Source organism: Ziziphus jujuba, chromosome 7, assembly GCF_031755915.1.
Source record: "Ziziphus jujuba cultivar Dongzao chromosome 7, ASM3175591v1".
NCBI classification, from domain to species: Eukaryota; Viridiplantae; Streptophyta; class Magnoliopsida; order Rosales; family Rhamnaceae; genus Ziziphus; species Ziziphus jujuba.
This window is the reverse complement of record NC_083385.1, coordinates 14,055,042-14,183,326: the sequence shown is the minus strand read 5'-3', so window position 1 is coordinate 14,183,326 and position 128,285 is coordinate 14,055,042. Positions and strand designations below refer to the sequence as shown.

The 128,285-nt window shown below is 33.2% G+C and overlaps 13 protein-coding genes and 2 non-coding genes across 20 annotated transcripts; 5 read left to right on the top strand and 10 right to left on the bottom strand.

Annotated features, from left to right (window-relative positions):
- Positions 1-5,995: 5,995 nt before the first annotated feature.
- Positions 5,996-10,237, bottom strand: LOC107424971 (AP2-like ethylene-responsive transcription factor ANT). The gene is made up of 9 exons (XM_016034888.4): positions 9,358-10,237; positions 8,575-9,232; positions 8,347-8,429; positions 8,175-8,183; positions 7,992-8,080; positions 7,794-7,867; positions 7,642-7,692; positions 7,448-7,524; positions 5,996-7,055 (listed from the first exon to the last, which is right to left on the bottom strand). Exons 1-9 carry the CDS (start codon positions 9,677-9,679, stop codon positions 6,433-6,435), a joined length of 1,986 nt encoding a protein of 661 aa, XP_015890374.3. The 5' UTR covers positions 9,680-10,237; the 3' UTR covers positions 5,996-6,432.
- A 4,588-nt stretch (positions 10,238-14,825) lies between these two features.
- On the bottom strand, positions 14,826-16,081 carry LOC107405630 (short-chain dehydrogenase PC-15). Its single transcript, XM_016012702.4, has one exon. The coding sequence runs from the start codon at positions 15,813-15,815 to the stop codon at positions 14,964-14,966; it is 852 nt and encodes a 283-aa protein (XP_015868188.3). The 5' UTR covers positions 15,816-16,081; the 3' UTR covers positions 14,826-14,963.
- Positions 16,082-19,444: 3,363 nt separating this feature from the next.
- LOC107425006 (uncharacterized) lies at positions 19,445-22,708 on the bottom strand. Of its 2 annotated transcripts, XM_016034932.4 has the most exons (7): positions 22,199-22,706; positions 21,923-21,969; positions 21,712-21,826; positions 20,346-20,390; positions 20,199-20,258; positions 19,991-20,086; positions 19,445-19,865 (listed from the first exon to the last, which is right to left on the bottom strand). In XM_016034932.4, the coding sequence occupies exons 1-7, from the start codon at positions 22,499-22,501 to the stop codon at positions 19,746-19,748; spliced, it is 786 nt and encodes a 261-aa protein (XP_015890418.2). In that variant the 5' UTR covers positions 22,502-22,706; the 3' UTR covers positions 19,445-19,745. The 2 variants fall into 2 exon arrangements, with proteins under 2 accessions (XP_015890418.2, XP_024932107.2); XM_025076339.3 differs by lacking the exon at positions 20,346-20,390 and having other exon boundaries at positions 22,199-22,708.
- A 5,377-nt stretch (positions 22,709-28,085) lies between these two features.
- LOC107425002 (growth-regulating factor 1) lies at positions 28,086-31,989 on the top strand. Of its 2 annotated transcripts, none has more exons than XM_016034923.4 (4): positions 28,086-28,814; positions 29,366-29,590; positions 30,041-30,428; positions 30,856-31,989. In XM_016034923.4, the coding sequence occupies exons 1-4, from the start codon at positions 28,358-28,360 to the stop codon at positions 31,664-31,666; spliced, it is 1,881 nt and encodes a 626-aa protein (XP_015890409.3). In that variant the 5' UTR covers positions 28,086-28,357; the 3' UTR covers positions 31,667-31,989. The 2 variants fall into 2 exon arrangements, with proteins under 2 accessions (XP_015890409.3, XP_015890408.3); XM_016034922.4 differs by having other exon boundaries at positions 28,087-28,814; positions 29,360-29,590.
- A 1,644-nt stretch (positions 31,990-33,633) lies between these two features.
- On the bottom strand, positions 33,634-33,730 carry LOC112492667 (small nucleolar RNA snoR8a). The gene has a single exon (XR_003057114.2). It is a non-coding gene; the product is annotated as a small nucleolar RNA snoR8a (small nucleolar RNA).
- Positions 33,731-33,827: 97 nt separating this feature from the next.
- Positions 33,828-33,929, bottom strand: LOC112492668 (small nucleolar RNA snoR126). Its single transcript, XR_003057115.1, has one exon. It is a non-coding gene; the product is annotated as a small nucleolar RNA snoR126 (small nucleolar RNA).
- A 13,800-nt stretch (positions 33,930-47,729) lies between these two features.
- LOC107424997 (light-inducible protein CPRF2) lies at positions 47,730-48,851 on the bottom strand. Its single transcript, XM_016034916.4, has one exon. It carries the CDS (start codon positions 48,756-48,758, stop codon positions 48,150-48,152), a length of 609 nt encoding a protein of 202 aa, XP_015890402.1. The 5' UTR covers positions 48,759-48,851; the 3' UTR covers positions 47,730-48,149.
- Positions 48,852-66,979: 18,128 nt separating this feature from the next.
- On the top strand, positions 66,980-67,529 carry LOC107425016 (phytosulfokines 3). The gene is made up of 2 exons (XM_048479397.2): positions 66,980-67,182; positions 67,314-67,529. The coding sequence occupies exons 1-2, from the start codon at positions 67,069-67,071 to the stop codon at positions 67,443-67,445; spliced, it is 246 nt and encodes an 81-aa protein (XP_048335354.2). The 5' UTR covers positions 66,980-67,068; the 3' UTR covers positions 67,446-67,529.
- A 2,596-nt stretch (positions 67,530-70,125) lies between these two features.
- On the top strand, positions 70,126-74,063 carry LOC107425009 (uncharacterized). Its single transcript, XM_060818873.1, has 4 exons — positions 70,126-70,190; positions 72,019-72,118; positions 72,960-73,008; positions 73,548-74,063. Exons 1-4 carry the CDS (start codon positions 70,126-70,128, stop codon positions 73,736-73,738), a joined length of 405 nt encoding a protein of 134 aa, XP_060674856.1. The 3' UTR covers positions 73,739-74,063.
- A 1,554-nt stretch (positions 74,064-75,617) lies between these two features.
- LOC107425037 (protein PHLOEM PROTEIN 2-LIKE A10) lies at positions 75,618-77,712 on the bottom strand. The gene is made up of 2 exons (XM_016034966.4): positions 77,553-77,712; positions 75,618-77,411 (listed from the first exon to the last, which is right to left on the bottom strand). Exon 2 carries the CDS (start codon positions 77,099-77,101, stop codon positions 75,806-75,808), a length of 1,296 nt encoding a protein of 431 aa, XP_015890452.3. The 5' UTR covers positions 77,102-77,411; positions 77,553-77,712; the 3' UTR covers positions 75,618-75,805.
- A 491-nt stretch (positions 77,713-78,203) lies between these two features.
- Positions 78,204-83,142, top strand: LOC107425015 (ACT domain-containing protein ACR1). 4 transcript variants are annotated; one of them, XM_060819051.1, is made up of 8 exons: positions 78,204-78,222; positions 80,087-80,213; positions 80,316-80,361; positions 81,005-81,119; positions 81,430-81,497; positions 81,625-82,278; positions 82,399-82,503; positions 82,611-83,142. In XM_060819051.1, exons 2-8 carry the CDS (start codon positions 80,143-80,145, stop codon positions 83,022-83,024), a joined length of 1,473 nt encoding a protein of 490 aa, XP_060675034.1. In that variant the 5' UTR covers positions 78,204-78,222; positions 80,087-80,142; the 3' UTR covers positions 83,025-83,142. The 4 variants fall into 4 exon arrangements, with proteins under 4 accessions (XP_060675034.1, XP_015890428.3, XP_060675035.1 ...); XM_016034942.4 differs by lacking the exon at positions 78,204-78,222 and adding an exon at positions 79,203-79,468; XM_060819052.1 differs by lacking the exon at positions 78,204-78,222 and adding an exon at positions 79,214-79,468 and having other exon boundaries at positions 80,292-80,361.
- A 605-nt stretch (positions 83,143-83,747) lies between these two features.
- LOC107425033 (uncharacterized) lies at positions 83,748-87,139 on the bottom strand. The gene is made up of 3 exons (XM_016034960.4): positions 86,327-87,139; positions 85,750-85,937; positions 83,748-84,685 (listed from the first exon to the last, which is right to left on the bottom strand). The coding sequence occupies exons 1-3, from the start codon at positions 86,949-86,951 to the stop codon at positions 83,987-83,989; spliced, it is 1,512 nt and encodes a 503-aa protein (XP_015890446.3). The 5' UTR covers positions 86,952-87,139; the 3' UTR covers positions 83,748-83,986.
- Positions 87,140-87,927: 788 nt separating this feature from the next.
- LOC107424998 (GTP-binding protein At2g22870) lies at positions 87,928-91,215 on the top strand. The gene is made up of 4 exons (XM_016034917.4): positions 87,928-88,436; positions 88,539-88,608; positions 90,488-90,650; positions 90,768-91,215. Exons 1-4 carry the CDS (start codon positions 87,974-87,976, stop codon positions 90,978-90,980), a joined length of 909 nt encoding a protein of 302 aa, XP_015890403.3. The 5' UTR covers positions 87,928-87,973; the 3' UTR covers positions 90,981-91,215.
- A 12,935-nt stretch (positions 91,216-104,150) lies between these two features.
- On the bottom strand, positions 104,151-105,144 carry LOC107425011 (uncharacterized). Its single transcript, XM_048479037.2, has one exon. The coding sequence runs from the start codon at positions 105,058-105,060 to the stop codon at positions 104,524-104,526; it is 537 nt and encodes a 178-aa protein (XP_048334994.1). The 5' UTR covers positions 105,061-105,144; the 3' UTR covers positions 104,151-104,523.
- Positions 105,145-124,191: 19,047 nt separating this feature from the next.
- LOC107425007 (U-box domain-containing protein 30) lies at positions 124,192-127,841 on the bottom strand. The gene is made up of 2 exons (XM_048479949.2): positions 127,732-127,841; positions 124,192-127,585 (listed from the first exon to the last, which is right to left on the bottom strand). Exon 2 carries the CDS (start codon positions 126,833-126,835, stop codon positions 125,486-125,488), a length of 1,350 nt encoding a protein of 449 aa, XP_048335906.1. The 5' UTR covers positions 126,836-127,585; positions 127,732-127,841; the 3' UTR covers positions 124,192-125,485.
- Between the last annotated feature and the right edge of the window lie 444 nt (positions 127,842-128,285).

Sequence of the window (128,285 nt, the reverse complement as noted above, 5' to 3'; positions counted from 1 at the left end):
AATTAAAAGTTTATATACATTAAATATGATCTTAAAAATCTGGAAATCATTATATAAACTTACACTACGTTCCGTTATACAGCAAGATCTCAGAATTTCATAATCTTTTGGAACAATTAGAACTTAGATATCTCATTTAATTTAGTTTATTTATTAGTAGAAGTTCATATTATATTCATTAGTTATGATATTAAAAATATGAAAATTGATTAAATAAAAATGCTGACCATACAGCATTTGTAAGCAAAGGACACTCTTAAAAATATTTTTAATTTTTGTAAGCAAAGGCATTTTGCATTTGTAAGCAAAGGACACTCTTAAAAAAATATTTGTAATTTTTATGTGACATTGAAATATAAGTGAAACTAAACATATCTGTGTAGCATATAAAATTTTTTATGTTTTGAAGATAAAGAAAATCTCTTTTAATCTTGAATTTCATAAAAGTTAAAAATGTTGTACTAACAAAGAAGATAATTTCAATAGTTAAGTATTTCTGTCTATGATACGAGAGTATGGATTGGAACAACAAAGATAATAGAATTTAGGATAGTTTATAATTTTCAAAAAAAAAAAAAAAGAAAAAAAAGGGAACGTTGTGCCAATTTTTCCACGCGTTAACCACTCAGTCGGTAAAGCCCAACCCAAATGGTGGGTCCATATCGTACTGTACGGCTACCAGTTGTGGATTGTCTGGTCTGGTTTCGCGCTCAAAAGTCCAGGGCTAAGTCAACTCTTCCCTCCGGCCCAAGATCTCCTTGTCCCCATCTTTGCCTTTGAAAATTCAACTCCTTTGAATTTGGCTAGCCCAATTACCCCTTTAAATCTAACCCCACCGGCACAAAATAATAATAATAATAATATTTTTTTTTAAAAGAGAGTAAAATCATTGTGAAATATAACAAAGATGAAGTCACTATTTTACTAATTGGCATTAAGCGCGTAAATAATTATTATTATAGAGAGATAGTACCCCCCCCCAAAAAAAAAAAAAAAAAAACAGTGGTGTGGCAAATAGGGACTTGATTTTTATGCGTCATGATGTCATAGACAATTATATAAATATGCCACTTTAATAATAATTATACTTAAATTTGAGATCATCATATAAAATATATGATCTGAAAGCCTGCGTCAACTTGGAAGTTGGGATTTCTATTTTTGATTGCAGGCAAAATCATTAAAAATGGTTCAAAAAAGTTAAAGGGGATCCATAATAAAGTTTGATTACGTAAAAAAAATTATAAAAAAAAAAAAAAAAAAGCAGCAAAACAGGGTCTTTGTTTTGATCATCAAAGTATTCTTTCTACTGTTGGTTCACGGTCCTTTCATGATTTAATCCTTAATAATGGCCTAGGACAGTGACGAAAATGGTGTGCGAATGTGAAGATTAATCAAGCACAAGTGAAAACTTTAATTGGAAAATAAATTAACATCGTCAACTTCAGCAAACCCACTGAATTGAAACTATATTTCCACCACCCTCTATAGAATAAGCTTAATATAGATCAATCTTTATTTATTTATTATTATTATTATTATTATTATTATTATTTTATCGGAAGTGGGAAGATTGTGTACGGAGAAACAGTGGTATAATTAAAGCCGTATATCCCAGTAACACTGATCAATCTCTTATTAAACAAGTTTATTATTGTTATAAAATCAATATTAATTACAGTTTATTGTTATTATTGCTGTTATTATTAGCACATTTTACCGTTAGGATGTCCTCTGACCCTAAAAACAAGTAAACTCTTTGATAATTCCTTTTTTGTTTTTTATTAAATTGTAATAATAATAATTATTATTTTTAATTTCCTGCTTTTATGAACTTGAAATTTGGTTGGTTAAATTCGAAGAACTTACCTTAGGATGTCCTCTGACCCTAACAAACGAGTGAACTCTTTGATCATTCCTAATGAAGTCGATAAAAAGGAAGAAAGGTAGAATGGAAGAGGAATGGTAACTAAAAGATGTTAGGTGCTGCAATTAATTAATGTCAACTTTCAATCTCAAAAATAAGTAATTATCGCCGCATGCTTTTCACCAGTAAGAAAATTTTCCTTCCTCCTAAATCACATCAAATGCTAGTAATTGCCATTGTTTAGTCTCACAACTGTCCAACGAAAAATCCTACTGACAATTTCATGATTAACACTTTTTGATTATAAATATGACAAATTAAAACTATGCTATTAACGATTTTTTACACCATGAGCAACAACTATATATGATGAAACAACCAAATTCACATTTCGGTGATCCAAACAATTGGAAAACCATATTACATCAATGAAGTCGGAGAGAGAGTCACTTGGCTAGCTATGCTAGCGTATTTGTTTGACATGACACTAAAATTTTCCAAAGAATTTATTCTATTCCAGCCGTACACCTTTTGCAAATTAAGGACAACTAATAGCGCTTTGAACTTTGGCAATCTTTTCAACATTAACACAACTCTTTTATCTCTTTTTATCCCTTTTGGCCGCACCAATATCCATCCATGCTTATTCCCTTTAATATTCTCTTTCCTAAGCTTGTTTACCACAATAACTTAAGAGCAATTTTGGCCTCCATAGTCTATAGAAACAGTTCAAGCCCAAAATTAAAAATTAAAAAAAAAAATTCTGTAGAAACAGAAACAGTGCAGTGGAAAAGTCGCGATTTTGTCTACCATATCCTCCTACTTCTATTACTTGAAAGTAACAAAAAAAATGCCTTCGTTGATTTGTGTAGTTGATTGAGATTGAGTTAGACCACTTAATATATATGGACATTTTCTTTTCTTTCTTTTTTTTTTTTCCCCCCCCCCCCCTTCTTCTTGGGTGGGGGTTGGGGGTGTTGATATATACATATATACATATATATATATATATATATATATATTAAGTTGTATTCCCATATTCTAAATCCAAATGAAAATGATCATTTTATTTGGAAATTAAGGACCATATGCATGCATGCTGCTTTATTCCGCACCGGGAAAAGGGTGTTTTGTTTGTCAAGGTAGGTGTATGCCAAAAAGTGTTAGGATCTTCGCTTTAGATTTTTTTGGATCCTGTCATAAGTATAAGTCCTAGCTGTCCAATTCCAAGCTGTAGAGCAACTCACCAACTTCAAATGAACAAGTTATATTGATCCAACCGATTAGTACTTCGGCCGTATATGCTTGCCCTTCTTTATTTCTTAATTAGAAAACATATTATTTATTATTATTAATGAATAATTATGAATGTGGTTTATATATCAAATAACAATTTAAATACTTAATATTAAAGAAATTATTTTTAAGATTTTAAAATAAAAATTAATTAAACTAAATGCACCAATTCAAATTTATTATATAAGATGGTAATTGATATTAATGGTGATAAATAGTAAGATTACTTAATTAAGCATTGAAAAAATTGTCTAAACTACCTTAATTAATAAATTACCTCATTAATTCTGTATATTAATTACCATTCAATTGTTCTTAGATGATGATCATTTGGGTGCTAACAACAATAATAACTATGGTCTTTTATATCATATATACAGAGACATTTCAGATTAACTCTTAAATTTAAACTTAATTATCATATTAAGAAAGCTGATAAGTAATTTAAAAAAAAGAAAGCTGATAGAACCAAATTTTCAGTGCCAACTCTTTCTTTTACAGCATTCACTTTCCCTCCATACTTATCATTCCCAACAATGAAAGCAATTATATTATCCCACATGCCCAAGTCAGCTGGTGAAAGATAAAGGAACTCGGCGACATAAACATCAGTGAGACAAAGCATTTACCACCTAATTTTTTGGTATTAATGCTAATAGATATATTGTCCCCAAATGACCATTCTTCCTTGGCACGTAATTCAGCTTAGGATTTTTGTTTTTTTGTGTGTGTGTGTGTGTGTGTTTTTTTTTTTTTTGGTTGATAATTCAGAATAGGATTTGCACAGAGGCAAGATCAATATACTACTCCTTTCACTACTGAATTATTGGCTATAAAATTTGGCATTAATTTGTATACTAAAGCAAGAATTTGTGCAGGGATAATAGAGAGTGACGCAAAAGCAGTAGTGGATTTATTACGTTCACAAGAAGAAACCTTAAAATTTGTCTTTTTTTTTTTTTTTTTTTTTACTTCAAGCATATGAGTATTATTGTTGGTGGACACGGAACAATGTTTTGTATTGTTGCAATTAAATTTGGATACCAACCAGAATTTTCGAAGCCTCTTAACCTCGCAAAACCCATTTATAATATCATAATAAGGGCCAACTTTATTGAGCGACCAAATTATTTATCTAATTTTTGGTCGACAATTAACACCCTTATCGATGCTACTTAAACTGATTTGTTTACTATTACTATGTGAAGGTGAGGTTTTTTCACATGGTAGGTAATACAATAGTGTTACCATCAGTTATATCATGAGTAATGATACGACATTAACCACGTCAGAAAAAAGAAAAGTGATACAACTTTAACATATTGTTTTTGTAAATGTGACACGAATGTAATAATATTATCTCATCAATTGCCCGTACTAATGTTCATTGAAAATTAAGTTTATATATGTTTTTTAATATCATTCACGTAAAAAAGAAAAAAAGAAAAGAAAAAGTTTTTTTGGCTTGAAAAAGAAAAAGTTGTTAGTGAAGTTTAGGGAAAATCATGGGGTGGAGATTAACAAGGTGGCCGGCCTTTTATTTGGAGGCAATAACTGTCTTGTCCACTTTTAATTTTTGTCTCTTATATTTTTGTTATAATTAATTTCTTGTCTCTTCTTCAAACATATGATAGTAGTAATAATAATAATAATAAATAATATATATATATATATATATATATATATTAAATCTGATCGTAGACATAAATATAAGAAGACAGACACCCTCAATTTTCTATCGAAAAGAAGGGTATCATTAAAGATAATACTAATAAATAAATAAATAAATAAAAAATAAAAACATAAGGAACTAACCAAAACCAGCTAGCCAATCGTATAATCTCATCATATTCATTTTGGTGGCAGTGTTTCTGACGTGCAGAGCTAAATTATTCTTTCGTTATGAAACCTATCAATAAAAAAGAACACAATTTATTTGCCAAAACACAAAATAAGAAGAAGAAGAAGAAGAAGAAGCACAATTTCCTATGGTGAATTATGGGTTACCAGAAATCACAATGGAAAGGTTAACCATATTAACCTCTCTTTGAATTTTACTATAATGAGACACAATTTTCTTCTCTGTTTTTATTACTCTGGTAGATCCCAAAACTTGTATCTTCTCATTCTCCTCAGTTTCAGGCTTTCAGTAATGCCCTGGATAATAATAATAATAATAATAATAAAATCTCATTAAATTAGATTGAACTATTTTATTTCATCTGTAATCTTATCAATGATTAGCATAAAGAAAGATTGTATATGAATTGATAAAATTATATACGAAGCAATTCAGTCTACTCTAATCTAATGCAACTAAAGATTTCCTTGCTAGACTCAAATGTGGCACCCAAAATAGTTTTGACATGGTCTGTTAAACCCCTCACGTGTAAAACATACTTCCAATATATAAGAAATTTTGAATTTTGATTGGATAGAGCTCATAATAGGACATGGGATTGCTTTTACGACCAACATCATTAATTTTACAGTAAGTGGGCAAAGAAAAAAATAAATAAATAAATAAAAATAAACAACTTTAAGGTTTCCATCAAAGAGAGGCTTTTCAGCAAAATAGCAGACAAATTTCAAGTACTTAATGGGTCATCAAATGATTAATCAAAAACACAAAGTCCTAGTGGGAATCCATTTTGCATAAACCACCCACTCGATCTCACTTTCTTTAAATTCAGGGGAAGGAATGTCTGTTACCTTTGGAAAAAGCTCAAGTGAAAAGGATATCAGTAATGATTTTCCATTAGCACAGAGAGAGAGAGAGAGAGAGAGAGAGAGAGAGAGAGTAAGTTATATTATCTATATGGTGTGGTCAAAGGCTCAAAACGAAAAGATCATTCATATTCTTCTTCATCATTGGGATACAAACTGAGCTGGTTCTCGTACTTAAACAGGACCCATTAAAAAAGCTGAATCTAATTATGAATACCCCTCATTCCCATAATATTACTTTATAAAATCATTTCATTAAAAAAACCCTTCAGTCTTCAATTCATCTCCTTTAATTTGCTTTCCCTCCATTTCTTTTTAAGATTTTTTTTTTTCTTTTTTTGGAACAAGATTGGCTAAAAAGATGAGTGAAAATTCTTTTTTCTTCTTGTACATGAACAGGTCCCAAATAAGCATGCCATTAACCACCCCCTTCTTTTTGTCTCCACTACAGAAAATCTACTTCAACTATCTATCTCTTTTCTTTCTTAAGTTTTGTTCATTCAAAAACCTTTTGACAGAATAAGTTTTTTTGATAACCAAGTTTATGTATCCGTCCAGGCTGCAAAAATTGGCATGTGAGGCAAAGAGATTGTAGGCCTTGGCTGAGCTGATGGAATCCAAGAATTCACAGCATTGGTTGGACTTGACGATGAAAAGAACTTGGATACAGATGGAGGCATTCCGAAAAGCGTTGGAAGACTGCTTTTATCTGGACTGCCTTCCCTCGAGCTGCTTAAACTCGTCACCAATGATGAAGCATTCGATAAGTGAGCTCCCATTTTCGCAGAGTCTTCTATCTCTTGATGATGAATCAAGTTGTCAGGGGCAACTGAGTAAGCTTGGGATTTGTAAGTCTCCATGCATAATGGTTTCTCATCGAGATGCTGAGTCGACTGGTACAGTGCCATCTTCCAATCCGATCCACCTTCATTGTTGTTCTTTGTTTCCTCATTAATGCTGCTATTAGTACCAGCATTGTGATCCGAAGCTTCACTACCAGATGTAGTCTCCTTGTTCCGCTTGGCGAGTTCTCCAGCAGGAAGGGTGTTGCTCGTCATGATTCGATCCACATCGTACCTCGTTATATCAAAGTTGGTTACAGCATTTAAACCTCGAAACTTTATGGCTGCTATATCGTAAGCCTCGGCTGCTTCCTCTTGAGTGCCTAAAATTTCAATCCAAAAGGAGAATTATAATCATTAATGACAACTAAAATCCACCATACCTTAGTTGAATCTCAGAAAAGTGTCATTTATTGTGCATGGTTCGGCAAAAGAACACAGCCTTAGCAAAAGCTTTGTTCACACGGTCCACCAGCAACGTGTACTAAAGTGGACTTATTGAGGTTATAAAGAAAAGAGTTTCTAAGATCTTGAAAGTGCCTTACAGATTGGCTTTTTAAAGTCATAAATCACAGCTTTGATCTATGGGCCACGCTCCAAAAAATGATGTATGTTCCAAGTATTTACAGACCCAACTTTTCAAACAATGTCAAAAACAGATATTTTTTTTTTTTTTTTTGCCCTATTAAAACTCGGGAATTTTGAGACGACTCACCGAATGTCCCAAGATATAGATCTTTGTTCCCGGCAACTCTGCCAATCCGAGCTTGCCATCTTCCATGCTGATGATGTCTGTTACATATTGAAAAACAAAAAATAGATTTCATGGTGATTTTAGATCTTCTTTCTTAGAGACACATTAATCAAATTTTTTCCAAGAAATAAAAAAAATAGAGCAAATAATCAGACCTTGTTACTCCTCTGTATATTGATGCACCCCTAGAGAATCCACTGCTTTTCCTGCCAAAAAAAAAAAAAAAAATTATTGGTGAAAAAGGTGAACAAGGAAAAATGAAATGAATATGCCATGGTTGTACGAACAAAAGCAAAAAAAGATGTACCTTCTTAAGTGAGCAACATATTCCTGTCTGGTCATGTTCTTCATTTCTTCAAGTTCTTTTTGATAGTTTTCCAACTGCCAAAAAACCAACACCAAAATTTCATTTCAGGGGGGTGGAAAAAAAAAATTGAGATAAGCTTTTCGCGGACAAGAAAAAAAAAATAGTAAAATAAAATTACAAGAGAATGGAGATCTTTACTGGGAAATTAATATGAGTAGAGGGTCCCCAATACTTGAGCGCTGCGAGATCATAAGCTCTTGCAGCTTTTTCTTCCATATCATAACCTCCTAAAATATAAATTTTAGAATGATTATGTAATATTCATTATAGATTATACATTATGAAAATAAAAAAATAATCATTGTATATAAAATTGCTTACCCAGATAAACTAAGAACGGCCATGTGATTAAAACGCCATCAAGGTCAAGCAAAAAACACCACAAAGCAGATCGTCAGCACACAAGACAAGAAAAGGACTAAAAAAACCCAGAATTTATTGAACGTCTTTAGCCATATAGAGTACTGGTTTGCATGTGTTTTTCTTCACTAACCTTGCCTTCCTTTCCTACTCTGACCTTCTTTCTTACAACTATTGTCCCACAGATGAGCTTCATATCTACCAGTCCATCTATGCCTGAATACCAGAAATCAACCAAGAAGAAGAAAGACGAACGGAAAGAAAATATACAAAATTAATAAAAACTAATTTCATATAAAGAAGACCCCTTTTTAAAAAAAAAAAAAAATAATAATAATAATAAAATTTGCAACTAATATACCTTGTTACACCTCGATATTGAGAAGTTCTCTGCCCAAATGTATCCAAGGACTTCCGATGAACGATTTGCTTGTGATCCACCTTTTCAGGGCCTCTTTTCTTCGTATCCATAGCTACACAATCAGTCACAGTGGATGAGATTTGCTGTGAACCGGTCACACAGCTCGATTGGGAACCAGGGCTCATGGATAAGCTCAAGGATTGCAAATCTCCATAAGCCATTCCACCAACAGACCCAGATTCACCACCATTATCACCCATGCAACCAACTTGGTTAGCTGAATAGTTTCTTGAAACCCAGCTCTTCATGTCAGAAACACCATCATCCGTCATTGGCGGAAGCTGAAGGTTACAATCTGCAATATGGGTTTCTTTAGAATTGTCCAACATCAAATCCTGGCTTCTAAGAGCAGAGTAATAAGAGTAGTGCTGGTTCTCTATCTGCCCGTGAGGTTGATCTTGCTGGTGCCGTGGGTGGTTTTGCTGGAGTTGGTTCAGCAAATTATGATCGTTTGGCTCATTTTCTGGGTTTTGGTGATAAAAAATGCTGTCTAAGCTTAGAGCCATAGCTTCTCTGTCATTGCTTTCATAGTGATGGGTCCCCATAGTTGCTCCCCCAAAGAAGTCCTCTAGTTTTGGAGTAGAAGTTGTTACCATTGCTAGTCATAGAAAAGTAAAAACAAAAACAAAAAACAAAAATATTTTAGCAAAGCATTAAAAAAAATAAAATAAAAAAGAACCAGAAGAGAAAAATAATATAAAGGATGTTTGAAACTAATTTTACCTTGAGGCTGAGACCTGCTTAGAGCTTCCATTATACAGAGAGACCCATCAGACTTAAGAGGCATAACAGATAGAGGAGAATAAAAACCCCCATTTTCTCCTTCAACTCCACCATAGTATATCCCATAAGGAGAAGAATGGAAGAAATCAGTTGGAACACAATGGGAAACAGCAGCTGAAGAAGTAGAAGAAGAAGAAGAGGAGTGTGTTTGGTGTTGGTGGTGGTGATGAGGGTCAGAAGAGACCTCCATCTTCATATTAGGAGAGAGAGAGAAACCCAACCAGTTGTTATTGTTACCATCATCATTATTCATGGACTTCATTTTTTTTTTTTTCCTCTCAATGTTGCTCTTCTTTCCCACTCAGCGGCATCACAACAGATAATGTTGCTCTTCTTTCCCACTCAGCAGCATCACAACAGATTCTTGGCAAGTTTCACTTAAGGCAAAGCAACTCAATCATTGGGAAACAAATAAACTAATCATATCAAAAAAATATATTTTTAAAAAAAGAAATTTTGAGGCTTTTTTTTTTTCCCCTCTACTTTGAAACTGGTTATCTTTTTTTGTTTGTTAGCTGCAGAATTTGATTGGACCAAATCTATCCACTCCTCTAAACAAATCCAAACTTCTGCAACTGAATCTATGCTCTATTTCTTTCTCTTTCTCTCTCACTCTCTCTCTGAAAAGATTTCTAAAGAGAACAAAGCGAGTTCCTTTAAACTAAACAAAAAGAATGAGTTCCAGCAAGCAATGCTGGGCAACGTTCCCGCTTTCCATAGGGATCTGTGTATGAGAAAGACCTCTTCTTTTGCTTTACCCTACTACGCTCCCTCCTCTTCCTTGCCCTTTCTTTTTCCTTTTTTTCTTTTTAGACCCTCCCTTAAACCCTCCATTAAAGCTTCATTTAAGAAAAAAAGGATAATAAATTTTTTTTTTAAAATGATTTTTTTTTTTTTTTTTTGTTTTTGGTGAATGGGTAAGCCTGCCATTGAATACCCAGAAAAGCCCTGCGGTCATAGTTAATTTACCCCTAGTCTTTGGTGTAAAAATTTATTGGCTAATAATAGTGGTTTTAGTGGGTGCACCGTATTAATGTACTGGGGTTTTGAATTTAAATGATCTGATTCAATTGGATTTTTTTCACGGGGGCAGAACACAATCTGTCCCTCCAGTCACTTCATAACAGTAGCTCAGCTTCTGTACTGCACCTACTACTCTTTTATCCTTACTAGACGACAGGTATCTACCATTTACTACCCATAGGATTGGGATAAGACAACCTCCAACGACACCGTTTTCTGTGAAATTCCTCTTTTGTACATTTGTCTTGGCAAGTCATGCATACTTTTTTTTTTTTTTAACTCAGCCTGCTCTCTCTCTCTGCCTTTGTCTTCGGAAAGAGTTTATTTACATTACATTATTCCGATTCTGACAGTGTAAAAATTTTAAAATAATAATAATAATAATAATGTAACTCATCATGTTCCGAACAAATTCATATGCCAATGATGTTCAAATATAATTAGCTTCAAAAAATTGGGTTGCGAATTATGTTGAATAATGATTTCATCAAAATAATAATAATAATTTTTAATAACGGGAGGTTTTTACAAGTTTTTTGGCAACCCCACATTCATAATATCAAAGACATTGCTAAATAAATAAATACACCCGTTTTGCATTTTTTTTCAAAGAAAGCCAAATCTATTTAGAATTAGCTAGTGTAAAATCCCTTGCATACCCAAAATTCCCGCTGTATGCTAGTGTCTTGCTATCCTATAGCGCTTTGCTTTTTGGCTATAGCTTACTATTATGTATCTTAAGGGCCCCATGACCTATCAAAACCTATTGAGTATTAGTAATTAAGTTCCATACAACTAAATTACAATCATCTACCCTATATGAAAACAAAAATAAAAAAAGAAAATAGAAAGGCAAATTACAATGATCAGCGAGTAATAATGTAAGACTCATGCATCTGGGTTAAATGTTTACTTTAATCAATGCCAATTTTCTATAAATGGATAGACCAGCCAAATAGAATATACAATATACATTGGATTTAGTCTTGGTGAAAAATTTACCTTTACAGGAAGCCAAAAAAAATTTAAAATACCAAAAAAAAAATAAAATGCTATAAGTGGCAGGTTTGCTTTTGCACAAAATTTACCAAAAAGCAGTCTATGAGTAAACATGGCCTATAGGACGATCTATTTTGCCTATGAAAGTCGATCTCTCACAATCAAAAACTCCATAGATACTAGATAGAGAGAAGAACAAAATCTAGAATTATGGATGTGGAAGATACAGAGTTTAATTCCTCTTTCCATTTGCTTTTGGTGCATGTAGGCCTTTGGTTCGCAGTCAACACCTGCCCTCCGACATAAAAGTGAAAGTTGTGGGTCCACCGTAATTAACTTCAATTCTGAACCTAATTTACAAAACAAAAGGGTATCATCCTCATCCCAGTTACCCCCATAAGAGGGGTCACCAACTAATTAATAATTAACATGTATTTTTCTCCATGTTTTTTATTACTTATTATTGCCATTATTGTTATTATTATTCCAATTTCCTACATTCACTGAATAATTTCATATTAATGGGCATAATTAATGCTTTTAAAAGAGCTTATAACCGTTTAAGTGGTTGATCAGAACAACTTTATGATTTCCAGAAACAATTTTTAAGAACGCCCATCACCACCCCGAAAATTTCATATTCTACGAGGCAAAGATCGCTTTGCTCAAAGTTGATATTCTTGGAATGATGATTCAAGGGTCCCTTTAAGAACTTGCTTTTTTTGTGGGATATACATTTTATATTCTAGTAATCATCATCAATTTCCTTATAAAACTCTTCACAATTGTTTAGCCATCCTTAACTTTAAAGAACAATACCCAAAGTTAAACAATTATCCAAAAGAAAAATTGGATTAGCATTGCTAGCTTCCAATGCTTTCTAGCTCTTGCTTGATTTGCCTTCAAACAATTACACACTAATTTATTTAAAATGGATCGAAATCTGATCTGTTTTCATTCCTATCCAATTTGTAATATGATAACATATTATTTAAAAGGCACTTTTTTTTTTTTCCCCCCTTTTTGGCTTAGTTCATTTAAACTAAACAAATAAAATAACGAGTATTTCATCCCCCCCCAAAAAAAAAAAAATGTGCACTATGTAAGCGCAATTAAATGACCTGACAAAACATTATACCTCCAAACATTTTTTGAATATAGATATGAGCAATTATTATTGTTTTTTTTTTTTTTTGTAATAGTGATATGTGCAATTATTTAGTAGTGTGTCTATATTGATTGTTCATGTTCTAATTTTTTAGTTTCTCTTTCATAAGATTATGAAACGTTTAAACATTATTAGACAAAATGGGATGAAATGGAATGCATAGTCATGCAGATATTTGGTCCTTAATTGTTGAGAATTGATTAATTGATTTTTCCTGGCAACCAAAAAGAGAATTTTGTCCCCACTTGACCAAAAAAGCCAAAATGGGGGAACGTACGCGATGTTAAGGCATTGTCCCCACCTGAAGAATATGTCTCTTATATCATCTAGTGGCTTTGGATTAAGCAACAAACTGTAAATATATAATATGCTTTTGTTATGTATCTTTTTTTATTATATATATATATATATATAATTCATTTATTTATTTTTTTCATGCAATGGGAAAAACTAAAACTAGAGACGTTCAATCAAATGGAGGTAGAGTTTTCCTTTTTGTAATATGTTTGCATGGAAATTTTTGCATGGACAAGTTCATGGAGACAGATTTTCAAGAGGGCATCATTGGATTTGAACCCCCCCAAAAAAAAAAAAAAAAAAAAAAAAGGGAGAGAGAGAGAGAGAGAGAGTTTTTAGTGAGTGAAGAAGAACAAGGACTGGAGGAAGAATGTAGGGAAGAGATAGTGATCAAAACCCTCTTTTTGATTGAAGTAATGATGAGCAATGCACCAAAATTTCCATCCCACCAAAATGCACTAGAGTCCAATAAGACTTTTGCTTGAAATAGCGCATGGCCATGCTAAAGGGCTTTGTGCTGTCTCAGCAAAATTTTGCTTTTTCTTTCATTTTCACCACCCTTTTGGTGGTAAGCAGATGGGAAAAGGGTTGGTGGGTGCCTCTTTTCTCTCAATTTTGTGTTTGCTTTTAATAGGGGTACTGGACTAATCCTTAATTAGTAATGTGGTTAGTTCAAATGTCTTTACCATACATGGACCATTATGCCCCCTCTATGAGACTGTGTCACCAAAGAGGTGGTTGGATAATTTACCACAGAATGCCTCCACTAAGCTCAACCAAATTGGTCATAATCAAGCTAGTACAAGAGTTTAACTCTCAAATGATTTGCTGATCTCACAATCACAAGTTTGAATTAATGCATGTTTAAGGGAATCCGATTATTCCCTCCATTTATTTTTCTAAGCCAAAAATGAGAAATTAATTGGCTATCTAACCTTTTTTTCGTTGAATAAATAACATGACGTGGTTATTTCAGGGGGTTAAAAGCTAGAATATAGATATAATTGCGTTATCAATTATTTAAACAACAAAAGCACTACTTATAAAAAATGAAGGATGTTTTAAGATTGTAATTACAAATAGGTCCGCGTTCAGCTTAATTTAAGTTCGTTTAAATTTGATTTACTCAATATAAAATGGTACGTCATACAAAATTCATATATTATGTAAGGTTGACTCATTTGAAATGAAATGAGTCAAATGAATCAACCTTTCATAGTGTATGAAGTTTGTATGATGTATCAATAAAAATGAACTAACCTTTATCTTATAAAGTATATGAAGTTTGTATAATGTACCAAGCTCAAATTTATATTTGGTATATATATATATATATATATTATTAATTTAAACATATAATGCATTTTTAATACATAAAATATTAATTTTAAATGGAAATAAAAAAAATGAAATGTATTAATTATTTAGCAATGAAAACAAATTTAAGAAATTAAATATAGTTTGGTTTATGACTAGCCAAGAAGAGTTTAGCTAATTTAAAATTTTTATTAACGAGTTGAATCAATTTTAAGTGAAGAATTTCAAAATTTTATGAAATTGAATCAAGCTTGATTACTTTTAAATAATGTTAACCAAGCTTGAAAATTCTAATATTTAGCTTGGCTCATCTCATTTGCATTTTAAATTTTTTCTAAAGTTATGCTCTATTAGTGCAATAAGAAATTTTTTAAAACACAATTTTTTTATTTAAAAAAGAATAATAATAAAAAAAAAGAAAAAAAAAAAAAAAGACACAACTTATAACTAGTACTTTCTTTTTTGGAAAGATAAAGATAACTGTATATTTTTTTATCATTAGAAATATGAAAATTTCATTCAAGATCATAGCTTGATCGAGGCTATGCCACTAGGCTGTTTTCGAAATGATAAGCTAACTAGTATTTTGACTTTACGTTTACATCAACATGTTAAATCAATCCACAACCATTATATGTTGAAATCTTAATTATTGTCAATCAACAAAAGCACATTTAAGGCCCAAAAACAATTTATTACGACTGTAATCACACAATCAACAAAAGACTCTAGCTATAGCTAATTAATCTTTGACCACCACCTTCTTGTTCAGATCGAAACGAGTAGCAAAGAACCAATCCCTAACCCAAAGAGGAGACCAAGAAAGCAACCTAAACAAACCAGTCATGTGACCAAAAGCAATGTGCCTAGGCGGCTTAGGACTCAAAACTCTCTTAACCACGTGGCTCGCAAAAACTTTAGCATCCATTGCTTTTTCCCCCTGAGAAGCCCGAGCTCTCTCAACGATAGCCTCTTTGAAATCCTTATAAAGTTTCCAATCATGATTAGCCAATCTTTCCAAATTTGCATTTCCCAAGTTGGATTTCACAGCCCCAGGCATAACCAGCACCACATAAATCCCAAAGGGTCGCAATTCCAAACGCAAAGACTCGGACATAGCATGAATTGCAGCCTTGGTAGCACAATAAGAACCTGCCCATGGAGTTGGAATTTTCCCCACAACGCTTCCAACATTCACTATAGTCCCACATCTCTTGGAAGCCATGTGGGGAGCCACTTCTTGTACCAATCGCAGCTGCCCCAGAGCGTTGATTTCCCAGGCTTTTTTTATTGTCTCCAATGGAAGCTCGGCCAGAGGACCTGTACTTCCTATCCCAGCATTGTTGACCAAAATGTCTAGCCTTCCATACATGGATATGACAGTGTTCACCGCCGATGCTACACTTTCATCGGATGTGACATCGAGGTCCAGTATGTGGACCTTGTCCGAAGGTAGATCGGACAAGTCTTGTCTGCGGTGAGAGATGTCTGAGGCAATGACTTGGCAGTTTTGCTCGGCAAATGCTTTGGCATACTCATATCCAATGCCTCCTTTGGCACAGCCAGTGATTAGCACAACCTTACGTTCGCTCATGTTAAATTATTGTTTTGATTGCCAAATTATGTTATAGGTTATTTTGAGTGTAAATAGTCGGGTAAATTAAAGCACCATCTCGTTTTGGATCGGCCAAAGTTTTTTCTTGTTCATAGTTTAAGAAATATACGTAAGAATATACTTCTTGTGCATATGCTTTTCTCTTTGTTGAAAAGCCGGCTAATTATATGGTCCTGTTTATTCAATGAGGGGTGTCATTTATTGGATGGGGCATTTTGGTTTAGAAGTATAACTCCAATCGTATAAGGCCATGAACCCAAATTTTCTAGCTTTTTGTATAATATATAAATATATATATATATAGAGCTATATATATATATAGCTTCTTTTCACATCCTTTTCTTGTTGGGAAAAAAATATTAGTGTAAAATATTATTTTTTTAAAAAAATGAAGAAATGTGATGATAATCTTAAAGAATATCCCAAGATTCAAAAATGAAAAATGGCAACTAATCAAACAGATCAATCAAATAATATGTCTATATTACAAATAGTGTAATCTAATTATGTAATTTTTTTTTTAATCTCATATTTATTTTATTCCAATCTGATTGCTATAACGACAGACAGATATTAGTGGAATAAGGTTGGTAGGACCTAATTTGCTTACTCTCACATAAATTGGTCCAAATTATTCTCCCCTCAAAAGAATGAAATTGTCTCTCATAGTCGTAGTTTTATAGAGCTGGAGAAGATGTTTTATATCCATTTTCCCGTTTCCTTTCATATTTGACCAGTCACAAAATCTAATCTTATCAATTCTCATCAGTTATCTTAAAAAAAAAAAAAAATTTGTTTTATTTCTCATAGTTTATTTTCTAAAATATTTATAAATAAGGTGATATCAATATGATCAGAGGATAGAAAACCTAGATCCTTTAATTACTCTTCTAGACAAAAAAAAATATTATTCTTTAATAATCATAAAGGATATTCGAAGATTCAATAACCAAAAAATAAAAATAAAAAAATTGCCAAATAATCAAACGGATCAATCAGGCAATATGCTTACCAATAGTGAATTCTATTTACATTTTGTAAATTTCTTATCTTATATTTATTTTATTTCAATCTGATTGCTACAATAACAGACAGATATTAGTGGAATAAGGTTGGTAGGACCTAATTTGCTTACCCTGCTGATCCAAAAAAAAAAAAAAAAAAGGTTGCTTACCCTTACATAAATTAGTCCAAAAATTTTTTTCCTCGAGAAGAATGAAAATGTCTCTCATTGCCGTAGTTTTATAGAGATAAAAAGATCTTTCATCTTTATTTTCCTGTGTCCGTTCATATTTGACCCAATCTCATCAGTCACTTTAAAAACACTTTTGTTATTTCGCTAACTATACTTATTTTTTAAAAATATTTATGAATAAGGTGATATAATAACAATGGATAGGATAAGAGGTTGGAAAATCTGGATCCTTTTAATATCGTCCTAGACAAAAGGCACTTGAATTTTAAAAATTTAAAAAAAAAAAAAAAAAAAAAAAAAAAAAAGAGATCAGTGGCAGGGGTTGTTGTGGAATTTGACATGGGAACATGAAAATCCAAAGGAAATCTAAATGAGATAGGCAGAAATAGCCAACAGAGGTCAACAGAAAAAGTAGAAGGTAGATAGCAACCGAACTGAAGGCGACCACAGAACTGTGTTTGTGCTAATACTGTAAGCATGGGGACTAAAAGGTCTCTGCCCTCTTTTCCTTTTTAAGACTGAGACACTACCCATTCTCTCACCCCCCATTAAAGTGTTTTCTCCATTTAACCCCCATACCAATTTCTCTGCAACTCTTAATCCCCCTCTTTAATTCACTTTACCTTCCTCTTCCAATTTTCTTTTTCTTATTTCTGTCCTGTCACATTCAAAAATATTAGATTCTCTCTCTCTCTCTTCCATACCTACTTTCATAACTGCAAGCCTCTGCAACCCTTTTCCCTATATAGCTCCTAATCTTTCTTTGTTTTGTGTAATTTTTAGATTTTCTTCCACTTATTCTTATTGGTTTATCTTCTGGTAGATTTTGTGTTTGTAAAAATAAGGCTTGGAACTAGCTAGTCTAGTACTCTATTGGTGTTTGTAGCTCTTTTGCTTAGGAGGTCATTACCCTACTATATTTTGTCCATCACAAAGAGAGAAAAACAAATAAATAAATAAATAAAATCCTCTAGATTCAGAAAGAAAGCAAAGCTATAAAGAAAACCCTTTCTTCTTCATTAACTTATTAAAAGCCATATAGCAATATAGTCTCGGTCAGTCAGTCACCCATGCATACCCACGTTCCTAGGACCCCCTATATTGTCTGAAAGAGAGTGCAAACCAGAGAAAGTTGTGTTGAATTAATGGAATTTTTTTTTTATCTCTATAAGGTTGAATTTGGTGGGGTTTCTTCTAAGGAAGAATCCAAATTCCAAACCCTTCTTCTTGGACACCAAGAAGGTGCCTTTCATGTCTGCTACAAGACCCCCCACATGGAAATATATACGGATTAAATTTTGCTTTTTCACTTTTGCTTTGCTCTTTTTCTTAGCAAACAACAAAGCAAAAAGACTGAAGGAAGTGTATGTTTTCCGCATGCTGTTGTGAATTCTCTAATGGGTGCCAAACAAGTATTTGACTTGGAATAAATTGAGAAGGACATCCAATGTAATTGATTTTTACTCAATTAACCTGGAAAATTTTAATCCTTTTGAAATTTTACCAAAACAAGGAAATAATCAGTTCGATGGGAAATATGTTGGAACAAAAGCTAATATAATTCTTCCAAGTAACAATAATAAAAATTGGTGCAATACTTGAAAAGTATCTGAATCGGAAGATGAAAAGAAAATGTTAGCGGAAGTAAAAGGAGATATTATTATTTGATTAGTAGAAATTCCTTCAGTGAACTCGTATCCACCATTTGACACCCTGCGGGTCTGCAATTCATAAATGCAGAGCATGTTGAACTACAAAATGTCCATCGTTCTCCATTTTATTGTTAAATCCTTAATCATCGAAACATGAAATAAGACAATAAAAAACATTCATCATCACACGATAAAAAAAAGGTTAGTAAACTCTTTCAAATGCTATGTGAAAATTGTTTATATTTCGGTAATCAGATATGCCAAATAGTTTAAGAAAATCTAATACATGCTAGACATATGACTAGCATACTGCTTGCAAAAGATTGGATTTGTTTGTTGGGGAGATTTGGGCTACTTCAGAAACCCATATTCATGGGTGGGCTTTGTTTCAGTAGGAGTTTAGAGAGTGAAAGTCAAAACGATGGCCTATATCTTGTTTCTATTTTTTAGTATAAAAAAATTTCATTCAAATTTTCCGTCAGAAAAAATAAATATTATATTCAAATTATAAACGTATGTGATAAAATATAATTATAGCAAAATTTTGAGACTAGCCATTATCTTAGTTGGTAACTATTGTTAATGTTCACATAATTTTGAGAATTTCTTACATATATATATATATATGGAAAATGGTAGATGATTTTATTCTTGAATGGCTAAAGCATCGTTGAAAATTGAACCCAACTTTAAAATAGATTCATTTAAAGCAACTCTACCAAAACAGTACTCATAAAAGCCATTGCTTATGGACCCCAAACTCAAAATAAATAAATAAATAAGATACCCACAATATACAACCTATACATTTTATTGGTTACAAGTGGTTTTATTTAAATGCTTGGCATTCTACAGGATTACAATAAGCTAATCAATTAACGCCTATTTCACTATACAGGATGTGTAAAGATTGGTGATCCTACAGAACTTGGCATAACAGGCAGAGACTAACAGTTTCTGCGTAGTTCTTCATAAAAGTTGAGATATAACATTTCACATGGACGATCCAAACGAATTGAGCAGCAACCTCAACATTTTAAAAATTGATTGTAGTTGTGAGGCTTAAGAGACTGGAACTTTGCAGCAGATATCAAAAATATCACTTAGTGGGGCATGATCACCTGTACCTTCATCTTTCCATGCAAACAGCAGTTGCTTACCTTTGAAGACAAACATACCACCCTGATTCACAATCAAGAAATTCATGGACAGAGATCAATACAAAAGTACCAAACTCCTAAACTATACTACGGATGCAGAAGTATGTTTAATTCCAATCCTAGAATACTGGAAGGAATTGATTAGACCTGTTGTAATACACCACTTCTGTCATCTGGGGTTGCTTCGATGGTATAGTTCTTCACTGCATTCCGCAAGGCATCCAATCTTGAAAACACCTTAGCCTGTCATGTCATAATTTTACAGAAATATCTGCATATCATTAAGCATGTAAAAGAATCCACACCCACCTAACAATAACATCCTGAAAGAAGGAGATATGGTGAAAAGCATTACACTGGCTGGATTGAAGAATGTACGGCCAATTCCATAGTATAAGCTCAAAACATCATAGGCCTAAAATAAAAAAGTGTCGGTTACAGTTTATTATCAATAACTTCAGTCACTAAATAAATCATGTAATAATGTTAAAATATCTATTACCTTGCGATCAGGATCAGCATAAAGGGAATCCATTGGAAATGGTAACTAAACATAGAATAGGGAGAAAAAAAATCAGCTCCAAGAACCAAACAAAAGTCCCAAGAAAGGACAATTCAAGAATGTAATCCAGAAATCATTACACCAACTTAGAACTTCGCAGAAGTTTTATACTTAGATATTTCGTGATGATATTTTATATTACAAGCCCATAGTTAAGGATTGGGGTAAGACTGTTTACTCTGGAGCATTTGACCAAAGAATTCAAACATTCAATCCATGCTTCAGGTAAGTGGAAGAAAAAGGAATCAGATTAGTGCAAGCATTGAGCTATATTACAATAGTTGAAATGGCATGGATAAATCTAACTCATGAACACTGAACATCATAACGTGTTGCTTCTCATGTCATGTGTACATTTATCCATAAAAGTTGTCATCATGAATCTCCAAGAATCTAGATACAGGATTATGTACAATATATCTTAAGATTCCTACATCCTAGTCCCCATTCTGTAAGCATAAAAGTACACAAAATATTCACCCTCAGTAGTTGTATTATCAGATAAAATGTCCAAAAACCAGTAGTAACATTTGGTAACAACAACTGGGAACAACATCCTCTAGCTGAAAAGCTTTAAGTCATTTATAATCAACCACTATCATATCAAATGACATGCTTATTTAAAGAATTGGAGCCTACCATATGATGACATGTTTGAACAGGAATTAACCATTTTTGATTCCCATTGTTTTTGTTCAAAGATTCTTAAATGTTAGAAACTTTGAACATATGAAGAAAATCAAACAGTTAAACTATTCAATCATGCAAAACTTTCATCAATTAAGCTATACATTAAATAAGCACGCCACATGACATGATAGTGGCTAACCACAAGCGACTACACACTTTCCCCTATTAATAACAGAATTACAAATTAGGAAGTTCCAACCACATTAGCCTAGTGTCATATCAAGTCACTAAGACTTGATGTGCTAGAATCATTAGTTTTTAACTCTTTGTGTCCAGAACACAAAGGAAATTCAAACATAAACCCATGCTAAACATGGATTTATTCTATCTTCAAACTAATCAGGGTTTCGCTATGTTACTCTACATGGAGGCCAGGCAAGTAACATGCTTACCATGAACAGTGATTCATTTTCCATTTCTCATATCTAAAGATTATATATTCTATCTGATTAACCATTTGCATAGCCTGAACCTTTACACCAGCTGGTAAATGTCATCGGCATGACCATCCTCAAACAATTGTTTGAGATTAGAAGTCTCGAGAACAAAGGCATTCTATTAAATTATATGAACTGCATCTCAAATTAATTATGCAAAAGGGTATAATGGATTTTACCCGCTCCGCAAGTATACGAGCTTTACTAGGAGCACCAACTCCAACAGCAACTAGTTTTACACCAGCTGAGTCAAATCTTGCTTTTGATTCTTTAAGAGTTGAAGCAAGTTCCCAACTTTACAACAATTACAAAATGCCCAGTCATAAAAAAAGATCCAGCAACACAGATAAAACCCATTCTATATTAACTGGTCTAGAATCTAGAAATTACCAACAAGGGCAACCAAAGTGCCGCAAAAGAGCAACAACAGCAATTCCCTGAAATACAAAGGAGACGACTAGTTATACCCAAAAAAATAACATTCCATTCCAAAACCAATCGTGTCACTCATCCTAAATTAACGGCTAAATTGCAAAAGGCCTTCGAGACCCAAAAGGGTCTTCTGGGTTTCCAAGCATTTCACGAAAATGATAGGCCTCAAACGGTAATTAATATGATTCCCACAAACACAAGTCACAGACAGAGATTTTGAAAAGAAATTTTGACCTCGTTCTGATCCCAGAGATCTTCGAACTTGACAGGCTCACCAGAGGCGGTGAAAATGGTAACCTCGCCGAGGATGTCACCGATAGTCGAGCTGTAATCGGAAACCGTTGCTTTCGGAACGACGCCGCCGCGTTGTCTGCTGATTTGACATGCTGGTTTTGGGCCGTGGATGCTGAAAACGGGATGAGCTGGAGTCTTGATAGGTGCCAGCGGAGAAAACTGAGACTGAACTGATAGATATGAAGGAGGAGGAGGTAGAGAAAGTGGTCGAAGATGAAGAGCTTGAGCAGAGATCAGAGCCATGGGATTGGGCCAAAAAATAAAAACACCCAAAAAAGGGTCAAGGACGACAACTGTGTTGAGAACAGAGAGAGCACAGGAAGAAGAAAGAAACTAGTGGCCGAGTTGCGAAGTGGAGCAACAGGGGCTTCACACACCAAGAAATAGGTCGCCTCTTTTTCTGTGGCGGGACGAGTTTTCTCGTTGATTATTTCCCGAGAAAATTTTCATCTGTCGTTTTTTTTTTTTTTTTAAAAACTTTTTTATTAAAAAAAAAAAGAATTTATTATATTTCACAATTTTTCTTTCTTTTTTTTTTTTGGCTAAAAATACATTTCATTTAAATATAGAAAATTTTGATCTAAAAATTTTAATTGAATGTTTCAAAACAAGAAAGAAAATTGAAAAATAACTGTAATTTTCAAAAGTTATAATTTCAATCCTATTTTAACAAAACTACTTTGATCAAAATTTTCAAATCTCTTCCAAAAAAAAACAAATTTGTTTTTGTTTTCTCTGTATCTTTTTTTTTTTTTTTTAAGATACCAATTTTTCAAACCCTTTCAAAACAATTCAAGTTTTTTTTAGCATACTCTCTATTTGGAATAGCATTTTTGATTAAAAATATAAAAATTTTAAATTTTAAAAATAGATATCATTTTCATAGAGTTTTTTATTATTTTTTAATGCTTTTTGAAATTGAGATCATTTTCCCATTTTTTAACCCAATATATTACTAATTTTTAAAAATGAAAAACAAATTTTCAGTGTCAGCCCAATGCCCTAAGCCCGGGGCCCAATTCTCCAAACTAAGCTCAAAAGGTCAGGCCCGGAGATATCCATGAAAATGGATCAGGATTCAGTGAATTTAATACGCCACGAGATCACGTGATATAAGGCGTATTTTTTTTTTATTTTTTTGCTGATACTAGCTAGGAAATTTATTAATATGCATCACTATCTCATAAATATCAGCTACCAAAATATGTACCCCAGAAAGTCAAAAATATCTTATTATGGGTAGGGTTCTTATTTGAACTCCAATCAAGAAGTGTGCGTGTGTGTTTATCAGTGATGAAACTGGCGTATACAGATTGGATTTTATTATCAAATATACATAAATTGGATTTTATATCAAATCAAAATTTTATTTCCTCTTGTATATCCCTTGAATGGAACTTAAATTCCAAATATAGAAACATAAAATATAATGAAAATTTACAAAAATAAAGTTATTGGATTAGAGAAATAGAAGTCAATGGTCGTGTTGTTATGGTTTTGGATATAAGTAGTTTTGAAATGAACACACAAATTTAGATTAATTAGTTTCCAAAACGACAATCAACAAAAGCAAAATAATAAAAATGAATAAATAAATATAAAACAAAAAATAACCGGCCGAATTAAAACTGGGCAGTTTTTGAAGGATTTTTTTTTTTTTTTTTGTGTGGACAATAAGTTTCTGAAGGAAGTTAAAAATAGCATTTTCCCATAATGAAAATAGAATCAAATGGAAGTTGTAAAGAAAGGGGATGGTTGGGGAGCACATCAATCTCTTTCCCAATGTCACAAACTCACACTCCAATTGAAGGATTTCTTCTCGCAAAACTTCTCTTTGACCAAACACAAGTTTGCTAAAACTAGCTTAAAGACAAAAACTACAGTCTTAATGGTATTAGAATATAATAATGAAGAAAATATCTTATCGATAATAACGTCACGTGGGAAGATGTTGGAATTGGACCGCCAGAATACCTCATGACATCTATGAAAGCGATCGTTGTAGTACAAAAATGGTGGGTTTTGGAAAGTTAAAATGCCCTTAATACCCCCATGTGAATTGAAAACTAATAAAATAAAAAAAGAAGGGATTTTACATTGTAATTATTGAAATGCTTTTGTTGGTATCGGTTTCTCTACAGCGTTGAGGAAAAAAAAAAAAAAAAAAAAAAAGGTTGCGGTTGAAAATTTAAATTTTCCATGCTAATTACAGATATTTTATGAGTGATTGATAGTTAGAAGAAATATAATTTTTGAAGTAACTTTACATTGGAGTGGCAACCAAAGATCTTTGATAAGCCATTTGCCTCTCTCCGTTCACACAAACGAGTCACAACCGTGCATGTAACGGATGATGATACAGAGTTTTTTTACTTGTTCTTAGTAAAATAGTTAGCAATTATGGAAACTCGGATTCATCATGGACTAGCGTTCCTTTTTGTTTCTTTAATTTGACTTTGAGCGTCTTTCTAATTGAAACCCCCATTTTCACTAAAAAAGAAAAAGAAAAAACTATTGACCAACAAAAAAATAAAAAATAAAAAAAAGTTTGACCGATAAATGAGCTACAATTTTAAATTACTATTTAATTAAAAGTAAATATATATATATATATATATGATTTATTTTAAATTTTTTACAAAAAAAATACTTTCTAATAATATCATAAATATCAAATTATAATCTTATATCTCATATTATTACAGCATAGAATCATTCAAAACAATAATAAAATTTGATAAGATTTTATCCTTAATTTTTGAATTTGTAAATATAAAAAGTAAGCATCTTCCTTTCGTTAAATATTATTTTAAATTCTTATGAGAAGGTAAAGTATTAAAGAGATTTTAATGCTGAAAAATAAATATTTTATAGGGTGATAGGAAAAGAGTAGTAGGGGGCAACATTATGTGGGCCATAAATAATAAGGTTTGGGGGTGTTAATGGTCCTATGAGCTCCTATGTTTTTTTATCTTTTTTCTTTCGGGGAGCAACTTTAAAGCAAATGCTACCGACTTCAAAATAAGAGAGATTGCGTGTCTGTCTTATCTCAGCCAACCAAAAAAAAAAAAAAAGGTCTTACCTTTTTGGGTTTTCCACGCCCTATCCATTTTCTTCCCTATCAAACATCCCCAAATTTTCTCACTATCTTTGCCACAAAAGCCTTTACCTCCTCCATTTTAATGTCAAAGCCTTTAACATTCTTGGTATTTTCTCATGGCTAACAAAGTACAACCATTATTCCGATTTATTAACTTAGTAAAAAATTTCATTTAAAGTTTTAACACATCTACTTTGTGCAAACAAATTCTAATTTAAAATTGAATAAAAAAAAAAACAGATTTCTTCAAAAATTAAAAACAAAAAACAGATAAGTTTTACACAATTTTTTGTTTTTTTTTTTTTTATTTGGTTTAGTTTTTACTTGTTGTCTTGTAGAAGTTAATTGGCAAAAAATCTGACCTATGTCATCATTTCTCATGCATGCAGGCCATCTGTCTTCAAAAGAAATATAATATTAGTAATTACATATTATTTTTTCATAAGATTAATTTGCTACATAAATATACAATATGATGTGATCTGTGACCAATTTGAAATCCGAACCAATTATGATAAGAATTAACTAGAAATTATATATAGGTCCAAAATTTGGCAGTTATAATAGGTATGGAGCTTTATTTATTTATTTATTTGGGTGTTAAATTGAGAAATTTAGAAGGATATTTTAAACATAAACTCAAAAAAATAAAAAAATTTCAATGGTTAAGCATGTTTATTTATATTATAAATATATATGTTCGAGTCATACAAGGCATGGGTTCGAGTGAGTTGTATAGGGGATGAATTTTAAGTATTTTGTAATGTTAAAAACAAAAACCCACTAAGGCTTTTAGGCAGTGGTTTGGAATTGGGGTTGGGTTGGGTTGATAGGGTGGCAGAAAAGAGTGTGGGAAAGAAGGGCATGTGTGGGGGGTAGATTTTGGTTTGGGGGGGTCACGTGGCAATACATGTTTGTCCATGCAACCATGCGCCATGGACCGTGCCAACAGTGACAGATAAGAGAAGCCGCTACAAGGACCTTTGTTTTTTTTTTTTTTTTTTGTTGGGTAATAGAAACCGCTACATGGACTTAGTACAGCCAAAATAACACTAATGATGCTGTTACACTACACGACAATTATCTTTTATTATCAAAACTTCATTATTTATCCAAAAAAATATTATAGTTCATTATTCAAACCAGTATCGAACTTCCATTTACCACTATGTCCCTCTAATTTCTTCTATGGACTTTCTCATACCCTTTATGCACTTCAACTCAGCATAGTAAGCTTTATTTTCTCTATTTTTCCAAATAAGTGGAAGTGGGTTCGGTTCTAGTTGTTCAATATCCTAATTAGTTATATACTTATTTTAAAAAAAATATCATTACTATTGATTAGACAAAAAAGACATTTTTATTTCTAGTGATCTCAAGCATTAGTGACATCATAAATAATTAGGTTAATATATATTGAATGATTCATGATTTTTTTCCTTCAAATTTTGATGGGATTCATGATTTTTTTTCCTTCAAATTTTGATGGGTGGACTTATCTTTAATTATGTACAAGATTTTCATAGTTGATAATAACAATGTTTTGATTGCAATCATTTATTTTTTGTTTAAATTCTTTTTTCATATCCACAATTTAATAATAGTGATGTAGTAAACGATATAAATATTTATATCTCAATTATAATAAATAAAAAAATATTTGTTTCAATTACAAATTTCTATTATTCACGTGGATAAAACGTTTTGCATAAAGTGACCATCTACTGTACCATACAACACCAATAGAAATTATCCAACGCAATCTTAAATTTCACAATTCAACTTATATATAACGTTGTTGTAACATTGTGTACCGTTTTGTGCAACGCCAATAGAAATTGTCCAAGTCAACCTTAAGTATTACATTTCATATTAGATATATCGTTTTATTTATTCTATCATGCAATAAGGGGTATAGTGCATAGGAAAAATAATGAACCGGTTTAAATCCTAAATATATAAAAGGGTAATAGGGAAACAATCCATAAAATTGTTTTTGCATTTAATATTTTAGTATGCATAATTATGAAAGTGAGAAACAAGAACAAAAGTATCATTTTGGTCTAAATTCAATATAATTTGCAATATAAATGTACTACTTTTTAGTTAAAATCAATGAAAAAAATGATTACAATATTATCGAAATTGAAATCTTTTTTTGAAATTGAAACTTTTGCTTTTGTTAAGATATTGAGAAATAATAGATGCACACCTCTATGGTTCAAACTTTCAATTTCCTGGTTGTAATGTAAAAATAGATACAATACAATGAAAAAAAGGACATAAATTTATAGGAGGATCAACCAACCAATCCTAGCATTTAAATCATTTATGCATCTTTTTAAATTATTAAACTACCGTGCATAGGCAAAGCGATTCTCCATTAATGATTGTGAGATTTGGTAAACTGAATTTCTGAGCATTCCCTTAAAGTGCAAAACAGTAACAAAATGGACCAAAACTTATAGATATAATTTAAATATTTTTTAAAAAATAAAATAACTTCTTAAAAAAGTTTTTTCACTTGGAATACTGAAATAAACTTCATAAGATGGTTGGGCAAGGGAGAATTTTGTAAATCGAGTCTTGCTTAAAATTAAAAATAAGTGGGAAATTTATTTTCTCTTTATTGAAAAATTATTAGCTAAGAAAACTTGAAAATTGAAAAATTGAAAAAACATGGATAAACTTGTGCTAGCATGTCTGAGAAGTGGAGAGAGTATTTGGTACTAGCTTTGTCTGCTCCTCAGTTTCAACTCTTTTTCTATCTCTCTCTCTCTCTCCAATTATTTTTTATTTTTTAACTTCTCAAAGACATTTCCTTTTAAAAATCATCTCACAAAACCACCTTAAGATGCGCCCAACTCCCTTTCATCAAACACTCTCTGAAAGCTTTCAGTTTTGATTTTTAATTTTATTTTATATTTTTTCCTTCGTTCTTTCTTTTGGTCATGAACTAATGCTTTACAGAGGTCTTTTAGATTGGTGGAGCATCCAAAATGGATTTTGGGGTGGTGGGTTTGGAGGGTTTGATGGGTCCTGAAGGTGGAGATCCTTCACAGATTACCGACTCTGAGACCAAGACAAAGGGTCTCGGATCTGGGTTTGGCAAGCAAGAAAGATCTAGGCCTAATGAAGATGACTGGAGGAGAGCCAAAATGGTGAAAACAGAGGATTTGTCATCGGCCACCAAGACAATGCCGTTGCATCAGGGGACTACTCCTCTGCTGAGATCTAATTCTCTGCTACCTGCTGGTGATACTCGTCAACAACAACAACAACAACAACAACAACAACAACAACAACAACAACAAGAGCATATGCTTAGCTTCTCTTCGCATAAACCAGTAGTTTCTTTTCTCACTAAAGAAGGTGGGCCTTTGGACAGAAACACTCAAACCTCAGCTTTTCCTTACTACCAACGCACGCCCTCTGCTGCTTACTCAAGAAATGCAGGTATTTTTCATTTATGTTCTTTGTTTCTTTTTAATGGTGGGTTGGTCGGGGGTCGCAATTAATGTATGGGTTTTTGCTGGGAATGGAATCTGTGAGGTGGGTTTGGGGGGATAACTTTGAGCACAAAGGCAGAGATTGAGGCACATTTTTGCAATTGATGTGTTTGCCGATACTGTCATGTGGGCTTTATTTCTATGTACAGGTGAGGGGGAGAGAGAGTCCTTTCATGGGGGCATTTAGTAGGAATCTCAGTTTTTTTGAGTCTTGTCAACAAAGAAAACTTGGAACTTCACCCCCTTCATACAAATCTGGTATTGGTGGCTTTGTTTTTGGTTTAAAAAAAAAAAAAAAAAAAAAAAAGAGAGAAGAATTTCAATCGCTTCCACATTGATGTAAGGCAAGGGAAAAAGGGCGAGAGAAATGGAAAGATTAATGGGGAAATAGCAGATAACACTTTGTTTGGTTCTGTATCTTTCACTTCACTCCCCAGTTTTTTTTTTTTTTCCTCCAAATGTTTCAGATAAGTTAATTTTGTTTTTCATCAGTTTCAGTTTATGGTTCTGGAAGCTTGAATGCAAACATGCATGGGCCTTTTACCGGGGTTAGAGGACCATTTACTCCATCACAATGGATTGAGCTAGAGCACCAGGCTTTGATCTACAAGTACATCAGTTCAAATGTGCCTGTACCATCAAATTTGCTCATACCTCTCAAGAAATCCATCTACCCATATGGCTTGTCCGGTTCGTCTGCTGGATCTTTGCCTCCCAATTCATGTAAGTTTGTTTTACTTCTGCATGCATGCTTGATTACTCTTTCAGAAGTTTTTGTCTCCTATTTCTTGAGGACAACGTGGGGGCTGGACTTATATATAGTCTAATTGAGAATGGAAAGAAAAAAAAAAAAAAATTGTCATTAAAGGCAAAGATTTTGTACATTGGAGGCAGGTAGTTGGTATCCTCTAATGTTGTTAAATTTTTACTGCTGAAAACATGGAATTTCCAATTTTATGCTGTTGTCTTACAGCATCTGCAATAATCTCAAAGTCCTTTATCTTTCTAATAAAGTTTTATACCAGTTTTTGTAACAAGAAAGTATTACTGGTTTTGATACAGAAATCCATTTTCTTTCTTTTTTCCCTTTTGTCTGATACCCCTCGCTCTCTCTCTCATAAAATCCTCTTTTTTTTTTTTTTTTTTTTTTCTTTTTTTTTTTAATCTAAGCAGTAGGGTGGGGCTCTTTCCATCTGGGTTTTTCTGGCAACACCGATCCTGAACCCGGGAGGTGTCGTCGAACCGATGGTAAGAAATGGCGGTGCTCTAGAGATGCTGTTGCCGACCAGAAGTACTGTGAAAGGCACATAAACAGGGGCCGCCATCGTTCAAGAAAGCCTGTGGAAGGCCAGTCTGGCCATGCCGCCTCGGGGACCACTACTTCAAAGGTGGTGCCGATGACTTCCTCCATGTCAACATCGGTGATACCCAGTGGCGGAGCATCCGACAGCCTCACCATCACACCACATCACCTTAAGAATTTGCAATCTGGTGCTGGTGCTTCTTCTTCTGCTGCCGCTGCTGTTGCTACCAATCCTTCTACAGATGCTCTTGTGAACAGGTGAAAAAAAAAAAAAAAAAGAAGGATAATAATAATTACACTTTTTATGGATCATAGTTTCTTTAGTCTGATTATAAGTCATATACTGTTGATCTAACACTATTTGCATGCTTATTGTTTTTTACTTTCCTTTTACTTTATAGTAGGACCCCATCATTTCATCTTTACTTTGGTGAAAGTGACTAGTCTTACCAGTTGGGGCTTAGGATTCCTTTTCTTATGAGGAATTCATCATTTAACTGGCTCTGTTTCCATTTTATTTGGAAAACTGAATTAAGGTTCTTATGTTCTCTAATTATATTTGGTTATAAAGGTTTGAAGTTCTTCATATGTTTCTTGTTGATGCTTATGAGTTTGAAGATTAATGTTTTAATTTTTCTGTTCTTTTCAATGAATTGTTCTAAAGAAAGCGAATATTTGATTGCAGAATGCAAGATCTTCGGGGCCTGTCAATGATGTCTTCTCCTACCATCAAACTGAAAGCTAACGTCTCTACTTTTAACATTCCAAAACAAGAGCTCATGTTGGAAGAATCCTCCCAATCAGAGTTTGGACTTGTTTCTACTGATTCACTTCTTAATCCTTCACATAAGAGCTCTTACTTGAATTCCAAAAACTATGGTTCTTTCTTAGACTTCAGTGACCAAGAAACCCAAGACCAACATCCGCTACGACAATTCATGGATGAGTGGCCAAAAGACCAGTCCAATCACTCGGTCATTAGTTGGCCTGAAGAAATCAAATCAGACTGGACCCAGCTCTCGATGTCGATACCTATGACATCCTCAGAATTCTCATCATCCTCGTCATCTCCCACACAGGAAAAACTTGCACTTTCACCGCTAAGATTATCTCGCGAGTTCGAGCCTATGCAAATGAATTTGGGACAAAGTAACGAGCTTGGTGAAGCAACACATAAGCAGACTAATTGGGTACCTGTATCCTGGGGAACTTCAATGGGAGGTCCTTTAGGAGAGGTCTTGACCAGTTCAACCACCACAGTGAAGCCTTGCAAGAATTCATCTGCTCTTAACCTCTTGACAGAAGGGTGGGAAGGTAGTCCTCAGCTGGGGTCTTCTCCAACAGGTGTCCTACAGAAGTCAACTTTCTGTTCACTCTCAAACAGCAGTTCAGGAAGCAGTCCAAGAGCCGATAACAAAAAGAATCTTGATGGAGCTAGCCTATATGATGATGTTCTTGGTTCAACTCTAGCAAGTTCCTCAATTCCCTCCTTGTAAATTCGAAATCTGATGCAAAAGCAAGGAGCTGAAGGTTTACGAAACAGAAGAAAAGATTGACCTGGTGGAACGAGTCTAGAAAAGCTAGGAGTAACCCTTTGTTTATCTGATTTAAATTTCTTTGTTTTTTTTTTTTTTTTACTCTCTCTATGGCTTTTACATGTCAAACAAAACTAGAGACATGGTTCATTCTGATTTCGAATAGGTAATTTGCCCAGTTTGGCTCATGTGGGTTTGTGGGTGTCAGATAGTTTTTTTTTTTTATTTTTTTTTTCGTCCGCCTCTTTCCTAATGAATTTAATGTAATTTATGCTGTGTTGATATTTTTCCTTTAATCCTCTTTTCTTTTCTTGCCTCCCTATCTGCTACGAACCCAATAATTCAAACAAGGAAAAAGAGAACAGAACAAAAAAAGAAGATAAAAACAATGCATTATTGCAAAGGAAAGCATATCTTTCTGTTGCAGATTCTGAAACGTAGCATGGTAGTAGAGATTCCTGTAAGGAAGAGTAGGCAACAACAGTGATATAAAGGCAGAGTCGCTATAAGGGAGACTGGGAGAGGAATTTATATGCAGGCTAGCCCCCAAAGAAGTGGGGACAAAGCAGGTCAATGATGGTGGGGAAACTTCCATCATCACATTGTTTATACATAGATACATATATATATATATATATATATATATACCTTCCAAAATAGAGATTGATCATTGAGATATGACCCTCTCTAAAGCCCCATCTTAGTGACAGAAACCCTTTTCAATCTTCTTTCATTTGGTGCTTTTCTCACACAGAATATCGTATAAATATATATATATATATATGTATATATACATACAATAATATATATAAATATGGAGATATGTGTATGTGTATGATTGAAATCAGATATTGTAAATTAGGTTTGGAGTCCCCATGTTTTGAGACAGGAGGCATGCTTGTGGGCTGTCCACCAGGCAACCAGCACGGTATTGGTTACCTGCAGATTTATTGGCTATGGGCCAAGGTCGAGAGACTACAGGACCAAAAAACCACTGACACGGAGGTTAGCAAGCACAAGGTTAGTAGTCCTTTCTTGGTCTGACCTGATTGAAAGCATAGTCTTAAAAGCTACCAGGACCCATCTCAACCAAAATAATGCCCTGCTGGGTCCTAAGCATGGACTTTTTTCCTTTTTTTCCTTCAAAGACACTCGGGATTTTTTTTTTTTTTAACCCTTTTGTTTCTTTTTTTCTAATATCTATACACGAAAAACATATCATGTGGGACCAGAATCTTTTTGGCCCCCAAAAAAGAAAAAAGAAAAAGAAACAGAGTAAAAATAAATAAAAAGACCAGCATGATCGATTTTGGAGGAGATGCAGCTGGTTTTGCCTGGCTTTATCCATCATTTTATCTACACTGAATAGTACTAGTATGCATTTGATGAAAGTATGTATAATTGCATAATAAGGATGGGCCAGTTTGATAATGAGTTCCAAGTGTTGGAAGGTAGCGTCGTGGATCCATCACTTGTCCACTTTTTCGCCACATAAATTACAACACTGTTTATATAAATAAACACTTTTTTTTTAAAAAAAAAATACTTTTTGTTTTTGAATGGAATTATTGAAAAGAATCCTGCTTTTTTTTGGTTGGGTTTTGAATTCTTGGTTGGTATATTTCAAATGGGCTTTCCATTCATTCCCATGCGCTTATACAGGAAAAAACTTTTCAAGTTGGTTTTATGCTTCGAAGTTAATTCATTTTAAAGTAAAGAGATAGTTGAATTAATATGAAGGGAAATTCAAACCTGGATATTCAACCATATTTATTGTGATAATATTCTAAGTCTAATTACAAAACTCTTTCTTGTTCTTCCTTTTTTTTTTTTTTTTAAACTTTGATAAAATCTGCATTCAAAGAATCAATATAGACGCAAAAATAAAAAGCACAATTTTGCTTGCTTAAAATTGGAGAAGATGCGGAAATGGCTCATATTCTATGGGTGTTAAAAAAAAAAGCGTCTGTCAAGCTCAAAATGGCATTCAGAACGAGGAATTACATTTATAATCACAGCCACTTCCCCCAAACCTTCTCATGCTTTGCTTTTCATCAATCTAATTCACACAAAAATTCACAAAAATACCCAAAACTAAATGTTTTTTTTTTCAATTAAAAAGGAGGCTCAGACACGCATAAACTCTGTCATCAAGTATATAAGGTCCATGTTTATCAAGATAAACATTTTCAGAATCGAGAAATGTTGTTTGTCGTCACCGCCCCCAAAATTTATACGATTAACAAAAAATTAAAAAAATAAAAAAAAAAATAAAAACAAGAAAAGAGAGAGAGATCTAAGAGTGCAGGAAAATTCAAGAAAAAAGAGTAAGATCAAAAAGTCAAATCGATGCTTCTATCGCATATCAATGGCGGATATATAATAGAGGCAGAGGCGCAGCGCTCTCATCAAATTTGTACCCCGCCAAACCCTAATTCCAGTGTCCTATTTCTACGCGTAACGATTAAATAATCCTATATTTTCCATTTAAAAAAAAAAAAAAATCCTGTTTGAAAAGACAATTTTGTCCCCTCAGTGTGACTTTTTCTCGCGGGCTTGTTAGATATGGACAATTCCTCCTGATATCTTGCCAGGGTAAAGCCCATCTTTATATCAAATCTGTCTGGTTTCCGTGACTGAAACCCTTTATTTTTATTTTTATTTTTCTTTTTTTTTACAAGATAAAAATTTAAAAAAAGGAATGCCAAAGACTTCTCTTTTTCTTTTTCTTTTTCTTTTTCTTTTTTTTTGGCTGAAAGCCAAAGACTTCTCATACATATGCTTTTATCATCTTCTATATTTTTTTTTTGCTATTACTTTTTAGTAATATGTTTACTTTTTTTTTTAAATTAATTTTTTAATAAAATTTAAGCTTAAAATAAGCAATTCACATGGTAGATTATGAATTCAAAACATTATGATGAAAAAATTGACATATGTATTATAATTTATATATATAAAAAAAGAGAAGAGTTAAAATTACTCCTTTACTCAGCCATATTACTGTTTAAGTAAGATGAGTTATCTTTTCTGTTTTTTTGAAAAAATTGTAAAACTAATAGAGTTCAAAATTTTTGATTAAATAGATAGGTTGTTGCAAAATAGTTCAATGGTAAAAAGTATATTTTTTATTCAAAAAATTATTGGAATTTAATTCCTCTTTTATCTAATATAATATATATACAATGAAATTATGATGTAGTCCATTCATATGTGTGGATTTGCATCAAAATTAATATTTAAAAAAAAAATATTTGTATCGTAGGCTTTCTATATATATATATATATATATATATATATAATTTTTAAAAAAAAAACAGAAAAATTTATCTTCCATGAATTTGTAGTGTCTAGTCTACATGTACAACATGGTAATAATTAACTCAGTACATCTCTTTATGGTCTTACATCTTAAAAATCATGGTTTTTTTTAACATCTCAATTGCACCATGACACACACATAATCTCCACGAAAGAAAACATTAATGTTACCCAACAAATATTTGATTAAAAGGGAATAATTCATTGACAAAAATATGTTATGTATATTATCTTTGAATTATCAACATGATATTTCCTTGCGCTCGACGCCAAAAAGAAAAATAGTAGTCGTTTTGTATCCATCAAACCCAATAATTTTCTTTTGTTGGGCTTTTTTCTTTTTAGGTGAAGAGTTGCAGTCATGCCTATCCATCTCCAACCTACAAAACTTCAGCATGAACAATTCAAAGAATATCACAATAGTAACAGGTTAAATGCTTGGAAAGTACAGAATCATCCTTTTCATGCTTCATTAATTATAAGCTTTTGATTTCAAAGCGTGTCATTATATATTTTTCTTGCTTTAGCCACCTAACTCTTAACAAGGACTTCTCTATTTTCTAAAAGCTCATTCACATAGTCAAATTCTGTTGCCTACTATTCGGTTCCTTCAGAATTTAGGAAAGCATGTGCATTTGCTTTTCATAATTTTTGGTTCAAAATTTTCCACTTCCTGTATATATATATATATATAGATATGTTATATCAAGGGTAATATTATAAAGTACAATTTCTTTTTTCTTTTCTTTTTTAATATTTGGGGGGTATATATGAAAATTAATCATGATCAATGTTAAAAAAAAAAAAAAAGTATGAATTTATTACAATAATATATTTTTAACTTTTGTTTTATAAAACATTATTTTTGTAATGTATTTATATATTCTTTGAAAGGACTGCCAAAATGTGATGAATAACATAATTAAATGGTAATATGGAATTTGCTGATCTACTTGATGACTATTAGACCATAAAAAGGGCATAATAATGTCATGGAAAACGTACGTCTTCAGTCGCTTTAGATGCATTAGTTATCGAGTAAATCAGCCACTCCCACCTGCTCAAAAATAATATTCCCAATTGAATTCGTCAACTTATCCGCCACAAGAATTTATTTACTGCACTCACACAACACACAGAATACGCACCCTTTTTAACTTCCGTAACCCCAAAATTATTATGGGGGGTTTAGACTTTTCCTCGCCCAAAGAACTAACTACTATGACACTCTCATATATAATTTTCTTCTCTTTCATCATCATATGTATATATATGCTTGATTTCTATAATTGGATCTTGAACTGGGTTTAAAAAGTAGAGAACGACACACATACACAGCCTTCATTTTCACGTATTGTTTGCTTGCCGTTTAGGTATCTCTGCCGTTAGAGAGTGCGGAAGTTCATGAAAAAAGTGCTTTATATAACTCCTTCAAATAACTCCCTTCCCTTCAATTTTCGATAGAAAAAAAAAAAAAAAAATTATTGGTCCTTTTTAACAATTAAGATGAGTAGTCATAGAAAGGTTTATTCACAAGGAAGCATACCATTTTCATGGGAGGACAAGCCCGGGATCTCCAAGGTGATCACCAACCAAGAGTGCCTTGAACATAATAATAAGAGTCTTCAAGCTCTAGATCTGAAACCACCATCTCTGCGACCACCTCCAAATTTGCTCTCTAATAGCCCTAAGGTAGTAGACGCTGATAATTACGAGATGATGATAAAGATTCCTCTCCCCCCATGTCCATCGCAGCCACCACGAAGAAGCACTTCTTCCAAGGACTTGAAATGGCAGGACGACCCTTTTCTTGTTGCTTACAAAGAGTGCACCAAAACTATAAATATTGATGGTAAGTTGTCTAGTAGTACTACTACTACTCATGATCATGAATGTTGGGTTAAGAAAGGTAGTGTGGTCGGGTCGAAATTAAGGAAGACCAAGTTTATGTTTTCTTGCAAATCTTCATGTGATACTAGGGAGGATAATTTCATTAAGCTCTCCAAACTTCCTCCTCTTCCTGGAAACAAAATTCAAAGTTTATGGTAGGAGTTTATAATTATAATTTTGTTGGCAAGCCTTATAAGGCAAAAAGAATTAGAAGTAGGTATTCTCATGCATATGTCATGAGCCATTGATCATCTATATATATATATATATGTATATGTATGCTGGTCTCTATATAATAATCTAAGCTAAAGTTTTAGTGCTGGGCTGATCTGCTATTGTACGACATATGTTAATCTGCAGGAGATTTTACGAGCTCTAGTTTGTACTTTTTCATTATAAATCTATTAATTAGGCTTAATGTGTGTTACGATCAATCAAGATCATGGAATTGTGCTTTAATTTCTTAAAGCAAAAGATAGATATCTATGTTGCTTATTGGTTCACTTACTTTCTCAATGTAATTAAATAAAGGAGTCGGTATTCTAAGGAAGAATAAAGCTCACGATGTCGGTTGACATAAAGACTTTTGGGTGGAAAAAAAGATTGGAACTTGTTTGGTTAATGTCTTTTGGATTGAAAACAATATTAATTAATAATTTTCACTTAAAATTAATATACAGAGAATGCACATGGCTTTTACTTTAGCAAAGTTGAGTTGGAAGTCTGGCAATTCAAAGAGGTATGAAATAATTAATTTTGTGGCGTAACCACCAAGAAGCATTTTTTTTTTTTTTTTTTTGGGGGTGAATTAATCACCAGTATGGTAAGACCAAAAGAAGAGAGTTTCGAGTTATGCTTATCAATTAGTAATGAGCCTTATGAGTTTAAAGTTAGCAAGCCTGCCTATTTTAAGTGTTTTTCTAATTTTTTGTTTTCTCTAATAGAATGGAGTTGCTATATAATGATGTTAAACCACAAAAATAACTATGCTTGTAGCATATGTGATTTACCAAAAAAAAATAAAAAATGCTTGTAGCATATGGCTCACCGGAAAAAGTCCTTATTATGCCTTCTAATTAACTAATGTATTTTAAAATTCAAGCACTTGTTTTTACAAAACACGAAAGAATATCAACAAAATTGGGAGATTTGGCAACGAAAAGTGGAAAATATATAACTGATGATAATTATTTTCATTAGCTGAAGAGGTAAATTTTAGAAATTTATTTGCTTCTTTATCACCAAAATTCAAATATCCTTGCATCAGCATGGATATAGTCAAGTCCTTATAATACTGATTGAATGACAATTTTTCCTGAAAGATTCCAATTGACACGAAGTAGATTGAAAGTTTAAACTGTCTTGCACTGAATTCCAATTTTATTTTATTTTTTAAACAATCCCAAAGACTAAGGTGTTTTGTCTCAATTCTTAATTTGCAGCTTTCTTCAATAACATTTTCATCTTTTCTATTACCTTTTTTTTATTTTTTTTCCCCTTAGTGTTGCTTTTGTCTTTCATTGATGGCTTAAAGAAAACCTACTACCAAGCCACCATGCTCTGAACCCGCCCGGTTGCTGACTCTTAACCCGACCCATTAGGTTGAGATTTGGAAATGGATTAGGCTATTTATATTCGGCCCAGGCTCAAAATTTAAGTAGCCACAAGGTGTATGGTTTAGTATGATTCAAATTGGGCCCAGAACAGTTTGAAGTGAATTTGATCATATAAAGAGGTTAAAACAGCAATGACTTAATTAATGGCCTTACAGAATTTGCAAACCTTTCCAAACAATATATTAGAGCCTTGTTTTTTGAAAGACTAATATTATAGATATTCACTTTATTTTATCACTGTTAAAAAAAAAAAATTATGTTATCTCCATTTTGAAGACGAATAATGTGTAATATTATTAATCAATTTATTTTTGCACCTCCACATCCTATTAGCTTTTTATTGCATTTTTTGGTATAACAAATTAATAATCTATAAATCATCACATCACTCAGTTTGTGCAGAAGAAAAATTGATAACAAAATATGCATATATACTTAGGGAATAAGCACTTAGTCTTATTTATTCATTTATTTTTCTGCAAAGGAAAAAAAAGTCGGTAGTGAAAATAATTCGTAGAACCTTTTTCATTGTGTATATGTGGTAGCTTATATTTGTCATACTAAATACGGTTTTATATATAACTGTATTATATTACTAGGAGGGTACTTTTATTCCTTGATTACTTACATGCTTTCGTCATTCCTCAATTTCTTATATATATATATATATATATATATATATATATACTGGTAATGATCAGTATTATAAATATATATAGTGATTAAAGCACCGATCTGTTCTTTGATTTCTTATAATCAATTAAGCTTTCGTCATTCCTTTATATCATATATATATATATATATATATATAACAAACCACCACCTGCAAGTTGCTTGAATTATTAGAAATAATTGGTCAAAAATTTGGAACATCAAGTTTGTGGTTTTGGACTTTGAAGTTTCCACCACATATACAAACCCTAGCTAAGAATGCCCCATGTCACGGTCATTACAAATTGAAAAATTAGGTTGGTGGCGATATTTTCCAAGTACGACCTTATTAAAAATTGGGTTAGTGGGTATTGGACTGTTCCTCCAAAGTCTAAACTAAATTTTTTCAGAAAAAAAAAATATTTATATATAAAAAGTTCTTACACTTGATTAATAATTTCTACTTAATTCAAATTAAAATGTGCGGTCGCTGTTGGCACGAATTGACTGCTTATTAATCAATAAAATAGCTTTGGACAGCAAATGATTCACATTTTAGACAGATTATGAATGTGCCATCGATTGGAATTTTTTTTTATTTTATAACATAATATTGTTTAGTATTCTTTCCATGGTAAACATATTTCCTATTATGAACAAATTTACACCTTGTCTCCTGGAAGTATAATCCAAATCATATGAACCTATCTAGATTATTTTTAGACTTAGCATATTATATATTTGTCTCAGTTACTAACACATATTCGTTTTTCGCGGGATTAGTTGGAAAGTAAAATGCTTTTTTATATGGGGCAGTAAAATTTTTTGCCTATCTGTTTGTCCTCATTGGGATGGTATGGTAGTAAATGTAATTTCCCTTAGCAAAAGGACAAACGAAAAAAAGTAAATGTCATTTCGCGTAAAGGCTCACTTAGAAATTTGAGGCAAGACGGATGCGAATAGTATTCCTTTGACAAAATAAATAATAAAATAAAATTGATTAATGTATAAAAGCTTAGAAAAGTCCGTTCATTATATTTTGATTAAAACAAGGGACCCAAGAAAACAAAAAAAAATAAATAAATAAATAAATAAAAATAAAAATTAATAGCACACGTAACTTACTGGGTAAAAAGTATAATAAGTTATCCTGTATTGGGTGCATTTTGAGTTTTTTTATTTTTTTTTTAATTTTTTAATTTTTAATTTTATTTGCAAGTGTGTGTGATAAATTATGCATTCTTTGAGTTCTTCAAGCTTCCAAAAAGCAAATTATACGATGTATTTTTGGACATCAATCAAACGCAGATTTCCCACTAGAATGGCAAAGAAAAAAAAAAAAACAAAAAAAGGAGTTACGTCCTTTTAAATAACCAAAAATATCGTTATGTATTTCAAATATATATCACCATATTTTATATTCTTATTGAAGGTATATATCTCACAAATTCAATATCACTAAAAAATAAAATTGATATAAATATATATATATATATATATATATATATATATATATTATGGAGAATATTTTACCGTGATATATATTTGAAAAAAAAAAGTTTGCTTGAAATAGAGAAAAAAAAATACTTGTTAACTTCTTTTATCATTTAATTGAGGAAAAAAGCAGCAATTTATTTCTAATAGTTGTAAGATGATATGGTACAATAAATTATTGAGAAGAAAAAGATTTAATAAATACTTTGTAGGGTTTTTATTTAATTAATAGTTTGTGCATGCTTGTAAACCATTAAGTTTATATAATATGTAATTAATGAAAACGATAAGAAATAGCGAAACTACTATTGTATGTGTATTATTTTTTTATGAGAAAAAGATACCACGCAACAAGAAAGAAAGGAAAAAAGAAAAAAAAAGAAAAAAAAGAATGCATTTGCTTTTTTCTATATTTCTTTTAGGTGGCTAACGACAAAAGAAGAATGTGACAGTATAAAAACTAGCAGTCTAGGTGAAGCAAAATTCAAACTGCAAAGGACGAATAATTTTGAAAAAGGTTTTGCCATGTGTTTAATTAAGAACTCAACAAGTTAAAAAAAGGCATATGAGCAGTGAACAAAAGCTAGTGCAATGATCCGTGGGACTGAGATATTGGTTATCATTCTCATCAATTGGTCACAAAAATGCAACTCCTCTTTTGAATTCATGGTTCTTGAAGATTCTCAACTGGTCTAATTGGATCATCATGTGCCTTCAAAGGAGGAATATTATTAATTACCAAAAAATAAAAGAAGAAGAAAGAAGGAGAAGAAATATTATTGTTTGCTAGTGTTTCATTCATTTGGAGGTTCCAGGAAAGTACGATTGAGTTTCATTGTAGTAAAAGACTTTTATAGGTTACCTCATTTTTGGTTTAGGTATCCATCATATTCATGCTTCCTCTCTTTGTTTTTCTTGAATGCCAACAACTTAGCAATTATTTTTTTTCCATGTATTAATTTATTTAATTAGGAATACATCAAAATCAATGTTTTTGCACTCAAGGTATAATTTGCTAGTTGATCATTCTGTATGTACATACTAAATTTATATAAAATATAAATTGTTATCAATCTCCCTCCTATAAGTTTACACATTTGGAACTAATGCTCAATTAATATGATATGAATCACAAGTAAATCCATGCTTTAATAGGCTAAAATCTCACCTTTAATAATAAAAAATATATGTATGATAGTTATGATTTAAAACCTGTTTTGAAATGATTATGTAGGAATCATTTCTTCAAAAAGTGATATATAAATATACAATATTTCTTCTAAGATTATCAAATATGTAATTTTTCTAAAAACAAAATGGCTAAAAAAAACATTTTTATATTTTTTTTGGCAAACGTTCTAGGTAGTAGAAACTACAATTATCTTAATAAAAATGATTTTAAATAGTTTTAAAATCAAATAGACATTCAATATCATATATATTTAAACAAAGAGTCATATATAAATATCAAAATGATTTAATAAACCAAATCTATTTTTATTAGTCATTAAATCATATTAAAAAATATGATTTAAATTTATCTAGTTGTTAAATATGAATATAATAGTATATTAAGATATTTAAAAAAATATAAATCTATTCATATCCAATCATTAATAAATATAATTTTAAATTTAAATTTTAAAATTTTTTATTATCTTTTTTCCCTCTCTATGCCCTTTATCCCCTCCTAATGACTCGAATCTGCGCCACTCTTGGCTCGGATAGTAATATACTTGCCAACCGGGTTAGACTACTTCGTTAGCTTTTAATCTTATTTAGAGGTTTTCAACCTATATATGTGTGTGTGTACAAAATCTGATCCTGTGGTTGGACCCAAATCTATCTGGGGCAGTGATGCTTTGGATTTCCATCAAATTATGATATCAAATGGCCTCACCTTTACCCCACCCCTAAAGAAGATATGATTTTAAGCTTGATGGTAGTTGGTTTTCTGAGCTCTACCATATACAATGTAGTAGGGTAATATTTTTCCTACTTGTAAAGGATAATACTTGATTGATAGGTATTCACCAAAAAAAATAGAAAAATGTGACTGATAGGTGCAAAAGCAAGTTCCTAGTCCCAAGGAGTGGAGCAAATAATTGTTCAGAATAAATTTAATTACCTCTTTGCCTTTGGTTTTGGCTTTTTGTATACTCGTACATCTTCCTTTTGGACTTAAAATTATTGGCATTGGGGTTATTAAACAAATATCATTTTATTACAAAGTGAAATAACCCAAACTTTATAAGTATTTAATTAAAAAAAGCTAACCACGTCATCAATATTCAAATTCTTAAATCAATATTCAAATTCTTAACTTACACTTCACCGTCAAAAGAAGAAAGAAAAGAAAAAAATTGGGAGTGAAAAAGAAAATTAATAATATATTCAAGAAAATCTAGAAGCATCCAATCTATCTAGGCCATATTGAATTATTGATTTTGATGTATAGCAAGTGTTTGAATATCTTATCATAGCAAAAAAAAAAAAAGTGTTTGAATATCGTCATAGAGGGAGAAAAATGAGGAGATGTGGACATCAACGGTCATTAGAAGTGCCGCGTGGACATATGCTTTATTGTTAATTTGTTAATTTTTTGGATTCGAGGAGTGAATTTTTGAAAAAAAAAAAATGAAAAAGAAAAAGAAAATGGAAATGAGCTTCGGCTTTGATTTGAAAAAGAGGCAATATTGGTTGGTTTGGAGGCATACCTACCCCCACTAATGCGCACGGGGCCATTCCCTAAAAACTCAATCAGCAGCAACAGGCCAATCGCATTTTGCCCTTGATGTTGTCGTTCTGCTCCATAAGCGCATCGACTCTTGCTTTTTGTTTTGTGTTTTTTGTTTTTTGTTTTCGGCAACATTTCTTACATATTTTTTACAATCAAAACTTTCTAAGTCATTATATGACCACAGTTCTAGGAATCTATTCGAAAGTGATTCCCATCTATTTATTGGGGGATGGTATACAAGGAACGTTTTATAAATCTTTTTATTAATTTTTCAAACCAAAAAAAAAAAAAAATGAAAAGAAGAAGAAGATAATGTAAATGATTTGTAAATTTCGTTTTGTTTCACTAAAATTTATAAATTTTGCCCTTTTTATTTTTTCTCCTCTGAGGATTTAGATCTACAAGCATCGGATCACTATTGTAAAACTCTTGAATAACATTAGGACAATACTAAATAATCTCTCTTGATAATTAATAGATGACTAACTAGTTTTTGGAATATTTTTTAGAGTCAATTGTAATTTAATACTTTTAGTTTTTTAAGTTTTGCAATTTAAATTTTTGATTTTCAATTTATTGGGCATTTTTGATTTTTAAGAACAAAGTTTAATAGTTGTTAAACTATATTAAGTTTCATACTAGCTTCGAAGATACTACAGTGCAAAGTTTTATAACTAATTTTAAAAATTTGTATTTTTTATTTTTTAATTTGAAATTTGATATAATTTAATCTAAATTAGATGACTTGCATTATTTTTTAAATAAAAATATACTAAAATGTAAAATAATTTTAATATTTTATGCTTTCGTAGATTTTAATTTGAAAATTAATTCAATTTAATATTGATTATATAAAATGACTGTTAAATTCAGTAATTTAAAGTCAAATAGTTTACATTGTAACAAATTGAAAATTTAAAAGTTTAAATTATTGAATTGAAAAAATTAAATATTTAAATTGTAAAATGTTAAATGTTAAAAGTACCAAAATGTAATTAACTATATTTTTTATATCAAGTTTCTAAAGACTCTTTAAATAATTGCTTCGTTGAAATTCTTGATGGACCTCTGGGTTTATTATAAAAAAAAAATATATATATATATATATATATATATATATATAAAAACTTTGGTACGCATAATGTTGGCAAATATGGGTTTTACATGATTATTCTATTATTGAACCATTCTATTTCCATCTATCCCTAATTTTTTTATTGGTTCACAGCTATAGGAGTGTTTCCTAACAATCCGCTTTTTGCTGAGAGATTTTGACTGTTCGTTGCTTGAATGAATTAAACTTCTTCTAATCAGCTATTATAATATACAAAGACGGATCTTTTAATAACTAACACAATTACTTAATTTTTTTTTTTATTAATGCCCAAACCACGATGTCAAAATCAAAATATTATTAGTATTCCATTATTCAAATTCATGCTCTCATAGGTATAAATAGAGATATTCTACTACTGAAGCTATCTGCTTCGTCAATTTGATTGAGTTTGGAAGATATATATATATATATATATATATATGTACATATTTGGATAAAGACTGTTATTAATATCTTGCATAATGAATTTAAATCACAAACTCTTTTCTTTCTTTTTGGTCCACAATTTCCAAACTCTTTTAAGGAATCTTAATTTGGTCTTAGATTTCATTATTTCGAGGACGTAAATAAAAGTATGTTTGATTTTAAATTCCACACATATGCACATGATACTCACTTTATGCACGAACTAAACCACAGGAAAAATATTTAGGGTAATTGATAGCTAGTAAAATAGACCACTGAGCTGTATACTGAAAAAACCAACCAAAAACTTTTTTGTTGATTTTTTATTCAGGCAAAAGACCAATTATAACTAAATCGCTACATTTGGCCATGGATTTTGTGACCAACAAACATAATAGAATAGAAATATATATGATAGAACCTATTACAATTAACCAAGGAACTTTTTTTAGTAACGAAAAAATTCTTCTGAACTACAGCCAAAAAGTTTTCCTAACGCAAACTAATTTGGAAATGACAAGGCCGCTATCATATATATAACATTAGAATTATTATTATTTTGTAGTATTATTATCCATATACAGTTTTATAATTAATTTGAGACATACATACAGAGGCCAAACCCTTGACTCACTATAGATTTTTTCCTATATAATATATATATATATATATATATATATATGAGTAGCAAGGATTTTGAATTTTAATAGAGTTCAAATGAAAGGAATTTTTAGGATATGTGGTTGAGCTATTGTAAGACATAATATATAAGGTGTGACACCACATATATATAAAAGATATATATATATAGGATGTCGTTACCATCAGGATCGAACTGATGATAATATATCCGTTAAAAAATGTGTGAAAAAGGATGGCTCTTAAATTAAAAACGGATAGCATGGAAGGCTCAGATTAAACGCTCCCTCACGTGAGAAAAAGTGTGGTCCTCTGCTTCCACCATTCTTGCTTGCACCCCCTTCCTGCTCGCACCATCTTCCCTTTCGCATGCAAGCTATCACCATCTCCTCGCTCGTACCACCATTCCAGCCCATTGTTAGGACCGACCTGACCATTTCAAAAATTCCAAATTCTACTTCGACCCCTTTTCCGTTCGCACCATCTCCCTGTTCGAAACAACCCTAACCAACCACTGACCTGACTATATCAAAAATCTCAAATCCAACCCAACTAGCCACCATTCTGAACCACAAAGAGTTGCCGTCGTGAGTGCTAGACCATCGCCCCAGATTTTATTTTTGAAAAAAAAAAAAAGGGGACAGAGGAGAAGAGCAAGCTTCAATAGTGGGAAGCAAAGGTCTCCATCCCTTTTTATACATGTTTTTGTCAAGGATTTTTAAATTTTTATTGCTTCCCGCCCCTTCTTAGTTTTTGGTCGAGTATTGTTTGTGAGTTTATTTATTTATTTATTTTTTTCATTTTATATGACTAAGTATTGTGAGTTTGACAATAGAAATTAAATAAGTTTGACAATGAAGATTAAGTAAAATTAAAAAAATTAAACATGAGGAAGTGTTTAATCTGAAAAGTCTGTGTCATTTGTTTTTAATCTAAAAACCACTATTTTTCTCATATTTTTGGACCAGACATATTACCATCAGGTTGATCCTGATGATAGCAGCACTATATATATATATATGTAAAAATAATAACTGACTACAATGAATATAATTAATTAATACGCGGGGAATATCCATTGCACATTAACATAGTGTCCTTTGAGACGCACATCAAGTAACTCCAAAAGCAATATAAATATAAAAATTAAAGGTAATCCACAGAGAGTTAAAAAGTAATGCAGCCGGGTTATTATTTAAAGTTATTTTTGATAGATAGAATCTGCACTTTTCAAATGAATTAGATAATCGAATTGGGAGTGATGGAAATGCACCCTTTGTTATGGATTGATTGGATTACATCTTTGATCACAACTTGTGCCCCTACTTTCCCTATAATTTAATCACAGAGTCACACTAATCACTTTTACTAATTACACGGATTAAAGTTCTCATTTTCTCAATCCAAATTGAACTTAGAAAAATAGAGGAGAATAAGAGATAGATTGTACTTGCGAAAAAGTAGAAAAACACTCGGTCGCTTCCGTGGTGACTCCTGTCTATGACTTTTTCTTTTTAATTAAGTCTTTCAATGTTTTAATTTGCTTTCTTAATTAAAAATAATTAAATTGACATTAACAGTGTACTCTTTTTTTTTTTTAATCATATCAACAGTAGCGAGTCTACATATGTCATAATGTCATGGACTGTGCTTTTCACTGTGAGAAAATATATATATATATATATATATGTATGTGTATAAATATATACACATATTGAGAAGATGGGCAGGTGGAATCATACGTCAGTGAGAACTAATTATAATTTATAATTTAATATTTGGTTTTCACTGTTGATTTTGGGATACCCATTTAGTTATATACATCCAAAATGAACAAAAAGATCACATTGAAAATGTCTTATAAATACCCCATAAGTGTGGTGGATTGGAGAGCATATTGTTAGTGCTTTTGCTTCAATTATCAATGCGGAGACTTTGTATGGATCAATTTAAGGAAGCCTAGCGCCCATTATCCGTGTATATGATATATGGAAAAAAAATAAAAAAATAAAAAAAAAAGGAAGAAGATAATATGGGGTTTCTATGGCTTACACACGTACGGGAGTCATTAGCGCTTTTCAAACTGCAATTTGTGTGGCTGAGATTTATAAGTTATATTCTGAAAGTGGGGAGCTTAATTAAGTAAACGACTTTCTAATAATATATATATATATATATATATATTTATTGATATACCAGACAAAAACAAAACAACAAAAATGCTCTAATTAACAAAGGCACTGACTAATCTTCTTATACACAACATATTATATTATATATATATAATGACCCTCGGTTCTGCATGAGAGAAACCGTCATTTTCCAAACCGAATTTTCTTTCTTTCTTTTTTTTCTTCTTTTTCCCCCAAAAATCACCATAAGAGCCCACCATTTTCTTTTAGCAGCTTTTATATAATTTACACAGAGAGAGAGAGAGAGAGAGAGATAGAGATAGAGATAGAGAGAGAGAGAGAGAGAGAGAGAGAGAGAGAGTCTCTTAATTTGTTCTTGGTTTAAGAATTTAATGAGGTTATTAATAATAATTGATTCAAAATTAGGTGATTAATGGGTTTATTCGGAAATAACAGTATTGCATGGCCATGAGGCTGGGAAGTGTTGGAGTTGCCGAAAAAGCATAATTTGGCGTATATCCGACAACTTCTGTTGGAGCATAGAGTATTCGGACCGGAGCCGTATGTTATCCGTGTGAACCCGCTGGAAATGATACAAAGCGAACCGTAAGCGGTTCGTAAGTTCCCGGTTCTCAACCCTAAACCGGTTCACCTGGCTCCTTAGGTTTTCTAAGTGCTTTTGTTTACGCATCCGTGACCTCCTCGCCGACTCCCGGTTCGAAATCATCCGCCTCCGCCTCCGCTCGTCCACAACGGAAACCGGCCGATTCGACGGTTCATCGGTACAGCAGGTCGTCTTTATTTTGCCATGGTAACGGTTCGGTTCATCAGAACCTGAACCGGAAACAACGGCTTTAGGGGAAGAAGATGTGGTTTGAAAATCACCCGAACCTGAGTTCGACGTGACCGGTTTGGGCGATCCTTCATGATCAACGGGAGGGAAAACCTCGGAGAAATCCCAAGGTGTGAACCCGCCGTCGAAGGCCGGAAATGGATTGCCGAGAATTTGATCGGAGGAGGGCAAGATGGCTGGATAAGCGGACAGCATGACTACTAAAATACTAATTTTTTTAAAATTTTTTTCTCTAATAGACTAAGGAAGAGAAGAAGGTGGAGGAAAAGGGAAGAATAGCAGCATAGGGGGCTGATGTTTATAGGCACAAGGAAGGGCAATCCATGGGGTCCACAGAAAAGCAATTAACAATCTTTTTGAAGGGTATTTTCGTCATAAATCGTATGTTTACGACTTAAACAGTGTAAAATACAGGAAATAGCTTTTGAGTCAGGTGGCACTATGGTGGTGGGGTCAACTTTGCTAAGGGGGCTTACTTTAGTTTTTATTGAGAAATTTGGGGTGTGACATAATCTAGTAGGTCCCTAGAAAAGATTGATTTTTCAAGCTTAGTCATGAAGAAACAAACCAGCTGGGAGCCACTTAACACACCTGTCACTGTTCTATACGACACTCGTGTCAGGAACCAATAGTTTTGGGGTTTGCTGACCTGGAACCACGTGTATGGCTCGGCTGGCTTCTTAGCCAAGATAGTTTGAAACTAGCTCTCAGCAGAGCACCAAGCCGGCTGTTGATTGATCAACTTTGGATTGGTTAATAGATATTATAGGCATTGAAATGGAACTCACTGGTTTAAAGTTCTGGCTTTTGCATTTAAAACTGACGGCTCACTTGCTTCTTTTGGTTATTATTGTTAAAGTTATTAATTTAGAGTTTTAAACAGTTTTAGTGGTAATCATGGTGTTAATTTTAAGCTGCACCACATAGTTGGTCAGTGGTTTAGGGGTAAACAGTGTTAAAAAGAAATTAAAGTCATACACGACTTGATATATATAATATTTAGCTTAGGTAAAAATAGATAGATTAAAACTCAGAGTCGTTGCTATCAAATTACAATGGACAAATCCACAGTTTATGTCACACACTTGCAGTGACGTAATCGTCGTAATTATTGGTATCTAGAACCAATTTTATTTTATTTTATTTTTTTTAATGTGAGCTAATAAATAATTGCCATAATGTTAATAGGGATCCGAGTTAATTTATAACTAATTATATTAACTAATAAGATATAAGGTAAAGTGTAAATAGAATGATTTTCATTTAGAATTTTGTAACAATCATTTGTGAATGAAAAATAGTATTATTTTATGAAATTGAAGTTTGAACTAAGTTGGATAGAATATAGGGAATCCATAGGTCGAAACTAGAACAATCATGAGGAATTGGGGAAAAAGAAAACAGGAAAAGAAAAAGGAGGGGAAAGCAGAAGTTGATAGTTGTAACACATGGATCCAAACGGACACCGAACATGAGGCCGACATTTCAAAAAGGTTTTAGCTCCGAACACAAAATATGCGCAAAAAAGGAGTTTAAAAAAAAAAAAAAAACATAATCTTATTTTTCTCATATGAATTGTCCATCACACAAAATTATAATTATTAGAACTACAAAGAGTTTCTTATTAGTTTGGAGAATATTCTTCAGTTACAGATCTAGTTCCTTAACGGCAAAGCTCCAAATAATTAATTATATATATATATAATATATACAAATATTTAGAATATATAATCAGTTTGTTTGAGAGAGTGTGTGTGTGTGTGTGTGTGTGAGAGAGAGAGAGAGAGAGAGAGTCAGAAGTACTAATTGGGAGTAGGCCTCATGTGAAAGATACCCATCATATAAAGATGTTTTTGCCTATTTTGATAATAAACGATTTTAAAGTCTAACAAAGATACCATTTCATTGTTTGATGGTATTTAGGCTTTTTTCATACACATGGGGTTCAATTAATTCATATAGAAATAATGGATATTGATTTAATTTGGTGAAAGAAAATGGATGTGGATGAAGGAGGATAAAAAAGTGAAGGTCCATATAACCAATTTTGAAAACCAAAAAAAAAAAAGGAAGAAGAAGAAGAAGAAGAAGATGAGTAAAAAAGAGGGTTTGAAGGCAACTATTGCTTTTGCTTTTAGATAGATGCAGCGTCCTAATGGCTGGGCAGAGACTTGTTCTTCTTGAAAATGAGTATCACATGCCTAATCAATATCCAAACTCTCTGAACCAAACGATCTTACACTTGTTCTTCTTGAAAATGGATGCTTTTGCTTTTTTTTTTTTTTCTTCTTTTTTTTGTTGTTGTAAATTGGACTTTAGAATGGATTTCAGTACTAACCATTAAAGTGATAGTGATATATCGATCTTAGAACGCTTGAGTAGTTGCCGACCACCGTTTTTTCTTTTATGTACATATATATATATATATATATACATATATATTTTTTTTTTTTAACTTACCCCATTTTAATATTAAAAAAAAAAAAATCTAAGCTATATTCATCTTGGGCCGTCGGCTGTATATAGCCTTCTCCATCTATAAGCTTCTCACTGGCACAGTTAAAGCTGGGTTTCCTTGGGCCATATGTCTCACAGACTATCAAAGGAAAAGGTCGTTGCAATTAAGTTATATATCCATGGGGAATCTTGTTGGAACCTGCTTTTATTCCAACCTTTTCTTCATGCTGTCTCAATATTAAGGATTTAACTGACAATAAAAATTTAATGAGCAGAGATATAACTAATCGAAACCTTTTGTTTGGTCTAGATCAAAATTGAGAATTACAAGTCCAAAAGTGGCTGATTGTACGTGCAAAGTGTTTAAGGTAATATGATTGTAGTGATTATGTATCTTTTATCATTACAGCAGGTTAAGGATTGAACCTTTAATTTAGAGGTGTATTTATGTTTTATTACTATGCAAAACTTTAAACTTTTGAAATAATTGTAATTTAATAGTAAACATATAAGATCTCAACTGAACAAGCGATAGATTTTAGATGATTTTTCTCATTGTTTGGTTCCTATATTGGATAGTTGGATAGTTGAATAGTTATATATAAAGACTTTTAGGAGCATTTCTAATGCTTATATGGATTGCAATCTATATGATATAGAAGTTAGAGGGTTCTCTATATGTTATAAATTTTTATTTAATATAATTAATTCCAAAAACAAGTTTTCCATAGTTTTGTTTAATATTGATGTGTGTGTATATATATATATATATATATATATTTTTATAAAATGTATATTATTGATAAGGATTGTTTATGATTTTTCTCTAGCAAGCCTTTTGAAATTAGACGGTTTTCCGACAATTTTTTTTTTTTAATAATTTTTTTGGATCACATTAGCATAATCGAGTATTTTGTTAAATGATTATTTTTTTTTATTTTTTTATGTGACAATAAAATTTTAGTAATCCACATTGAAGATGCTTTAGCTATATAATTAAATGATGTCATAAATAGAATAGTTCGTTGGATAGGTTAGGAGACAACCGATTTGAACTCTAGAATATATGCTCAAGTGATATTGTTCCAACAATTCTTTTCGCAAAAAATGTGTAATTGAATTTGGTCAAGCTGGGCTAGCTTTCGGCGCGATGGAATATATAATTGGCAGGTTACCAACATTTTTAGATGTTCATCAATTGAGCGGAGGGGACCAATCTTGCATGAATGTTGGAATGGGATTGTGACATGGTAGATCATGATATTTATTACTTGATTTGTACATTTTACCCAGATGTATATATGCCAATATTCCATGAGAAAATCTTCTGGGATAGGCATTAGGCAGCACATACTTGTCGGCCTTCTCGTAATTATCATTTTTAACTCTTTAATTGTGTTATACATGAACGTACTGTTATTTGGATATGTTAGTGCTGTTCTTGTTTGAAAAATGTTGTTGAAAAATGAAAATCTTGTACAACCCACCAATTGATTTGAAAGAAAGTTGCAGAAATACAATCTTATCTAATATGTGGAAGTCATTAATTTAGCAGAAAAAGTTTAGAAATTAATAATTTTCATCATTACAATATCAGTAAATTAAAACAATTCAAAAAAGAAAAATCTAAAACAGGAGTACCAACGCTCTCTATAATATTGATGAAATTTAGAGCTGGCAAGTTCCGTTTTTAGTCTAATTTGAGTGTCAAATTGATCCGAAGCGCGATGTTTTTAATTTTAGATTCATTTCATACAAAAAATCACAATAAAATTTCATGGTAAATAAATTTCTGAAATCTTTTTGATACAAAGAATATATAAAGTTGTCTATAGTTTGATGAATTAAGAAAATTTATACAAACATAAATACATGCATATATCACCTTCAGAAGCAGAATATTTAATTATTTCCAATATTTTCATTAACATCTTGTCCTTAATAATCTTAATAATTATGGAAATATATACCTTGTAAGATTTTTTTTTTTTTCATACATCCAAATCTTGTACATGTTGATGATCATTAGTGTCAGACAAGTAATTGAAATCATCAATATCATCCTTAGTATCGATATTAATGCAGGAGAATCGCTCCATAGATGAAAAGAATGCAACTGCCACATTATGGAAGATCCATCCTACCCATCCCTCCAGTGTTTTGCAACCGGAGACGACCGGAGTGGCGCAGGTGCTTTCAACTGGTGTCTGCTGCAGCCTCGTCTCCGGCTCCGGCGGACTACCTTTGCAGTACCACAAGTTGGTCCACCGCCTTTTTGTTATGATTGTGTCTCTGGGTTTCCATTGATGAGGCAAGTACTTGGCCATCCTTGGAGAGAGATTTTTGGTGCATAGACTTTTTTCTTTTTTTTTTCAAGGAGTTTTGTTATGTGGCTTAAGATATATAAGAAATAATTTTATCTCTAATATTTTACTTACCACTTAATTAATTTATAGAAGTTTAACATATACAAGTGTATGTATATATATAAATATAAAATTTTAATTATTTATGCACATATATATCATATTATGCAAAGTAGTATATATATATATATATATGTATATTCTTGATAACTTTATAGTCAACACGTTAATTTCAATAAATCAAACAGCAAATATGATTAGAGAATTTAGTTAGATGGTATATAATGATCCCTTTCTATACTTTGGAATTAATTGGGGTTGAGGCGTCCTTAAGATAGACAGAGTTGTGAGACAAAATACATATAGGAAAACAATGTATATAAGACGATTCATTTTCCATTAAAGCCTCAATCATTAATCGCAAAGGAATCGTCCATCTCTAAATTACAACAACTAGTGGACCTGGGTAGCAATCGTTGTTGCTACATATTTAGAATGAGACAAACGCGAATCAGGGAAAGGATAACTTTATGCTGGAGTTACTTGAAGAATATTATTTGACGTTAGAATCTTTTCAAAATATATAAACTTTGGTACTTACGGTTTGGAAGCTATACTTCGCCTACAAATCAATTTAAGAATCGGTGAAGGACAAATTAAGAAAGTGAACTAATCCTGCTATCTATGTGAAACGAACCTCAAAATTAATATTGAAATTCGCCTCTCGGAATATATTTGTTTTACTTTTACTAGCTAGTTTAAAGCAGAGGCTACGTACAGAATATATATAAACTATTTAAATAGATATAGAAAAGTGTATTGGCTAGCTGTAGTCCTTTTTTCTTCTAGGTTTAAAAGAAAGTTCAGAGGGGCAAGTGAGAAAGTGACTAAAGGTCATGAGCATATATACATATGATTCTGTCAAAGGCATATATATATGTGTATATCTATAATAGGGCTTTGCATATATGTGTATATCTATAATAGGGCTTTCTAGAGTCGGAAGAGGTACTCTTCGAATTAATTAATAATTATTTTAAAAGTTGGTCGCTTCATTTGAATCGATCAACTATTATTTTAATTCTTCCGACAATTGAAAAAGGAAAAAAAAAAGGAAAAAAAGAAGAAGAATAAAAACTATTATTTTGATGACAAAAAAGGTAAGCATACAGAAATTATTAAGCTAAGATCGAGGGTTAGGAGCGTTGCATTAAGTTTGTAATACTTTCACTAAAAAGATGAAAAACTTAATATTGGAGTGACCATGTGCTTGATTGACGTGTCAAAGAAATTACTATGGGATAAATAAGGAGACAAATGGATGTAGAAGAACTAGAAGATGATGGATGGTGTCGTTTGGTTTCATTTGAATAAATCTCCCTTGTTTAATGCCATGTTTGGGTTAAGGATGCAACTTATCGATCCAATTTATAGTTTACACTTAAAAGTGAATTAATTTCATGCTAATATAACTTAAAAGCTCCAATCGGTCGTTGATTATCTAGTTCTTGCCCAAACAAATTATTTTCTGTTTCCTTCTAACACATGCCTGGAGTTATATATACAGTGGCACTAATAATCCAAAACATCTTGTGCGTTAAGTTAAGATTAAATTGTCACTCCAGATCAGCCCATTATAAGAATACTTTGTTTTCAGGGTCCTACACGTCATATTTAGTAAGATATATTACAGATCGAATTGAAAGCCCAAGCACATTGTGATACCACACTGGGTATGATTCAATGCTTTACACTACTTTTCATCACTAGAGATAAAGGTGCCAATGTTTAATTGACACCAAGTAGCCACGAAATTGCGTATGTAATGATCTCTACCCCTTTTTTAAGGGAATGCAATTATACATGTTAGTGATATTAATAATATTATAAGGTAACGTGGACATGGGATAATGGAGGAGACCACCAACATTCATATCTTCTACTAAAATTCTTTGGTGGGTCTTCAGTTGTTGACAAAGGTCCTAATCCCAAATTCTCTATTTTTTAAGTTCACAAATCTTTCTAGTTTTCAAGGAAGTTACGCCACGTGTCATTCTTGCCTAACTCTGTAGGCCCAGATCTAGCTATAGCCAAGGCCCAAATGGTTGACCCATACCAACCATTTTTTTGCACCATGATTAGAGCCTAAAATGCATGGTTGTGTGAACCCAATGATTAATTTATTTCTCTTTTTTATTATTGCGCAATCAAGATTTTTTACTTTATTTTTTTTTAATTTTTTTTAAACGAAGGCCATGAAAATCGCGTTTTTAAAAGCTTAGAACATCCTTAAAAGGATTTTTTAAAAGTAAAAAATATTTTTTGTATAATAAAAAATATTTTTATATTGAAAAAATTAAACTTTAAAATCTTCTCTAATAACACTTTTTATATCACATTCTTTATTTTTATTTTTTCAATAAATATTTATTATTATATATATATATATTTTTTTTTTTGGGTTTTTTACCAGAATTTTTTCTTAATTATTTTGTTATTTCCCTTCATTTTTGTTCATAGATCTAATCAAATTATTAAATATATAAACATAATAGTCTTAAAATTTGATAATCATTAAATAATAAAAAATATTTTTTACTTTTCAAATTTATAAAGACGAGCTCACTTTATATTTTAAAAAATTAAAATACAAAATGAATTATAGGCTGTTTTTACATTTTAATTCTTTCAAATAAAAATATAAAAAATCCTTTGGATGCTCGTAGAGCATTATCACACGTAGCAAATTGTTTGTCAAATGATTGAAATGTATCAATATATTATTAATTAATATGATTTAAATATGTATCACTATATTTTTAAATAAATAAATTATTAAAATTTAATTAAATATTATTATATCATTGACCATATCATATCATCGTTCATGGTTTGGTAAACGATTTAATTCTCATTTATGGTGATAAGGTGTTTGTATTAATTATTTATATTGTAGAAAGTTCCACGAACTAACATATAACGCTTTGAAAATTGTGCAAAGGGACAATTATTTCCGGATGATGAGGAAATTCATTATTTATAAGAAGTTGATCAGATTTTATGTTCAATTTCGACAATTTAAAATGAAATTAAAAATAAAAATAAGACCTGAATAATCAAACGTGGATTGCATGTGTCTGGGGGTCTCATCACCAGTATGTCTGGTCCAATCTAAGTCTTTGTTAATTTCTGGTGTGGAAAAGAGTGCCATTATTGAATATGAAATTGGGAGGGGTGAATTTCTAATACTTCCGGAGTACCCACAGCTCAGTACTTTTTTCCTTAAATATTTGACACGTGTGATGTCTTGCCAGGTCATAAAGGAGTCTGTATTACTCCGTCTGCACTTGTTAACCGTTTTTCCTCGTTTTGACGCCTTTTCTTCCTCTCTAATACAAGTTGTATAGTTCTACTCCAGGAATTTTGAATCTAACAAACCAAGCATCAATTTTTTCAAAAGAAAAACTAAAAAAAGAAAAGAGTTGAGATTATGGAATTGTAGAGGTTGGAGTTGGGTGACGAATTGATAGATAAAAACTGATGATTTTATCAAGAAAATGTTGCAACTCTAATTTCAATATTTTCAGAAACCAAATATTTTTTTTTTGATTTTTTTTTTAATTATGAAATTTTCATAGCAACAACAATAAAGAAGGAAATTTTGGCCTACAAGCTCACTTCTTCTCTCTGTTTCACGCCTTCCTCTCTCTCTCTCTCTCTCTCTCTCTTTCTCTCTTCGCAACTTCTGTCTCTGCTCTCGACTCTCTTTTCACACATGATATAAAAACGAGTCTATGCTTTGAATCCTAATTCTTTGTTGATGTTAACGGCCAAACTCTTCTGGCTCTCTCTGCAACACCATATCCATGTGTGGTTTGAAGGAATGAAAAGCGCCATTTTGCCAGCACACCCAAATCCGGAAGAGTCAATTTTCTGCAAAGAATGCAAATCCAATCCATCAAAGTATAGATGCCCTGGTTGTTCTACACACTCAAATAGCCTTAAATGTGTCAAAACTCATGAGCAATGCCTTCTACTCCAGCAATTCTTAAACTTACAAATCAAGCACAGATTGTGTCAAGAGAAAAAAGAGAAAGAAAAAAGAAAAAAGAAAAAAAAATGGAATTGCAGAAGTCGGAATTGGGTGATGATTTGATAAAATTTGGTCATCAAATTGACAATTTTTTCAAGAATATAATGCAATTCTAATTTTCCAATTTGCCTCAAATTAGAAACAACCATATCACCCATAAACTATCACACTTATACATTTTTTGCACCAAAGAATCATAATCTTCAATTCATATAAGAATATCCAAAATTGTTTGACATTTTCTTCACACATTTATTTACATACCCCAAAGGAAAAAGAATTAAAAAAAAAAAAAACTTTAAGAGTGTAGATCACAAAAGAATTTCCCATTTTAAAGGTCCAAGTCATAATTTTCCTCAAAAAACATCCAGCAACACAACAATGTTACTCTCACCAAAAGCCCTTCTTGCTCTCTCTCTCTGCCGCACCCCTTGTTCTATCGACAAAATTTGTTTTGTGAGTTTGAAATTGCAAAGGTTAGAAGCCATGTGTTCAAGGAAAGGAAGGGCTGTGTTTTAAGGAAGTAAAAGCGTGAAGGTAGAGACAAACCAGTAGGATAACGTGCATTTGGAGAAGAAAAGAGCTGGTTATGATCTGGAAAAATTAATACACTTGTCAAATATTAAAGCGAAGGAGTACTGATATGTGGAAACACCGGAAGTATTAGAAATTTTTTTCCAAATTAGGACGAGGATTAGCCATGAAGGGTAATTTCTTTTATTTATTTTTTATTTTTTTGATAAATACCATGAAGGGTAAACTCTTGTTAAAAAAAACAAGTCATTGGGTTCATGGCAAATCCTTTTCGCCATTATTAATGCGGTTAGCAGTACTTCACATCAAATAGGGTAACATATTTACAACACGTAGAGAGGCATATTTTTCTCATGCTTGACTGAACTCGTGTTCACACTACAAATTTGCACAAACTGGATTCTAGTCTTACTATTTTTTTTGAACAACTGTTACCAATAGAATCTATTGCTGATATGATAATTGTTGTGATGGTCGTGACTCGTGACAAATAGCAAAGTTTTTTTTTTTTTTTTTAAATTTATTTTTTATTTTTAATTTGTAAATCAATTTTTCATAGAAAAACCTAATGATCCCCTTAATTATTACATAATGATTCTTTCTTTCTACAAATTTGCACAAGCTTAGATTTTAGTTTACTATCTTTTTGAACAACTATTACTTGTAGAATCTATCATTGCTATGATAATTGTTGTGATCGGCATACTTAATTGATAAGTAGCAAAATTGCTTTTTAATTTGTAAATCAGTTTTCCATTGAAAAACCTCAATCGTCCACTCAATTATTGCGTATTGATTCCCTCTGACAGACATAATCCAAATCCATGGAACTTATAATTACCATTTTGGGCTCATTCTTAAAACGTATGTGGTTGTGGTAAATATTTATCATTTCGTACTTGTTGGGTCTTATGGCCAGTTTTTTTTCTTCTTCTTTTTCGTCTGGTGCGAATAATAAGACAAGGAATTGGCCTTGTTTTCCACCGACAATTGCCACGGTTTCAAAGACATGTGCATGGATCTTAACATTTGCATGCAACTCGGGGAAATGAATTAATTAGCACTGAAAAGATTGAGAAATAATTCTGGGTAAGGACAATGCGCTTTGCTATAGTACTTAATTGCCATATATTTTTTATGTCCTCCTTTCATGTTGTTGTCAAATCCTGTTTCGTTTTCATACGTCTGGAGTTTCAGTACAATTTGGAAACCTCTCATTCCACTTTTCTCTACATATGGGGCCCACTCCAAACGCTAAATTACAAATTTAAATGTGGAAATAAAAAAAAAAAAAATTGGCCTTTTTAATCATTATCAATTTAATGTTTCATATATCATATATGTTTTAAATTTCTCCCGGACTTTGTTGATAAATACAAGAAGATGTTAGCTATTGATATGGATTTTCTCTCCCATTTCTTTATTTAATGTCAGATATTTGAAAAATTAAACAGATAAAAAGTAATCGTTTTGAAACGACGTGAGATTAAAAAAATGAAATAGAAGATCAGCATCCTGTGCTTACTATTTGTGAAAACCTTGGAACTAAAAGCGGTCAACTTGTGTCTCAAACAGTCTGAATGATTGACAGTTCAGTGAAGAGACTGATTACTATTCTTGTGAATACAGAATTTGAATAGTTGGCAAAAGTTTGCCTCTTTTCCATCCCACTACACAAGTATTTTTCACTGTAACCAAAAAGAAAAGAAAAATCTTAACTTAGTGATTGGATATATATAAAGTTCCAATTAACATTTTGTCAACGTTTTGAAATTAAGATTGCGGAGATTGATAAAGATTTATATGGAAATAATGTGGACACAACCAAAGGAAACAAAAATGATTTGGCATTCGATGAATAGAACATTGCTTTGCAGTTAGCAGCAGGCTTTGCCTCTTGATGTTCACTTTAACCTACCGAAAGAAAATTAGACAGGAAAATCTTTTGACTCGTTCAGCATTTTTGGCCTTTCGGCTGTACAAATTCTTTTGCCTCAAATCAAACATGTTTGCTTCTTTCGTATCTCTAAATTTTCAAATATTCTCAACTTTTTTTTTTTTTTTCCTTTTTAAATTTTTTAGAGTGCTGTTTTTATTAATTGCAAATTGGTGTTTGGTCAACTTCAGTAAACAAAAAACTTTTTTGCTACGTAAATATAAGCCTTTAAGGCTTTAATCGATCTTGCTGAATATATTGTCTTTTGTATGCCGACCTGTAGTGATATTAATTAATTCATTACATAAAAAAATACTGCAATTTTTTTCCAATACAATATTGCAAATTAAAATACCGTTTAGTCCCATCATTCTAGATGCTTTATTCGCATTTCTTCAAATATATATTATAAACGTTTATTTCTGTTTCCTTTATTTGCTCTTTTTTTTTAGGACGTAGTTTAACAATTCAACCAACTTAATTCTTACAAAAGAATAAAACAACTCAATCAATTTGAACTTATTCTAGAAGGACGATCACGGGCAAACGATAACATATAATGGTAACAGTTGACAACTAATTAACTAGAGGATATTATTTTACAAATTCATTATTAGCTACACATATATTAATTAGGAGTACGACTCTTTTTTAAAATTTTTTTTTTTTAGGATAATTAATTTGGAGTATACGTACGACTAGATATGGGAATATTCTGCAGAATACATAATCTGCTCCGACTAATTAGCGTGTAATGTATCAGGTTCAAAGTTTGATTGTCAAAAAAAAAAAAAAAAAAAAAGTAAAAAGGCCATTTGAAATATAAAAAAGATTCATTGCATATTAACCCTCAATATCTTGCGTGGTGGCTTGGTTTTCCTTAATTTATTTATGAACAACAAATTAATAAATCGATATGATACTAGTCTAGATATCTAATTATTATTTTGGGAAGAAAAAGTGGAAAGTGGATGTAGTCACTGTATTTTACCCATTGTTTTCAGAATGACCCCGAATTAATTCAATATGAACGTGTTGCACAAGACAGATTTTTAAAAGCAGCATTATTGTAGAATCAGATTTACGTTGCATAGTTATGCACTGCGGCACCGCATCACTGCTTGTGGATTGTGGTTAATTAATTAAAGTAAGTTTAAAGAAAAACCCCAAAAAAAAAAAAAAAAATCTGTGTTACACGAACTAGTTAAAATTTCACGAGTCACATGGTCCCATGGACTTGGGTCCGACTATGTTAGCGTTCCGGCCGATAAATGTTGACCATGTAGACTGTAAAATTTTTAATGACAGTGATGAATGGTGTTGGTTTACTAGACTACCAATAGTGCAATGCACAATTAACTGGTTTACCAAAATATTTAGTACATGAGTGTATAATTATTTTATTATTAGATATGAATGAATGCTTTTTTAATGAGATAAACTATAATTCAATATAAACCAATAAAATAATATCATATGCATTTTACAATATCATTTGATAATTTATTTAGTAAATTATTTGTTGTTATTATTATTATTATGGCTAGACTTGATAATGCATATCGTATTATGTCGTTTTCATGTCGTGTTAAAATTTTTCATCTAAACATGATTTTCGTGTTAAAATATATAAACCTAGATCTCATTATATTATTTGTATGATCAGTTAATTACTTGTTTAGTTAGTTAAACTCAATTATAAAAAATATTTTAAAATAAAATAAAAAGAACTATTAAAAAAAATAATGGTTATTAGTATAAAAATAATTATATTTGCATAATTAAATAGTAATTAGATGAATTAAAATATTATATATGAAAAAATAATATTGAGTAATATCAAATAGTAATAAATATTTATTATCAAAATATTTTTATTAATATGTTAACGGATTGTTAATGTATTTAACTGTTAAAGGTTAAAATATCCGTTAACTAACATGTTTTATGGTTTTAACAATATAATATAAGCAAATTCAAACCAAAATAATATTATATGAGTTTTATATTGTGTTACAGTGATAATGAAAGGAATGTGGTGTGGTATGGTGTGGTATGGTGTGTGGTTTTTATTTCTTAACAACCAGGGGGATGATGAAAGGAATGTGGTGTGGTGTGTGATTTTTATCCTTAACAACCGAGAGAACAACAAAGACTAAAGAGATACCCAATAGAATTTCAACCATACAGGAGGAGAACAACAAAGACTAAAGAGACACCCAATAGAATTTCAACCATATAGGAGGATGGATCAAGCCTTATTAGTTTGACCATATGTTTGTGGACCATCACTAACCGCAGTTAACCATCATTGCTAACAAAAGTGGTCGGCCGGCTACTTTCCATTTAAGTATTAAAGTCACCTTAATATATTATTATTGGTATATTAGATTCTAATGATCATTTATAATTTTTGCATGCTTTAATTACTTCCTAAATCCTTAGTATTTTATTAGTCATACTCATAGGTAATTGATATTCTGTTATAAATAATTTGGAAGAGTAGCTCATACCTGTTCATAATATATTATGTTGAAAAAAAAAAAAAATTTGATAACAATAACAAGGTCTATTAACGCTTTGGTCCGAGTCTTCAAGCTAGTAATTCAAAAAATATTTTTTTATGAAAAATTCATAAAATAAATTGTTGGCTTTAAGGAATACTATTGGATTTTATTTTTAATAAAAAAAATGGTAGAAATGCTGTTATGCTTTTAATATACATTTTATTGTAAATAGTTGGAATGTGACTAAAACATTCCTTTTAATATAATAAAAAAGACCAAACTGTTGGGTGTGTAATTGACTCTAAAATGTGGATTCTTAAAAGGAGAATTATTCTATCTTCAAATACTTTTACAATTCGACACTTTGCAAAAAATATTAAAAACTTTTTTTTTTTGGTTGTTCTAAAACAAGGTTTTACGCGTATTTTGCCACTTATTGATACATTTTAAAGTCCTGAGAGATTCGGTGTGGTGCTAGAAGTTTCAAAAGTCACGGCCAACAACTAAAATTGTGTTTCAGCAGAATAAGAAAAATAGAGGATGAGGTCTATGCCTTCTAGGGCATTCTAGGACGTCATAAAATCAATTCCGTCGGGAATAATCCAAACACCGAATCAATTATAATATAAATATTATTAATGATAATGATAATGCGACTGTATTATGTTCCTTTAAGTCAAAACATTGTTACAAATAAATGTTATATCATTATTATTTTTGAATAAAATATTATACCAATGCCAATTTTAAATTATTCAAATTAATGAAATAATGTATTTTCGATGATAGATCACTAATAAAATCATTGTTTTTTTGGACAAATAATGATTATGAATTTCAAATTTACTATTTTATGTAGAGATCCAGAATTTTAATCTCTACCAATTATTTAATTGACTACTAAATGTTCTTATTTTGAGAAATAAAAACAAATTAAAATAGATATGTTTTGTTGTTTTGACTCTAAATTCATGTTGACAAGCATGGTATTGTATGTTTTGAGTGGTAATGGTGTTGAGACTTTGTGAAGCGGTTAAGTAAAATTTTATAGCGACTTTGCAATAGTAGGATAGCATCATCGGCACTGCAATCCTGAGCGTATGGCGCTGCCGAGCCCGTCAACAGCCATCAGTAGTTTGAAAAGAAGTTGGGTGCCGCGACCCAGCATATTAGGCGCTACGGCGTCGGGAAGAGAGGTGTATAATGTCGTGGATTGGAGCTAAGGTTTATTATGCCAGAGAAACCCTATTTTAGAGTGAAAAATAGTGTATTATCTTGGAAGTCATTGTTGAAGACTTTAAGCTTATATTTCTTCAGAATTAATGAAAAAAATCTTTCCTTGCTTGCCATGTGGATGTAGATCATATTAATTGAACCACATTTTTTTTATTTTTTTATATGTTTTGTTTCTTGCTCTTCTCTCTAGATATAGGTGGTGATTGTTGTTTGGTTTCATCGATTGCTTCCATATTTCCTTAATGGTTATTTGGCTTGATAAATTTTTTTGTTTCAACTACACATGGTCTTCATTTTTCCACAACTGATTTTAATATTATTCAGACAAACTATGGCACTTTATTATTAAGGATATAAATAACATCCTCATTCAATATATAGAATTTTATTTTTATTTTTATTTTTTGATGTTGAATATATTGGAAATGATGGGTTGGAGGGACCATTGACATTTAGTGAGTGAATGTCAAACGCCATAATAAACTGGGATTAATTAAACAGCTATTCGTTTCAAGGATGAGAAGCCGTAATGTATAATTGAAAATATCGCACACGATTCTTTCGGTTACCACAAAACATAAAGTCTCCCATTGTATGATTACCAATTGTGGAATTTGTATGCATTTTTTGGGTACAAATGCTCATCTATCGCTCCCACCAATATTTTTGTTTTTTCAAAGTAAAAAAAACCTCTCACTATCCATTTTCCATTGAACCAAACACATCATGGAGTTCCACATCACATTGGCTATTAGTGAAAAATTATCCAAATTCTTAAGCTCTGTTTGACCATATCGTGTATAATAAGGTTTATTATTATTACAATTCGAATTTGTTTTTTAAAATTTCTGATATTTGTTTTTGGTCATTGTTCTCCAAAAACATTGTTCAAAAACAGATTCAAAGAACATCTAAAACCTTTTTTTTCTTTTTTTCTTTTTTGTTCTAAGAAAGAACATCTAATAAACTTGTTTACAAAAAAAATTGTCCTTTTTTATTTTCTTTTGAAAATAAATTTAAATTAACAGAAAAAGAAAACATGATGTCACATGCCTTAAAGCTATATTTAAACTTTGGAACCACAAGGTAATTTTTTAAAAAAATAATCCGTGTCCAAAAAGGAAATTTGACTGATATAATGCTGCCTAAATCTGAGTCTCTGTCATTATTGGCTGTATATATGTTGTCTTCTTTTTATGCATGTTTTATTGACCATAATTAATTTTGGATTCTTTATCTCTTTACTAATAATTATTATTAAAAATCTTTGTCTTGATAATTTTCAAACTTATTTTTAAATTACTGATATAATGTCCTAGTACTTAAAGTACTAAAATTATGTGATCATGATCTCAAACAGTTCTGTAAACTAATTATGAAAATCTTTTATTATAATAATACACTGAATTGAAAATTAATTTACCTGATAAATCAACAATTAATCTTATTTACAATGGCTGAGTTAAAAAAAAAAAAAAAGCGGATTATGCTAAATCTTAACAGGTAAGAAAGAATTTATTACACTATCATATATATATATATATATATATATTTTCCTTTTTGATGTGGGGGTAGGGGATTGCAATTCAGACCAGTGATAGCTTTTATCATGGAATTGTTCCAACAAGAAAATATCATAAAAGGTTAAGTATCTCTTTCAAGACTAATCTCCATATAATAATAATAACAGCACCAAATCTAACATTAATCACAGGAGAAATTAGGTATTTGTCAAAAAGGAAGAATTTATCACGATATCTTGTAAGATTAAAAGCTCTCTCAACATCACATTTCCATTTCTTTGGACAATAATAATTTGATTTCAAATCTCCATCTCATTAAAATAAAAACATTAAATCAGATGAAAATTTGGGTTTTTCCCATTGTGTATAAAATTACATAATTTTACCTCTTAAAGTAAAATAAATAGAAAATGTTTATGTACTATGAAAAAATCACATTTTAGAAATTGTAATTTATTTTTAGATAAAAAAATTAAAAATGCATCCTAAGAGGATAATATCAATTGAATCCACCTCGGTTGGGAAAAAAAAATTTATCACTATATTTATATAGATTTCAACAACCTCCTTAACTATATGTATAACGTGGCAAAAAGGAAAAACAATTACACACATAACAAAGTTTAAAAAAAAAAAAAAATTAAGCTTACCACTATTTGAGTATTTATTGTCTTCTTTTTTTTTTTTTTTAAGAAAAATATTTATTCTTTTAAAAGAACATAAATATAATCAAAATATAATCATTCTAATAATATCAATAGAGAATCTTTGCAGGAACCATAATTTAGTTTATAGAAATAGTTTTTCAATTTTTTTTAATGTAAAACAGGTAATGAAAAAAAAAAAGCATACCCCAAACTTGCCATGTAATAAAGTTTGACTTGATGACTACCGTTGAATATTATTTGTTCTCAAGTCCTTTTTGATATTTGCCACATCCACATACCTATCTTTTCCGAAATTAAAATTTTCAATTTTTGATCAACAAAGAAAATTATTCAATTAAAATAAAAAACAAATAGAAAACAAATTATCAATATATTACCTTTGTGCTATATTTTATTATTCTCTAAATATATATTTCAATTACAAAATGTTTGTGATTTTATGGGCCATCTTATTGAACTGTTGAAATTTAAATAAATTAGGATCTTACTTAAAATATTATTATTCTTAAAATAATATATTTATTTTATTATATATTTTTTGGAAATCCTAATTAAAAACCTATTTAAAAGCTCTAAACCATCATAGTACGTCTATTTTTTAATACAAATTTATTTCTATCGGTTTTTCACTCTAGTCCAAATTTCCTCTTCTACTTGAACGTCAGAGAAAATGTATTACCAAAATGGTAAAATCTTCCAAGAACACTTTCTCTGTTTGATCAACTTGTCCAAAGGAAGTCGGCAAAAAGTCGTTTTATTATTATTTTTTTTTTAAAAAAAAGAAAAAGAAAAAAGAAATCAGCATAAGAAATCGCCGGCCATATCAACGAGGATTTTTCATTATTCTTCAATTTTTTTCGCCCTGTGACCAAATATATATGTATATATTAAATAAAGTTCGGTTAGAAGGTTCTAATTAGATAAAAAATAAAAATTAAAAAGCGGCTTATTATTTTAATAATTGATTTTTTCTAAAAAAAAATAAATTCTATTTTTCGCCCAGGACACTCTGTTTTATATGGAAAAATCAAAAAAAAAAAAAAGTCTGAATGACATCTAAGTTCACACAGCCATATGTCACCTCCTTATCTTACTCTATAAATTCACAGTTTGAGGCTCTTATCTCTGCATCCATCTCCAAACTATTTCTTAATCTTTTAACGCCTTTTAAACCAGGCCAGACATATGGCCAAGTTTAATGCCCTCTTTTTCTTAGCCCTGGTGCTCTGCTCCTCTCTTGCCCATGCCTCTCGCCCTGTCCCCAAACAAGCAATTGATCAAGCCAAAACTCAACATGAGGTTGGTTCAAATTTCATTTTTATTTTTTTTTTTCATTTTTAATCTCGTTTTTGCATTCTTTTTTCGTTTCTTACATGTTTGATTTGGGGGTTTTCTTTTTTCTTTTTATTTATTTATTTTTTTATATATAGGGTATTGAAGCAGAGAAAGCTGAGGTGGTTGAAGAAAGCTGTGAAGGAATTGGAGAGGACGAGTGCTTAATGAGAAGGACTCTGGCTGCTCATACCGACTATATCTATACACAGAAACATAATAAACCTTGAGTTTTGTAAAGTCTGTGTTTAGTTTGGGTTATGCAATACCTTTATCAGTAATTATATAATAAAAATTATATTTTCATTAGCAAAGTTTGAGTTTATATCTTACTTTATTCTAGATTCGCACTGAAATAGATAAATCCTACCATAAACAATATATATGTCTGACGATGACCTTGTGAAGTTGACAGAATAACTATATATACAATTCTGTAGTAGATCTTGAGCTGTATATATTTCTGATAGATCTCAAAGGATTACGCTTTGGATCGATGTTTATGAATATTTTTAATATACAATTTTATAGTTTAAGTTATTATTATTATTATTATTATCATTTAAAAAAAAAAAAAATCAGTAGTATGCTCCAACTTTTGAAGATGTATGTGATCTTTTTGAAGAACATAGGCCACATCAAAATCAGTATGGCATATCATGTAAAATTATATCTAAAAATATTTTAAAAGACTGAAAGGATGATCTAAATTATTTTAATGAGCTTGTTTAGATTTTCTAGATGTGAAAAAGAAGCAATTTTTGTATCCTGTATTGCAAATCGAAACTGTGCAATATGATAATTCTAGAAGTAAACGCAGAATTTGAATAATAATGCAGAATTGGACTCTGTAACTCAGTTCCCACTTAGGTCTTTTGTCAACTTCACACTTAAAAGCATATATTACAATCATTCTACCCTGCTTTGGCCAAAGTAGAAGAAAAAAGAAAATACTTCCTCTCTCCTTGACTTATTGCAGTTTCCTAGTACAAAAATACTTGGTTCTTTTTCTACCTTATCTATCCCGGCTTCCGATCCATTGTTAACTCAGCTCTCAAGTAATTGGTGATTACAACACTTTTTTGTCTTTTTTTTGGGTAATCACAATAAGGGTTTGATATTCATCAATCATGTATGTGAATGCATGGAATCCTGACATGTTTGGTGAAGAAGAAGAGTCAGAGGGTGGACACGGCCTTCTTAAGTTCAACTCTTACTTTAAAGAGCTTTTTCCTTTATTCCCTTTTGTTTTCCTATCATGATCTATAGCTTCTCAATCTTAGAGTCTACTGTAATAGTAAAAAACAGTAGTACATATACATCTATCCACATAGATATCTATCATAATACATATTTTATATAGAAATTGAAACTATGTTGCAAGATAAGCATACAGCTAGCGCCACTAATTTGAATATCTTATTAATTTTAACAGACATATCGCTTTCTTCAAAAGGGCAAATGGAAATCAGTTTTCAACTGTATTGCATGTGACATATATCTGCCTTTCACAGCCTTTAGCTTTATCAATTCAATGAATTACATTAAGTAGCCGAAGAAAAATTGAGGTGAAAATTAATGAATTAATGCAGATTAACTTGCTGTAAAATAAGTTCAATCTCCGCATTGCTCAGTTGGCTCAATCTCCTGCAGCCTTTAGAGTATTCAATGTGAACAACTAACTTAAAGCAATTTCAGTTGGAAGATGAGAAATTAACAAAAAAGCCAAAAGAAAAAGTAGTTGGAAGGTAGAAGGACAAGCCCAAATTTAATTGCAAGGCTTTTGAATCAAAGATGATGTGTAATAACCTAGAAGACACATGAAAAAAAAAAAAAAAAAGCAAATAAAATCCTATAGAAACTTCTCCAATATCCAAAAACCATGCACATATGGTTCTGGGGTTTAATTATCTGACATCTCAATAATCGTCCTGCTACTTTAATTTGCTGCTATTATCATTATTTTTACTGCAATCTACAAGCAAACCCAGGTGAGAATGTGAAGGTGCTGGACCTACATAGTGTCCCTTCTCTGGACATTATTAGCTCTCTAGCTTTTGACTATCAATGTACGATCAAATTTTTTAGGTGGTCCATTGCATTCTTTTAAGTTTTAACTTTATGTGTTTAGTCATATGGCTGCTGCATAATTGGCAAAAATTTTGTGCACAGACCAAGACTATATTATTAACAGCGATTGTCTGAGAATTGATCACCAACCAAATATAAAGCATACAAGTGGAAGACTCGGATCTGAGTCCAAGAGATCGTATATGTTATGACGTTATGCTTGCTTTGTCGGTGGGTCATACTTGGGATGGTGGCAAAAAAATTAGGTAGTAATGCAAGTTTTTGCATAGGAAAATGGTCATGATGATAAGATGGCAATAGCTATAGATGAAGGAAATTAATTAGAAAATGCATGTAGGATTATTATTAAATTGGATTACCATATAAGCCAATATGATTGTGGTAAGAGGGTAAGATTGATTGGAGAGAGTGGTTTGGAATGTGAAATGAAATTTGGATGTCAAATTCACAAACCGTATTCTAGTCAATGCCTTTGTATGAAGAATTTGCAACTTGCCAGTGAACTTGTGCCCAACCCATACTCCAATATTGGGTTGTTGCTAAAGGATAGCTTCAAAGAATTGTTTCATTCCAGTGTGCCCCAACAGCTACTCTTTTCTTTTCTGCTTTTTCTAAACATATATATATATATATAAATATATAATTTTGCTATGATAGATGATATCACCCATTAATAGATAATTCTATCAATAAAAATAAAAAAATACGTGGAGATCTAGTATAATCAGGATGACTTGTTTATTATAATAAAGCTGTATATATATATATATATATATATTCCATATGCTTGGATTAAGGTCAATTGTTTAGCCATTTATAATGTCTGGTGCCCTTGTCAGATATCAAGCTTTTTCACACTGCAGCATCTTAGCCTCACCTATCAAGTTAGTGCATTAATTAACTTTCTTTAGTATGTATATATATTCATAAAAGAAAAAAGTAAATTTTTTTTATGAAAGGAAAGAAAGAGTATATATGTTAACATGCGTTGGCAACCCTTATTCAAGATGCTGTGTATATAATATATATATATATGTTTATAGAGTGTGTGTGTGTATTTATATAAATATATATCAACTTACAGATGATAAATGCAAGAAAGCACCGCGTTTTGACATTTTTGATTGATTTTAGTCACGAAATATCTCTGACAATCTCATTTCTTTGAATTCTTTGCCGTGTTTTTTATTCTTTTAACTTTAATTTTTTTCTCTTTGTAAATTCTTTGGTCTTCGAATCTTTAAAATGTACAAATTGGTCAGCTCATGTGCAAATGAGATCTTCGCTTTTCGAATTAATCTTGAAAAAGTTGACCAGTGAAAGGATTGAAATTGAAATTGAAATTGAAATTGGAATAGCCTTCGGAATTAAAATTTTTGAAACCCTCAAACTTAGCTATGGTTTAATTTTTATACGTCAGAAAAAAAAAAAAAATTGTTCATACAAATCCTTTTAATAGGAGGAAACATAATTAAGATTTACCCATCACTTTTATTGTTCGAATTTTCATTCCACATCTTTGAAAAAGATAGCCTAGAGACATATGAAAAATTCTGAATTCAAATCATTTCTAAAGAGAACCAAAGAAAAAAGTCTATGATAGTATTTTTCTTTTTATACCCAAATTAAATAAAAAAAGATCATTAATTGTCAAATGTCCAATACAAAGTTTTGTCAATCCAGATTTAAATGTCTTGCAAATAGTCAAGGAGAAATCCAAAACCAACTGGGAGGTAAAGAACTATTCAAATGAGTGGCAATCCAGTCTGCTCACATATTTACTAATGTTGGGATGGCTTGTACTTTGCACACACTCTTTTTTGTTACTCCTAAATCCTAATATCAAAGATTAGAGTCGCAACCTCTAATCTTCATTGCTTAACCTCTGATTAAGGCTTTCATCTCTTGAAACAGTATCAACTATTGAAAGATTATTACCAAAAAAAACTATTGAAACATTGTCTGATTCCATTATTACAGAGATGAAAGCTTTTCCAGACATTATTCTCAGCAGATTTGATGCTTTCCATTCTTGTAAAATGTTCAATAAGAAGGATTTTAGATTTCAATAGATTTGGTAAATTGACAGTTTATAAAATTATCTTTCAAAAATAATATAAAATTCTTTTTAAATTAACAAATAGTTATTTATTGGTAAATTGATCTATCCACTAATAAATAACCCTTTAATGAATAACTTTGTATAGTCGTCTATATATATATATATATATATATATTTACTTATAGATGTTTTACTTTACCTAATAAATTAATAAATTGTACTATACATTTCAGAACATTTAAAATTCATTAGAAATGTAGTCTCAATTCACTTTAAAATTATTGGAAATTTGGCCTTTTGCTTTTAATATTTTTAACATTTTCTGTCACCTCTTGTTCATGGATGACGACAAGACCATGACATGCCTTAACTAATAATAATCAATTGATAATGGGTTGTTCAAATTAAATAATAAAAAAGTAATCTTTGGAAAATATATATATATATATATTCAATAGTAAAAGTTAAAATAATAAATAACTTTATAAAATTTGTGTACGCGAGTAACCTGGGTGTATAAAGAGTCAAACTCAGAAGGTGGGCCTCAAATTATTGGGCTTCACCGCTTTAGCCCAAATCCTTCTGTCCAAATAATAGCCGTGTATTTATTACTATTATTATTATTTATTATATTATCAGTCCTAAAAAAGTCGATTTTTTTTTTTTTTTTTGGACATACGTAGCGAGGAGCTTGAAGATGTTCGGTCGAAAGAGATTCCTCTCGTTTCCTCTGGTGATTGGAGCCGTCGTGTAAGTTTCCCTTTATTTTGGTTCAGTATAAATTTTGATAAGACGAACTCTAAGCTGATAAATTTATAGCATCGGTTAGCTGGATAATAGTGTATATAATGCAAGGCATATAGATTGGATTTTTTTTTACCCTTTACCCTTAATTTTGTTTCTCAGGTGCTAACAGAATACTTAGGCTTAGTCCACCAACTAACTTCTCGATCACCTATTCTATTTTTATATTTTCAGCAACTGTGTTTTTCTATTATTATTTATTTCATTTACTTTTTTTTTTTTTTTTTTTTTTTTTGGGGGGGGGGTTTTAAATTTCCTTCTGTTTGAATTTTGTTTTGCCATGGTTCGAGTCCTGCTCTGATGGGAAGGTTATTTTTTTATTCTTGCCCTTCAATTTGATAAATGTGATGGTATATTAGAATCTTCCCTCTAAGAGGGATCTTGTATTACTTGCTGGAGAAAATAAAATTTTAAAATTTTAAAAGTAGTGGATATGGGGTGGATGACTTGAGGCACTGAAACCATAATTAGTCTGAGTTACTGTTATCTTTTAAGCCATAGTTTAATTTAGAATATACAGTATGGGGAAGCCTCTTCCTTGTTCTTCTTAGAACCTTGAAAGTAATTAAACTTTTTTTCAATTTTTTTAATGTTGATGAAAATGATGAAAATTTAGTTTTTTTTTCCATTTCTGGTAATATTAGTATTGACTCCCCTCTAGTTTAACTTCATTGTTGAGATAATTCTCACCAAATAAAGGTTTATCATTCTTTTACAATTCAATCTTGATCACCCTTCTTTGCCATTGTGTTCTGACTTCTGAGTTCTTGAATGGGGAATCACATAGTGTAAGTTCTGGGGAGATCTGAAAGTATGCTGGCGCCTAAAATGCTCTGGTATGCAATATTGGCTGTGCTTTTTAATTTGCCTTCTGCTTAAGATAGACTCTTTAAGTTTTTCATTTGGTTCAGGGGTTTTCCACCACCATGAATTGCCATATTGTCTTGTATTGTATCCTTCAACATGCATACATATCATAGCGTTATCTCCGGTGCATTTATCCTTAATTGAGCATCCATTCCGCTCACACACACAATCACAAATCATCTCATCGATTTATAGCTTAGTTGGTCAAACCACATTCCCTGCTTCAGTTTTTGATGTGCCATAGGGAGCAATACTAAGTAGTTTTCCAATTTTTGGCATAGATTTTCAGGTTAGAGATACTGTCTCGTATTTTGTGTATCCTGTGAAATGTAATGCCAGGTCAATCCAAGGCCTTACTGTACTGTTTCTATGTCTCAACTACTCGTTCTGTTAGATTATGGACATCAATAAAGCTAGTACAATTAGTTTAGTCTGCTCAATTTTAAACTTTACAGAGTTCTTGATCTGATTATTTATGAACTTTCAATGATGATTAATTGGCTTTCAGGATTGGAGTTGTTTCGGGCAAAGCAATATTTGGTCCCCCACTTGATGAGTACTGGAAGAAAAAGCTTCAGGAAGAGGCTGCTAAGGAGACTGATGCGAGCTCAACTTAGCATTTATCTTGTTGAATTTCCTCAAATTTGCTTGCTTCTTGAAGGTGTCAGAGCAGGGCTATTACTAATTCATTTACTTTGAAGCTCTTGAGAAAGATGGACATATGCGAAAACAAATGCATTTGATGCTTGGAGTCTTCCACTAATCACATAAACTGTCTTGGTTGAAGAAATTACTTCCAACTCCTCCATTGCAGAGCTGTCCAAGTTACAATTTCATAATAAATTCTTTCTTTGTAATGCATGTAGAAATTAGAATTAAAGCTGACAGTACATGCCATGTTCACCGCTGTTAATTTGGTGGCAGGATTTTAATTGAATTTGAGATTACTAACATCTCATGACAATTATATTTGATTATCAAAAAGCACAAACATTTATATTTACAAACCAGGCATTAATTATCATTTCAGTTGAATCTATATCATGCACCCTTTTATTCTCATCTTTTGTACTCCATAATAAGTCTGCTTGGTGACCCCATGTTCTCACTTTGCAACCATATGCAGGAAAACAAGTTTAACTAGGTCTTGAGTTACAAGTTAAATTACAGTTGTGGTCACAAGTCTCTAGTTTTGAGAAGGTAAAATTGCAAATAGTGAGTAACTGTGCATTACAGTTCTACAGCCGGACTTTGGAATTTATTTTATTTTATGTTATTACTATCATTATGTTTTTGGGTATAGATTGAGAACCAATGGCCCAAGTGGAAATTGAATCTCTTAACACTGAAATCGGTTTATAACTTAGAAGACAGGCAGCTGAAGAAACAGAAATGGGAATAATCCATGGATTCGAAAGGCCCCAAAAAGAAAGAAACTAATCCAATGACCAAAAAAATCCAAAAAGCTGCCAATACATGGAAAAACGGATTAGAAAAAAAGCCCCGAAATAAGGAAAACCCACCCCCACTCCAAACAAAGCCAAAACTGAAAAAGCAGCAGTAGCCGTGTACGTTGCAAAAACTATCCAAGATAGCTGATGTCCCAACACCTTTCTGAAAAGTGGAAATCTTCTACGGATTAGAACTTAGAAGCAAATCTCTCCACATAGGATTTCTGTTACTTCTTCCAACATGAGAAGCAAATTTACATGCAGCAACCACCTTAAAGTGCGAGCTGCCAAAAATCTAACACTCAACAGCTATGTTCCATAGCCAGAACTTGGTTTCCAAAAGACATAAGAAATATAATGAAGAAATAGTATCAACCTACAGTGGTAAAGATTTTATTTACGTTCAAAAGAAATATCCATTATGATTTACATAAAAATCTAACACTCAACAGCAATGTTCCATAGCCAGAACTTGATTTCCAAAAGACATAAGAAATATAATGAAGAAATAGTATCAACCTACAGTGGTAAAGATTTTATTTACGTTCAAAAGAAATATCCATTATGATTTACATAAAAATCTAACACTCAACAGCAATGTTCCATAGCCAGAACTTGATTTCCAAAAGACATAAGAAATATAATGAAGAAAAAGTATCAACCTACAGTGGTAAAGATGGTTTTATTTACATTCAAAAGAATATCCATCATATGATTTACATATATACTTACATTTATAATATAATGTCCATCTAACAAATTCACTGAAAAAAGCCGGAATCGTTCAAAAGCTTCTGATTGTTTGCTAAGATGAAAGTACCAGGAATGAAGACAAGTTGAGCTATGAGAAATCTCTCCGCTACCAGATAAAGAACCAGAACCTCCATCCGTTACGTCTTCAAACATCGACAAAGTATTTATCAGCAACATGCACTTTCATTTGCTCAACTCATTATAATAGCAAAATGTTGCTATTTGAACTGCAGCATTTTTACTAACGATTCTTCAAGTATATTGTCCATGGATCTGGCTATAACGGCTAAGCCTACACCCTTGTGCCATTGCCAAAGAACAAATCTTTCTGATGAACACCATATGGCCAACAACAATTCATCAATGCAAAGAAATGGCAAAAGCTTTCAATTTCATAGATTGAGAAACATTTCATTTAAGGTTTTAAATTCTAACAGAATTTGGTGATTTGAACAATTATATACAATGAGATCAGCCAAATATGGACTCCCAAAGAAGTGGTAAGCAAACAATTTAGGGTGTCTAAACCATGGGACTACTAAATTAGAATACACTGAACAAGTTAAGCAGGCACCAACACCCATGCACCACCTAATATATGCAAACACAGAGACAGACATATAGCAGCTACAACAGAGGACTTCGCAGCAGCATATCTCACAATCTCAAGGCCCTTGTCAACAACAGCCTCATGAACAATATTACAGAATCTTTTCACACCCTCATATAGTTTCTCCACCAAAAACTCTAGGAACGACCTAACCGTTTCGAATGTAACCCTTCCTGTGACATCAAGCACTAACCGCCTATTGCTTGGCACAGCCAAAGTTGAGGACACTTTACTAACCCACCCACTTTCATTCTTCTCTTCGCAGTCGTTCGTTGCTTCCGATCCGGTAGACGGCTCTTCATACCTCAAGTCCTCCATTTCAGTTTGGTTTGGGCCATCCGTAATGACCAAATAAGAATTAGAATTCACATTCGAAGGGCTTTCATTTGATGTTGGACCTGTTAATACTTGGTGGGATGTTTTGACAAGAGTTTCGACGGCATTATTACATATCGATACCATCATGTCCCTCACTTTCATTTCGTGCTTGGGGTTAGTCAACCCAGAGAAGAGCTCATCATAGGTGTTTATATCCATAGTCTTGTCTAGATAAACAGCAACTGCTGTGCTCACAAACAATTGGATGCAATTACCAATCAGTTCTCTGCACTTATCAGCACAGACCACATTAACCCAATCCGGAACACCATTCATTTCTGAATCAATTTGGTCTGTTTTTGATGAATGGTTAGAGGTTGATCCCCCACTTGATAGCCCATCTGAATAGAAAGCCAAAACCAAGTTCTTAGCAAAGCTTCCAACTACAACAGAAGCAAAACCAGACCCTGCTGTAGTCAAGAGCTTGTCCATAACCCGGTCTGCAAAGCTCGAATTGGTGGTAGAACTTTCATTTCTACCATCACTCCTCGTCTCTGATTGATGACCCCGCAACATTCCCGAGGTTACGGCTTGTGTGACCCTGATCAATGACTCCGAGAACTCATCCGACCTTGTGATTTTCGAAATCTGTCTCAAACTAGTTGGAATTTGGTCGGAGTCAGACTGCAGAAACTCCTTCAAATCTTTGGAAACAATCCCAATTGACTCCGCAGAGTCTGAGGCTGCTTCGGCTATAGAAATTAAAACGCCCAACAAGTTGAAAATTCTTTTTCTTTTCCGAGCTACGGAAGGCAAGTGATAAACCTTATAGAAACCGTAACCAGTGAAGCCCAAAGCGGCCAGAGCAAACACCCAATTCTTTCTTTTCCGGGCAAAATCAATGCCCTCTTTAACCAATTGTAGGTCCATATAAAAAAAAAAAAAAAAGAAGTAAAATTTCAATGACCCAGATGCGATTTTGATTGAAACTTCAAACTCTGCTTGGATACAGAGAATATTGACCAATCCCAACGTCCCTTTGGGAGGTCAATCCCACCAGTAAGAGACGAGGAATTTGTCTCAAACCCACGTAGTTTTAAGAACACATTAAAAGGAGCAAGCAAAAAAAAGAAAGAGAGAGAGAGAGAGAGAAGATGGACCTATGAGGGATTTAACAGACGGGTATGACGCAAAAAGGCCGTTGCAGAATTGCAAAAAGGGTGTGCGTGCACTTCTGGTTCTGGATGGGAAAAAAGAGAAAAAAAAGAATTGAGAACGAATACCAACGAACCCCAACTTGAATTCAAAGCTCAACCACTGCCATAGGTTTTATTTTAATGCAATTCGCCGAAAAAAAAAAAGCTTATTTTAATGCAATTACCAGATTTTTGGCACAGCTTGAATATTGGCCACGTGACCCCCATCGGAAGTGAAAGCGATGCGACCTCCAACCATTTTGAGTTTTCGTTTGGTTTCATATATGGTCTAATTCTATTTTGATTTTGGTCAAAATACATTTTTGCAAAACGACTGGATAGGGGTTGTTGGGGGGTTTATTAAATATGTCATAAAAATGTTGTCGAAAATGGAATGGTTGCGAAAAAATGTGTTTTAGAAAGCAAGTTGGATAATGTTATCAAAATCTGATCGCATGGTTGTGAATTGAACACTTGATTCAGCTCGACTACCCAATACACCTGCAGGTTCGTCCCAATAACCCACTCGGATCCAAACCCTACTCCAAAAAAGTCCTAAACATTAGCCGAGCCCATCCCAGCAAGCCCAGCCCAAATGACACGAACAAGTCTACCCTACAAATTTTGGACTTGTCCTTGAATTGGCCTAAGTCACTCCGCTATCATCTAATCTATATCCGATTGACTTTGATCACTTCGATCTTATCATTTTTGAAGATTTTATATAAAGAAATCACTACAAGTAAAACCTTCTCCAAATACCAATAGGATAAAAGTTTACTCCATCGAGAAAAGATTATCCGTGGAAAATTGAGCGGGAAAGTTTCACCAATCTCTCTCAACAAAACGTATAAGGTATGTAGTTTAATTTACGGGGAAAATAAGGCAAATTGATATATGCTATAATCTGCAATGACATTTGGCACAGAAAATTTACAAAGCATCAAATTAATTAATAACTAATTCTTGTTTTCTAATTTGGATGGTTTATAGTATCCAGTTTTCTAAGTCTGAATTGAAAAACCCTTTTTTTATTTTTTTATTTTTATTTTTATAATTCGTTTGTTTGCATGCTTAGTGTAAATATTAATATTGGATGAGTAACCGTAAAACCGGGTCAAAGGTTCTGATCAATTATATATTGCGTCTCCACTTAATACTTCTTGTATGTCAAACATAATAGAAGATAATCACAACAACTAGGATGAACATGCAAATTGAGAGAAATACTCATCCTTGTCTTTATATTCTTTGGGTTCATGAACCCAAAATAATAATACTAATAAACAAAAAAATAAAGTATAAAAAATTTGTGGTGCATTTAGAATTGGCCCATAGAAATCCAATTGGGCTAAATACTAGTGCAAGAACCCCACGACTGGCCCATAGACTCACCCTCACTGGACTTGAAAACAAAGTGCTGACAAAGTAAAAGAGTCCAATTCCAAATAGGATTACCACGTCTTAATTCCTAAAAACTCTCTACTGCCAAAACCAAAAACCAAAGCGGTGTGATCCCGAAACAGATTCTCAGCCGTACATTTTTAAAAAAAATTTATTTTCCCCGTTTATAATACACGTGTTCATAACAGTGAAAACGGAGCCGCCACTTATCTTCCCCAGCACCACCATCTACATAACAACCTTCCCCCACGTGGCAACCGACTTTTGTACGTGGCAAATCGTCAATGAAAGTTACAGTCCCCTTGGTAAAACCAATTAAACCCCGTGCAAACACGTTGTCTTCGTCTATTCCGTGAAGAAAAAACCAACCCTTGCAACAGTGGGCCCAAAAAAAAAACAATAATTTTGACTCTTTTTTGAACACCAATCGGGCCCAGTAAATTGGAATTTGGGTTTTTATATTTTCACTCTTTCTTGGTTATATAGATTCCCATCTGTTTCGGTTCTCAATGCCGTACGTATTATAATGTACACCCTTTTCTTCTTCTTCTTCTTCTTCTTGTTGTTCTACCCCATGACAAACAATGTTTTCTAAAACATATATGTATAAGTAGAGATTTGAGCTCTCTTTCCTTCCGTAATCTTGTTTCAGGTCTGTGAATTTCGCTCATTCTCTAAAGCTCAACTCTCTACGAAGGTATTCAGTTTGATGGGTTTCCCTTTTTTATTTTAAAGAATTTCAGATTCCATAAAATGTTGGGATCTTGGTGGATTCTGGGATTCAGAGAAGGACATTGATGATAATTCTGGCTTTCGATCTGGGTTTGACTTGAATAAAAAATATAATTTATATAGATATATTTTTTTCTTTGATTGATTTCATATTTATCATTCCACCTAGGCCGTCCTTTTACTTTCTTTATACGAAGGATCAATATAGTTACGTTCTATTTTTTTTTCTTTTTTTCCATTTTTCTTTTTCTCTTATCTAATAAATTGCTAAAAGATATTTCGGGTCAAACAATCATTTTGAAAACAGTACTTCTTTTCTGTCTTTATAATGCTTAAGTTTCAAGGCAAATCATTGTTGTTAATCACACTTTGACAGATAGATTACAATTGAGATGGAACATATAAATTTCCACAACAAAATGATAGGTTTTTATATTTTAATGTGTAGTAATCCTCAAGATAGACGCGCCCGCCAATGATCCCCTCTATACGCAATTTAATTTTGATTTTTTTGTTTTACGCGTATCTTAGTCCCCATGTGTTTGAATCTATGTTCTCAAAAGACCATTATATATATGTACAGGGTTTCAGCCATGTTTTTTCATTGTAACGAAGCATATTTAGAGCTCTACTAAGAAGATGGAGATCATTTACCAGCCTTATATTGATCCTGAATACGAAACCCTCATTGAAAGAATCTATCCTCCCAGGTATATTTGTTGCTCTTGGCTTGTTCTTATTACATGCTAGAATTTCTCCTCCAAAATCAATGGCTCACACTTGGCTAGTTGGTTTTGATTTTGGATTTGCAGGGTTTGTATAGATAACGATACATGCCAAGATTGCACCATTATAAAGGTTGGATCTTTTATCCTTTTATGCTTTTTTTTATTTATTTTTTATTTTTTATTGGTCTGTGAAAGATTTCTAATGAGATACCATGAAAGTCCTTAGTATTTGGAAAACAATAGCAAAAACCAATTTAAATTCAATTCAATTTAACGTTCACAAACCCCAGTTCCAGAGTTTGCTCAGAAATAAATTATGACAGAGACAAAAAGGAAGCTGGGTGGGTTTGTGATCTTGACCAGCCGAGCACGACCGAACCATTAGAAACTTTTCTCTTTTTTGTGCCTACAAAAAATGCATGTGTAAACAGTTTGATGTAAGGTGTTTTGTCACCAACATGTCTCACTGTCCTCTTCTCCACTAAAAACAAACAAAAAACAATGAAAGAAAGACACTCGTCATTTTCCAGAATCCACCTAGCTGTTTTCCTTTTTGGAAATGCCGTAGACTCGTAGCCACTTGTACATAAAACCGTGAAAATTAGTTCATTTTATTTTATTTTTCTTTTTTATGATTTTTCATTGTTTTGTGATCAAAATCTAAACCGTTTCATTAAAGATAGAAAATGACGCATGAGAGGAAAAACCATTTTACGATATATATGTATATATATTTTGTTTAATTATCTGTTTTTCCAATATTTGACACGCAGGTTGACAGTGCAAACAAGCATGGGATTTTGCTAGAGATGGTCCAGGTCTTGACGGATCTTGACCTTGTTATTTCAAAATCATATATCTCATCAGACGGTGGATGGTTCATGGACGGTCAGTAACTCCTTCCCCCAGCTTTATCATCACTCTTACATCACTTACACATGGTATCTGTATCTCCATTTATTGTTCACCTTCCAGTTTAATCATACATACATATATATATATATATATATATATATATATAAGCACATATTACCAATTTACACCTAGATGATGACCATATATATATATATATATATATTCATTTATATAAAAAGCTCAGCAATGCGATGAGCTATGTATGAGTCACCCACGATTACTTATTTACTGGTTGGTGGTATGTTGCTGATTCATGTGTGGGTCTCTTTTTGTTGCACTGCAGTGTTCCATGTGACTGACCAACGCGGCGACAAACTCACTGACGAAAGCCTCATTCTTTATATTCAACAGGTATCTTTCGTTCTCTCTTTTAACATATTATTATTATTAATTATTATCCTACTAATTTTTGTTTAAGAGCTTTTAATTCTAGTTCTTTTATTTTTTCTAATAATAATAAATAATTAATAAATTGTAGGTACTTTGCGTGAGCAGGAGGGGTAGGAATGGGATAGCAAAGGAAGTGAAAGCATCGTTAGGGAGAGAAAGGCCTGGTCAAACAGACACCGCCTTAGAGATGACCGGAACGGACCGACCGGGCCTACTTTCCGAGATTTGCGCTGTTCTCGTTGAGCTGCGTTGTAACATTACGGCCATCGTGGCCTGGACCCACAATACCCGAGCGGCCTGCATTGTTTACGTTGAAGATGGGCTTGAAGGTGGTCCCATTATGGACCCTATACGATTGGGCCACGTTCAGGAGCAGCTGGAGAACGTGCTCGAGGCCCATCATGGGAAGGAAGAGAAGAGGAGCGTAAAGTTGACGGCACCGGCGGTGGGAAGGACTCACACGGAGCGCCGGCTTCACCAGCTGATGTATTCGGACGGTGATTACGAACGCTGCCGTGGGTGTGATGGAGGAGGAGGAGGAGGTGGTGGGGCCGCACATAAGAAGGGATGCGATGGGACCCACGTGATGATAGAAAGTTGTGAGGAGAGGGGGTATTCGGTTGTGAACGTGAGGAGTAGGGACAGGCCGAAGCTGCTGTTTGACACGGTGTGCGCTCTCACTGATTTGCAGTACGTGGTGTTCCATGCTGCGGTTGCTTCCAGGGGAAAGTTGGCTAATCAGGTGCAATATTGCTTATTAATTTCGTACAAAAAATGAGAAACATAAATATTGTTAATTTGAATTGATCATTATATTGTAAGATGGTGTTGAATAATTATGTTTGAAATTTGGATGCGACAGGAATATTTTATACGGCACAAAGATGGGTGCACATTGGATACGGAAAACGAAAGGCACAAGCTTAGTCTTTGCTTAATTGCTGCAATAGAACGAAGGATCTCACATGTACGTCTTCTTCTTAATTAGTTGTGTTTAGATACATAAATAAATATTGTTGTTGAATTTGTTTAATTTGTTTAATTAATTGGTTTTCCATTTGCATGGTGACACAGGGAGTGAGGTTGGACCTCCACTCCAAAAACCGAATAGGATTGGTATCGGATATCACTCGGGTGTTTCGTGAGAACGGATTATCCATATCGAGAATTGAGGTCGCAACTCAAGGGGATAAAGCATATGGATCATTCTATGTTACAGATGCATCAGGGCTTAATGCAAGTCCAACAACAGTGGAGTTGGTGACCAGAGAGATAGGGGAATCCATAATTGCGGTTCATAAATCACCAAGCAGGGTTCCTCATGATCATGGTTCTTCCTCCAGGACAGCTCCGAAAACCAACAGCGCTAGGGTACAACAACAACAACAACAACAACGAGAAGAAGATAGGCCAAGATTCTCTATAGGGAGCTTGCTTTGGTCTCAGCTTGGGCGATTTTCTAGCAATTTCGGACCCGTAAGATCATGAATTTGGCCGGTTGACTCTTGGCTGCTCTGCTTTTAATGTTGTAGCATTGACTACCTAGTGTAAATAATTAAAATTTGTACATCATGGCTCCATTAGTCTTACTCTTTCATTTTCTCCATTGTACAGATTGATTAGCTCCTACTCAAACCTCTCTTTCATTCCTTCAACAAAATTCAAAATAATGTCTCTTCCATACGAATGAAAAATTGATCTAAGATGAACCATACAACCAAAATAGATGGGCAATAAACTAAACGTTGTATATATGCCTCACTTAACTATATTTATGCATGTATATACATATATATATATATATATATATTATATTCTCTTACCAAAAAATTATATGCATATATATTCTAGTGTCCATCAAGAAGTTGGCACTGCCATACCATCACCAGCACTAGCGTAAATTAAAGAGCCACTTGGTTGAACGCGATTTGCGAAACAGTGAAAGAGCAATATGATTAGCTGACATACTAAATAAAAAGCAAACTTTTGATTCCCTATGTATTAGTTTCTTATTACTAGTTTTTGTCAATACTTAGATTTCTCTCCAGATATAGATAGCTAGGGCATCAAATCTTACTGAAAATTGTTCCTGCCCTTTAGTCTCTTTACCATTATCCTTTCGGTCATTGATAGATTTTCTCACAAATGCTTCCCAGAGGAAGTAAAGCAACTAAAAACTTTCACTAGCAATGACCCAATAACAATCCATCATCACAATAACATAAGTTAACCAAATTAAATAAAAACATCGAAATTATTGATGATGCCGTATTCACTATACTTAAAATACATTCTTTGTAAGCAAATAATCATCCAAGTCATCCAGTATATGGCTTTATGTACAAACATACAGTTCCCAAAGTCTGATTTAAGACTAAAGAAACCATTCACAGGATATTCACAGCAAGAGATGAATGATAACGCCATAAGTACAGATTTTTATGAACTTGTCACATAACATCAATGTCATCAACATCAAGCCAGTCGTTAGCTTCCTTAGTCTCAGTGTTGGGCGGACTTACCTGCTCAGATCCAACATGTCTGATCTCGATAGTGTTGATTTCCTTGTCTGAATCAGCAGAGCTTCTGCTTAGCTGAACCCAATCCCGTGACTCTTTTGCTGAAGAATCAGAGCCAGATGTCGCTTTCTTATAACTTGAGGGCACCTCTCCATCATCTTCTTCAAGGTCACTAAAAGATACATCCTCATCATTCTCTATAGGGATAGACGTTCCACTGACACCAACCATCTCAGAAGTATCCTCTTTCAACCAATCATCAGCATCATCCTCAAATTTCTCATCATATGTTTTTGAGGAAGAACCAGACAGTGTCTCCTTATACTTTTTCTGATTCAATGGCTCTTCCTCAACAACAGGCTTGTCGATAACTTTAATCTCAGTACTTTGGACAGGGTGCTTCTCAGTCACAACATCACCAGCCTCAGGGGTTGGATCAGATGCAGTCTTAGATGTTTCAAGAGGCAATATGTCAGCTTGAGCACCAGATGGCACAGAAAGATGTTGTTCTGTTGGTGAATCAGCAGTTCCTTTTGACCGAATGGAGCCACTTTCAGAAGAAGCCGAGTCTGGCTTTCCCTTGGCTCTGTGCTGTAACTCCTGAGTCAACATTGATCTAGCTTCCACTATCTGCAGACATAAACTTAAATCAAGAATAGGAGGCTAGCAAAGTAATTACTTAAAGCAAAAGTAAAAGCTAGGAATTTAAAGGAAAATAGAAAAACAATAAACAATCCCACTAGGGTGGAAAAACAGCTTTCTGCTCCTTATGCACATGAAAGAGAGCCAATTACGTTAACCCTAATTGCTAACAATAACTTTCTTTCACTAAGCAACGTTATTCCATGTACAACAGTACAAGCACATTGACATCCATTGTCGTCGAGATGGATTATCAATTGCACAACTAAAAATATTTAATAAAATAATATAGCCATCATATAATGAATTGGCATTTAGCCTCCACGCTATCTATTCATAGCGTTCCTCCCATGCTCCCCAGGTCCAAAATAATTATTCCATTGTTCAAACTTTTTCCTCCCCATATTAACCATCAGGAAGACTGATCCAAATGCCAGTGTCAAGCAAACATCTCACACATTCAAGCTTCAAAATGGTAGTTATTGACTAAGAGGCTTGATAAAACTAAATAATTTCATCAAGCCTTCAACAAGTTACTATCTTAAAACTAACTAATCTGGACTCAGAATGTCTAAATGCTTTTAATTATATCTGTTTTACCCATGAAAAGATGGTAAAAGCAAAACCCAATAACATTTAGCAATGAAAGTTCATTTTATACCCAAACTCTCTATAGATCTTTTAGATTTAAATATAACCTGAACATTCAAGATTCACTTATTTTAAAGTTTGAAGTATCCATGTTTTCAAAAAAGTATACTGAAGAATTTCCCTTGCTTTAATTATTGGTTAGAAGTACACATATAAAGACGATTTCACTTGGCGCATGCTCCAGAACAATAACTGTGTCATGCACTATCATAAAGAAACTAAATATAGTTAAAAAAAAAATATAACACCAATGTTAAGAAATGTTAAGAATAGACAACTTCTTCACATTATTAGTTAGCTTAGCCCAAAGTGAACCATAATGAAGCACAATGAAGGAAAACAAGAGAATTAATAAAAATAATAAAGAACTGCAAGGGCAGTGCTACATAGAAACAACTTACTTGGGGTGTCGACAAAAGTTCAGCATCTTGTTTATTAAGTCTAGGATGCAGTAGCACAAAGTAAATCTTCCAAAAGTAACTCTCACTCATATGACCAGGGCAAAGTTCAATCCTTAAGGCAGCTAATCTTGGTGTAAGATGTTCAACAGCAAGAGCATGCTCTTGTTGGGCATCAGACAATTCAAAATCTGAAACAGAAAACTCACAGATGTCAGTCAATAAGACTATATATTAAACAGGTTGAAAGTGCTTCATGAACAGGGTAACAGTATATTTTTGTCTAATTGAAAACTTAATTCAATGACTGCAGAAAAAAAGTTAAAATTATGATAGAATTCCAGACAATGCAAGATACTCCAATAATTCAAATAGCAAAATGGAAACTCAACAGGCGAGAAAAGTTGGATTGCAGGAGCAGATTGCCGACTGGCCACATCATAACAACACAATGAATAGAATTACATGGAATTTGAATTGATATCTAATTAAGTGGAACCACACCTATTCATCATACTAAAGCACATTACATGGAATTCGAAAGAAGAAAGAAAAATTAGCGATTGAGAAACGAACATACCATCTGACCCATCGTCATCAGGCAGAGGAAAATCAAGCCAAGTCTCTGGATGCATAGCGATGTTTCTGGCGAAAGCGAGCACTTCATCGGTCACTCCAACCGCACCTCTTGCCCGTAAATCATCCTCCTCCGACCCAAACTGAAGGAAATTCGAAGCGATCTTAGTGAACTCCGATACCGCCATGTTATTGGACAGCTTAGAAATCCCGCTCTTGAATCTCCCTCCGATCTCGGCGAAATCGCTGCGGATTCCGGCGATGACATCCTCTTCGGAGATCTTAGGATCGGACTCCTCTTCTTCGGTCTCCGACCGATCGGACGGCTTAGGATGGCTGGAATCGGAGATCTGAGTGGAATGAGGAGAAGTGGAATCGGGCGGAGGGGCGAGGAAGGTAGCAACGCCCCAGAACTGACGGGATAGGGTTTTGGTGAGCTCTGAGAGATCGTCTTTGACGCCACGCGCCGTCGGGGTTGAAGATGCCGAGGACGATGAATCGGCGTCGGGATTCAATTTCGACGGTGATTTTGGGGCGGTGGCATTGTTATCGTTGAAAGCGACGACTTCGTTTTCATCGTCGTCGTCGAGTTTGAGAGAGTTCGCGATCGATCTCGCTAACCATGACATTGTTGTGGATCCACAACTTCCAAAGCAAAGCTCTTTAAATCCGAGAGCGAATTCTTCGTCTTTCAGGGTCGAAGACTCGAGGTTCTTATCAGGTACAATAGTTCCCAATACGGTATCGTGTTGACGAAGTTGAGTATTTTTCAGTGATACCCGATATTCCCCGAAAGTCTTGCCGCTTTTTTTTTTTTTTTTTTTTTTTTTTTTTTAATGTTATGAATTATCCAAAATACCAAAAGAAGGGGTAAGAAAATAATTGAGTATTAGAATTACTCATAAATAATAATAATAATAATAATAATGGAGTATTGAATGGCGAAAAAATTCAAGCAAATTTTATTAAAATCAATTTTATATACTTTGCTTTTATTTCTCACTTTTATTTGTAAATATTTGTCCCTTCAAAATATTGTTGCATTCATTATTTAGATTTCACTTTAAATGAAAGGAAAACGATAATTTCATTACCATATTCGTTAAAAAAAATTATTACTTTTATTTAAAAAAAAAAGTAATATGATTTTTTTATTTATATTTTTCTCTAAACTAAATAATAAAATTATTCCAGATAAATAAACTAATAACAATTTTCTTTTTCGTTATGTACCAAAATCTGTATCAACGTTATCTCTTAATTAACTGGATAAAAACTTTATTAACTAAAAGTTTATCAAACTCAAAACCGATTTTGAGAAAGCCCAAAATCAAAGTTCACTATAATATATAATAGTTACGGACTTAGTAATGTCAATTATTTATCGTTTTTCAAGATTAAAATAAACATAGTTTTTATTTTTAAAAAAAAAATATGTTTTTTCAGTACTTTTATTTGTTTTGCTATTTATTTATTGTATATTTTTATTTCGGCTAAATACATTTTGTCTGTATTATATTTTTTGCATTTTACTGCCTAAATTTTAAAAAATGTCACGTTATTGTTTTTCATTTTTCTCACTTTAACCCTTTTATTTTGTTAATTTATCATCTCGATTTGAAAACAAATCCCCTGCCTCGGGCACGGAAAAATGTTAGTGAGAAGTCGGCTCCTGAGCCTCCAATTCGTTTCGCTCTTATCACCACCTTCTTCAAAACCTGAACCTTTTATCCTCTCACTGCGAAACAATATCGGCAGCTCAGCCTGTCGGAGCTTGAGCCAGGATGTCTCAGCTCCAAAGACGACAACGAGCCGACCACCTTCCGATACCACCCGGTTTGTCCGAGACGTCCTGTTCGTGCCACCTGGAGTCGACCCGGACGAGGTGTCCGAGGACATGGTCCTACCTGGGTCGAACATTGTGGTCGGACCCTATGCGGGTGACGCCAAGATTAAGCAGGTGGAGTTCGTGAAAAGCAGTGGCAGAGCCAAGGACTGTCCCAAAGATCATCGACCCGAGTTTGCTATACTGGGTAGATCCAATGTTGGCAAATCTTCGCTTATTAATTCCCTGGTTCGCAAAAAGGAAGTTGCTCTTACATCTAAGAAACCAGGTTCTCATTCCTATAGGTTTTGTATCTAAATAATTTCTTTTTTCCTTTGGAGAAATGGATTTTGGGTGTTAATTTTGCTAATTCGTGTGTGATTTTGTGCAGGGAAGACTCAGCTTATTAATCATTTTCTGGTGAACAAAAGTTGGTATATGGTGGATTTGCCTGGTTATGGGTAATACCCAGTTTCATTTTTTTTAACTGGTTAGAGGACTATAATTTTAGCTTATTCTTTTGGTTTCTTTTAGCTTAGTAATTTTATTTAATCCAGAACTCCAGTGTCAGGTATCCAAGTATTCTTTAATGATGTCTAAGCCCAAGAAATCTCTGGCTTTCTATTAGCCTTTGCAATTAGAGCTTTGTTTAACAAACATATACTATAAGCACATCATTTGGTACTTTTGGTCCATGGCTACTGGAGGGTGGTTATGCAATAGTCATTTACATAGTTTAGAATTCATCTAACCACTTGCTTATAGAGAAAATAGTCCAAGTTTAGTACAGAAAATATCTAAATTTCTTGACTAACCAAAAAGAGTATATATCTTAATTTGTTATAGTTGAAACTTTAAAGTAGTCAGATTAATTCAAAAGTTAAAAAAGGAAAGAATTGGATTCAAGTTTTTCTATATTTTAGGGAGTTCTAGCTTTTTGCAAATCCATGTCGTTATGTATTTGTAATCTTAACTTGATAATTTTAAGAATATATGTATTACCATCTGTTGATATTGTTTAAATTCTGTTTCTCTCTACTTGCATATTGAAATTCAGCTCCTTATACGGATGCATTGCATGGCTTGAGACACTCAGAGAGTACAGCTGAGAGGTCTAGTGACTTGAAAGCAGATTCTGTAATCCAGACCCGGTTAACTGGGATTAAGGCTTTGTTGTCTTGAGTTTAGTATATCCCCATTGACCATCATATTTTTTCTTTTTTTAATTCTGCTAACTGCCTTTGATCCCCTGAAGGATTACTTTTCACAGCACTGCTAACTGCCATTGTGAACTGATTAGATATTCACTTGTTTTACCGTCAAATTCATAGTAAGTATTAAAAAGGTTTAAAACCTTTCTTTGACTGCTAAACTTAGAACACTGTGCAGTGTTCTTTATTTTCACAGTTAATTTGTATAACACTTAACAAATATTTATGTTATATCAGGAAGAACTTAACTCTAAAGCATTAAGATGTGGCAATATTTTTTATTATGTTTGGTCTACGGGCTGGGGATTTTTCCTATCCTAGAGGAACCTTATATTTGTTTTATGAAACTTCTTTTTTTTCTTTTTTAAATAATTTTCATAAGGTTGTCGTAACTGGTAATGGTGAACAGTTTCCCAAACCAGTGATTTCTATTTCATACTTGGAACCTTTGTTTGCAGCCAATGAGCTCTATTTCATACTTGGAACCTTTGTTCCCAGCGAATGAGCTCTATTTCATACTTAGAACATTTGTTTACAGCTATTCCCTCCCCTCTTCTCTGTTTATATGAACATTGATAGTACCGATGTTTCCTTGCTTTATTATTTATAATATTTCAAATATCATCAACCTGAATTATTAGAATATTCGATCTAACAAAAACCAGAGATTAAGTCCTGGTAGCGAAGAGAATTATGCAATGGTATTAACAGTTCCAAGGGTTGAACTGTTTAATTTAGCATCCTATCTCCTTTCCAATCTCAAATTCAAACATCTTTTATTTGTTATTTTGTCTGAAACCAATATCATATGCACCTTTATGACAAAGAAAGATGCCATAGAATAAGCTTATAACCAACCAGACATCATATAGGCTGTGGCTCCCAGCTATCCAGATTGCTTTTCATTTTCTGTGAAAATCTGTAGCTGTAGTAGGTGATTTTAAATTATTATAGCAATGCAATTATTCTATTGCTGCATAACTATCCTTTTGGAGTTCTTTTAGCTTCACTAAAACATATCCATTGTCCATAACATGGTTCTAAGTTCCTTCACATGCATCAATGCCTCTGGAAGCAGGATACTAACTAGGAGTTGGTCGTTTTTGATGATGGTTCACTTTGTCTGCAGGTTTGCTAAAACTTCAGAAGCTGCACGAATGGATTGGTCCTCATTCACTAAAGGGTACTTTTTGAACAGGAATTCTCTGGTTGCTGTCCTGCTTCTCGTTGATGCAAGTGTTCCACCTCAAAAGATCGACTTAGACTGTGCTAATTGGCTTGGACGTAATAATGTATGCTCTTCCTAATGATCATACCCCATTACTACATTCCCTCATTTACTAATTTACCAGCAACACTAATTCTATCAACTTATAAATGGTTTTCTGCCCTTCCCCTGTACATTTCAGATACCAATCACTTTTGTTTTCACGAAATGTGACAAAACAAAGGGGAGCAAAGGAAAAAGGCCGGACGAAAACGTCAGGGATTTTCAAGAGCTAATCAGACAAAACTACCGGCAACATCCTCCTCCATGGATCATGACAAGCAGTGTTACTGGTTTGGGCAGAGATGAGCTCCTCCTCCATATGTCACAGTTAAGAAACTATTGGGACCAATAGCATATTAGCCACTTTGTCAAACTATCTTCTGATGTCCAATTTAGGAAAGATGCTGCACAGTGAACTAGGGACCAGAAAGCAAGTGCCTATTAGAATTTTAACTGCTTGCTCTCGATTTTCCTCAAAAACCGTTTTCGATGAATACATGCGAGATTTGTGATTTAGCTCTGCCTCCGGATAAAAAAATTCTCTGTATATATACATATATATATATATAGTTGAATGTTGTTTTTAACCTTTGTTCTTATCTTACTAATTGTAACTTTTCGTTCTTGGATAATGCAATCAAATGAAAAAGATTAGCATGTAGCTACTGTCCGTTCATAGAAGAAATTGATGCACAAATCATGGGTCCCTACTTTTTTTTTGTTTTTTGGTGAATATCATGGGTCCATACTTGCAAATATTCTAATATTATTTGTTAGCCAAATAACTTGGCTCAAGCCCCTTTGTGGTTATTTATGCTGTATACATCGCGAGGAAATTCCCAACTGGTTTAGCTTCTTGGGAGGGGATTATATTAAGATTATGATACGAGCAAATAACATATTGTGCAAAGAAACTGAGGACTAGTGTTAGCTTTTTTTTCCTGTTTGTTTACACATGTTTGGGCCAAGTGTGTTCAATCCGCTAAGAAGAGTATAAAAAATTCAATAGAGAATTTTTTCTTTTTTTTTTTAAATAATGTAATCCAAAAATGTTCTAATAAATATTCCAAAATGTAGTAGAACAAGAAGGGGGCTAATTAATAATTTAATAAGTTATAGAATTAGACTTATTAAGGTGGTCAAATCGTCAAGTGAACGTGGTCAAGTCGTCAAGTGAACCGTTTGAATACATACGAGAAAAGGTCTATATGGTTAATTTGACCAGACTACAATTACAGAGAAGGTTGAGCTTGGCATAAAATATATTAGTTTTCTTTTTCACCATAAAAAAGTTTGGCTTCAAATATTTTTATTTCTATTTCCGATATTGGACTGGTCGCAAATGATCAGGTTTCTAGAGTTAAAATGGGACTTTAAAAACAAAACTATAAGCTTGGCATTCATGTTGAAACTGGACCCAGTTCGTGATTGGTCAATGACGAAAAAATAAATAAGGGGTATATTTACATTTTGGGTTATTATCACTACCACGGGTTTCTAAATTACAGTGATATTTACAAACAGATCCTAAAACTTTTTCCTTTTGCAAATTCATCCCTTAACTCACTAAAATATTACACTGTTAGTTAGTCTTTAAGGCATATCAGGCCTAGCTCGCGTGGTTGAGCGCCACTAACTGCAGCCACAATTGTGCAAGTTCGAATCATGGTGGGGAGGGCATAAGGGACAGAAAAAAAAAAAAAAAAAAAAAATCTTCTTTTGAAAAAGCTAAAAAATCTCCTTTTGAAAAAGTTCACATAGGGGTAAATATGTCTTTTCATATTTTTTTAAAAATTTGCAAGACAAATTTTTAAATACGACCTGTCTTCTCCATCCAACCAGGTTGACTCTGTTTGAGTTCACTGGGTCAAACGACCCGGTTTATAACCCATCGATATCTCATCATTCCGACGATTCTTATGGCATTCATTTCGTCTTAACGAGGGAAATAAATCCCATATCTCTATTTTGCCAAATCTCAACCAAAAAGCAACATCAAAGCAATCTAGGTTTTAGCGAATTGTGGCATCGCTTCTCTACTCACACTACTGAGCAACTTCGGGTCTGATTATTTTGATAGGTTTTAAATCTTTGGCTTGCACTTTCTGACCCTCGCATCCACTTATACCAGGTACAGAACTTGATCCAACAAATAAAGTGATTCAATCACTTTTTATTTAATTACTTTCTCGTCTTACAAATAAAGTTACAATACTCAAAGTGAAAGATTTGAAACAATTTTTTTTTTTAATATATCTTAGAATTACAAACTAATCCCATTTAAAACACAATAGCTGCTAATATCCAAAATAAAAATAAAAATATATTACTTCAAAATAGTTTTGATATTTTATCAAACTCAATGTTTTTGGATTTTCATGGTTTGGGGAAAACGAAGAAGAGGGTTAGAGTTAAAGAAATTTCAGTTTTCAGAAACATCTTTAATGAAAAATATATATAGTTTGTCTTTTTCTTTTTGGAAAATGATAGATCCGTTTCTCATATAAATGAACCTAGAAACTTTGAAGCTTTAAATCCCTTGAAAAAATAATCTTTCATTGCTCCGCACAAGTTAAAAAATAAGAATAATAAATAATAGTATAACTCTAAACACAAGCTTTATGTAGAGAAGAGAGAGAAGAAAGAAACAATGTAAAAAGACTTTAAATGCCCTTCAAAATAGATCACGTGCAATAGGCATGCGTTTATTGAGTTAAAAATGGAGATGAGCAAAAACATGAATGGTGTAATATTTTGGCAAGCTCTGAAGATGAATTTGCCAAAAAAAAAAGCCATTTGTAAATTTCACTCTAGTTTAAGGATCTACAGTAATAATAATCCTTAAATCTTAAGTAGCTAACAGCTATTAAAGCAATGCAATTCAAAAGGGTGTATACAACCATAGAAAAAACACACACTTTCTCATGAAAAGCTTTTTCTTTTTCTCCATGTGAGAGCTTACTAACGAAAGGTTAGACTTTTTTCGCTTGCGGCAATTTCTAACAGAAAATCCTATGTAGTGATGAGAGGTAAAAGGAGTTACTTCCTGAAGTTTGAATAGATTTCAATGGAGACGAAGCTAAAGAAAAAGGATATGGATTTAGAGGTGAATATGAACGAGGAAACGAGTGCCTTACCCTAATTAAAGCTCACAATAGATGTTGCTAAGGCAACAAGAATGTCCAGCCCGACTTTGGTAGGGAGGATCATTTCTGAGAAAGTTGTAAAGAAAACCACAATGCAAATGATCACTAGAAGGATCTGGTTCCCACAATACCCAGTGAGTGTGGATTAACTAAGCCCTAACACCTTCTTATTCTCTTTTAAAAGAGTAATAGATCGTGCCAGAGTTTGGAACCAAAGGCCTTGGACTATCAATGGTGCTCATCCATCTTTTAAAGAGTGGAATCCCCAGATGTCTTTAAGGAATTTTGACTTTTCCTATTCTACTTTTTGGATTCAAATACACTATTTACCATTGCAGTTTATGAGTAAAGAAAATGCTTTTAAAATTGGAAGTTGTGAAGATATCACGAGAAAGAGTACAATGGGGATGAAGTTTATGATATTACAAGTGGAGATTGACATTTCAAAACCATTCTCCACACGCTTTTTTCAAGAAATTGGTAAAGGTAAAACCTGGATCCAATTCTGTTATGAACGTATGGGGGACTTTTGCTACAATTGCGGTGTAATAGGCCATCTAAAAAATTCATGCAAGTTGAGTGAAAATACCTCGTTGGAGAAGGAAGGTAATGCTTTTGGTGTATAGCAAAGAGCTGAGGAGGGAGCTTTTTTTGTGATAAGTGAAGGAAGTTACCTGCACAGGATCAAGAATCCAAGGAAAGACTTCTTCGACTTATACTCAAATGAAGAGCTGGGAATTGAGGAGGAGAGCCAAGACTTAGAACAAGCTAAAGACTCAGACCCAGATCGATCTAAAAAGACAAATTCATCAGTTGAACATGCAAAGACTCCAGCATTGACCACCAGCGATACACAAGGTGGGCCACTCGATCAATTGGATAAGTATCACTGTATAAGGAGTGAGGAGGCTACTAATCGCAGCCCTAGGCCTACGGAACGGTTAGGGTCTATGTCAAATAAGTCTAACAGGGTATGCAGACCTTTATCAAACCACTACCCTATAGATCAAAGAGAAATCATTTCAATTCCAAAAAGGAAAAATCTCAAAGATGATTGTGGGATAGCTAAGGTCACAGGGGATGACATCGCTAGCATAAAGGAAAACCCTACCTTACTGTTAAAGGAGGAACAACAACTGAATGACAAGACCTAATCTAGCTTAGGTTTAGAGTAAATCCGATGTAGGAAGTAAAGGAGAAAATGAGTATGGGCCTGAAGAGAAGGACTAGGAACTCTGGGCCTTGGGCTAACTCTAAGTGGCCCAAAACTGAACCTAATGAGCCAATCTATAGAGAGACCCAATCACACAAGCCCAAAGTTACTTATGCACAAAGCTAAGAGAAAGAGGAAACCAACTGTTACTTAGTTAAAGACACCTCTCAAGCCTAAGAAGGTTTTGAGGAAGACCTAGCAATGGGTATGGGGATTTTAGAACTGTGTGGGGGAATCACTTCAGCTGAAAATTCAGTTGAAATTTTTTTTTCTAATATTCCAACCTCTCCTAAAATGAGGTTAAAAAAATGCGTCCGAGGGTTAAGTCTAGGAAGCAAGGCGGATAAAATTGTTACAAAAGAAAAACTCGAAAGCAATGCTTCTGGTGTTTCTACGGTCTAGGAGGCGAGCTAATTCATACCCCCTCTCCCCTCATCAATGAATCTTAGTACATGGAACTACTGAGGTTTGGGAAGAAACTCAGCAATTAGAGGCCTTTGTGGCCTAGTTAGAAAACACTCTCCTTCATACCTCTTTCTTTGCAAAACAAAAGCTCATAAAAAAAGTTGGAAAGAATCATAAGGAAGTTGGCCTTTGAGAATTCTTTTATGATTGAAGCTGAAAATAGAAAAGGAGGAATGGCTTTATTTTGGGAAAACAATTGGAAATGATCAATCATTTCATCTTCCAATTGGACTATTTGTGTGCGTGTGGATTCGAATCCTAATAGTAGTTGGATGATATGATTTTGTTATTGCCCAGCTGAAAGATCTTTGAGAAAGCATTTTTGAGAGGATTTATCCCAAAAAGTTAAAATCGGGTTAAAATCTTGGGTGTGCTTAGGAGATTTCAATGATGCAATTGAGCAAAAGGAAAAGTTAGGGGGAAGACCAGTGTCGGCCAAATCCAATTATTTCTTGCGAAACTTCATATTTGAAATCGATGCTATAGATATCAGCTTCCATGGGAAAACTTTTACGTGATGTAACAAAAAGATAGGTAAAGCAAATACCAAAGAAAGTCTAGACAGGGTTTTAGCTAGTCTGATATGGAGAACTACCACAAGCAGGGCTTCTGCATCTTTCTAATGCTAGTTCAGACCATGTCCTTATTCAACTTAGTCTGAATTTACATCATCAGCCAAAGCCAATACCGTTCAGATTTCTTAGAATCTAGATAAGAGACAGAATATGTAAGGACGTGGAGGATATAGCTTGGAAGAGTGTTGATTCCAAAGAATGTGCTGCTTCAGCTAGATACAAGATACATAGCACATCTCTAATTCTGAAGAGATAGAACAAAAATGTTTTCGATTTTTGCCAATCAAGGACAAATGAAGTGGAAGAAAAGATCCAATAGCTTCAAAGTTTAGAGCCATCAGAGGAGACCCTAACTGAAGAAAGGAAAACACAATGGGAATTGGATGAATGGAAAAAAATAATGGAAAAAAAGAGTGGAAATCCTTTGGAGGCAGAAGTCCAAAGAGTTGTGGATCACTACAGGAGATAGAAACTCAAAATTTTTCCATGCAGCAATAGTTGTTAACAAAAGGAAACTATTCATGCCAGCTTTGAAAGATAGTAATGGGATTTGGAAGGAGTCTAGAGAAGATATCGGTGCTTTGCAAATAGAGGATTTCACAAGACTTTATAGAGCAAAGGAGATTAGAAGGAGTGAAAGTCTGGATGAGTTTATTCCCTGCTGTGTTTCTAGGGAAGAAAATGTTAATCTAGAAGCCATCCCAACAGAATGTGAAATTTGGAATGTGGTGAAGAATATGCACCCAATCAAAGTACCTGGACCTTATGGAATGCTTGCTCGGTTCTTTCAAATTATTGGAGAATAGTTGGTGGCAATGTAGTTAACATGGTGCAAAATGCTTTCCGATCAGGAATCCTCCCGAGTGATATTATGTTCTTTTGTGGTGACGATCTTGAAAGTAATACAGTTTATAAAATCATTTCGAAAATCATAGCTGATAGAATTAAGCCTGTTCTGAAGAAGCTTATCTCCTCTAACCAATCTGCCTTTGTCCTTGGCCACTGGATTAGAGAAAATGCCATTCTAGCAAGCAAGGTGGTTCACTCCATGAATTGTAAAAAAGGTTTGAGAGGCATTATGGATATCAAAGTTTACATGCAAAAAGGCATACGATAGGGTGGATTGGGTAGTAATGACCAGAATTTTAATTCTTTTTGAGTTCTCAGATAAATTTGTCAAGCTGGTCCTTAATTGGATTTCATCAATTTCCATGGAATTATTGCTGAATGGAAGAATTTTTGAAAAAATCTTGATGAAGAAAGGCCCTAGGTAAGGAGATTTGTTGTCGCCATTTCTCTTCATTCTTATGACTGAGCTCTTCCAAAATGCTTTTTAAATGGGAAAGCGACAAGAAGTTCAATGGAGTGAAACTTGGCCAGTTATCCCCATCTGTTTCCAATCTCCTTTTCACGGATGGTATTCTCATTTTTTGCAGAGCAAATGTGGAGGAGGATAAAAACATTCATAAATATCTTCAGTTGTACTGTAAATGGACAAGTCATGCCTTCAACCGTAAGAAATCAGGTTGTTTCTTCTCTCGTAATGTTCTTTAGAAAAAATAAAGTTAGCGCCAAAAGGTGTTTGGGGATGAAAGAGATTCATAAGAAGGCTAAGCATCTTAATCTCTCCCTCTTCATGGAAGGGAACAAGTTAGTAGCATTTAAGGACCTAAAAAGAACGTTGGAAGCAAAGTTCTAGGGATGGAAAGCCAAACGTCCAGGGAGAGTCACTCTCATCAAACATGTGACCAGCTCTATCCTGTGTACTCAGTATCCTACTTCTTGCTTCCTAAAGGCTAGTGTGAGAAGATTGAAAAAATCTTCAAAGCATTCATTTGGAAAAATGAAACCAAAGCCTTTCGAGGTTCTAACCTAGTTGCTAGGAAGAAAGTGTGCCAGTTGAAATCTAAAAAGGGTCTAGGGATTAAAAACTTATGGAGTTTCAACAGAGCTCTAATGGCCAAGTTTGGTTGGTGTCTTTCCACTAAAGAGAACAAATTTTGGGTTCAAGCCCTTAAGGCTAAATACTTCCCTCATTCTTTTTTTATGAAGTACAAGAAGAAATGTGGTAGTTCTTGGTTATGGTTTGGTGTTTTAAGAGTTAAATCTTTGTTAGCCAAAGGATTATTCTACAAAATAGGGAAAGTGGACTCAGTGAATTTTCAGAAGATCCTTGGATTCCTAATAGACTAGATTTTCTACCAAAGCCAATAAACTACTTCCTGGATACCATTGGTATGGTCAGTTCTTTAAAATTGGGCAATAAAGCTTGGGATGAAGGTCGCTTAGCTTGGCTTTTTGACCAAGACTCAATGAAGAGTATCAAGGAAATATTTTGGACCACTAGTGACCAGAAAGATAAACTCATATGGACAAAAACCAAGACGGAAGTGTTTAATGTGAAGTTGGTGAATTTTTTAAAAGAGGGAGGTGAACACACGGGCTAAAGCTGGTGGAAGTATTTGTGGAGATGCCCCGTCCATGAGAAAATAAAGTTTTTCATGTGAAAACTTACTAATTCAGGCCTTCGTGTGTTTTCAAATCTTGTGGCCAGAGGAGTTGACGTAGTTAGTGTAGATTGTATCCATGGGTATAACTGTACCAAGGCTGAAATCCATGTATTCTTCCAGTGCGAAGCTGTAACACCCCGTCCCAAATCGCACCGGAATCCGTGCACGTTGACCGAGGTTGACTGTTGACCGTTGACCAAAGGGGTCAAAAGTTGACTTTTTGACTCGGTGAGAATTTTGAGTTGACTAGGGTACCGTGGCGAAGTGCACGATGCCACGAGTTCGTAGACTGGTAGCACGTCAAAAATGGAGCTACGGTTTGGAAGTTATGGACGAAACAAGTTGCGGTCCAAACTGTCCAAGGGGTGCCGGAGTTGACTTTTTGTTTATGGGGAATTGAGCTTTGACTCATGCATGGTTGTGAAGTGCTCGTCGATACGAGTTCACAGACTAGCGGCACGCTCAAAACGGACATCCGGTTAAAAAGTTATGGACGTTTGAAGTTTACCGGATACCGTATTATTTTAATATTTTTGGGTCGTGAACAGTGAAATGCCACGTGTCAGCTTCTGAGTGGTCCACGTGGCATGAACAGTGTCATGCAGGGTTTTAATTTTGAAAAACTCTCGGGGAAGAGAGAGAAAGAGAAAGAAGAGAGAGAAAGAGAGAGAGGAGAGAGAAAGAGAGAGAGAGAGAGCCACCGCCGGCCACCGGATTTTGCCACTGTTCCGGCCGAGTTACTGTACACGCGCCGGACAGAAAGCTTGCCCACCTCATTTCCGGCAAAACCTCCAAATTTCACGGCGAACGGCCGCCGGACGCGCCCGGATCGGACGTCCGAAGTTTGGCGGCGATTTTTCCCCTCCACCGCCGGCCACCGCGAATCGGCACTATTCCGGCCGATATACAGTACACGCGCCATACACCCAGCATCCTCTCCTCAAGTCCGGCCTACCCATCAAAAATCACGGCCATCGGACCACCGACGCGCCGGGATCGGAGCGTTTTCCGGCGAGGGGTCGAAAATCTTCAAACGGTGATTTCTCCGCCGTCCGACCTCCGTTTTGCTCACCGTCGGTCCCGTTGGATTGCTCTCCTCACGATCTACAAATCTGCAAAGTTTCACAGCAAACGGCCACCGCCGGAAAATACTGTTCCGGCGACGGTTGCCGGTGACGTGGCGGCCCGCCGGAAATTACTGTTCCGGCGAGTACCCGAAAATTTCAGCCAGCTCCAGTCCGCAGTGTTCGACCTCCTGAACCCAAATCCGACTTCCGTTTCCACCAATTCGCGACGGTTTGGGAGAATTGCGGAGCCGAAACCCGAAAAGCTTCCCGATAAAATTCCGACCCCGTCGGGTACGATCATCGAAAATTAAGACCGGATCTGTGATTAGCATCACTCGAGCTTCGATTCGGTATATAACTCGTAAATTCTAGATATCGTTTGTGTTTTGACCCCCCGGGTACCGGGTATTATTTACCCGAATAAAATATTAATTTATTTGACTGTCTGTGAATTTTGTTCTAGGAGCACCGGTGAGTCGTAGAATTGATCCCGTAGTGGATCATGGGTTAATTGCGTGCTCCAGGTGAGTGACCCACCTTCAAATTAATTTTGGGAATTTAATTGGTGAATATATAATGTGTGATTTAAATATTTGGAAGTTAATTTCTATGTGCCAAATATTTATTTGAATTATTGTGGAATTATTTGTGAATTTATCGGATTTAAGAAAATGTGTATTTCACCAATTTATGCCATGTGGAATTATTTTATGGTTTTGAGGATTTTGAAATTGGTGTGGTTTTAATGGTAAATTGGGCACGATTCGATTTTCAAATATTTCAAGGAAAATATTTGGTTATGTTGGTGATTTCAATTTTTATGAAATATGCCCATAAAATATTATGGGATTTAATTATGATATTTCGAGAAATTATTTATGCTTGGAAAAAATGTGGATATTTGAATTGATGGATTTGGGAGTTGGTGGATTTGAAAATCATGGGATTTATGGTATTAATTATAAGGAAATTGTGGAGAATTTCCCGGTTCAAGCGGATGGATTATGCCCGCTATGCTTATGAAAAATGTGAAATTTGTTTTATGATTTAAATTTATGGATTTTATAATTTTTAGATGCACCGTGCACGTACTGGTGTTCTGATTATGTGATATGGTATATGTGATATGGTTAGTGTGCACACGGTTGTGATTAGCGCGCAGGTGGGTGTGAGTAGCGCGCGGTTGATATTATGAGGGTGTCCTGTGGATGCCATCGGAGAGGGCGGCCACCCCCTTTTGGCCGGGACACCAGGTTAGCAGCGGCGCAGTGGGACGCCACGCGACCGTATGCCGGTTTCTTTCTATAACCTCCTGTCTGGCGGTACCTTGGGACGCTGGGTACTGTTGGCGCCACTGGTATATAGTGGGTGCATCAAATGATTTTCAGAACTGTGTTTTAAAAATAAAATGTTTGGAAACTGAATTGGAATTAAAAATATAATTGTTACCGCTTCTGGTATTTAATTGATGTCTTGGTTTTCGAGGAATATGAATAAAGGGTTTTGTGAAAAAGTTTTAAAAGGGGAACCTTTCCAACTGAGAGAATTGTAAGGGTTTTGAGAGAAAATATTATTTCCAAATAATTATTATTTATATACTTATTACTGTGATATTATATGGTATAGTAGTAGGGTTGCTCACTGAGATGATTAGCATCTCACACTCTTAAATTCCGTTCCTCTAGGTACCAGGTTGTCGGTGTTCATCCAGAGCGGACTTGATCTTCCTCGCTGTTTTAGTTCGGCAGTACCCGTTTATTCTTTTATTGCAGTTGTAATATTTCTTTCACTCTTGTTGTATTTATTATGCACTGGATTACTGTATTTATTTTTTTTAAGTGCTGCAATTTGTGGAATCGATTTGTAGTACTGTGGGAGGAATAAGGGGATAATTTTAGAAGTGTGTTTTCAGTGCAGGTAAATTGTGGTAAGTAAATCCCTTAGGGGAGGCTCTGTCGGATTTTCCGTTGGAGGGTTCGGTAGGGTTTCCCTGGGATCAGGGCTGTCTAGGGTTCCGGGGAAGGAATTCTGGACGGGTCCTGACAGTGTAAATTGTGGTAAGTAAATCCCTTAGGGGAGGCTCTGTCGGATTTTCCGTTGGAGGGTTCGGTAGGGTTTCCCTGGGATCAGGGCTGTCTAGGGTTCCGGGGAAGGAATTCTGGACGGGTCCTGACAGAAGCGGTGTGGAGACCATGGTTTGTTAGCCCATGAGGGATTAGATGGGATGTAAGGATCTGTTGTCCTTTTTTAAATTTTAACCAGTCCAGTAGGAGTGCTCCCAATCCATGTGGAGGATAAGGAAAATTTCTTTATTTTCAGTTCTTGAGCATTTGTGGTGGTTCAAAAATAAAGTGTACCACAAAGAAAATGTCAAGAATGTGGACCTCTCACCGCCATTGATAAGAAGCAAATTCAAAGAATTAATTGAAGCACAAAAGCGCGAAGGGAAGAATAGACAAGAGTAAGGGAACTCTAGTGAGCGGAACAATTTTAGTTGGAGATGCCCACCAGCGGGAACCATAAACCTAAATTCGGATGTGTCAGTGAAAAGTTGTGGAAGTTATTTGGCTGTGGTAGCTCGTGATAATAGGAAAAAGGTGTTGGATATTCATGCCTTCAAGTCAAAAGTATCAATTCCTAAAGTGGCTTAGTCGGAACAATCTAGAGGGCCATGCAGGTGGCTTACATGCATGATTGGGCAAATGTGATTCTTGGGACAAACACTCTAACAATGATTAATGCTTTAATCAGGAAAGAAAAGAGCCCATTTCATTAGGCCTCTATAACCTTTTTTAATGAAATACTTTTATATATTTCAAATGTTAAAAGTTTAAGTTTTGTTTGGGCCCTAAGGAAAGCTAATAGATTGGCACATAGTATGTGTTAGTGGGTGGCAACCCATTATGTCAATGGACCTGTGGAACTAAGTTAGTTGTCATCCTCATGTGTTAATTATATGACCCAGGAAAGTGTACCTAAGAGAGCCTCCTAAATCTAGGCTATGAGCTTTCTTTTTTGTTTCAATAAATTCCCAATTTAAAATTAAAAAAAAAAAAACAACAACAACAACAACAACTACTGTTGAAGCAGTGTCAAGGGTCAACAATGTCAAGGGTCAATGGTACACGTACATCCTCTCCCCAACACATTAAAGACCAATCTCTCTTTTTGTTAATTTATTAACTAATAACCTAAGCATAGCATATTCTATTTATTCTTTTTTAAAGACCAATCTCTCTTTTTGTTAATTTTTTAATTAATGACCTCAGCATAGCATATTCTATTTATCCTTTTGATTACTTTAAGTGTTTTATTCCAGCTTTCAAAAGGGGGAAAAAAATGAGGAAGGTGATCTTTTCCAGTTACATTCAATGTAATACTAATATTTACATTCAATGTAATACTAATATTATCATTATTTTAAGTTTCTAATTCTCCATTCTTACCATTTATTTCCCGGCTTGATAATAGGATAAGCAAGATAATTTTATTTTAATTGATTAAAAGTCAAATTGTCAAAATTAATGAATCATGCTTTATTCTAATTAAAGTAACTTTCCATTAAAAAAAATGGTTGCAAATATTACACCTTAGACGAGAATTTATATATAATAAATATATTATTTAAAATTGGTCAAAAAAAAAATTATTTAGAATTAGAACAGGTTTTTATATTAAAACAACAAAACATATTCCTTAAATTTAGTAAATTTAGAAATATTTATACTTAAAGATAATATTACTAGGATGAAATTTATTTACCAAATGATATAACAACATTTAATTTCTTTAATTTTTTAACTTATTTGTCTAAAATTGAGTTCATTTTTTTATATTTGGATTATATAAATATATCAATTAATAATATTTTAACACATAACATTTTATAAACAAATTTGATAAATATTTTGATACTTATAACAGTAGTGTAAGATTTAAGATACAAAAAATGTTGTTACGAAATTAGTTATAATTAAAATTACAAAAATATATATATTTAACTATAAGGAGCATCCGATGTACCAAGATATTTGACAAATCATTTTGACCTTTAATTTGGTACATTTAAAGGTGAATAAGCACTTGAAAGTAATGAATATCTATTTCCATAATTCTACATTATTGAATCCACATGTTCAATAGACAACATAACATTTGTTAAATATCTTGGTACATTTATAGAACCCAACCTAGTTAGTAAGTAAAACTTACATTTTCAATATGATAGTTTTTAGTCTACAGACAGTAATTTGTATTAGCAACACTTAATTTTAGAAGTCACAAAATTTTGTAATTGTAACCACAAGATTTCTCACGACTGATAACCTTATTATTGTTATTTTTCTATTAATTATAATGAAGAATTGTTATGTTACATATGACAAGCAAATAAACCTGTTTAATATTATACACATTGATTTATTTATACATTTTATTTTAATATCAACTAATGTGGTAATATTCCATCCAAAGAGAACAAAACAAACTAATTATGTGATAGTATTTAATTGAATGAGACAATATATAATTCATTCATATATATTTGATGTAAATGCCGGATCTTATTTATATTTAGTAAATAATACATATAATACATCAAATGGATCGGCATCTATCCAAAAGTTGATAATGTTCTTTCATAACTCTTTTATTATTATTGGTCTAACTCGCATACAGCACATTACATGTTATTGCTATCTTCATTGTCGGCTGCTACATTCTGATGAACAAGAAAAAAGGGAAAAAAAAAAAAAATTGGAAGGAAAAATAGGGACGAACTAAATCAAACCCAACAGTTCTAAGAATATGCTGGTGATCGGTATACATGTAAATATACTGGATAGACAGCCTAAATGATTATATATATATATATATATATATATATAAAGAAAAAGGAAAAAGGAAAAAGAAAGGGAGCCCTAAAGAACCGTGCTCTGTTCAAGACTAGAGAGAGTTCCAGGGCTCAGAAGAGGGACAGAACACCAACTATACGAAGAAGGTGACAGATTTAACCCAAGGAAAGCATCAGATCCCTTCTGAGATTTCATTTCCAGTGCATCAGAAAACTCCATATACATTGCAGACAATGAAGGTTTCGCAGGCAAAGGACGAACCACCACCGTTGCATCGGTCTTCTGATCACGAACCAAAGCTGGCTGTGCCACAGCAACATCAAGCGGTGGCGGAGCCACGCTTTGCAGGCGCCGACCCTGGACATACTCAGGTGCGGAGGTGAGCTTCTGAACAAGTTCGCGGAAGTTCATCGGGTCAACCTTGTAAACCCTAGGCGGTGTCGGAGGCAGAGGAGCAATCGGCTTCTTCCATGGCTTCACGGGAGCTTTACGGACAGAGTGGAGTGACGAATAGTAAGGAAGTGTTCGTTTCGCAACCTTAGTTTCTTGTATGTTATGGGAAAGGTACGAAGCAGAGGAAGATGAAGAAGAGTAATCTTCCATAGAGAATTGAAATTGTAATACTATTTTTTTTTTTTTTTTCTTCTTTAAAACGTGTTGTCAAGAGTGTAAGAAAATGAGAAGGGGTTCAATAGCTGAGTATGTATATATAGATTATTAGAAGAGCGAGATAGGGGGGAGATGAATAATTGATGAGAGAGAAATGAAGGATAAAATGGGAAAAAGAAAGACAACGACGGAGAGAAGAAGTCGTTATTTGTGAAAGTCAAGTTGTGAGTTTATTTTGTCTTCAGCCGTCGGCGGGAGCACGAGGGGCAGCCAGTGCTGATGGCATATGTGATATAATCGCTAACCAGTTTGGTCAAACGTTAAGTTTGACCTCTCACCTTCTCCATTATTACTTATAGAGTTTCTACAAACTATGTTTTTGGGTTAATTATATAATAGAGTTATTAGATAGCAGCAGTTGGCTGAAAATTTAATTTTATTATATAAAAAAAACGAAATAAGAGAGAGAGAGAGAGAGAGAGAGAGAGAGAGGAGAGAGGGAGAGGCATGTGAAGGGTATTACGTGGAGTAGGTGTCAGCTAGTAATCGGCAAGTGGACCAGGACCAGCCGCCACCTCCTGTTACTCACAAGCCGTCTAATTGTTACACGTGCACCTCTTTGACTTTCTTCCATTTTTGACCGGAATAATCGATCCCTATCAATTATCGATGCATGATTACGTTACTCAACAATATATTAAAAACATATTTAGTTTTGGTAGGGAAAATTTTTTTATGAAAAATGATTATAAAAATAATTATTTATAATTATTAAATTAAAAAATATGTAGATTTGTTAGCTGCAAATGTTACCTTTCAAACTTTTATCATTTGTGTATATATATATATATATATTTATAAATTTTTTGTTGCAGTATTTTCATCATTTTAGATCATTTTCAAAAAAAAAAATTATTATCTAAAATGTTATTATTAATAATATATTTTTTTAAATCATAATCTAAAATTAAATATATATTGTAATAAAATATAACCATCTGCATCAAGAAGGGATACATCGTTGTTTTTACATGAATTCTGTGTACGTGACAAGTTTCATCATTCAGTAAATTCCATAATACTTTTTAGAAAATTTACTGCTTCCTTGTATTTTCATTTGCTAGAATTTATAGTGCTGTCGGGTACAAGGGAATTGGTCACCTATCCCAAAAATTTGGTTTCAAATTACGTTTTCTTTCTTTTCTGTTTTATTTATTAATTTTTTTTCTTTTGTTTCCTATTTGGATTCAGGGTTCTCTACCTTGTTTATCTGATTATGACTATTGATTACCACCCTTAATATATAATTATAATATTTATATGTTAATAAGTACTATAGGTACTATTCAAAATTCGGCTACAAACTCAAATTAATTAATTTTGCTAGACTTTATGAAGACTAATAATTATTCTTCGCGCTGTTGTTCTTAGTGATGAAGTAGTTTTCAGTGTGAAAGTTATCTATTAATTGGAGATAAAACCAACAATGGAAGATTAGAAAGTGGAAAAGAAAACATAGATTTCGAACCGACCATGGAAGGGAATTTAGACCCACAGTTAAGTTGTACTTTTAGAGGATTCCTTGTACAACAAAACGACAAACGAATTCGTCCATTTCTGACCCTTTTGCAAAAAACTTTGCATTTTTCTTATAATGTATATGCACGTTTAAGTTTGATATTATGCTTTCCCTTTCCCAGTTTTTACAGATTTTTTTTGCTCTTTGAAGAAAGTGACATATCGAATTGTCTTTCTAAACCTTGCATACATATTGCAATACCTTTCTGAGCCAGCAGCAAAATAACCACACGAACAAATTTTCCTTTGCTGGTCTGGAAAAAGGAAAATTTAAAAGATCTTCTCTAGTAATTAATGACATGGAAAATTTATAGACTTTAAGCCTCATACGTAAACTTGGAGCTTGTTTCCCGACCTGTTTTATAAATGAATAGAAAATTATTCTCAAAAACAAAAATATATTGATTGATTATCAGTTTTTAAAAACTATTTTTACCGAATAAATAAAAAAATAATAAAAAAATATTTTTTTATAATTTTTATAGAAATTAAAAATATATTGATTTACTGTATCTATACTTAAAGATTGATAGATGAAAATAAAAATAACAATTTATCCCGTTCACATGTATCATCTTTAAAAATATGTTTTTAATTTTTAAAAGTTATTTTTAAATATAATTATTCAAATATTTATTATTTTCATAAAATAATAAAAAATTAATTTTATTTAATATTTAAAAATAAAAATAAAAAGCATGGCGTAACAATACTTCATCTCTCGTCACTTACAGCAAGTTGCAAAACCAGAAACAAACCCGACTCTGAATAAAATCTTCAGAAATTATTTTATTAATCAGCAATGACGTCGTCAAAACTATTTTTTATTATTTTTATATTTATAGTTTAATAGCTTTTATTATATATATATATATTTGCAATCTTTTCCCGAACTCAGGGAAATATGTATATGACTGGTTCATCAACAAATTTATGAAGGAAGAAAGACCGGGTAAACATTTGTACACCATATAGGCGTGCATGCCCCAAAGCCAACTGAATCGGGTCTGCAGCCAATGAATGAAGCACGCCGGTCAGCATGCCTTGGTTTTGGAACTCCACGTGAACCAAATTATCTATCTAGATTCCCAATTGACTTGCCACGTCCGTACGGTTTTTTAATGGGCAAACAAACTCAAGAATATCATTTTAGTTGTAGGCTTGTGGCTTTTTTTTTTTTTTTAATATATAAAATTTATTTATCATATTTTTTAAGTTTTTGTACCTTTAAATATTCTTTTCTATGTGTAAGTTCAGTACCAACACCAATAATAATAATATATTCTTCGGCTGAACTAATTGGAATTAATTAATCACAATCATTAGGTGCTAAATTCACCTTTATTTATTTTTATTTTTTTGTCATTTATTATAAAACATGAAACATGTTTGCTTTGCTTTGTTAGAATTTAACTTAATTAGTATTTAAAATGGATAATAAACTATTAAAATTACTACAAGATGCATAGCTATTATAAAAACAATTTTTTTTTAACATAACTTTTTTTTTTTTGGGGTAAATAATGGGTTGCTAATCAAACTTGGACAATGTAATGTTATCCTTTTTTTATAATTGGTTGAAAGATTATATATTTAATATATACTGATAAATGCATGTAGAGAGATATTTGAACGTGTAGAACAATTTTGAAAATTAATGTATATCAGTAATTTAATGCCCACATAACGATGGTTGAGATAATAACAGAGTTATATTCAACAAATTAAAAAATGCTTAACTACTAATCAAGCAGGCAGCCCTTTTCAGTAACTTCATTTTTGTTTTTTTTGTTTTTTGTAAATTAGAACTCCTTTTATTGAACAACCCAAAGCAGCCAATATTTGATTTGCTTGAATAAGACAATTAAGTATCCATCTTTTTGCACTAACCACAGAATATCCTAGCTGGCATGCTTTTGGTCATTTGGATGTATATAAGTCCCCATTCTTTCCAGAAGTATATATATATATATATATAATAATTTGTTATGAAAAGCATCATTTTATGTGCACTCGTTCACATTTGTAACGTTTCACAACTAATGAAATATTTGTGCGTTTAATATTTTTTTAAACATATTCATTTTTTTTTTGTCGGAAAAACAAAAATATAAACTTTATATTCAAAAAATAAAATATATTTCCAAAAAGTAAAATAGAATAAAATGAAAAAGATACTCTTGGCCATATTTCAATAAATTCGGCGGGCTTTATGTCAAATTTATGCGTGGGTATGTCAAAATGGGAAGTTTGCTGAGTACATAGTTTTTCAGTTTTGGAAAAAAAATTCTTTTTCAGTTTTGGAAAAACAATAGTGATATCATGATTACTCGCACACTTTTATTTCTCATGTATTTTAATTTTAATGTTTATTCACATCAGAATTATAATGATTAGATAAGCCTTTTAAGGAAAGTGATTAGTATATCAGATGTTGGGCTATATCATGGGTCCAGGTGAGAACTCCTAATGGTAATCTTTTTGCTATTTTTTCTATTGAGATCTAATATAATAAATACATTTTATTTATTTCGTTGCTTCGTAAGTTGGTATCTTTCAATATTTACTAAGATTAATTTTATTTAGACCCTTTCACGTTTAGTATAATTATATATATTATCTTTAGTTTTAGTATAATTTAATTTATTTTTTTTTTGTTAAGTTTTTTCTATTAGGTTTAACTGAAAATGAGTAATAAGATAATTTTAGATTAAAAAGGTAGGTTTTATGTTTGAGATGACGTTGAAAAAAGCTTGGACAATATGTAAATCGTGTTAAAGAAGTTTCTAACTTTCACTATATGGGATTTTTTTTTTCTTCTTTTCAGAATAAAAAAGGTGGGTTTTTTTCTTTTTCTTTTTTTTTTGTTTTTTTAACCCTCAATGTACAGCCTTTACCTAGATCTCGGCCTTTACCTAAATCGACCATCATTGTCTACATCCAATCGCCTGGATCCCCCTTCCTCTTCTGTGGCAACATCATTGTTTCCTGTCCCTCCGCCATCCCCACTCTCCCCTGGCCGAAGCCTAGTGGTCAATTCCAACTCAACGCCAATGACGTCCCACTCTCAACAAAGATCAGGGTCTCTTTGGAGGATTTAACCATCCTGCCGTCCTTAGATGTGGCCACGGAGAAGAGGATCGAGAAGTTGACAGGGAGAGAATTTGTTCTCTTGGATATTTTGGATAGATGGTTCAAGAAGTTTTAGGATAAAGCCAAACCGAATAGAGCGAGAAGCGGGGTTGAACGAACTTGTTCAATTTCAAGAGAGAACCTATTGAATTTCACATTTTGTGGGGTTGAGCGAGAAGTTGGTGGGTGAAGAGTGAGCAAGCCGAAAAGAGCTTACCTCCGACACCTGGCTTTCTCCCTAACCATTATTTCAACATTTTTAAAATTTTAATAATTTTTTAATCACAACAATTACATCAACTAATGAAACAAATGTATTAATATCATTGCAATATATTATGTAGGAAAAAGAATAATTTTGAATGGATAAATCACTCTGTAAAGGTGATGATTGAAATTTTACAAATTTTAAGATCTATTTTATATTTTTCCTTAACCTAAGAGAGTCTAGCTAGAATTTTCCCTAGTAACTATTATTATTTACTTTATTGTTTACTTGGTACGTGTAATATTAATATAGGTGGGTTATTTGAATACAGGAATTGGTATGTCTCCATTTTATACTTTTATTTGCTGAATAATTAACATGTTTAACTTCTTGGTAAAGAAGACAGAAAAAGTTTCAACTCAAAAAGATTTTTTTTTTTTTTTAATTTCTCTTGGTGTTTTCTATCCGTTAAAATCCAGTCAAGCACATAATTGGTTTCTTCTATCTGTTAACTCTGGTCAAGCACACAATTGCCCTCCTACTAGTCCTTTATTTAATTCAAAAATTACTTATCACCCTAAAAAGTATGTATAAAAAAGATAGATTCGACGTATAGTATTGTATATTAAATATATATATATATATATATATATATAGATATGTGTGTGTGTGTTTGAGAATTCAATCGCATTAATAAACTCTTTTGATTTGGTTAGGAATAATATGTATTTATTCTTCTTAATTTGTAAGGTGTATATTTGATTAGCATATATTGTATATAAACTTAATAATGTATCAGTGTAATACACGGCTTTATTTTCATATTTCAATATATCTCTATGTGGCATCAAAGCCTTGTGCATTAACGAGTTTTAATTCCGTTTTTCTTTTCTAGAGATATAATGAAATAGGAATCATATAGCTATGCATACACTGATGCAATGCTACGTTTATATACAATTACACAATATGCTTTATAAGGAAACAAATCTATCTAAGGAATAAAAATACAATAAAAACATGTGTACACATTAAGAACTGTAAAATCATAGGAGATATTATTCCTAACAGTTTCTAATTAACAGGATTTAACAAAGCTGTTTATAGTTCCCAAAAAAAAAAAAAAACAAAAAAACAAAGTGGCATATGATAAGGAATTTATAAAGAACTTATGAATAAAAACATATGCCCTGTAAAATGCCACATAGAAAATTTTCTTTTAATAACCTTTAAAAGAATTGAATCAACAATAAAAACATAATAATTAGTGGATTCCATATGTATTTATAATTTGCTATTTACTTTTCTAGGTTTTATTTAAAAAAAGAATAACAAAATTTCAAATGATATGTTAATATAAATGATTAATTGGACTGACACTTAGTAGACATATAGGTATCACCTCTATAAGTCCCTCACAACATCTTTACGATGTCAAATTCCTATAAAATATATGTTACGATAAAATTTTTAAGCGTGTGTGTATAGCAAATGATGTTTTCCAATAATTTGGAATGGAGAATATAATCTTGTTCTGCCGTCCCCTTTCAAGTGCCAATTATTTTTCTTCCCTGTATACCCAACCTTTTTAAACTTAACCCCACATCCGTCCCATTAGCGATGGGTTTTATTGGGGTCCAAAACAAACTTGCGACTGAGGAGTCCTTGAAGCGTGGCACATTGACAATGACAACATTACCATTTTCAGGCCAAAAAATAAAAATGTTACCAAAAAGTCCAAAAATAAAGAAAATTCCATGCACCAAAAAAAGGGGGAAAAAATAATAATAATAATCTTAATCAAATAATGCACTAGAAATTAAATCATATGGTTATAGAATGACCACATCATTGAACTTCAATGGTCCTAAGAATACATTCTTATGGTTGTAAGAACCTCTACTGTTCATACTCATAACAAAAAGTATTATATAATTTTTCAAAACAAAAAAACAGAAAATATTATATAATATAGTTTTTGATCCAACAAAACAGCAAAACAACTCCTCTAAGGCGTGCCTTGAAAATCTTGGGGTTACTATAATAGAAAAGCAAGACAAGTGAAGAAACTCTGGAATAATAATGTTTTTTATTTAAAATTATAAACAATTACAAATATATAGAATAAGATAAACAAATAAAAAGAAACTAATTAAGACTAATCCCTAATTCATGTTATTGTTTGATATAGATGACTTGCAAGGTTCTAGGTTAGTAGATCAGTAAGTTGTCCATTTGTCAGTACAAAAGGTGTACATCTGAGTCCACTGTCCAACTTGTCTTAATGAAATGTCGATCCACTTCCACATGTTTGGTCTGCTCATGCTGGATTAATAGCTGATTTGTTGTGACAATATAACTTTATTGTTCCTTCCCATCTGATCCGAAGGTCTAGGAGTATGATCTTCAGCCACAACAATTCACAAATTCCATGTGCCATGGCTCGAAATTCAGCTTTTGCACTAGATCAAGCCACCACATTATGCCTCTTACTTCTCCATGTAATTAGATTTTCTTCATTGAAAATAAAATAACTTGATGCGGACGTACGATCTACAACTGATCCTGCCCAATCAACATTAGTGTATGCTTTTATATCTCATTCTTGCTAAATAAGATATCATTTCAGGAGTGGACTTCAAAATATGAATAATTCTATAAATTTCCTACATATATGGTTCTTTTGGTGTGTGCATAAACTGGCTGACTAACACTTACAGCATAAATTATATCTAGTCGAGTCCGTAATAAATAGATTAGGTTTCCTAGTAATCTTTGATACATATCTTTATCAACTATAGCATATTCCTTAGCTTTTCCCAACCTGTGGTTTTGCTTAATTGGAGTATCAGCTGGTTTGCATCAAAGCATTCCGGTTTCCTTGAGAAGATCAAGTATATACTTTTGTTGTGAGATTAAAATTTCATCTTTTCTGTGAGCCACTTCAATTCCCATGAAATACTTTAACTTTCCAACATCTTTTATCTCAAACTCTTTCTGCCAAGCGCTTCTTTAGTTGATATATTTCTTCTAAATCATTTCTAGTGATTATAATATCATCGACATACACAAATCAATGCTATCACCTTTTCTGTAGTTGGACGTTTGATGAAAAAAGTAAGATCTATTTGACTCTGTTGATACTTCTTTCCTAATATAGCTTTTGTCAACCTTCCAAACCATGCTCTAGGAGCCTGTTTAAGACCTTCCAAAGCCTTTTTCAACTTAAAAAATGTATTGCCATTAACATGCTTTTCTAGTTCAGGAGGCACTTCCATCTATACTTTTTCCTCGAAGTCCCCATGTAAAAATGTATTCTTTGTTAGAAATTTTATGGATCTAAATATAAATAATAAATTTCATAAATCATAAATTATTAACCTCCAAACGCAGCCATTGATAAATTAGATCTTTAATCCTGCAAAATAGAAACAACGTAAAGTAGTGCCTATGGACACACTACTCTCAAACCACTCTTAGATTTCTAAAAACCCTAATCTCCAAATACTGTATGGTATTTTTTATCTGCTTGCCCTAGACCCTTTAAATAGTTTCTGCAAGTCAGACTTATCCATTAATTTTGACACACATAAAATAATAATAATTTGATAATATAATTATACTAGGAAAAATATGGATAAGTCAATGGGCTTATAAAGAAAGTTGGTCCTCTAATTCAATGGGCCAACTGGAGTCTTATAGAGAGTGTGTGACCAAAGGCCCTACTACAAAATAATAAAATAAGCCAGTCCCATTAATGGCATAAATAGGCCCTGTAAGTGAGTAATTGATTATGTCAAGTCCACAAATATTAATTTAATTCAACATTCTCCCACTTGGACTGCATAATCATCATCATATAAAATCCAAACTCACTTACTATAGAATCTCCCGAATCATAATGCCATTTCATCCAAATATATAGTATACCGACAGGGCACAACAATATACTAGACTAGGCAGTAGAGATTCTCTCAGTAAATCTTCCAAAACATTATACCATTTCAACCGAGTACTTTGCATGCCATAAACTCAGTCTAGGTAGTAGAGATTTACCTAATCATGTGCAATCCCCTAACACACAAAACCATTTCATTCAAGCACATTGCGTATCGACAAGATACAACAATATACCCAAACTAGGTAGTAGGGATTCACCATGGCACCTGTGGATCAACATACACATATGCATAGACTAATAGTCTCAACAGGCCTGTAAATATAAGGAGCAATAATATGTGTAATAAATCATCTCATAAATAAATAATGATCCACATACATCAATGTATTAAAATATTCAAAGAAATAAATAATACTCAACATGGATATTACAACAGAAAACATAACAAACTCCCACTGACCCACAGCAGTCTCAACTGCTTAACAATCCCATACGGGACACATGCTCCTCAAATATGCCTACCGGTAAAGCCTTGGTCAGTGGATCTGCCACCATGCTATAAGTCGGCGTGTGAACAACAGTAATGAGGCCCTCTTCAACTTTCTCCTTTACCACAAAATATTTCACATCAATGTACTTCGCACCAGGAGTACCTTTTAAATTATTGGAGAAAGACACCGCTGCAGTATTATCACAATACATCATAATAGGCCTCTCAATGGAGTCAACTACTCCTAAATCATGGATAAAATTCCGTAGCCAAACTGCATGACGGGTAGCCTCATAACACGCCACATATTCTGCCTCCATAGTCGAGGATGCTGTCACTGACTGCTTGGCACTCCGCCAAGACACAGCACCTCCTGTCATGATAAATATATAACCAGTGGTAGATTTCTTATCATCCACACAACCTTTATAGTCTGCATCACTATAACCTACTACTTCAAGAGAGTTGGTGCGACGATATGTCAACATATGATCTTTAGTACCCTGAAGATACCTGAAGACCTTTTTAACTGCTTGGTAATGAATAGGACCAGGATTGCTCATAAATCTACCAAGCACACCCACAGCAAAAGCTATATCAGGCCGTGTACATACTTGAGCATACATCAAACTACCTACTGTTGAAGAATAGCGAACATTCTTCATTGCCATCCTTTCTCTATCATTCTTGGGACACTGATCCTTAGAAAACTTTTCACCTTTCGTAACCGGTACACTTCCAGGAGAACAATTATGCATATCAAATCTCTTAAGGATTCTATCAATATAAGCTCTCTGAGACAATTGCAACACATAATTAGTCCTATCTCGAACAATCTTGATACCCAAAACAAAAGAAGCCTCACCAAGATCTTTCATATCAAAATGGTTGCACAACATCTGCTTTGTCTCAGCTAATAGGTCAGTGTCATTAGTAGCCAAAAGTATGTTATCAACATACAACACCAGAAATATAAAACTGCTCCCACTGACCTTCATATATATGCATCTATCAACAACATTCTCCTTAAAGCCATTTTGGGTGACAATCTCATCAAACTTAAGATACCATTGTTTTGAAGCTTGCTTAAGACCATAAATAGATTTCTTAAGCTTACAAACCAAATTACCATTCCCCGTTTGTTGGAAACCAACTGGTTGAACCATATATACATCCTCATATAAATCACCATTCAGAAAAGCAGTTCTAACATCCATCTGATGCAACTCCAGGTCATAATGCGCCACAATCGCCATAATGATTCTAAAAGAATCCTTTGTGGATACAGGAGAGAAAGTCTCTGTATAATCAATTCCTTCCTTCTGGCTAAACCCTTTAGCCACTAGTCTAGCCTTATACCTCTCCACTTGACCATTGGAGTCCTTTTTAGTCTTAAAGACCCATTTGCACCCTATAGGCTTGCTACCCAATGGTAACTCAACCAAATCCCAAACACCATTTGATGCCATGGAATTCATTTCATCTTCCATTGCATCCAACCAAAAATTTGAATTTGAACTGCTTATGGCCTCCTCATAAGTGACTGGATCTGAATCATCACTTATGTCAAACTCATGCTCCTGCAAGTAAACCTCATAGTCATCAGGAATAGCTGATCTCCTAATCCTTTGTGACCTCCTCAAAGGTACATCAGCATTTGCAATAGCTGGAATATCCTGCTCTTCAACAATGAGTTCATTCTGACCAACTACTGGTTCATCAACTACTAGATCAACAATATCTCTATCAGGAACAACTATACTGGGAATGAAAACACTTTCTTCTCTAAATTGAGATTCCCTTGGACCATTACTATCACCAAACCCAAAATCATCTTCAAAATAAATGGCCCTGTCTGATTCCACGATCCTGGTGGTGTGAGAAGGACAAAAGAATCTTGAACCCCTAGATCCGATACAATAGCCAACAAAATATCCACTAATGGTTTTAGGATCCAACTTCTTAATTTGGGGATTATAAATCCTTACTTCAGCTTTGCAACCCCATATTCGAAAATAGTGCAAATTAGGTTTTCTTCCTGACCACAACTCAAAAGGTGTCTTAGGAACAGCCTTACTTGGAACTTGATTCAAAATATAAGCTGCCGTCCTTAAAGCCTCTCCCCACAAATAATCTGGCAACCTAGAATTTGCCAACATAGACCGTACCATATCCAACAAAGTTCTATTCCTTCTCTCAGCTATGCCATTTTGCTGAGGTGTACCAGGCATCGTATATTGCGCATCAATACCACACTCACGCAAATAAATAGCAAAAGACCCTGGGTTCCTTCTAGTCTCATCATATTTACCATAAAACTCACCACCTCTATCAGACCTTACAGCTTTTATTTTCTTATTCTTTTGAAGCTCCATCTTTACCTTAAACTCTTTAAAGGCAACTAAAGAATCTGACTTCTCACAAATAAGCTCAACATGTCCATAACGAGAGTAATCGTCAATGAAGGTAATAAAATATCTATAACCACCCAAAGCAGTTGGTGTAAAAGGTCCACATATTTCAGTGTGGATTAACTCCAAAACATCTCCACACCTAACTAACTTATCCTTTCTTACCTTAGCAGTTAACTTCCCTTTCACACATTCAACACAAGTCAACAGATCAGAGAAATCAAGATTAGGAAGTATCCCATCCTTCACTAACCTTTCCATTCTATGCCTAGAAATATGTCCCAAACGTTTATGCCATAACATTGAGGAATTGTCATTAACTCTTGGGCATTTAGAAGCAACAATAGAATTAACAGAGAAATTGAGACCATTATTAAATAAATCAAGCTTATATAAATTACCACATAAAGTTCCAAAACCAACAACTTTACCATCCTTAAATAATTCAACTTTGTTATTTCCAAACAAAAAACTATAACCTTGACTATCCAAAACAGAAATAGATAACAAGTTTCTTCTTATTGAAAGTACATAAGAAACTTCTTGCAACTCCAAAACATATCCATTGGCAAGCTTCAACTTGATTGTTCCCACAATGTCCACCTTCACTCTTGAGCTATCTCCCATATAAACATGCTGCTCAAGATTGGTTGGGCCCCTTCGGCTTATCATCCCCTGCAATGAATTAGTAACATAAATTGTTGCTCCAGTATCTAACCACTAAGAATTCATAAGCACATCGATAATATTGGTCTCAATCATTAAAATATTACCTTTATTCTCTTGCTTTCCCTTTAAGGTCCAACAGTCTATCTTCTTGTGTCCAACTTTATTACAGTATCCACACCTTCCATTGAAGTACTCTTTCCTTTCTCTAATCTGAAAACCACCATCCTTCGGCCCTTTAGGCTTCATACCAGAAAACTTCTTCCTATTGGGGTTAAAACCCTGCCCAGGCTTGAATCCTTGTCCCTTCTTTTGGAAAAACTTCTTGGACTTATCTACCTGATGTGAAACCATAGCAACAGACCTAGACTTACTTAATTTAATATCATCCTCTTCCTTGACAAGGATAGTAGTCAATTCCTCCAAACTACAACCTTCTTTCTTAGTATTCAAATTCGACCTTATATTATCAAACTGTGATGGAAGACTCCTCATTATAGAATAGGTCAAGAACTCCTCTCCAATGTCCATCTTAAGATCCTTCAGCTTATTATAATAGGAAGAAAGTAGCATAATATGGTCCCTTACTCCTTTAATACCATCATACTTGGTATTTTTCAATAGGTCCAAATAATGATGCTTCTCATTCATATCAAACTTGATAAACTTCTTTTCTATCTTTTCAAGAAGTCCCTTTGCAGTATCCACTTTAGGAATACTAGTATATATGGCCTCATCCATGTAATTCTCCATCATCATCATACAGCACTTATTAGAGTGCTTCCAATCCTCATAAAGTTTCTTAGCTGCTGCAGTACTCTCATCAGTCGGTATCTCTGGTGGATCTATCTCCAAAGCCAAATCCAATTTCATGAAGGTTAAATTCATAACTAAGGTTTTCTTCCATTTCTGATAATTTGTCCCATCCAATTTCATCATGGCAGTCATGAGCAGAAGGTTTGGGGTGCTACTAGCTGTAAAAATAGTAAACAACAAGACATTCAAAAATTTAAGACAATTCAATTACTATTTTCCAGCCCCTCAACACAAAAACACAAACATAAATATCGCTTAGGGTCTTTGTAGCACTAAAGATACCCTTACGCGGGCCAGGGACAGTCAACCAAATAACCACAATCAAATGCAATGAACTGAATCACCGACAGGGCAACTCAGAATCTGGAATACATGGTATTCAATCAACTTCCACTGCCATTCCAGGCATCATAAAAAGCAACTAAAACTACCGACAGTGTAGCCTAGTTACCCATATAGACCCTGGTTAACAAGTGGGAGAAAAATAACATATTGGCAATTTCATGAAATAGGCAAATATAAAATATCCCATTCACTATGCCAATATACATTACATTGGTACACATAATGCAGACAAAATAAGTCTCACGACAGGTGAGTACCTAAAATCCCACACTACCATACCAACTAGGCACAAAGCCTCTTTGGGTAAACTCACACAATCCAATTTTCCAATCACAAAGATTTAATTTAATTTAATAAAATTGGAATGTGATAATTAAACAAATAAATAAACAATAAATAATAAATTGAACAATTGAATCACTAAATTAATTAATAAATAAACAACAAATAAATCAAAAAAAAAGTTGTTTTTTTTTGGCCTGCTGATGTCATCTGCTGACGTCAGCAAACGACGTGTCGTGCTGACGTCAGCAGATGACGTTAGCACTCACCCAAACGGCACGTCGTTCGCGCCTTCTTCTTCACCCAACCGGGTCACGGGTGACCCGGTTCCAGTCCAAACGGATCACGTGACCCGCTATTCTTACCCGGCCATATCTCACCGTTCCGGCCACCGTTTCCGACGATACCGACGGCGTTAGTTTCGTCTTCCCTTGGGCAACGTTTCCCACAAATCAATTTGATTCAGAATCAACCCAAAATAAACATCCAAGCAAGGTTTATATTCGGCCAAAACACAACCAAACACCCATGGAAACACAAGAAATTCCAGAAAATTTTAGGCAAAATTGGTGCCGTTTGTTTCGTGTCTTCTTGGGAAACTTTTTTCCCAAATCCATTTGGTCCAAAACCCAGAAAATTATAACACCCAAGCATGTGAAATTGGATCGCCGAAAACCCAGTTTTTTTTTTTTTTTTTTAAGAACAAACAATAATCGACCATGAGTATATATATATATATACACGTAAATATGTTTAATAGAATACATAATCTTGAATCTCAAAATTTACATATGTATACAAATCAAGAAAAGAAAAGAAAAGAAAAATTAATGTAAAGCAACGTATATATATATATATATATATATATATCTAGAACACACTGATAATCAATCATGAATGGCCAAAACACAGATCAATATTCACATGCGAACTGCGATAAATTACAAGGAAATTTACTATGCATATTAACCCCTGCTCTGATACCAATTGTTAGAAATTTTATGGTTCTAAATATAAATAATAAATTCCATAAATCATAAATTACTAACCTCCAAACGCAGCCATTGATAAATTAGATCTTTAATCTTTCAAAATAGAAACAACATAAAGTAGTGCCTATGGACACACTACTCTCAAACCACTCTTAGATTTCTAAAAAACCCTAATCTCCAAATACTGTATGGTATTTTTTATCTGCTTTGCCTAGACCCTTTAAATAGTCTCTGCAAGTCAGACTTATCCATTAATTTTGACACACATAAAATAATAATAATTTGATAATATAATTATACTAGGAAAAATATGGATAAGTCAATGAGCTTATAAAGAGAATTGGTCCTCCAGTCCAATGGGCCAACTGAAGTCTTATAGAGAGTGTGTGACCAAGGACCCTACTACAAAATAATAAAATAAGCCAGTCCCATTAATGACATAAATAGGCCCTGTAAGTGAGTAATTGATTATGCCAAATCCACAAATATTAATTTAATTCAACATTCTTAACATCAAATTGATGTAAAGGCTAATCAAGGTTAGAAGTAAGATCTAATAACACACGAATAGTGTTCATTTTTGCCACTGGTGCAAAAGTTTTCTGATAATCTATCCCATAAGTTTGAATATATCCTTAAGCTAAAAGTTTAGCCTTATCAAGTGTACCATCTTGCTTATATTCTACAGTAAATAGCCACCTAAATTCAACAACCTTTTCCCCTATATGTAGTTCCACCAATTCCCAGGTCTTATTTTTTTCAAGATCTCTCATCTCCTCATCCTTGGCAAATCTCCTATTTTTATTCCTTAATGACTCTTGAACTGCTTTTGGTATTTTAATGGGATTAAAATGAGTAAGAAAAGCTTTATGAATAGGTAATAATTTGTCAAATGAAATAAAATTGGAGATGGGATGTTAGATGCATTTTCTGGTTCCTTTCCTAAAAGCTATTGGCAAACTAAAATCAATAGAAATGTTATTATCATAATTGGATTTTTCATCATTCTCAGATAAAGTTTCAAGTTTCTAACCTGCCATAGGTTCGACATCATGGGCATGAAAGGGTTCTGGGATGATTTGCTACCTTTGTTTCACTAGGATGGCAATCTGGTTTAGGTTAAGTGTCATAGCCTTCCTCCTTTGCAATAGGATGGCAATCAGGTTCAGGTTCAGTGTTATAAAGCATAGGTAGATTTAGATTTTGATCGATAGGTGATTCAATCTTATCTTCATCAAAACACCCCCTTTAAAGATAAGGTTATGAGAAAAAGGATTGATGTTCAACAAATGTCACATACACAAAATTAAAAAAATTTCAAGAAGTTGGGTGATAACATCTGTACCTCTTTTATTGGAAGAATAACCAACAAAAATATATTTTTGAGATCTTGGATCAAGTTTAGTCCTATGCTGGGCATGTAAATGAACAAAACAGACAAAACCAAAAACTTTAGGGGGCACAGTATTAAAGTTACGAAAAGTAAAATTGAGTAAGAACATCTAGTGGAGAAGCTGAATTTAGAACTTTAGAAGGAAATCTATTAATAAGATGGGCAGCAGTTAAATTTTCCTCTCCCAGTGAGATTTTGGGACATTTTGATAGAACAAAAGAGTTTGAGTTACCATCAATACATCTGTTTTTCCTTTCAGTCACTCCATTTTGTTGGATTGATTTTGGAAAAAGGATTGATGAATGATCCCTTCATTCAAGAGATAAGTAGACAGGGTTTAATTAAAAATTTTTATTCCATTATCAAATCGCAAAGATTGAATTTGTACCTTAAATTTAGTATGAATATCTTATGGAAAAGAGGAAAAACCATGCTAACATCAGACTTTTGTTTCAATAAATTCGGCCAACTTTGGAATAATCATCAATAAAAAGAAACAAACAATTGTATCCCAAACAAATTAGGAACTTGTGATGGTCCCCATAAATTTTTATTGACCAAACTAAATGGCTGCAATGATCTTTTATTTCTCAAATGAAAAGAAACATGGTGTTGTTTAGCAAATTCACAATCGTCTTAATGTTCAGACCTTTAAACAATAAAGTAATCTTTTAACAAATAAAAAGAAGGATGGCTAAGATGAAAATGATTTAACCAAATCCGATCCTTATTAGAAAACTTTGCAGAAAGATAAGAAAGAGGGAAATGATTGTCTGAGCTACTATTGCCTTCAAGATAGTAGAGTCCATCCTTGGCATGCCCAATCGTTTTCCCTGCAATATTTTCCTAAAACACACAGTCGAGAACGAGAAAAAATCACATGACAATTTAGATCCTGAATGATTTTAGGAAAAGATAAGAGATTAACAGAAAGTTTGGGAACATGCAACATAGATTTCAAAGATAAAGAACTAGAAAGGGCAATGGTTCCATGACCAGCAACTGCATCTAATGCTCCATCAGCTACTTTAATCTTTTGACCAGAGCACGGACTATAGCTATAAAAAAAAAGTGAGAGGAATTGGTCCAATGGTCAGTGGCTCCCAAGTCAATGAACCAAGAGCTGAAAGGCCAATGAACAAAGGCCACTAGACTGATCAAGTGATGATAGGAAGGCTCTTAGCTTGTCTATTTCTTCATGATTGAGGTCCTCGGTACCCTGAGTCATAGGTGCAGATGATTCAAGAGTTCCATTCTCTACGTGGCCAAATGAGCTTAACTACCCTTTTGTCTGGACTTAGCTCATAATTTATCATTCCCTTTCCTGAATGGTGGTTTTCCACGTAGCTTCCAACAAGTCTCTTTAGTATGTCTCGGTTTGTTACAGTGAATGCACCAAATTCCATCTTTGTTTTCGGGTTTGGATGCCAGATTATTTTTCCCTTGCTCACTTCCAGTAATGGGAGGTGGTGTAGAAGTAGTCAATGCTGAATTTTCAGGTTGATGATGGTCATTCCTTCTCACCTCTTCACTTCGAATAATGGAAAAAACCTCCATTAATAATGGAATAGCTTTTTTCCAAGAATTTGCACTTGAACTGGATTAAACATGCCATGAAGACAAACTAAGAATTTAAACACCCTTTCAACCATATTTTGAACAATGGTAATATCCTCACTCCAAAGATTTTCGTGGTGGTCTAACTCAAGCCACAGACTTTAATAGTATGGTAATACTCGGTGATAGATAGATTACCTTGCATTGTAGAAGCGATGCGATTTTCTATCTCGTACAACTGGTTATCATCCTATACCTTTGAATATGATTGTCAAACCTCACTAGTTCTGCTAAGGAATAAATATGTTCTTGTAATTTCTGGATCCATGGAGTTCAAAGCCAAGCTTTGATTCTAGAGTCTTCCACACCCCAAGCAGCATAACCAGAATCACCTTTTTTAGTTGCAGGTCCAGGTATATGCTTCAGTTTGTTTCTTCCTTTGAGTGACGATTTAATGAGCTCAGCCTATTCCACATAATTTTTTCTGTTGAATCGAAAACTTGAATGGATATTAGGATACTCCTCTAAAGCAGAATTTCCGAAGATGCACTATCAACCACCTCAGACAGAGTGAAGATTTAAGGGGAAAATCTATGGCAAACGATAGATTTGCTGGTGGTGTATCACTACAGGTCTGATTTACCGTCAACTGACAGTAATAGCGTGACTGGTTGTTTTTGAAAAAATAATAATAATAATTTTTTAAAAAAAAAAACTACAAATCTCAATGGAAGTAATAGGGTAGCAGTTCAGGCATACCCATAATACGACAGCAATCAAGGGTGCGGAAATCTATTGCCAGAAAATTTGGCAGGAAAAAATACACCAGGTACAAATGCTCTGATACCGTAATGAAACTTTGGTATAATAGTGTTTCTTATTCAAAACTATGAATAATTACAAATATATAGAACAAGATACACATATAAGAGGAGACAAATAAAGACAAACTCCCTAATTATGTGCAATATAATGTAAACCCTATAATTACTCACAAAATATAGAAGCTAAATATTATGTATTTACAACAACAAGATCTCATTGGCTTATAGCACAAGAATGAGCTTTTTCCATGAATTTGAGACGCGACTGTCATTCAAAGATGCCTATGCCACGCATCCTTTATAACAAGGGAAAGAATTTAAAGGGAAATCTTTGCTTTGCTTTGGCCGTGTTGACTTAATTCAAAAAAGGAGCAAGCAAATGGAGTAGAAAAATGAAAAGCATAAGAAGCCAGAAGTTCACCTGTGCAACTAGTGTTTTTGTCTCCACTATAGGGAGAGTAGAAAACCCCCCACCAAAAATCAGGGACTTTCATGGAGGATTTTCGAGTGACGCATGAGAAATAAAAATAAAAAACAGAAAAAAGAGGTCCATTTCCATAATTTATAAGATTAAAAATCCACCAGAAAGACAACCAACCAAAAGATTTCTAAGACAAGATTTTGTTGAAGGGCAATATATTTCATTTTCAATCTAAAAGATTGAACAAAAGCTTTCAGATTCTCTGAGCATCAGTTGCACTGCGAACTCTGAGAGTGTGAACGGCCATCACATTTTGTAGCTAATATTGAAAACCAAAATAGCAGCTATCCCTTGTCAAACTCTACTATTCAGTGAATGCCCTGAGCTTTCATGTCTTTCTTTTCAATGGAGCAGTAATTAAGTGGAAAGTAACAACAGGTCATGTCCCTCAACTTCTTCTGCATACGGATAAGATGAAGTACCCCATTCACCTACGTGTCTAGTCATATCCAAAATTAGTAAAGTCCAGCACAAGTCTATCTCTCTTTCTCTCTCTCTCTCTCTCTCCCTATTTCTGATACAGATCTAATAGAGTAATATAAGTTTTTCATTTTGATGAGAAGATTAACGACTGAAGTGAGACGAGACTCAGAAAATTCGGCGGAACAGAACAACGAAAGATGAAATTATTATATTATTACAAGCAAAAGCAGCTGACCAATTAGAAAAGATAAGTCGAAAGACATGACAAAATTATTGATGAAAACATGGTACAACGTAGAAGAAGCAGAAAGACATGGAAAATGAAGATGGTTGCTTTCGTTTACATATCCAAAAAAAAAAAAAAAATTTATGGACAAAGCAAAAAGGCCCTGCAGTGTTTTTACAATTGTGGGCGGTCAATAGCAAACTTTTCACCGAAAACAACAGGGTAATAGGAGGCTTTTGAACCCCAAAGGACAAATAGAGTTTACACTAGAACATTGGAGCAAAGCAATGACTTAAAAATTACAATTGCTATTGCAAGCTCCAAATTTTTTTTCCCGCAAATTCCCCTCCTAACAAGTATCTTTATCCAAAAACAATTAAAACGTTCTTCTTTCTCGCAAGGGTTTATTTGGAAAAACATTACCACGGGCACATTGGCAAATAAAGATGGACATGATTCTGCTACAGCAACCATTGTGTGATATCCACATTATGATTCTTCTTCATGAATGTTGAATGAATTGTCGGAACGAAAATACTTTTTAAGTATGTACAGGAGAGCTGAATTGTACCCCAAAAAACCCCTATTCAATTGGGTTTATCTGAAACTCTTCGTATTAGATCAGGCAGGTTATCGTTTTAATTATCCCAGACAACAAGGGGTGGTGCTCAAAACCCATATAAACTTTTTCCAATCATTGAATTGTTCTTGTGAGCTTGCACTTGGAAATGAATATGGTATCGCTATAATTTAGACTGCACAACTTCAAAAGCTCCGCAGACCGTTGCTTCAACACGAGACTGCAACCACTCTGGATGACAAGGAGGAGCTTTGCCGCAAGACCAGCTTCCACAGCAACCGACGAGCATTCCTCCGGCGCAAGTTTGCAGACAGACCACAAGATTGACAATGCATATTGGGTGCAGCTCTCTGAAATTCTCATTAGAAGCCTCACCATATTCGGTATTGTGTTCGAACAGTCCTTCAAAGCTAATCTTCCCTCTTGAAGAGATGACAAAGTGTCCAAGATGAAAAGGGCTAATTCTAAGCATTCCGGATCCAAAGCAGGCAACAATTCAACCAATTGAGAAACAGCTCCAATTCTCACAATCAAACCTCTTACTTCCTTATGCAAACATATAGTTCTGAGGAGGCCAAGTCCGGACAAGATTCCATTTTTATGTCTCTTATCTTTCACCAACCTCATCAATCCAACTAGTAGACTATGGCTAGAAACTATTTCCGACCTAGAATCCTTCTCTTCCATCAGCGTTTCAATCAACCTTGTACAATTGATTTTCGTCTCTATAGACCCCTCATTCAAAATGTCCACCATTATCGAAATCTTCGCGGGCTGCATCAAGTTCGTTTTAGATTCCGAATCAAGGCTCAGGCTGGCAAGTATGGCAATGGCTTCAGAACCAACCGCATGGGAAGTAAATGGGCCAAGTAAAGATGAAATTTGAGCAATCCCACCTTCATCAATCACCGTCTTCCTAGCTGTGGCATGGGCTCCCACAACTTGTTGGAGCTCCTTAAGGGCTTGCACCCTCGCTTGACCCTTCACCTTTTTCAGCGTCTTGAGAAGCTCCGAAGCCCTGCCTTGTACATCTTCCGACCTCTTTTTCATAAGCAGATACTTCTGAGAAAACCAAGTGTAGGTTAGATGGTAAAGTGTGTTGTTGGGCGTTATTGAATCGTCCCAAAGCTCCTGCATAGTAGTTGGGCAAGTGAGGTGCCCCAAATTGAACCATTTGAGAATGTTGGACCTCTCATAAGTTTGGCCAGTACAAAGGGTCACAGGATCTTGCATTGGCTCAAGTGAGATTGGACAGATAAACACAGAGGGAACCTCAGACAAGTCTAGCTCTTCAATCATCTTCTTCAGATCCAATTTCTCACCAACTCCAGCTCCCACAACCCCACCATCAACGCCACCCAAAACCCCATCTTTAATAGCAGTATCCAGATCTAGAATATGCCCATCTCCACCACCATCGAATCCAACAACCCCATCCCTCTTAGAGGGTTGAAACACCGGCATCTTTGAAACCCCTTTACAAAGAAAAAACACCAACCCCCTCAAAATCACTGCAATGGCATGCTCCTTTCAGGGCAACATTATATCTGGCTTGCACATGAAATGTGTGAAAAGGGACAAAGAGAGAAGCAAAAATTCCTCCAAGTTTTATTTCTTTCTCATTCACAATCATAAGCAACATTAGTCTCTTTATTGTGGATACATAACATCTGTTCCTTTTTTTTTCTCTCTCTCTATTTGCTTTATCTGATTTCTTTCTATGGTCAAGAGCATCATTACCATCATAAACACATAATCAAACTTCTTTCACTTCATGCTCAAGCTTGAAAAGGGTTAAATCAACAACCCCTTTACCAGAACAAAAAGATGTGCAATAAATAAAGCAAGGGGGAAAAAAAAAAAAAAAAAACAAAGATTTTAACCACTCGAAAATAAATAAACAGTTCACCAAGTAAATGGAAGAAAAATATATATATACTGGAGATCTAACTAAGAGCAGCTAGAGAAATTGAGAAGAGAAATAAAACACTGAGACCCAAATCGCAGAAAAATGGGTTAAGGCAAAAATGAGGATTTTTTTTTCCCTTTTTTCCCTTTTTTTTTTTTTTTTTTTTGAAGAGCTTAAGACTAAAGACAATGGAAACATGCCGTACCGCCATGGGCAAAGGGAAGGGAGAGAGAGCAGAGAAAAGCCATATCCGCTGGCAAAGGCTTACTCTACAGCTCTGCTTTTGGGACAGTTTGCTTAAAAACCTTTCAAGGAAAATAATAAAAGATATATTGTTAAAAAATATATATATCAAATAAATTAATAAGTATAACACGGTGAAGTTAAATTTATTAAAAATGAAATAAAATAGGAGTTTTGTGTCTTTGAAAATTATGAAATATCGGAGTACCGGGAACCACGGGCTGCAGCCGGTGAATTAGCCTCTCGGCCCGCGCACCACACGTGCAGTTTCTTGCTTGTGCCCACGCTTCATTGCTAACTTTACTTGCCTCTTCGTTCTATCATCCGTTTATAAACGTGTAAAATGACACTTACACCCCTGTCTGGAATTAATAAGCTAATGAAAGTTTTCAAGACTGCACCGAAGGAGGAAAAAAAAAAAAAAAAAAAAATCCCTGTCTGGCATTAATAAGCTAATATAAGTAGAATATTATGTCAAGTAATTGCCCATAATATCCCCTACCTCAAAAGCCTCTCATAGAACAACTGCCTCATAAAACAAAAAGAATAAAAAGCTAGCTCAGTTCAATAAAACAAAACATAGTGTTTCTAATTTTGGACTTACAATCCTAATTATGGACATCAACTAATATAAATAAACAAACAATGTTGCATAAGTTTTATACCAAAAAAAAAAAATTGTAAAGTTCTTTTTACATATAAATTAAATAGACATAAATATGCGATTCAAATAAATAAATATATATATATATATATATATAT

Coding starts and splice junctions, on each gene's coding strand:
- LOC107424998 (XM_016034917.4), top strand. CDS start 87,974: ATGTTAGTGAGAAGTCGGCTCCTGAGCCTCCAATTCGTTTCGCTCTTA. Junction 88,437..88,538: donor TCTTACATCTAAGAAACCAG/GTTCTCATTCCT, acceptor GATTTTGTGCAG/GGAAGACTCAGCTTATTAAT. Junction 90,651..90,767: donor ATTGGCTTGGACGTAATAAT/GTATGCTCTTCC, acceptor TGTACATTTCAG/ATACCAATCACTTTTGTTTT.
- LOC107424997 (XM_016034916.4), bottom strand. CDS start 48,758: ATGCTGTCCGCTTATCCAGCCATCTTGCCCTCCTCCGATCAAATTCTC.
- LOC107424971 (XM_016034888.4), bottom strand. CDS start 9,679: ATGAAGTCCATGAATAATGATGATGGTAACAATAACAACTGGTTGGGT. Junction 7,868..7,991: donor CTACTCATATTAATTTCCCA/GTAAAGATCTCC, acceptor GTTTTTTGGCAG/TTGGAAAACTATCAAAAAGA. Junction 7,525..7,641: donor ATATACAGAGGAGTAACAAG/GTCTGATTATTT, acceptor AATATGTAACAG/ACATCATCAGCATGGAAGAT.
- LOC107405630 (XM_016012702.4), bottom strand. CDS start 15,815: ATGAGCGAACGTAAGGTTGTGCTAATCACTGGCTGTGCCAAAGGAGGC.
- LOC107425037 (XM_016034966.4), bottom strand. CDS start 77,101: ATGGACCTACAATTGGTTAAAGAGGGCATTGATTTTGCCCGGAAAAGA.
- LOC107425015 (XM_060819051.1), top strand. CDS start 80,143: ATGGAGATCATTTACCAGCCTTATATTGATCCTGAATACGAAACCCTC. Junction 81,498..81,624: donor TCATTCTTTATATTCAACAG/GTATCTTTCGTT, acceptor AATAAATTGTAG/GTACTTTGCGTGAGCAGGAG. Junction 82,504..82,610: donor TAGAACGAAGGATCTCACAT/GTACGTCTTCTT, acceptor ATGGTGACACAG/GGAGTGAGGTTGGACCTCCA.
- LOC107425011 (XM_048479037.2), bottom strand. CDS start 105,060: ATGGAAGATTACTCTTCTTCATCTTCCTCTGCTTCGTACCTTTCCCAT.
- LOC107425009 (XM_060818873.1), top strand. CDS start 70,126: ATGTCTGGTGCCCTTGTCAGATATCAAGCTTTTTCACACTGCAGCATC. Junction 72,119..72,959: donor CTGGTGATTGGAGCCGTCGT/GTAAGTTTCCCT, acceptor GGAATCACATAG/TGTAAGTTCTGGGGAGATCT. Junction 73,009..73,547: donor CTGGCGCCTAAAATGCTCTG/GTATGCAATATT, acceptor ATTGGCTTTCAG/GATTGGAGTTGTTTCGGGCA.
- LOC107425002 (XM_016034922.4), top strand. CDS start 28,358: ATGGATTTTGGGGTGGTGGGTTTGGAGGGTTTGATGGGTCCTGAAGGT. Junction 28,815..29,359: donor TGCTTACTCAAGAAATGCAG/GTATTTTTCATT, acceptor GTTTTTCATCAG/TTTCAGTTTATGGTTCTGGA. Junction 29,591..30,040: donor ATCTTTGCCTCCCAATTCAT/GTAAGTTTGTTT, acceptor TAATCTAAGCAG/TAGGGTGGGGCTCTTTCCAT.
- LOC107425006 (XM_016034932.4), bottom strand. CDS start 22,501: ATGGCTCTGATCTCTGCTCAAGCTCTTCATCTTCGACCACTTTCTCTA. Junction 20,391..21,711: donor CTCGTATACTTGCGGAGCGG/GTAAAATCCATT, acceptor TTCTATGTTTAG/TTACCATTTCCAATGGATTC. Junction 19,866..19,990: donor GAAGTGGTGTATTACAACAG/GTCTAATCAATT, acceptor ATTGTGAATCAG/GGTGGTATGTTTGTCTTCAA.
- LOC107425007 (XM_048479949.2), bottom strand. CDS start 126,835: ATGCCGGTGTTTCAACCCTCTAAGAGGGATGGGGTTGTTGGATTCGAT.
- LOC107425033 (XM_016034960.4), bottom strand. CDS start 86,951: ATGTCATGGTTAGCGAGATCGATCGCGAACTCTCTCAAACTCGACGAC. Junction 85,938..86,326: donor TGATGACGATGGGTCAGATG/GTATGTTCGTTT, acceptor TTTCTGTTTCAG/ATTTTGAATTGTCTGATGCC. Junction 84,686..85,749: donor AACTTTTGTCGACACCCCAA/GTAAGTTGTTTC, acceptor TTATGTCTGCAG/ATAGTGGAAGCTAGATCAAT.
- LOC107425016 (XM_048479397.2), top strand. CDS start 67,069: ATGGCCAAGTTTAATGCCCTCTTTTTCTTAGCCCTGGTGCTCTGCTCC. Junction 67,183..67,313: donor AAGCCAAAACTCAACATGAG/GTTGGTTCAAAT, acceptor TTTTATATATAG/GGTATTGAAGCAGAGAAAGC.